The sequence below is a fragment of the Lactuca sativa genome, chromosome 3, assembly GCF_002870075.4.
Source record: "Lactuca sativa cultivar Salinas chromosome 3, Lsat_Salinas_v11, whole genome shotgun sequence".
Taxonomy (NCBI): Eukaryota; Viridiplantae; Streptophyta; class Magnoliopsida; order Asterales; family Asteraceae; genus Lactuca; species Lactuca sativa.
This window is the reverse complement of record NC_056625.2, coordinates 204,790,532-204,934,710: the sequence shown is the minus strand read 5'-3', so window position 1 is coordinate 204,934,710 and position 144,179 is coordinate 204,790,532.

Below are 144,179 nucleotides of genomic sequence, written 5' to 3'. Positions count from 1 at the left end.
GTTAGTAAACAGTTCAACCGGCTACCACCTCCCTCTTTTCGTAAAAATCAACAATTCAACAAACCTCCATTCAACCGTAACTTCAACCAACAGAATAATCACTCTTGTTATTCCAAAAGTGCTCATCCACCACCACAATCTCAAAATACTCACCCAAAGGAGGCACCGCAGCCCATTCAAACCACTGACTTCGGTACTCCCTCAGAAGACAAAAGTGATGTTGTGATATGTCTCAACTGCGACAAAGAGAATCATTTTGCAAAAGATTCCAAAGAAAATGTGGAGAAAGACATAGCATTCTACCTTAGAATGGCTCAAGAATTGGAGGAAAAGGAAAAAGCTAGGGCATACGTAGCTCGTGTCAAAAGAGACCATCAAGTTTGGTCATCCGGAGATGAAGAAGAAGCCATCAACAATATCAAAGGAAAAGGAAAAATTTGCATGCTAGCAACTGCTGATGATGATGGGTCTACAAAGCTGGAAAAGAACTACTGCTACATGGCAAAAGATGGAACACTAAGCATTGTCGAGCAGGTAAAACTCATGATTCAAATTCTAAACTACTACATGCATGACTATCAACCCTTCATAGACAATCTTAATGACACATGTGCTGCCGTCCTTACAGACTACAACAAAGCCTTAGATGAGAAGAACATAGCATCCCAATAGATGTTTCATGTACGAGGACGAATTGACAACAAAAGACTCAAAATGGCCATGTTAGAAAAGGATTTAGAGTTAGAAAAAGAGGCAAGAATGTCGAGTGAAACACAACTAGAGATAGCTTTGAACCAAAGAGATTTAGCTCAGAGTGAGATTGTACGCTTAAATCTATTAATAGAAAAATTGCTCAATGAAAGTGAAGCTATTGGAAATTTGGTAAATAATGGAACTGTGGACAATACATACAATTGGGTTTGGGCAAATGGATATCCTACCGCAAAGGATTCCTCACCTTGGTTTAACAAAGATCGACTGTATGTCCCTCCAGACCGAGAATTTCATTTCCCATTCAATGACAAGACTTTTCCCGAAGATATCAGAACCCACTTCGGTAGACTTCATAATCTAAGTAATAATTGTGTTATTGACGAAATTGTGCCTGAGGTTTCGGGTCACACAAGTGATCAAGCTCCTATCTATGGCACAATCAATTCAAATTCTCAGACCTCATCAGTTGTTGATGAAGAAATCGTCATAGAAAGTCCCGAAGTCTCACAGGACTTTCCATCTTTACCCTCAAACCGTAGTGTCTCTCACCGTAGTCATGAGCCTCAGAAAAGTCCCACTGAAGTCACAACTCAGAGTTACGCTACAGTAGCTAAATCATCCTTACCACAGTCCACAATAAAAGGCTCTGTGACTCTTCAGCCAATTCATCATGAACTACCCATAGAGAACTTTGAAGTAGGTCAATGCTCTCAAAATCCTGAATCTTCAAGTTCGGATAAGTCAAGCCCTCATTTTCAAAAATTTTCAAAGGTTTCCAGGAAACCGCAGCTGAACACTAATGACTGCGGTTCTCCAAAAACATTAGCAAAAAAGGCTTTTTAAGAGGAAATTCGATCCCGAGGCACAAATCGACAAACCTTTTCTAAAAATAAAAGACATATTAGATTTCCAAAATCTAAGATTCTGGAAAATTTTGTTTTCTCTCACTATTTTTCAAAAAACTCTCCCATCAAGAAAACATGCAAAAAGGAATGTACAGTTTCAACGTTTATTCCTAACTCATCTAACACAACCCAAAAGAAAGAAAGGTCTTTTCGAAACAATGGTTTTCAAATCTATTCCTTAGATGATCCAAAATGGAAAGGTATCTTACCCACTTCAACACTTTTAATATCACGTCAAAATTTCAACACGTGGAAGGGCATTTTACCAAATCCTAGAAAAAGGTCAAAAGAATCTACACGTGCTACATCTTTTTAGAAACGTACTTTTTCAAATTCCAACAGCACCAATGTCAGATATTACCAACCTCGGACCGGTCACAAGCTTATCTCATCTTTCAGACCGCTGACCAAACAAAGTTTCAAAACAAAAGACAAAAGTTCAACATGTCAATGTCAATGCAGTTGTCAAATGGTTTATCTCATGTCAAATCTAATCCTTTTCAGAAACCTCATAATTTTTCAAAAAGACGCAACACTCCAAAAACTCACAAACACCCAGGACTAGGATTAAAAGTTGACACGAAACCAGTCCCTGCAACCTCGATTCATGCATCAATCAGAAACTCATCCTTTGTCCCAGGCTCCAAACTAGATTGGATGCCTAAACTAACTGTGTAATTCTCAGGCCTTGTGCAAGGAGGAACAAGAATAAGAATGGTTAATCGACAGTGCCTTCTCCTTGCACATGACGGGAAGGTTAGAATACCTTCGGAATTTCAGGCCAATTTGCAATGGTGGTATCATCATATTTGGCAACAATGCGAATGGGATAATCTAAGGTTATGGTGTTCTTACTACGGGAAACTTCTCTATTCAAAAGGTTGCTTATGTAGAAAATCTTAAACAAAATCTCATTAGTGTTGGTCAGCTATGTAAGGCAGGCCATCGTGTTAAATTTGATGACCAATTTTGCTATGTAATGACAAGCAATAGGAGCATGTGTCTGATCAAGTCGTGTTCTGAAGGTACTATGTATCCTCTGAATGTATCTCTGATCATAGGCAAACCGCAGATATGCTTCCTATCCAAAGCAGTATCCGAAGTCAGCTGGCTATGGCACCGGAAGCTAGCTCACCTCAACTTTAGATACATCAACAATTTGGTCACCGGAGAGCTAGTCAGAGGTCTTCTAATCCTCAAGTACAGCAATGATACTCTATGTCCTGCATGTGAATGTGGAAAGCGATTCAAAGCAAGTCACCCCCATGGTGATTGACTCCTCAATTTCTGAACCATTGGAACTCTTACATATTGATCTCTGTGGTCCATCCACAAGAAATACATACTGGTTATAGTTGATGACTTCACATGTTTCACATGGGTCTTCTTTCTTCGACTCAAATCAGAAACTCCGCAGATATTGATCAACTTCATCAAGGAAATTGAACTTCAGATCAAGTTACCAGTACGACGTATCCGAAGTGATAATGGAACCGTGTTTACTAACCATCTCCTAAATAGTTTCTTGGTTTCCAAAGGCATTATTCACAACTTCTCAGCTCCCTACACGCCACAACAAAATGGAGTAGTAGAGCGAAGGAACCGCACTCTAGTAGATGTTGTTAGATCTATGCTCAACATCGCTCACCTTCCTCTCTACTTCTGGGCCGAAGCAGTGGCCATAGCTTGCTTTTTACAGAACCGAAGCATTGTGTGCAAACGTCTCAGCAAAACACCGTATGAGGGCCTTAACATGTAACGCCTGTGTTTCTGGGCCTGTCATTAATGTTGATATAATAGTATAGGTTAACCTTTGTAACCCGTTTTGAAATAATAGAAGTGTATTATTTGAGTATTATGTGTTTTGTGCTTAATTGCTTAATTATGCGGTTGGATTAATTAAGAATAAAAATAAGCATAAAAAATTAAGTGTAAAATAAACTTGATATCTTTGGTTAATGTTGTAGTAGTTGAAACGAGGTTTCCGAATATATAAAGAACGCCCAAATCTGACTTCGTATGAGGAAGTTATGATTTATTGAAGTTTCGACTTAGCGGTATGCAGCCTGAAATACTCGATTTGAGATCGAGTGGTTTTTAGCCGAAACAATCTAAACGAGAATCGAAGATCTCATTGTTGGTATCGAAGCCCTGAAAAGTTAGGCGAGAACGGACGTCAAACGAAGAAGTTATGAATTTATAATGAAGTTTTTCTGTCCCGACTTATTAAAAATAAATAATAAAAATAAATCAAAATTAGCCGATGGATTCTAAACGAAAGTTGTAGAGCGTAGTTTCACCTACGCGTGGATATAAAGAACGTCGAAAACGGAGTTCGTATGAAGAAGATATGAATTTTCGAAGTTTATTAAATAATTAATAATTAAATTTAATTATTAAATCCGGCATTATCCGAAGAGGAGTCATCGGACTCATCCGAAGTACGCCCAGTGTACTAGTGTATGCCCCGCGTACAGCGAAGCATGACACGCCTCGCACTCGAGTTCTTCGGATACGTAAGCAATGACGATTCTGAGGCAGTACGCCCCGCGTACTCCTAGGCTCCAACCTCCTATAAATAGGATGCGAGGGCAGCCAACTCCTTTGCTATTTTTCTCTCTTCTCTCTCCCGTTTTGCATTGATTTGCGTGCCAGAAATACCCCGAAGCCCCGATATTATTCTCGAGTCCCGAAGCAAGTCCCGAGATCCCGAAGATCCCGAGAAGTGCGGTTCCCGAGCCGAAGCTCTGCCCGCGAGAAGTTCGATTTTTGTGGAGATCTTCCAGATCTGCTGAGGATTACTACTTCTGCAATTCGTAGTGCTGTCTGATCATCTTCTGATCAAGTGAGTGTATACTACCTTTCATAAACACGATAATAATACAAGTATGGTTTGAGTGTATTAAGTATATTGTTGTTTATGTGTATAATTTTGTTGTTATATGTGTGAATGTATATTCATTCTCTTCTATCTCATAGATCTGATTTATTTCCTATGAAATACGTGTTATGTGGATGTGCCTCATCTGTTATGTGGAATATGTATTGAATGAAAATGATATACAGGTTTTTAAACTATGTATGAAAATATATATTTTTACCTACTAATATGTTGGGTAGAACATGGGTAGATAGTTGGTGTGTAATAAACAGATGAGAGGCCTCGATGTTGTTGTTATTGTTGATCTAGTTATTCAGCGGAGTATGGATAACGACCACGGACTCTTTCTAGACAGTCCAGTGGAACGCTAGCAGTTTCATAACCTGTAGGTGTTGTGAACGATGTGTTCACCGGTGTACTCTATCCCCCTCATGGTTTCCTTTAGGATATCTATTGTTGAGGAAACCCCTTAGCAGTAATGTCCGTCCCGATGAAAATCCTAGATTAGGTCCCTTGAGATAGATGTTATTTTAGGGACGTAAAGTGAGGATAACGGGAATGGGTAATCGGGATAGTGATTGGTTTGTGAAATTAAATATAATTTATTTATTGTGGGTTGAAACCCTATATGCTCACCAGGCTCCCAAGCCTGACCCACTCAGTTTTATTTGTATTACAGGAAGTGGCGCAAGGGCGTAAGATGGATGAATTATCGAGTTGTTTTGTTTACAAGTTTGTATATGTATATATTTGTTGAATGACTTGTAATGTTATCGTTTATGCTTTATGGTCTGTATCGGAACATGACATCCCGAGTTTTGATTATATAATGAAAATGCATCTCTTGATGAAATGCTTTGACAAATATTATTTTATCATGTTTTGTTTTGGGAACAAATTCTGCAACACTTTTAAATCAAAAAGGATTTACTCTGAAATTATTTTAAAAAGCATAAATGAAATCGGTCTTTTATGGCCGTGATTTTGGGGATGTCACATAACAACCGCAAGCCAAATGTCTGATTCTTCCATATATTTGGGTATATATGTTTCGTAATCAACAACAGAGACCACCTCAACAAATTCGCACCAAAGTCTGATGAAGGCATCTTCCTTAGCTACTCCACTAACAAGGTTGCTTATAGAGTTCTCATTAGACGCACAAGGATGATAACTGAAAGCTTCGATGTGAAATTTCATGACTATCACAACCGCAACATCGCTCCATCAATCGAAACCACAACAATCCTAGAAAGTGATATCCCTGCCTCTTCGGGTCCACTAAATCTAATTGAAGTAAACTATGACGATCTCTACGACCCTATAGAAACAACCAAGTTATCCGAAGTTCTTGTGTCCCTGGAAGCTCAGCAGCAACATGCTAACATATCTGGTCCTACACTGACCGATGAGGTATCACTAAATACTTCCACATTGCCGGTTGAGGGGGAAAACTCAACTCCGAACCATACAACAACCATCGAGGTTCCAGTACTAGAAGATGCAACTCCAATCATTATCCTGAGAGATTTTCAACCATCAAACGTTTCTTCAGAATCAGATGATGAAGACATAGAGAACATTGACACAAGAACAGATTCAAGGATTATCACATTCCCGTCCGCAATCCAGGGGGAACCTTCGCAGGTTTAAAGGGAACTCCCATCTACACTCCAGGGGGAACCTTCACCATCTACCCAAGAAAACTCTGATCCTACTTTCCTAGTTCAAGATAATTCAGCAGGATGTTCTCAACGACAGGGGGAACTGTCATCTCCAACCGCAAAGTCTTCTGATATTGAAGACATCCCCTCTACCACAACTGCTGATCATCTGCAACCCCGTCTACATGAATGGACGGAAGACCACCCACTAGGTCAAATCATCGGCAACCCATTCGCAGCTATCCAGACTCGATCATCCAAGGATTTATCTGATCACTGTCACTATGCAGTGTTTCTATCCTCGGTCAAGCCCCGAACGATCAAATAAGCATTACTAGAACCAGACTGGATATCCACAATGCAGGAAGAGCTAGAAGAATTCAAAAGAAACAAAGTATGGCAGCTCGTTCCGAAGCCGCAAGGTCACACCATTGTTGGTACTAGATGGGTGTATAAGAATAAGTTGGATGAATCTGGTGCGGTCATCAGAAACAAGGCAAGGCTAGTTGTCAAGGGATATAGTCAACTTGAAGGTATTGAATATGATGAAACATACGCTTCGGTAGCATGAATGGAAACCATCCGAATCTTCTTAGCATACGCAGCTTACAAGAACATCAAAGTACATCAAATAGATGTAAAAAGTGCTTTTCTCAATGGTGAGTTAATAGAGGAGGTTTATCTTTAGTAACCTCCGGACTTTGAAGTCATGAATTCCCAGACCACTGCTACAAGCTTGAAAACGCAGTCTACGGTCTAAAACAAGCCCCAAGAGCTTGGTACGAGACTCTATCCGAATTTATTGTCTCGTCCTGATACAAAAGAGGAGTGATTGATCCCACTTTATTTAGAAAAGCAAATGGTGATCATATTATGCTTGTACAAATATATGTGGATCATATTATTTTTGGATCAACTGATCAAAAAATGTTGGATGAATTCGCTAAGCTCATGACCAAAAAATTCCAAATGAGCATGAATAAAGAGATTAACTTCTTTCTAGGACTTCAAGTGAAACAAGTCCCTCAATGGATATTCATTCATCAGGAGAAATACACCTCTGAACTGTTAAAGAAATATTCAATGGACAACTGTTCTTCGGCTAAGGTCCCCATGGCCTTCGGATATAAGATATCTGCTGATCCCTCTGGAGAATCAGTTGATCACAAGACTTATAGAGGTATTATTGGCTTATTGATGTACCTCACCGCAAGCCGACCAAATATCATCTTTACGATAGGTGTATGCGCAAGGTACCAGGCTGACCCAAAAATGTCCCACATGACTGCAGCCAAGCAAATTCTAAGGTACTTAAAGGGTAGCAAGACTCTTGGTACATGGTACCCCGCAGGGAATGACTTCAGCCTACAAGAATTCACTGATGCGGATCATGCCGGATGCAGACTAGATCATAAAAGCACCTCTGGTGGATGTTAATTTCTGGGTGGAAGACTCGTCGGCTGGTCATCAAGAAAACAAAATTGTGTGTCACTGTCTACCGTAGAAGCTGAATATGTGGCCGCAGCCAGCTGTTGTTCACAAGTATTATGGATGAAAACCCAACTATTGGACTACAGATACAGAATGTTGCGGATACCAATTTATTGTGACGCTGAAAGTGCTATAGCTATTTCTCAAAATCCAATTCAGCACTCCAAGACAAAGCATATTGAACTACGGTATCACTTCATCAAAGACCACATCCTGAAAGGTAACATTGAACTAATTGTTGTCTATACTCATGAAGAGATTGCCGATGTATTCACAAATACACTTGACTCTACAAAACTCAACAATTTATTACAAATGTTAGGAATGATGAATCCATACCCACAATTCTTTTTGAATTGATAGGTACCGCAGACCATTCTTGGTCTCTGTTACGGTCCTAACTGAAGTTACTTATGATAGATGGTTTTGATATATCTTGTGTACCGCAACCATATATCATATTTATCCTTCATTGGTCCTTATTGTTTATTATTACTAATATTTGTTCAAGTGTTCTCCTCAGTTCTTCTACTGCAGTCATCCAACCATCCATCCATAATGATAAATGATCCATCTGCAATGAAGTCTCAATCCGCAATCACATTGATTGATTTCTCAGCTGTTTCATTAATTCTTGAATCATGGTGTGCTATTTAATGATCCTTCATTAAATAAGAAAAACATTCTCAAAAATTTCAACATTCTTTTTGCAGCACATCACTGTTTCATTCTTTTAAATAAACCTGTCTCAGACCTATTTTGGGTATGATGACAAAAAGAACAGTTTTCCATCAAAGAAATCTTTTAAGAAATCTTTTTTCCTTAAATTGTGCCTTCTCCTACCCCCAAAACGTCTAATCCGTTTCAACTTCTACTTTATACAATGGATCGACCCCCTCACCACACGTTCTTTAGACGTGGGACAACAGGGTCTGACACATCATTTAATGCTCCGTTTTTCTTAATATTAAAAAAATAATTAAATAAACACAACATCTTCCGTTAAAACATGAGTGGATGGGATTGATTTCCTTAATCAAAATAAAAACCAAACGTTTTTACCCTTATTCTTTAATTAGGGTAAATCCAATAAAATTTCATATCTGGCACTTTAAAATCTTTCTTTTCCTCCCAAGAAAGCTTTACGCTTTCTGAACCCTCTAAGACGATCTTCTTCTTCTTCTTCATCTTCTTGCACTCTGGTTTTCCGCAAGTTCTTCAAACTTTTTGAAAATGGTGAAATCAAACATCTCAAAGAAACAATCCAAGGCATCTGCTTCTGTTCAACCGACGGGTTCAAACTCCGCTTCAAGGAACGCAATGTCATCGATTGCTTCAAGTAATTTTAGGGCAGTTTTTGATGTGCAGTCTTTCTATAATGATCCAATCAAGCTAATGATCAAGTTCTTGAAGAATCATCCTCTATTTGGTCCTTTCGATACCTTCACCGATGTTGTTCCACTGTCGACACTTTAGAAATGTGCGTTCTCTGCCTATCGCCCTCTTAACAATCTCCAAGAGGTGCATCTGAATCTAGTGAACGAATCTTTGGTCATTCTGACCAAGGAAAAATTCCTCACTGCTATCAATATGTTAGTTCATCCTTCAACCAAGTTTTTCACTCCAAGAATGGAGGACATTCTTTCTACACTCTACCAAATGTGTTACCAGAAGAAAATCAAAGGCATAGGCGAATTCAAGAAAAATCAGTTGTCTGCGGTATGGCAGTTTGTTTGCCATTTCGTGATCCGTAGCCTGTCAGGCAGAACCAAAGGCACTGGTAATATGGGTCTCAAGCTTCTAGAGCTTGTATGAAGTATTTTCACTGGCCACAATGTCAACTACGGCCAGATCTTGTGGGATGGCTTCTTGCAGTACATTGCCAAAGAGAGTCCAAGAGAAAACCCTACCGAACTCACATTTTCCAGGTTCCGGTCTCTATGCATCTCAGGCCTTCATGCGGATGCAGGACTTAGCATGGGCAACGACATCAACCTCTTCATCACCAAAGATCTCAAAAGGTACACTCCTTCTAAAGATCAATCAATTTTTGGCCCTATTCGACATTTACCTGTCCACATCTTGACTACGGTCAGACATCAAAATACGAACGTCACTAATCATATAGAGGCTATGGAAGGTATTGACCCATACCTTCCTACCCCACCTCTTTCCGCTCAACAAATTGTAACTTCTACCAAACCCTCTCAACCTGAAAGCACTGCAACTCCATCTACTACTACCTCACATCTGCTGTTGGCCAAAAGGCTTAAGCAATTGGTTAAACCCAACAAGGGACCTCGCAACATCTCTAAGAAACATACCACCCCCACAAAGAAGAAAGCTTCTCCCAAGAAAGCAGAAGCATCAAGGAAAAGGAAACTTTTACAAAGTGTTCCATCAAATGACGAATCAACCGAACATCGCTCTCAATCTTCCTCTAGTGATTCTGATGATGATGAACAACCCATTTCTATCCTCAAGAAACGGAAAACCCAATCCACAAACCAAATGCGTGACCAGACTCATACCATAGTCTCTCAAAAGGCTCCGGTAGTTCTTGGGGTGGCCGCACACCCATTCAATACCACCATCCAATACCACTCAGAAACAGAAGGTGTGTCTGTTTCAGCTAATCGTGGAGACTCACCCCCAGCTCACTCCCAAAGGGATGGAACTAGTTCCCGCCCTAAGGTCTCCAGGGCTTCACGTCTACACTTCTTTTCCTCTGAGGAGTTAAAATCCATACTTTTATCTGTAACTCAAACAATACAAACACCATCCCAAATGTGGAGCACTTCTTTCGCTCAGGCCAGAACTGAGCCGAGGCCAGACTTGACCACGGGCTAAGGAGACCAAGGAAGCTCAGGAAATTCTACTCCGCTTACACCTTTTCCAGGTGGTTTAGGCAAGGTGAGCACAAATGTTCAAGGATCCGTGAACCCAAGGGACACCTCGGTGCGTCTTGAAGGAATTGATGGAATATATCACAACGACTCATGGAGTACGTATCAACCAACCAATGAAGCTGAAGCAAAGAAATATGCCGCTTTCTGTAGGGCATTTCAAGCAAGAAAGGCTCGTCAAACAAAACAACTTCAACAGAAACAGCAGGAAATTCAATCCGTAGCCAAGTATTGGGCGGACGCAATCAACAACGCCAATACAGTATCCACCATGCTGAAAGTACAAGGGTGGATGTCCGAAATGGCTAAGACAATCCGCAAGGCTCAGTCCACTCATGGTGGTGAAGGTACATCCAAACTCTCTCCAGCTCTAGCTCCAACTGCTAGAGATTCTCAAGACGAGGGCACTGCAATCGAAGTTAGCTCAGCTCCTACCTTCGGATTCGATGATTTTGGTTTTAATGAGGTAAATCAGCCTAACCCTTCTGATGATGATCTGATGATGTTTGATGAGGAAGAAGCTTCTAGTGGCTCCCAACACTCTACTTCCAAGCCTAAAGAGAAGAAAAAGAAAAAGAAAATAGTTGTTTCAAGGAAAGAATTTCTGAATCTACAAGCCAAGGTAGATCAGATACTAGTTGCGGTGAAGTCTACCCAAACGCAACCAGAAGATCTCCCAAGACTGCAGTCCTTAATCGAACGAATTGGAAGACTGGAAACCCATGAAAAACTGGCTGCAAAGCGAATTTCTCTGAAAGTTGAAATGGGAATCTGATCCCTGGATACAAGTCGCCAGGCTGATCATAAGCAATTCATGGCTACTGCAGAGCGCCTCATCTTTGAGGTATCTGCAATCAAGGCAAATTTACAAACAGCCATTGCGGACCAGTCAATTCACTCACAGAAGCTGATAGTTGAGACTCACACTGCCTATGAGTCCACTATCTCAGTCCTTCAATCTACCATAAACAGACTTCAACGATCCTTATCGTCCAATTTTCATGGCCCCAAGATTCTTCAACTTACCAAAGAGATTCATCGGCTGCTTTTCAACTCCACTGTCCCTAATGATCAGCAACTGGCTGATGCACTTAAGGCCCAATTCAACGAAGTCTGTTCGAAAATTGATGGTCTTAAGTCATGGCTTGAGGAAGCTCCGGGTTTGCATTCCTCAAGAGGGGGAATTGATGAAGACCATCATTCAAACAACGTCTCTCATCATAGGACCCCCCATCATCACTGAAAAAATTCCCTCACCGCAACCATCTACCCATCAGACACCACCGCAACATCCCTCTCCCTCGCAACAAAAAATAACTCATGAAATCTCTCTTGAGCGACCTGAGACTCCTCGTCACTTCAAGAATCTAACATCCGACATGTCATATGCAAGCTCCAATGACTCCCCCTCTACAAAATAGAAAAAAGCTGACTGGAAAGCAGCTACATTTGCTAAACTAGTCTGGAGAGAATACGGTTTCGACACCAGCGTGTATGAATCCTTGATCAATTCTTGGATTAACCCCCATCGAAGACTGTTGAATGATGACTACAAACCCTACCTTACTTATGCTGAGCCTCCTTATGATGGTTACTGGGATGTTTCAACATCCCCAAATGTTAAATACTTCACTGTATTTGAGCCCTTTGGCCGCATCTTACCTGATCACAAAAGACTGCCAATGGAATTCGAAAGACTCAATTGTTCCCATGCTAAACATGCTTCCTCAATAGAGAAAATCTGGTTGAATGATAGACCATCCGTAGTCAAGAACTTCAAGCCGCGGAAATTCATGAAAGCTGACTTCATCCAATATACTCTTACAAGAAGGAATCAGGACTATGTCCGCACCCAAGCTTACTTCCCATGCATGAATCCAGAAGAAGTCTTCCTGATGGCTAAAGTGTTCCAGAACAAAGTTGAAAAATATCCAAAGATGAATATAGCACTGGAAAGGGCAAATACTTTTCTCAAGGAAACTCTCTGCGACTTCACCAAAATTGATGCAGATGTTCACCCGTCTCTTGCAAAGAAGTTTGATCTACCACCACTTGATCCTGCCCCAAAGCTTACCGAAGGATTCCAAGAAAGATCTCTTGGTGCAACCAACTATCCTGACCTTGGAATTATTTTCAAACATAGGGACAATGAAATCAAGTATTTCATCCCTATGACCGCAATGCATCGTTTCACAAGGAAGCAACTCGAACTTTCTAGAACTGCAGTGGAAAAATCCAAACACACCACTGTTGAAGTCAAGTTTGAAATTCTAAGGAGGATCACATGGTTGGAAGGTGTCAAAAATTTTTGCTGGATTCTCATCAAGTTCCTTCAACTTGATAAATGAAGGAAAGTTGAAGAGGTCACTTAGGGGGAAATTGTTGAATCATGGCAGTGATCCTATTAAACTTCGTCTACCGCAACTCTCAAGATCCGGAGTCATCATTGATCAACTACCGCATCCACAATCATCGTCGTCCGCAGTCACCATCTTACATTGTTAGATTAGTATTTTATCTGTTTGTCTTAGTATACACTCTTTTGTCCAGTACGCCTTGCATGGCTACTCTTATCAGATAAGACTAATGTAATCAGTGAGTCTCTATAAATAGAGCTCAATCTTTCTCATTTTATAAGATCTTTGAGTCTATCAATTACATCTCTCAATTACGCATCTTAATTCTCTCCTTACTCTCAAAGTTCACTAGAACATAACTTAATATTATTTCTCTTCGGAGCAAGTCATTCTTGACTTAATAACTAAGTTTGATCTCGCATACTAACTTGGTCTGAATGCATTTCATGTTATAATTCAACTTATGTGTATACTTGATATATCACATGTTGTCATTTACATTTCCGCACCTAACTTTCTAACTATCTAACTCTAACTTATTATTATTGTCAAGCTTTCATGATCCTTTTAGATTAACTATTCCGCAACTATACTTGTTCTAACGTTTATTCAAGTGTGTCTCAAGTTTTTCTCTCAACAATATATATATATATATATATATATATATATATATATATATATATATATATATATATATAGGGTTAGGTTATTTTGTTTTCACTATCTATTGTGTGCATGTATGATTGATTCTGGATCAATCATTTTAGTTATTTTAAGAAAGTAATTAATGCATATTACATGTTGAAGATATAATGGGTATTAATTACATCTTCAAGATTTAATATGCATTAATTACTTTCTTAAAATAACTAAAATGATTGGTCCAGAATCAATCATACATGCACACAATAGACAGCGAAAACATTTGAACCTAACTCTGTCTCTCTTTGTCTCTCTCTCTCTCTCTCTCTATATATATATATATATATATATATATATATATATATTATGTGTTTTTATGTATTTTAAATCTATAAAAATATTTTTTTAGTTAGATGTTTACGTATTTATATGTATAAACGTTTGTCACACCCCCGAACCAGGATGGTTGAAACGTCCGGGGGGCGGATGAATTCATTGTATTGTATCATCACAATTGAATATAACTGAAAACATAGCAACCATCATCTTACATTAAAGATACCAACATACATTGTTTACAAATTCTATTTGTTCACAAATTTACACAAAAGTGACATAAAATATGGTGTTCCAAAATGTAGCTAATATCCAAATACTTGCTCACTGAGTCCCTAAGAATACAAGTCATTTTGAAAAGCGTCAACTAAAAAGTTAGTGAGTTCATAAGCACATTTGTATAAAAAAAAGCTTTGTAACATCTTTGATTTTAATAATTTGTAAAACTCCAGAAAATCTAATATTTTCTTTGAAAAATGGTTTGTAAGTCTCGCTCCAAAATTGTGAATAATTGCATTTGTGTTCTTTGTTTTCTTTTGTTTGTAATTGAAAAGAGTGTGCGTTCCCAGAAAATCCCATATTTTCTGTTTGATGAAAATTTGTAGTCTTAAAACCCTAAGACTGGAGTGGTGATAGTAAAGTACAAAAGTGAAGCATAGTTTTATATTTTATAAAACCAGTGAAGTGTATAATTTCGTAAATCCAAAATAACATTGTTAATCCCTATGTGTATCGTTACAAACATGCTTAATATGACTGATATGCCTGTCATGACGTTCTTCAGGCGTCAGTTTCGGTAAGATATTTGTCATCCTAGACTAGCCCCGTCTAGCTGTAGCAAACAGCTCAGGTGTGGGGGTGTCAACCCCGTATAGATCTATACACAATTACCTCGCTCTCCCTCCAGGAGACTCTGGTTGTAACTACAGGACTTACGGTGTACGCTAGGTAGGTACGACGAAGGAAAGTCTTACAAGTGCCTTAACAGATTTACGCGAAATTTGACTCCCATTATTGAATAATGAAAATAACTTTACTGGTGTAAATTCGTGACTTAAGTTTTATGACATGCGTTTTTCCGCTTTATGACATACAACTTACAATTTGTACTTTTAAAAGCTTTATGACGGATAGATTATGACACATAAATAATTTATAACACTTTTTATAAATAATCATTAATGATTGTTTACACAACATCACTTAAACTAGCAACATGAACTTTGTAAATCTCGAGATTATGGTGGGTTAGCATGAAGTAATCAACATTTCAACCACAATAATTAAGATGCATGCTATTATCACAGGGTTAAACACATTACACACCGATATATGCAATTATCCAATAGTTAAACGAGATTTTGTGTAACGACCCAAATTTTCAAGGAAAATTTTCATTTTTAATTAATAAAACACATTTGCATAAACCATGAAATCCCAACATATTTGTTTTTAAAACAACATTCATTACAACTTTATCAAAATCTCAAAGTATCCCCAAACATATCAGTGAAAAAGAGATATAGTGCACGTCGCGCCATCACGACTTGCCCTTGCCCTTGGGCTCATATCTACTTGAAAAAAAATCAACAATCTGTAAGTGAAATGCTCAGTGAGTTCCCTAGAGCATACCACACACTACACATACACATATCCTGATAGCTAATTAAAGCTACATATATATCACATAAGCCATGCATACATAAAACCTATAACCCCACATGGTCTTTACCTAGGACTGTCATGGGCTACCCCACATGGTCTTACATCCAATGCCACGGGCTCCCCCCTAGGTCTTCATGCAAAACACATAATCACATATCATATCAAATCACAAAATGACTAACACCTATATCATAATTACATAATGGGTCGGCCTTGGTGCCTTAGACCCATGGGTATGGTGAGAAGACTCACCTCTATCTGCTGAATACAAAAGTCGCTCTCTTAACAGTCCGCAACATCCCATACTGAATAATAATATTAGATAATGTTAGGACTTTAATTAACTAAGGGAAACCCAAACTCCCATCCCTTCCATAAGGCCCAATTATCCATCCCTAGCTAATGGGCCTAAAGTCCAAGTCCAAAATCCTTAATGGGCCTCTTGGCCCAATAAAGCCCAATCAATATATCCATCGCCCACAGCTGATGATATCACTCATAATTCCTAGAAAACACCATTCCCATTAATCAAATGAGGCCCAAATAGCTCAAAGGACCAAAACAGATTCGACTCATCTACGATGAGGCCCAAATAGCACAACGTACTGGGATTGGGACTACGAGCGACGTACACTGGGTTACGCCAATTGTATAACCAATTTAAGCATTGTCTCCATTAAGTGCTTAATACTCGATTCCTTTATGTCCAAAAGATAGATCTAAGTCTATTAAAATGTCCTAAGGCATAAAGTTGGCAACTTTATGCCTTTGCATGCCTCATATACACCCAATACCTCCATTAAGACCTTTCCAATGTCTTTAACCCATGCATGAGGCCAGAACTCCCATCAAGACTCCATTTTTATGATACTAAAGGACTAAAGGTCCTCATATCTGTCATTCCCACCTTTTGGAGTTGCTTAACTCACAAACGGAGGTCCAACATCAACCAAAAGGGACAAGGTATAAAACCCTAACTCAAACTAGAGATTTAAGATGAAATATCCAAGATTTTTACCTCTAGAAGCTTTGCAAGATGACTATGATGTAGGATGTTGAAGCACCAACACATTCCAAGCTTGTTTAACCACCTCTTATTCTTAGAATGAACACTAAAAGGGCCACAAATGCACTTTTTAAAGCTCAAAAAATGGTCTCACAAGTTTCTATGGAGTGTAAGGATGTTCTAAGGTTGTGGAGGCTCTCTAGGGTTTAGTGCAAGGGACTTAAGGTCACTTAAATTGGTCTCATGTCCGAAAATTAGGGTTTTGGACCCCTGGCACATACGCCCAGCGTATGTCTAGCTCCTCCACGACCAGCCATGCATAATATGCTAAGTGTACACTTAAGTATGCCCAGCGTACTTAAAGGACCAATTATGCTAACATGTAAATTCTTGAGGGTTTCAAGTCATACCAGATTTAGGGTGTTACAACTTTCCCCCACTTGAACTAGAATTCTTCCTCAAAGTCCGTAGCTGTAAACAGTTCGGGGTAATGCTCCCGCATCTCCTCCTCCGGCTCCTAAGTCCATTCGGAGCACTTCCGGTGCTGCCATTGTACCTTTACCAACTGCACTTCTTTGTTCCGAAGACCCTTCGTCTTCCTATCTAAGATGGCGACCGGCTTCTCGACATAATTTAGGTGCCCATTCAGCTGAATGTCATCCAAGGAATCAACTGTGGACTCGTCAGCAACACACTTCCGAAGTTGGGACACGTGGAATGTGTTGTGAATCTGACTAAGCTCCTCTGGCAGCTCCAAGTGATATGCCACCTTTCCCACTCGGGTCGTGATCCTGAACGGGCCTATGAACTGAGTCCCCAACTTGACCCTCTTTCGAAACCTGATAATCCCCTTCCAGGGTGACACTTTCAACAATACAATATCCCCCACCTGAAACTCGAGATCCGAACGCCGTCGGTCAGCATAACTTTTCTGATGGCTTTGCGCGACTCGCAACCAGTCGCGCACTTGCTGAATCAATCTGGTAGTCTTGAGCACTACCTCAGTGCTCCCCATGACCCGATGCCCAACCTCGTCCCAACATAATGGGGTCCTGTACCTCCGACCATATTGTTGGGTTTTGAGCAATCTAACACTTCCTAAGTGTGCATGCAACCCTAATAAACCTTGGATCTATGTTTGTCTAAATACATGCAAAATAATAATTTTCCAAGGTTTATAACCTATCTAACATGGCATGGGGAACATTTCAACATAAAAGAGTTAGAAGAGATTACATACCTTTGTTGTGTTGGGTTCTTAGGAGTTTGAGGGCCAAGCACCAATAGTGTGAATGCCTCAAATGGAATCACAAACACCACAAACTCTTGGAAAACTTTGAGAGAGTATACACACTCTTGTATTTTCGGCCACACACATGCACACACACACTAGAACACTAGCTTTCTCTTAGGCTATCTTAGGCTCTCTTTCATGCTCTATAAGCATGCTTATATAGTATGCATGGTTAGGGTGAAACCCTAATAACCCATGTCTTTTCCTATTCCAAGGATCCATGGGTTAAAAGCTCCATGGATCATCCATGGACTTCCACATAAGCCTAGCCCATTAACAAATGAGTATTAGCCCACACTATATAAAACAAATAGCCCATAATTTAATTAGTATTCTTTTAATCTCTAAATTAATCCATAATTAATTTAAGACTAAAACTAATTAAATAACGTAACTTCATATTAATATATTATAACCCATAATATATTAATAAACATATGTGTATAACTCTCATAAAATTATCCATAATAGTTTGGATGAGATGCAACCCAAATGGACCATGCCGGTCGGGTCAAGTATATACCAAATAAGTTATGGACTTAGACACCTTATCCAACAGACTCCCACTTGGATAAGTCTAATAACTATATTTGCCTATAACTTCAGGAACCAACCAACAATCGTAGCTCTCGAAAACTCCCTCGAACAATGAAGACTCTGTCGAACTATGAAGCGCCATTTTAGATAAGTGATCACATAATCCTCTGTTCTCATGATATCAGCCGGACAAACACATGGAACTATGTCTTGCTTATTGTCTAGCAGTTGTTTCTCGATTATCCGATTTGTTTGACGAAGAACTTCACTGAACACATCGGTTTAGTTCTGACCAGGCCTGGTATATGGGTCAACACAAAATCATCGAGGGGCCCGGATATCGCTTCTATTTCTAGAAGGAACAGATAAACTTCGACTGATATGCTTGTTCTACTACTTATTGAATTGTACACAAAGGCACGTTTTATAACATCAAGTTACTGATGCGTTTACGTGCAATCAATGCACAACCAACTCATAGGTAACAACTCATATCTCTAGGTTTAAAGATTTATATGATGTTATCGTCTCACGATCACTCGAGATAAATTCCATGAAGTGATACAAGTGAGCGTGGGTTTATACCAATACTCATAACTTATGAGTACTCATGAATGTTGCAGCAACCATTGCCATGCCTAAACACCTTTAAGGCATCTACAAACCCAATTCATGACAATCTTGATTCATACCTACTTCCGACGTATGATCGATTGTGGAGGTTTGAACAAATTAATTATTCTGGAAGTCAAAACATGCAAAACTGAAACAATAGTAAATAATTGACAATGATAGTAACACTTTACTCATAAATAAATCACAAATTTTATTCATCATCAAACGTCGATTACATTTTACAAGTTTCAGGAAAACTATCTAATCTGTAAAACTAATATCGTCCCTCAGCCCGATGCGTCTCGCATGCTGAAAATGCTTAACCCTCGTCAGTCCCTTCGTAAGGGGATCTGCAGGATTCTCATCTGACGATATCCTCCTTGTCACAAGGAGTCCTTCTTCAATCATGTGCCTTATGAAGTGATATTTTCTGTCAATGTGTCGGGATCTGCCATGATCTCTTGGTTCCTTGGCTAAGATAACCGCAGCATTGTTGTCACAGAAAATTTCTATAGGTTCCTTAATAGCTGGTACAACTCCAAGGTCTCCGATGAAGTTCTTTAGCCATATCGCCTCCTTCGCTGCTTCACTCGCTGCTATATACTCTGATTCACAAGTCGAATCAGCCACCGTCTCCTGCTTGGAACTCTTCCAAGAAATTGCCCCTCCATTTAAGGTAAGGATCCAGCCCGACTGAGAGCGGAAATTATCCCTATCAGTCTGAAAACCAGCATCACTATACCCTAATATTCTCAAGTCATCACTGCCACCAAGGGTAAGGACCCAATCCTTAGTCCTCCGCAGGTACTTGAGAATGTTCTTTACCGCGGTCCAATGAGCCTTGCCAGGGTTCCCCTGATACCTGCTGACCATGCTCAAAGCAAATGCCACATCAGGACGGGTACAAGTCATAGCATACATGATCGAGCCAACTGCGGAAGCATATGGTAATTGGCTCATCTCAGCTATCTCAGCCTCTGTACTCGGACTCTGAGTCTTACTCAGTTTGGTATTGCTTTGGATCGGTAAATCTCCTTTCTTGGAATTCTCCATGTTGAACCTTTTCAACACCTTATCCAAGTAGATACTCTGACTAAGTCCAATTAGTCTTCTACTCCTTTCTCTTAATATCCTTATCCCTAGGATATAGGTAGCCTCCCCTAGGTCCTTCATAGCAAAGCACTTCCCAAGCCAGGACTTAACCTCCTGCAAGGTTGGGATGTCATTTCCTATGAGTAGTATGTCATCCACATACAGTACCAAGAAGCTAACTATACTCCCACTAGCTCTGACATACACGCAAGACTCATCTTCGCTTCTCAAGAAGCCAAACTCTTTTACCTTCTCATCAAAACAAAGATTCCAGCTACGAGATGCTTGTTTTAATCCATAAATGGATTTCTTAAGCTTGCATACTCTATTAGGGTACTCTGCATTGACAAAACCCTCTGGCTGATTCATGTACACATCCTCAGCCAACTTTCCATTAAGGAAAGCGGTTTTGACATCCATTTGCCATATTTCATAATCATGAAATGCTGCAATGGCTAACATAACCCTAATAGACTTAATCTTGGCCACCGGCGAGAAGGTTTCATCATAATCAATACCTTGAGTTTGAGTAAAACCCTTCGCAACCAGTCGAGCCTTATAAGTATGCACTTTTCCTTCCATGTCGGTCTTCTTTTTGAAGATCCATTTGCACCCGACTGTTTTACGGCCTGGTACATTGTCAACCAAGTTCCAAACTTGATTGTCATACATGGACTGTATCTCGCTGTCCATAGCCTCCTTCCATTTAGCAGACTCCGGGCCTGCCATGGCTTCCTTAACACTGCTAGGTTCATCCAAATTTACTAGTGTACTATCACTAATAAACGTATCACCTTCCGTAGTAATATGAAAACCATAATAAAACGAAGGTGTGTTCCTAACCCGTGTGGAACGTCTCGGAGGTACAGACTCGTCAGCTGGATCAACAGGAGTTTCTACCTCAGGTTGATTGCTAGTGTCTGAGGTTCCTTCACCAATTGATTCTTGAATTTCTCCAAGATCAATCTGCCTCCCACTGTCTCCTTGGCTTATAAATTCTTTCTCGCGAAAGATCCCTCTTCGTGCTACAAAGACCACATTCTCACTGGGTCTGTAGAAAAGGTAACCGAAGGATTTCTGTGGGTAGCCGATGAAAATACACCTTTCACTTCGGGGTTCAAGCTTATCATGAGTTTCACGCCTCACGAAGGCTTCGCAACCCCAAATTTTGATGTGGTCCAAATTGGGAACCTTCCCAGTCCACATCTCATGAGGTGTTTTGGTAACCTTCTTTGTAGGGACTAGATTAAGGATATGGGCGGCAGTCTCTAAGGCATACCCCCAAAAAGAGATTGGTAACGAAACTCGACTCATCATAGAGCGAACCATGTCCAACAAGGTACGATTACGCCTCTCAGCTACACCATTCAGCTGTGGTGTCCTGGGAGGAGTCAATTGTGAGACAATCCCACACTCCTTAAGATAGTCAAGGAACTCGGTACTAAGATACTCACCACCTCGATCGGATCGAAGCATCTTAATGTTCCTGCCCAATTGATTTTCTACTTCCTGTTTGAATTCCTTAAACCTTTCAAAGGTTTCGGACTTGTGTTTGATCAAGTAGACATACCCATATCTACTATAATCATCAATAAAAGTCACATAATACCGATTAGCGTCCCTTGTGGCGGTTTTGAATGGCCATTTTTCCAAGTAGACAAGATTCACAACTATCATCTGATTTGAGGTCAAATGATTCCAAGACTCCACTCTTTTGGAGTTGGTCTATGCGTTTCTTGTTTACATGTCCAAGACGACAATGCCACAATGATGCTTTATCTAGGCTAGTAGAAGAATCAATATACAACACATTATTTCCTAAGTTGTCTACAATCGACACAGTTTCATACACGCCATCACAAGGTAATGCTTTAAAATAAAACACATTATTAAAGAAGGCATTAATACCACCACATTCATTATCAAACGAAAAGGTAAAACCTTGTTTGTACAAAGCATGAAAAGAAATAATATTCCTCGCCATTTCAGACGAGTATACACATTTATTCAAATCTAATTTTAACCCATTATTAAGCAACAAAGTATAAACTCCAATCTTGGAAACAGGTGAAGCCTTCCTATTCCCCATGATTAAGTTTATCTTCCCGTGCTCCACATCCTCACTTCTTCTTAGGCCCTGCAAATCAGAACATATGTGAATACCACATCCTGTATCAAGCACCCAAGAGTTAGAATATGTTGAGTAATTAGACAATATAGTGTAAATACCTGCATAGGTGGGTTTCACTTTCCCATCCTTCAGATCCTGCAAGTACTTAGGGCAGTTTCGCTTCCAGTGTGCCTTTTCATGGCAATAAAAGCATTCAGCATCCTTTGGAATGGCAGAAGGAGTGACAGAACCGTTCTTAGTCTTGGATGAGGAGCCTTCAAGAGACTTTCCCTTGGTACCCTTCGAAGGGTGTTTCCTCTTTTTCCCTTTGCCTTGCCCAATAGCTAAAACAGGGGTAGAAGTTGGAGTAGGAGTAGTAGAGGTAACAACCGCTTTACCCTTAAGACCGGTTTCAGCGGTCTTCAAGAGTCCTTGAAGCTTGCTGAGGGTAACTTCCTCCTTGTTCATATGATATGTCATTCGAAAATGATCATAACAAGAAGGCAAGGAGTGCAAAATGATGTCAATTGCTAACTCCTCGGGGATGTTAACATTCAGCTTCAGCAAACGGTCCACATACCTTTGCATCTTTTGCATGTGGCTCGTGACGGATTCACCGTCCTTCATGCGGGTAGTTATTATGGAGGAGATTATTTCATACCGCTCCTGACGAGCACTCTGATGGTACCTTTCCATCAAGTCTTGGTGCATCTCAAAAGGGTAGAAATCTTCATATGACTTTTGGAGCTCGGCTGTCATCGTGGCCATCATGATACATGCCACCTTAGTAGCATCTCTCTCATGAGTCCTGAATTCAGCGATCTCCTCAGGAGTAGCAGTAGACTCATCAAGTTCTTTTAACTCCTTATCGAGGACATATTCCTTGTCCTCGTAACGAGTAACCATCCTGATGTTCCTAATCCAATCCATGAAGTTGGAACCATCAAAGATGACCCTCCCACAAAGATTCATGAGAGAGAAAGAACTAGTTGGGTTAGAGCCTGAAGCATTAGTGTTGGAAGACATCTGAAAGAAGAAAGTAAGTTTAGATTAGATATTTAGGATCCTTAATAAGACACCCAAATGTAATATCAAGGCTAGGATCCAATCACAATATATTACACTTAGAAGAGGGATGCCGTAATCTAAGTAATAATATATTTGAAAGGTAGGCGAATGACGATTCACCAATTTCCACCATGAAAACGAAATGATTAATTAGGTTTAATTGGATTTGAAATTCCTAGATTCTTTTGAGATTCATTGAACTTTTCAATGGCATGTTTCAATCTCGATTGTGCCCTTCAAGTTTTGTGACTGGGATGCCGAGGATCACAAAACAAGGTGTGAATAACCATGCTAACTCACTTGGTACTCCTAATATTATCACCTAATCAATGTGCCGGTTAACCACACACGCTCCATTGATCTATGACAACATTAAGTTACCCTTCGTGATCCTTACTAGTCTAATTAGTGTGCCGGTTAACCACACACGCTCCACTAACGACTTGGTAAGGTACAAAGTGTGAATTCCATGGATTAGCACCATGTTCACATTTTCCTAAAATAACTAAGATTGGGAATTAAAAGAGTTTAGTTATTTTATAATATTCATTATACTTTTAATGAGGATTTAAAGTCGTTGTTCTACCCGTTCGGCTAACGACCCTCCACCGATCAAGCAAGCGGTGGGTGAGAGTATACACCCATTAAGTCGCCATTTTATAGGCAACAACCTTATACCCACCTTATAGACCGGCTTCGTGAATGAGGCCTACTAACGGTAAAACGACTTATTCTTATACATATATATAATAATTAACCATTAATGTTATAAATAGTATAAGGGTTGAATTTTAACTATTAAAACTCTAAGGTTTGGAATTAAAGTTTATTAAAGTGTGTGAAACTTTACAAATTCCAAAACTTGAGGACAAGTTTTGTAACTTTGCAAAACTCTTCATTTCATAACTTATGAATTAAAGGTTCATAAAAATGAAGACTCTTCATTTTCATGTAACTTATGTGTTTTAAGTGTGTGTTAAATGAAAGTGACCTTTGGTAATCCATAACTTGAGGACAAATTATGGACTCCATTAAAACACATAAATGATTAAGAATTAATTCTAAACAATTCAGCAAATAATTCCTATCATTTTCTAAATTCATAAGAACATGAACATGATCATCAAAAATTCAAGAATTATATGAACACATAAAATCATGGATTTTTGATATATGCTATTGTAAATGGATTAGAACAACCATTACACCAACTAAAATAAGTTTTACAACACCCAAACAATTTAGGGTAATGTTTTCAGTCCATTTCCAGCAGCAAAAGTCGAGATTCTGCATTCTTTCGATCCTACTCGCCGAGTGCACGAACGGACTCGTCGAGTAGGTTGAAGTTTGCCTTGGACTCGGCGAGTCCCCCCAATGGACTCGGCGAGTCTAGCATGCAGACAGCAACGATTTCGACTTTTTTTCACTATTTTGCATCAAGTATCAAACAAGCAAGCCTAGGCTCTGATACCACTGTTGGGTTTTGAGCAATCTAACACTTCCTAAGTGTGCATGCAACCCTAATAAACCTTGGATCTATGTTTGTCTAAATACATGCAAAATAATAATTTTCCAAGGTTTATAACCTATCTAACATGGCATGGGGAACATTTCAACATAAAAGAGTTAGAAGAGATTACATACCTTTGTTGTGTTGGGTTCTTAGGAGTTTGAGGGCCAAGCACCAATAGTGTGAATGCCTCAAATGGAATCACAAACACCACAAACTCTTGGAAAACTTTGAGAGAGTATACACACTCTTGTATTTTCGGCCACACACATGCACACACACACTAGAACACTAGCTTTCTCTTAGGCTATCTTAGGCTCTCTTTCATGCTCCATAAGCATGCTTATATAGTATGCATGGTTAGGGTGAAACCCTAATAACCCATGTCTTTTCCTATTCCAAGGATCCATGGGTTAAAAGCTCCATGGATCATCCATGGACTTCCACATAAGCCTAGCCCATTAACAAATGAGTATTAGCCCACACTATATAAAACAAATAGCCCATAATTTAATTAGTATTCTTTTAATCTCTAAATTAATCCATAATTAATTTAAGACTAAAACTAATTAAATAACGTAACTTCATATTAATATATTATAACCCATAATATATTAATAAACATATGTGTATAACTCTCATAAAATTATCCATAATAGTTTGGATGAGATGCAACCCAAATGGACCATGCCGGTCGGGTCAAGTATATACCAAATAAGTTATGGACTTAGACACCTTATCCAACACATATAACATTTCAAATGGGGCTCGGTCAATACTAGCATGATAACTATTGTTGTTCGAGAACTCTGCCAGTGGGAGATATGTATCCCAACTCCCTCCAAAATTCAGTACGCATGCCCAAATCATGTCCTCCAGCGTCTGGATCGTCCTCTCAATCTGACCATCGGTTTGAGGGTGGTATGTCGTACTGAAATGTAGCTGAGTGCCTCGTTCCTCGTGAAACTTCTTCCAAAACCTGGAAGTGAACCGAACATCCCTGTCGGAGACTATAGACACGGGCACCCCGTGTCTAGCCACCACTTCACATACATAAATGTCTGCTAACTTCTCTACGGATATACTCTCAGAAATCGGAATAAAGTGGGCACTCTTTGTCAGTCTGTCCACGATCACCCATATAGCGTCCACTCCCCTCGCCGTCCTTGGTAACTTTGTGATGAAGTCCATGGCGAACTCTTCCCACTTCCACATGGGAATGGGTAGTGGCTGAACATTGCCATGAGGCCGCTGATGCTCGACCTTGACCTTCCTGCAGGTCAAACACCGCTCCACCAACCATGCGATCTCCCGCTTCATGCAAGGCCACCTATAACTCAGCCTCAAGTCTCTATACATTTTCTTAGCTCCTGGGTGTATAGAGATATTGGACTTGTGCGCTTCCTCTAATAACCTCTGCCTTACTCCCCCTGTCACTGGTACCCATACTCGACCACACTGCGTCAAAAGTCTGCGACTATCGTTAACAAACAAAGGATACTGCCGCCGTATTTTCTCTATCTTCCAGTTCTCTTTCTTCGCCCCTCGACCTGGGTCTCCCTGATCATATCCAATAAAGGCGAAATCATAGTCATCTTCATACAAATGTCCCTAATCGGGGAACCCACCATCTTGTGGCTCAATGCATCGGCCACCATGTTGGCCTTCCCTGGGTGGTATATAATTTCGCAATCATAATCCTTCAGTGCATGCTGCCACCTCCTATGTCGCATGTTGAGGTTATGCTGATCCATCAATTACTTCAGACTCTTGTGATCTGTATATAAAGTGAATCGCACTCCATATAAATAGTGCCTCCAAATCTTGAGGGAAAACACTACTGCCCCCAATTCCAGGTCATGAGTGGGGTAATTCGCCTCATGAGGCTTCAGCTGCCACGAGGCGTAAGCTATCACATGCCGGCTCTGCATCAGTACTGCACCTAACCCTATGACCGACACATCGCAGTACACCACCAAATCATCTAACCCCTCAGGTAGTCCTAGAATCAGAGTCATGCGTAACCTCCGTCTCAGGGTCTCGAAGGCCATCTGATGATCCGCACCCCACTGAAAAGTCACATTTTTCTTGGTCAAGCGGGTCAATGGCACATCAATCTTGGAGAAATCCTAGATAAATCTTCGATAGTAGCCCGCTAAGCCCAAGAAACTACGAATCTCTGATGCATTCCTTGGTGCTTCCTACCACATCACAGCCTCAACCTTGGCTGGATCAATAGAAATACCCTCCTGATTGATGACATTGTTGGGTTTTGAGCATTCTAACACTTCCTAAGTGTACATGCAACCCTAAATACCTTGGATCTATGTTTTCTCTATTATACATGCAAATAAGAACTTCCAAGGTATTATCCTAATCTAGCATACAAAACAATGAATGTAACAAGATAGAATACATACCTCTTGATGTAGAAAGTCTTCATGAAGCTTGAGTGCTTAGTGCCCCAAGTGTGACACCTCAAATGGAATCACAATCATCAAAACACTTAGAATGATTTGAGAGAATTCTACACTCTTCAAAATCGGCTAGCCCTTTCTTCACACACACTAGTGGCCGATTTTTCCTCAATAATAAGATGCTTATATAGTTACACAATTAGGGTAAACTCTTAATTGTCATGGCTTTCCATTTCCTTGGATCCATGGGTACAAAAACACCATGGAGCATCCATGGACCATCCTATGGGTTTTAGCCCAACTTGATTATCCATGGAGCATTAGCCCAATATACAAGTATGGATGATTTCCACAATCAACCCATATATTTAATTAGTCTTCTTTTGATCACTTAATTAATCCTAGATTAATTCTTGATCAATACTAATTAAATAATCTTATTATTCTTATTATTAATATACTAGAACTTATAATATATTAATAACCATAAGTGTCTTATTTCTCTCATTCAAGTGCATGATGGTATGCAACCCAAATGGACCATGCCGGGTCGGGTCAAGTCTTACCAATTATAGTTATGGACTTAGACATTAATCCAACAGTCTCCCACTTGGATAAGTCTAAAACTATTATTGCGTATGACTTCAGGAACCAACCGGCAATCGTAGCTCTCAAAAGCTTCTGTCGAACTCTGACCTTGTCGATGAACTCTGACCTTTGTCAATGACTTGTCCATTAGATAAGGGATCATATATTCCTCCATTCTAGATATCATATGGACTGAGACATGGATTATAATCATTCTCTCTGTCCATTTGTTGTTTCCCGATTTCCGATTTATGACGACTGACTAATTGAACAAATCAAATCAGTCCTGGCCCGGCCGAGCACTTCCATTTGTCATCATCAAATCATCGAGGGGCCCACAGATATCGCTTTTATCCCGAAGGTAAAAGGAACGGATAAACTTCGACTCATATGGCTTGTTCTACTACTTGTTGAATCATACACAAAGGCACGTTTTATAGCACAGAGTTACCAAATGCGGTTTCGTGCAATCAATGTACTATCAACTCATAGTAACAACTCATATCTCTAGGTTTGAAGAATATAAGATATTATCGTCTCATGATCACTCGTGATAAAATCCATGAAGTGATTCCAATGAGCGCGGGTTGAATCCAATACTCAGAACTTATGAGCACTCATGAGTGTTGTAGCCTTGTCCAACACCTTAGACCTCTACAACCCATCATGACAGTCTTAATTCATATCTACTTCCAACATATGACCGACTGTGGATGGTTTGAATAACTTAGTCATTCCAGAAGAATAACCCAGTTTATTCGGGAAGTCAAAACATGCAAAATGAAACACAATAATAATTGAATCCAATATGGTCTCAGAACTTATGAATATAAATAAAACACCTTTTATTTATCACCATATGATTACACATTATTCATTGTATACTGTTTCAGCTATCAACTTTAATCTTGAATTTAAAACAATAGTTGTCCCATGCTCCAAGCATGTACACTATGTTTTTCTCAAACACTAGTCATGCCATACACCAAGTATGCATACTATGTTTGTCTATGATCTTTACTTTGTGAACTAGATCAATTGAACATAACTTCAATGATTCTCTTTTCACACTCCCAAATCCTTACTGCAAATGCAAGAATTCCAAATTCATGCCATTTACTGAAATCTGTTAGATTCTAAACTTATATGCACTGATCCTCTTGTAATGATTATGTAGAAAGTCATAAAGACTTGACAACAACCATTACAGAGTATTCCAAAGGAGATCAACTCCTTGGAAACATCCTTCTTGCATTAAGTTTCCTAATCTTACACAGATTGAAAAATTCTAACTTTGAAACATTTCCAGATTCCATTTTGACTATCACTTCTGAACAAGAGTTGCCTCCTTACAGACTATGTCAATATGGTCCTTCCAGAATTATCACTATACTTCCAATTGTCCTTGAGCAACCAATCTTTGGTAAACCTTAGATTGTCCTCGACAATTGTTTAATCCTTTTAGTCATATCCAGTTCTAAACCTTTTCCCTTCTTAATGCCCCAGGCATTTGGAAAATTTTAGAACGGATGAATATAGCACATGTAATCGATCCTATATCCGAAGCATATGGGACACGATTCATGATGTCTTACATAAAGACTAAACCAGTCTTTTGCTATAATATCTCCATTTCAATTTGCCAAGTTCTCATAATTCAGATTATGAAAAGGGATGCCGTAATCATAATCGAATTTTAGAACGCAAATAATGGACCCATATACAAAATTTCCTTATGTTGAGCCATTCCAACATGAAATTCATATATATCCTTGACTAAATGATTAAAACCTCACGATCTAAGCTTATAGATTTGAGATGAAGTATAATTTCCTCTCCCTTAATTATTAGCATAACACTTATGCTCCCACTAGCTTTGACATGTACTCAGAAATCAGCTGACTTTCTTACCAAAGTTCAGATTTCTGATACTAGATTGTTTTGATAAGTCTTTATCAAAATCATACACCTTCCCTTAGATAGCACACTTGTGTATCTAAACAATTATGAAGAGGGATGCCGTAATCATAATGTTTAGACCTTTTTGCCACTTCTCACAAGTCCAAATTAGTGTGCTGGTTAACCACACGCGCTCCACTAACGACTTTGAGAATGCAAATATCACAATTGCTATCTAGCTAAAATCTACTTAGTGAAAGTGTTTCCTCACCATCATTTTCATGAATCAAAGAGAAACCTTATGACACTTAGATTTAATGGCGTATGTGTTCTTATCCATGTGAATTGTCAAAACCATAGTCACAAAACAAGGATAATGACAAATCCAAACTCATATGGATTGAACTCAATCTTAACTTCTTGCCACCTGGCAGCTCAAGGGCCTGCCATTGCTTCCAAGTTGTTGTGCAACAAATTGAGAACTCTAAGAACTCAAATGCAAAACCAACTTTAACTGGAATGGGCACAGAATATGTCAACACGATAGGTTATAAACCTCAAGTCGTGTGCTAGTGAAGAACTTCAGGTTTTACTCTTGATTAGTTCTTGAGACTTTCAAGACCTTTAAGACTCCCACTGTCCTCTTGACATATAAGACTCCCTTGTCAAACATCCAAGAGATAGTGCGGATTCTAATCAAGAAAAACACTTTACCCAATTGGCCTAAGTTGGTCTTTGTTTTATCCAAAACATCACAACTTACCAATTTCAAATGTACAAGAGTAGAAAACTTTTACTCTTACATTTGACAAGTGTTTTAAACCTTCTTTTGAGACATGTCACTCAAGTTACAATCTTGGAGTATGACTCTAAGACTTGTATTGGAACGAAGTATGACTCATCTTCTTGATTTAACCATTTCAACAATTCAAGTTCCTATTCTTAGTCATAAGAATGCACTAAGATTTCCTTAGAGAACTAATTTTGATATGGTTTCTTAATCATTAAGATGATCACAAAACTGATACTAAAGTACTCTCCCATCTTTTCAGATTTGAGAAACTTTTATCCTTCTGCCTAATTTGATTCTTCTTATTCGCTCTGCCTTACTTTGGAACCTTTTTTCCAATGTCTCAGAGTTACACTTAAGCTTGTAAGTATAATCATATTTACTGAGCTTTAGTAAACTATGACGAATAGTCTTATCAAACTTTTGTGGTGGACTAAATCAGTGAACAAGACTATGTACTCGATCCCTTAGTCCATTACTTGACTCACACATCCATGTGAATAAGTAATTAATCTTAATTTTTCCAAAACTTGAAAGTTCTCATTCATCATGCTATACAACTTGCATGATTCCTAGTTCCGGTCCACTTGAAACTTGGGTGATGAGAATCTTTCCTTATTTGGTAAATTTAGACATTACCACAAATGAAAGAATCAATTTCATATTTCCACTCTTGCTCTTAATGGAATCATATAAGCAACAATTTTTCATCAAATGCCATTGTAAGGATATTTTAAAATAAATAAAATAAAAAATTTTCTTTTATTTTAAAACTTTGCGGAAAAACTTATCCTTACAATCCATATGAAAACTTGTTGTTATCTATTCCTTAAGCAATATCTCATAACTCCTAAGAAGTAGCTCAAGAATCCGATCTTCAAACTACGCGATAGAAATCCATCTACGCCATCAGATTCAGCATATTCTTTCTTTAAGTTTCTTCACTTTTCTTTCATTCTTAAAACATCACCATGTGACCCAGTCACATCATGTATCAAGAATCTCAGAATAGAAACTTAACAGAGTTAGATAGTGGACTTTACCTGAAGTAGAGTCAAACTTATTGACTTTAACATCCTTAGGTAAATTTTGGCAGCTTCGCAACCAATGCCCCTTTCTTTGGCAATATAAACATATGGACCCTTTGATAAAGACACACAGGACTATCACAGACTTAGCTTTTCTCTTTACCATTTGGTCAACCGAATTGACTATGGCCGATCCCTTTCCATTGGGAAGAGAATGCTTTACTGGATTTCCTGTGTCACTATTGTCAATGTCCATCAAGTATTAAGGAAGTTGATCTTAACAAATAGATAAGATCATTAAGGGTCTTGTCATAGTCTGTTTCATAGGTGTCCCAAAGGAACTCACTATGTGACTTAGAAAGTGATTGAACCACCAACTTTCTCAAGACTTTGACACCCAACTCTCCCGGCTTGTCAATATGTGACTACATCTCCAAGATGTGACCACACCTAGACCTTGCCTTGCCAATAGGGCCTGAGTGACCTTAAACTTTTCAAGAACTTGTGGGTTAGGGAGAATAATTTGAAGAGGTGAAGAAGTATGATATCCATGGGACATCATCTTCATTAGGAAACCTTGTTTCAAGAGATTTGGGAAGATCATAGGTGTCTAAACCAGACATCTTTTGGGAGATATTCAAGATAGTTGATTTAAAGTCCTTAATATGACACCCAATATGAAATATTAAGGCTAGGACCCAACAAACTATTTTATAACTTAGAAGAGGTATGCCGTAATCCAAGCAATAAAATATTTGAAGGTAGGTGAATGACGATTCACCAATTTCCACCAAGATAAACGAAATGAATTATTAGGTTTTAATTGGTTTTGAAACTCCTAGATCTTTGAGATTCATTGAACTTTTCAAAGGCATGTTTCAATCTCGAGTGTGCCCTTCAGGTTTTGTGACTGGGATGCCGAGGATCACAAAACAAGGTGTGAAGTAACCATGCAAATCACTTGGTACCCTTAATAAATTACCCCTCAATCGATGTGCCGGTTAACAACACACGCTCCATCGATACTATGATAAATATTAAGTCACCCTTTACCTACCTTGTTAAGTCCAAGTTAGTGTGCCGGTTAACCACACACGCTCCACTAACGACTTAGACAAAGTGTAAAGTGTAATTTCATGGATTAGCACCTTATTCACATTTTTCCTAAGTAACTAAGATTGGGTATTATTAAGAGTTTAGTTACTTAGTATTATCATTAATACTTTTAATGAAGGGAGAATTCTAGTCCTGTCAAACCCGTTCGGCTAACGACCCTCCACCAGTCAAGCAAGCGGTGGGTGAGAGTGGACACCCATTAAGTTGCCATTTTATAGGCAACAACCTTATACCCACCTTATAGACCGACTTCGTGAATGAGGCGTACTAGCGGTAAGACTGACTTTACTCTTATACATATATATATTATTAACTTATAATATTATAAAGTATAAGGGTTGAATTTTAACTTTTAAAATTCTAAGGGCTAACTTGGAATTAAAGTATTCATTAGAGAAAACTTTACAAATTCCAAAACTTGAGGGCAAGTTTTGAAACTATTTCAAAACTAATTAATTCCATAACTTATGTGTTTAAAGTAGTTTTAATCCAAAAACTCTTCAAGTTCCATAACTTGAGGACAAGTTATGGAAGACTTTAAACTAATAAAAGAATTAACTTTTCTTTATTTTATAACTTATGGATTTAATTATGGTTACATATTTTTCTTTAATGAAGTGACTCTTGAACTTCCATAACTTGAGGACAAGTTATGGAGTCATAAAAAAAATTATTCAATGACACAAGACTCTTCATTTTGTAACCATTGCCAACTTTATGAGTTTTAAGATTCATAAATGTGACTTTTAAGTTACATAAACACATTTTATGAACTTCTTTTAGATTAATTTGGATTAAAACCAACTATCACATAATTTTCATCATTAATCTAAATTCACTCATAAAACAAGATAACAAAAAACTTTTGGTGATCCATAACTTATTCTTAAGTTATGGAATCCTTTAAAACATTAACACCAAATTTTGTAACTCCAAAAAAAAAAACTTTAAATCAAATTTTTTTTTTAAAACCTTTTCAAATCCATAACTTATGGAGGTTTCAAAAAAAAATAAAACTTTTTAGATCAAACTTTTAAAACTAATAAAATAATCATATTATTTTATCTTTTATTAAATTTGACCTAATTCAACTCATAAAGCAAATTATTCAAATTTTACAAATAATTAGTTTTTCACAAGAACAAGTAATTATTTTAAAATTTGACAAACTTCATGTTTTTTTTTTCAACTTTGAAAATAAAATATTTGCATCAATATAACAGAAAACAACCTGGCTCTGATACCACTGTTGGGTTTTGAGCATTCTAACACTTCCTAAGTGTACATGCAACCCTAAATACCTTGGATCTATGTTTTCTCTATTATACATGCAAATAAGAACTTCCAAGGTATTATCCTAATCTAGCATACAAAACAATGAATGTAACAAGATAGAATACATACCTCTTGATGTAGAAAGTCTTCATGAAGCTTGAGTGCTTAGTGCCCCAAGTGTGACACCTCAAATGGAATCACAATCATCAAAACACTTAGAATGATTTGAGAGAATTCTACACTCTTCAAAATCGGCTAGCCCTTTCTTCACACACACTAGTGGCCGATTTTTCCTCAATAATAAGATGCTTATATAGTTACACAATTAGGGTAAACTCTTAATTGTCATGGCTTTCCATTTCCTTGGATCCATGGGTACAAAAACACCATGGAGCATCCATGGACCATCCTATGGGTTTTAGCCCAAGTTGATTATCCATGGAGCATTAGCCCAATATACAAGTATGGATGATTTCCACAATCAACCCATATATTTAATTAGTCTTCTTTTGATCACTTAATTAATCCTAGATTAATTCTTGATCAATACTAATTAAATAATCTTATTATTCTTATTATTAATATACTAGAACTTATAATATATTAATAACCATAAGTGTCTTATTTCTCTCATTCAAGTGCATGATGGTATGCAACCCAAATGGACCATGCCGGGTCGGGTCAAGTCTTACCAATTATAGTTATGGACTTAGACATTAATCCAACAGACATGCCCCAAAAACTGAACTTCCCGCAACCAGAAATCACACTTGGAGAACTTCGCATAAATTTTCTCTGCCCTCAGGGTCTCTAATACCTCCCTCAAATGCTACTCGTGCTGCTCTGTGGTCCTAGAGTAGACCAGAATATCATGGATAAAAACAATCACCGACCGATCCAGCATCGGCCTACACACTCTGTTCATGAAGTCCATGAACGCTGTTGAGGCATTGGTGAGCCCGAATGGCATCACCACAAACTCTTAGTGCCCATACCGAGTCCTGAAAGTCGTCTTTGATATATCCTCATCTCGAATCCTCATTTGATGATACCAAGACCGAAGATCAATCTTGGAAAACCAAGAAGCACCCTGAAGCTGATCAAACAAATCATTGATCCTCGATAACGGTTCTTCATCGTTAGTTTGTTCAGTTCCCTATAATCGATGCACATCCTATGAGATCCGTCCTTCTTTTTCACAAAAAGGATCAATGCTCCCCACGGGGAACTGCTCGGACGAATGAACCCTCGGTCTAGCAGCTCCTGAAGCTGCGTAGACAACTCCTGCATCTCTGGTGGTGCCAACGGATATGGTGCCTTTGCTATCGGAGCGGCACCCGGAACCAAGTCAATGTGAAACTCCACCTGCCTCTCTGGAGGCACCCCTGGTAGCTCTTCGGGGAAAACATCCAAAAAATCATGTGCAACTGGCACACTGCCCATATCCGTCGCGGTCTATACCCTCGTATCCGAGATATAAGCTAGAAATCCTTGGCAACCCTGCTGTAAAAACCTCTGAGCCCTCACAGCTGAACACAGGGTCGGTCCATGCAAGGCCCTCTCACCATGAATAACCAGTTCTCCCCCACTTGGGGTTCGAACCCTGACCAACTGGCACTCGTAATCAATCATGGCCCCGTTGGCCCCCAACCAGTCCATCCCAACAATCACTTTCAACCCTCGCATCGGTATTAGAACTAGATCAACACAGAACCTTTCGCCAACACATTCAGGACATAGCCTTGATGTATCCTTGCAGCACTAACGGTGCGGTCATCTGGAATCTCTACCTCGAGCGGGGAATCCAAGGTCCTTGATGCATCCCTGAACTTCTTGCTAAGCACGAGTGACACAAATGATTGGGTAGCACCCGAATCAAACAAGACATGAGCAGACATACCATTGACCAAAAAGGTCCCTATACATGCATAGAATACACATGAGTCATACAAAAATAAGAAGAGTAGAGAATAATAGACACGTACCAGCCACAACGTCTGGCGCGACCTGAGCCTCCTCGGTAGTCAGCTAAAATGCGCGGCTCCTCACCACTAGGGTATCTGCCTTAGCAGGGTGGCCATCATTGATCCTTAGTGTGGCGGGTGCAGGCACCACCATTGCTCCTCCCCCTCTCTGCAACTTCGGGAAGTCGGCCTTTTTATGGCCAGTCTGGTTGTAGTGGAAACATATCAGGCCCTTCTTGGGGCAATCCCTGCTCACGTGGCCCTGCTGACTACAAGAGTAACTTCCCGATATCCCAGCCGTTCGACACACCCCACTATAAAACCTCCCGCACTTGGCACACCGGCCCCGACCTTGCTGGCCCCTACCCGAAGAATCATAGGTCTTAGGCTTCTTAGCCTGACCTCCTGCTGCCTACGCCTGATCAGTCTTCCGCTTCGTGCGGGTATCCAACTCCATCTCCCTCTCACGGGCGTTCTCGAAACTTGGTGGTGATCTCTTCCACAGTCTCGGTGGTATGTTGCAAGTCATTAAACTCCCTCACTAGACGTTGCACATCAATACGTGGTGCAAACTCCGAATCAAACCGCCTGAAAAACTTGACCCATGATATCTCCGCCACCCCGGCTGGCCCCACCTGGTTAGTAACCTCACCCCACTAATCTCAGGCCCTATCCCTCAGCATGCAAGAAGCAAACCCAACCTTTGCCGCATCCAGGCAGGAACTCGTGCGTTGGGCGTTCTCGATATCTGCCACCCAGTGTCGGTTGACAATGAGGTCCCTGACCCCGAAATACCCCGACGCCCCACACGCCTTGAACTCACGAAACGAGGGAGTTCAGGACCCAATCTGACCCGCCGCCATCTCAGCCCTAAAGGATCCGAGTCTCTCCTCCATAATCTCCATAATGCCCTCCTTAACCGTCCCAAAATTGACTAGGGTCGCGTCAAGGATGCCCTTGGTAACCTCGGCTGCAATGAGTTCGTGCAGCCTCTCATCGATGATATCAGTAGTGTCTCTTGATCCGCCCTAGATCCGGACCCTGATCTTGATCCTCTTGCTCCAAATCGTGACGTCACCATGCTGAACTGAAATATCATAAATCACAATGATCAGGATTTCCTTATAAGGGATCTTCCCACATCGGTCCTCCTTGAAGTCGTCAGATCTAATAGTGCTTCGGGTACATGTCATGTGCTTCTAGTAGTACGGGCCTAATACTACCTTCCACACCTACCTGTACCTTTCCCCACTACTCTACCTGATAACTCCAATTCGTCCCACAACCAAACCATATCCCACAGTTACCGCGTACATCAATCTCAGGCTGTCCTAAGATTTACTCTACTCATATCAATCAAACCCATCATAATAGGTTGCGTTTATGCATGCAAATTGTACATAGAAAAATGATCAAATAGACTTTCGAATTGAAGATTCTACCCCAGGACCACAACCAAACAAGGAACATGAAATAAGGCCAAATCAATCATTGTGAGGCTATAAGCTCCTAACTGTATACAGTTTTAAAAGAATACACATAGCAAGTTCCATATAATCAACAAGGCTCAAATATCAGTAATACATGGCTAACATTTTGGGAAACTCCTTACTTGGCTCGGCTGATCACGCGCGTTGCAATCTCATCTTTTCATTTCCTTTTGAAAAAAAACCTTTTTATGTTACTTTTTGAAAACATTTTTACCATTCCTTAGTTTTAGTCCTGACACACTCGAGAGTGTGCTCGAATCCCTCAACCAAAGGCTCTGTTACCAACTTGTAACGACCCAAAATTTCAAGGAAAATTTTCATTTTTAATTAATAAAACACATTTGCATAAACCATGAAATCCCAACATATTTGTTTTGAAAACAACATTCATTACAACTTTATTTAAATCATCAGAGTATCCCCAAAACATATCAGTGAAAGAGAGATAGAGTGCACGCCGCACCATCACACCTTACCCTAGCCCTTGGGTTCAGATGTACCTGAAAAAAATCAACAACATGTAATTGAAAGGCTTAGTGAGTTCCCGAGAGCATACCACACACTACACATACACATATCCTGATAGCTAATTAAAGCTACACATATAACACATAAGCCATGCATACGTAAAGCTTGTAAGAGTGCAGTGGGCTGCCCCACATGGTCTTACATCCAATACCATGGGCTACCCCACATGGTGTTTACCTAGGACTATCATGGACTACCCCACATGGTTTTACATCCAACGCCACGGGCTCCCCCCGGGGTCTTCATGCAAAACACACAATCACATATCATATCAAATCACAGAATGACTAACAGCTATATCATAATTACATAATGGGCCGGCCTTGGTGCCTTAGACCCATAGGTATGGTGAGAAGACTCACCTCTGTCTGCTGAATACAAAAGTTGCTCTCCTAACAGTCCGCAACCTCCCATGCTGAATAATAATATTAGATAATATTGGACTTTAATTAACCAAGGGAAATCCAAACTCCCAACCCTTCCATAAGGCCTAATTATCCATCCCTTGCTAATGGGCCCAAAGACCAAGTCCAAAATCCTTAATGGGCCTCTTGGCCCAATAAAGCCCAATCAATATATTGATGGCCCACAACAGATGATATAGCTCATAATTCCTAGAATGCACCATGCCCATTAATCAAATGAGGCCCAAAACATATTAGGCCCATTTGCGATGCGTACGCTCGACGTACCATCCTGGTACGTGCAGCGTACTGGGATTGGGACTACGCGCAGCGTACAACCAGTTTAAGCACTTTCTCCATTAAGTGCTTAATACTCGATTCGTTTACATCCGAAAGCCAGATCTATGTCTAATAAGATGTCCTAAGGCATAAAGTTGGCAACTTTATGCCTTTGCATGCCTCATATACACCCAAGACCTCAATTAAGACCTTTCAAAGGTGTTTAACCCATGCATGAGGCCAAAACTCCCATCAAGACTCCATTTTTATGATACTAAAGGACTAAGGGACCTAAGATCTGTCATTCCCACCTTTTGGAGTTGCTTAACTCATAAATGGAGGTCCAAAATCAAGCAAAAGGGACAAGGTAGAAAACCCTAACTCAAAGTAGAGATTTAAGATGAAAGATCCAAGCTTTTTACCTCCAGAAGCTTTGCAAGATGACTATGATGCAGGATCTTGAAGCACCAACTCGTTCCAAGCTTGTTTAACCACCTCTTCTTGTTGGAATGAACACTAAAAGGGCCACAAATGCACTTTTTAAAGCTTAAAAATGGTCTCACAAGTTTCTCTGGAGTGTAAGGACGTTCTAAGGCCGTGGAGGCTCTCTAGGGTTTAGTCCAAGGGACTTAAGATCTCTTAAATATGCCTCATGTTCGAAATTTAGGGTTTTGGACCCCTGGCACGTACGCCCAGCGTACTGCTGGTACACCCAACATACGTCCATCTCTTCCGCGACCAGCCATGCATAGTACGCTAAGTGTACACTTAAGTACGCCTAACATACTTAAAGGACCAATTATGATAAAATATAAGTTCTTGAGGTTTTAAAGTCATACCGGATTTAGGGTGTTACATTTTGACTTGTATCCCCCCCCCAAGAGTATGAAAAACACAAAGTGGGGTATGAAGTTCACCTTGAAGATTTCGAGTGGTAGGAGAAGAATAAGGAGGAAATTTCGAGCCTAGCTTGTCTTGGAGAGGTCACTCGAAAATGGTGATCTAAATGCTTAACACTCAACAAAATGAGTATGTAAATGAAATGTTCTTAACATAAACATGTAATAAAACACTTTGAGTTTAACATGGACTTGCCAAGAAGCCTAGGATCGATCTTTGATGATGATGATGCTCGAAATTTTTGAGAGAATAAGGAGGATGTTGTTGAGAGCTACGTGAGGAAATTGAAGTTATGAAGTATGTGTGTGTGTGTGTGTGTGATCGGTCGCACATAAGGAAGAGAGAGGGAAAAGAGAGTTGACCTTCTTCAAGGTTGATGGGATTTGCATGGTTGCATGGAGGTTAAAAGGCATGGGAGTATGTTGGGTAATAAGGAGGTAGCAACTCCTTAATCCCCATCCTTTTTCTTTCTTTTGTTTCACTTAACCGAACCCAAGGGTTCTTGGCCCAAAAGGGTGGCACAAAAAGAGTGGTGTTCGTTTTTTGACTTGGCCCAATAGGAGTTTTCGGTCCAATATAAGGGTACAATAGAGGTTTTCGGCCTAACAAGGCCCGTTGAATAGTTTTCGACCCAATGGAAGGCCCAATAGTGGTTTTCAACCTAACAAGGCCCATTAAAGGGTTTTTGGGCCAATGGAAGGCCCAATAGAGGTTTTCAGCCCACTAATGCTCAATAAAAGGCTTTCGGCCCAATAAGGCCCAAAATTGATTGGACTTAACTATTGGATCGAGTTTTGGACTTGCATGAGGCTATTTCAACTTGGTTCACAATCTATGTACGTATGAACTTACATGGCATTGTAGTTTGAATTTCACTATCTTGATGAAATAGCGTTACATAGAAGAAATGGTTTCGTACAAGAAGTCTATATATCAACCCTAATTTGCTGGTTGTGACAACGTCGATATAAAAAAAAATAAGTTTGAATAAATTAAGTGTTGAATATTAATATCCAAACATTACTCATTCATGTATCTCAGATCATTATCTTCATTGAAATATGTTTATTGAAATGGAAGTCTCCGTCTCCATTCATACTTTGTTGTTCATTTATATGTTATTTTTTTCTAAAAACTATTCACGTTATGGAGTGAAATACGTTTGAAAAAGTACGAAATCTTGGAAAAATCCCAAGAGTTCTTTAAAAATACATAAACATCTATATAAAAATATGTTTATATATTTAAAATACATAAGCATCTATATAAAAAACTTAAAAATACATAAAAAATATTTAAAATACTTAAATATACATATAAAAACGTAAAAAATACATTTATACATTTAAAATACATAAAAATACATAAACATCTATATAAAAACCTTTAAAAGAATACATAAATATGTAAAATGTAACGTCTTGTTTCTAATTGTTTTGTGATTCAGGATAGTGGACCGCAATTCAGTTATATGTAGGCTTTAGGGCTTTTTAGGGAGTAAGGTTTAGGGTTTATTGAAAGATGTTATTTTTGGTAATGGGATCAAGGCCTATAAATCGTGTATTCGGAACTGAGGATGGATTGAGGAAAGTTATGTGTCATGCTACTTGCGAGGGTTATGGTTTAAGTTGGTCATATGGGGAGCCAAAAGTATCGATATAGAAGTGTAGAGCTCTTCAAGACCTTTACATGGATAAAAAGAACGCTAAATTCGGATTTGAAATGAAGAAGTTATGATTGTTCTAAGTTGGAAAGGACTTGGGAGAAAACTGAGCTCACAAAGTGAGCAATTGGATCTCACGACGTGAGGAGCGATTAAACAAAAATGTTGATTTAAATTGTGCTCATGATGTGAGCAATAGGAGCTCACGACATGAGAACTGTGAGTTTAGGGTTTTTAACATATATAAGGGTTGGTTCCATGTTTTTAGGGCATTTTATGAGCCCCCATCATATCTATATCATCTTGAGAGAAACCCTAGCCTCCCTTTCACCATTTTGAGCCTCCCTTCTCCTTTTCCATCCATTTATGAAGATTTTGGTTCTTTGAAGAAGAAGAAGAAGATGTTCTTGGTTCTTAGATCCAACAAGAAAGTTCCCTCACCACCTTAAAGATCATACCTTGGACCATGGTAATTCCTCAAGCTCCAACCTTTATGTGTTATTCTTCTAGATCTAGACTTTTATGCCTTTTTCTTCATGTTGGAGGTGGTTTGAGTGGTTGGATTCCATAAAGTTGGCAGCGTTATGGACCCCTAAGGTTCCTTTGAGGTTTGGTGTGATAGATCTATGGTTTGGTTGAGTTTTGGTCCCATGCATGAGATTTTGATCTCATTTTTATGTTGCTTTTAGTGTATAAAAGCCCTCTGGAAAGTTGGAATGGATGACTTAATGGATTAAGGAATCAAGACATTAGGATTTAACATCAGACGTGGCTCACCACGTGACAAAGGGAGTGTCACGACGTGAGAGTGGTTTTTACGCCATTGTTTCGACTGACTGAGCTCACGACGTGGCCAAGGCAGGCTGCTAAGCGGGTTCTCCGGGACCGAGTTGATTGAGTTGAAGCGAGTTCAGTTGGAATCTGTTCGAGTGCATTCTCACAACGTGACCAATGACTAGTTACAACGTGAGTGTCAATTGATGGAAATGTTGCCTGTTGACTTTGACTTTGATCGTTGACTTTGAGTGTTGACTTTTGGTCAAATTGCTAGTTTGAGAGGGGTGGACTAAGAGTTTACCTTGTATGGTTTGTTAGGAGGTGTATGGCACTTATTTGTTGGTTGTGTTGGCTATTAGTTGTGGATTTTGTTGGCAATGTGATTTTCCTCACTACGTTTGGCGGGTCAAGCGCCCCAATCTCGGCCCATGGTTTATTATAGGATGATAGTTGTCTGTGTGACTCTGGATGTATATTCTATGATATGCATACCGGGCAGCGCCCAAAGCCGGGCGGGGACTGATGATTATATTGAATGATATATATCTTTGTGATACTTGCATGTATTTTATATGTTTGAATGTATGTTGGGCGGGGGCCGTATGCGATTTTGAGCGAGGCCCGTTATACTCATTGGGCGAGGCCCATTATGCGAGTTAGGGTGAGGCCCGTTATGCTCATTAGGCGGGGTCTGTTATTTTTATGGTATGTGGTATCTTGGGGAACTCACTAAGCTTTGTGCTTACAGTTTTCAGTTTATGTTTCAAGTACTTATGGTTCGAAGGGGAAGAGCCCATGATGATTCCAGTGCACACACCACATCGCTCCGTATTTCATATTACTCTGATATATTTGTATGTTATTTGTTGAAACATAAAAGTGACCCTTTTGAACTTATCTACCGCAACGGTTCAGTACCTGCAGCCATTTCAGCACCAGAGTCAATATCTACAACTGAGACCGCAACCATTCTCCATCAACAACCATATCAGCATCCGGAGTATTCAAGTCTTACTTATCCATAGTCTTAGTTATTTCCTTTACTATGTAATTCACTCTATTGTCCAGCATGTCTTGCACGACTTCTCATAGAGTTGTTCTTTTCTAAACTCTATAAATAGAGACTCTTTCTTATGTATTATGTACTTATGATATATGTGAGTGTGAAAACTCTTAACTTCTCAATACACAAGATTTCTCATTCAATCATCTTTCTCATCTTCATCAGTTATCAATCTTATTACTCTTCACACTCAAACTACTACTGGAACATAACCTCTCTTCGGAGCAAGTCTTCTAGACTTAATCACTAAACTTGATCTCGCTTACTAACTTGGAGTGACTGCACTCCTTGTTATGAATCAGTTTAAGTGTATTCTTGATATAAATTTTGTCTTTTATCTTTCTTTACTTTCCACAACTAACTATCTAACTATCTAACTTTATTATTGTTGAGCTTTTAGATCCTTAGAGATTAACTATTCCGCAACTAACTTGTTCTAACGTTTGTTCAAGTGTGTCTCCAAGTTTTTCTCTCAACAATTGGTATCAGAGCCAAAATGGTTGCTTTTTGGATATCGGAACTCTGATTTTCTCATTAAGCTTTCTATACCACTAAAGCTCATTTTTCAAAAAAAAAAAAACAAAATGGCACAATCGCTATCTCTAAATGTTTCCAGTAGTGTTGGTGGTTCTAACCGAGCCCCAATACTAGTAGCAAATGAATATCATCACTGGTCACAAAGAATGGAGAGGTACTTAAGAAGATTGGGTAGAGATGTATGGAGATCCATGGAAGAAGGACCACATGTTCCAGTCCTCACACCAATCCAAACTGACGGTGCTGCAACCAGACTAGGAGGAGGTCAACCAACTATGAGCCGTCCTACCAAAGATGATCTCGATAAAATGCAAAATGATGCTGTTGCTTTTTATGAAACTTCATGTGGTGTTGCTCCTGACAACTTTGATATTATCATAAACTGCAAGTCTGCAAAAGAGATCTGGGATGTACTCAAAAACTTGTATGAAGGCTCAGAACAAGCACATGATAAGAAGCTCACAACCACACTCAACGACTTCAACAACTTCAAAGCCCATGCTGGTGAAAGTTTGGAAGACTCCTTCAAAAGATTCAACCTAATAGTCACAAAGTTATCAAATGTTGGTACCATCCGCAGCAACCATGAAACCAATCTCCAGTTCCTTAATGGTCTAGGAAGACATTGGACTACGGCCAAAATGATAGTCCAAGGTGATAGAAAGATTCACTCTTTATCACTCTACAAACTTTATGGAGAACTTCAAGCACAAGAATCCACTGTAGTCAAAGACTGTGCTGACTTCGGAGGACCGCTTGCTCTCATAGCACAAGCTCCACCGCAGTCACCTTATTCTTCATCGTATGACACCCCACCTCAGTCATACGAAGCAGATTCTGAGTATGATGATGAAGAAGATTTTCAGAAGGCTATTGCTCTAGTTAGCCAACAGTTCAACCGCATACCACCTTCCTCTTTTCGCAAGAATCAACAATTCAACAAACCACCATTGAACCGTAACTTCGGTCCTCAGAACAACAACTCTCGGTATTATAAAGTCTCCCAGAACAATCAACCCAAGGAGGTACCACAGTCTCCTCAGAACAATGACTTTGGTACTCAATCAGAAGACAAGACTGATGTTGTAATTTATCACAAATGCAACAAAGATCATCACTTCGCAAAAGACTGTAAGGCCAACGTAGTCAAGGACAGAGCATTCTATCTCAGAATGGCTCAAGAGTTATAAGAAAAAGAAAAAGCAAGGGCATATGTGGCTCAAGTTAAACGAGACCATCAAGTTTGGTCATCAGGAGATGAAGAAGAGACCATCAGCAGTGTTACAAGAAAAGTGTAAATCTGCATGCTGGCCACTGCGGATGATGATGGGTCAGCAATGTTGAATAAAAACTATTGCTACATGGCGAAAGATGGGACTCTAAGCATCGTTGAACAGGTAAAACTCATGATCCAAACTTTAAATTATAGCATGCATGATTGTCAACCCTACATAGATGATCTTAATGACACTTGTGCTGCCGTCCTTTCAGACTATAACAAATCCTTAGATGAGAAGAACATAGCGTCCCAGGAGATGTTCCACGTGAGAGGAAGACTAGATAACATTAGACTTATGATGGCAATGCTAGAAAGAGATCTAGAGGTAGAGAAAGATGCTAGAATGTTAAGTGAAACTCAATTAGAAATAGCCTTGAATCAAAAAGATTTAGCTTAGAAAGAAATTGTACGCTTGAATCTTTTAATTGAAAAACTGATTAATGTAAGTGAGGCTATTGAAAATTTAGTAAACAATGGAACCGTAGACAATACATATAATTGGGGTTGGTCAAATGGATATCCTACCGCAATGGATTCCTCACCCCGGTTCAACAAAGACAGAGTGTATGTCCCTCCTGATAGAGAATTTCATTTCCCTGTCAATGACAAGACTTTTCCCGAAGATATCAAAACTCACTTCGGTAGATTACACAATTTGAGCACTAATTGTGTCATTGAGGAAATTGTGCCTGAGGATTCTAGTCACATACATGATCAAATTCCCATCAGTGGCACAACTCACTCAAATTCTCAAACTTCATCCGAAGTTGATGAAGAAATTGTTGTTGAAGGCCCCGAAGTCTCAGAGGACTTTCCATCTTTGTCCTCAGACTATAATCAACTGTCCCAGAAATGTCCCACCGTAGTCTCATCTAAAACTTACTCTGAAATATTCAAGTCATCTTCACTGCAGTTAAAAAACATTGACTGCAACTCATTAGTTCAAGGAACTACAACTCTTCAACCGATTTTTCACGAATTGCCTATAGAAAATTTTGAGGTAGGCCAATGCTCTCAAATTCCAGAATCTTCAAGTTCTGATGATTCTAGCCCACGTTTTCAAAATATTCCAAAAGGTTCCAAGAAACTGCAGTGGAATAACAATGACTGCGGTTCACCAAATTTTTTGGCATAAAGAGCTTTCAAAGAGGAAATCAGATTTCAAAACAAAAGCAGACAAAGTTTTACAGAAAATAGAAAACATGTGAGAATTCCTAAATCCAGGAGCCTAGAAAAATTTGTTCTCACAAATTACATTTCAAAAAATTCTTCTTTCATGAAAACAAACAAAAAGAAAAGTTCAGTTTCAAAAGTCACTTCTGTTACTTCTGACACAACCCAAAATTGTGTCAAACCTTTCAGAAACTATGTTTTTCAGATCTACTCTTCAACTGACCCAAAATGGAAAGGATTTTTACCCACTCCAACACTTTTAAGATCAAATCAAAACAAATGGAAAGGAATTTTATCAAATCCACCTAGAGCAAATCAAAGATTTACACGTGCGAAACCTCGTTCAAAACAAACTTTTCAGAACTCAAACGTCAAATTTTTCAAAAGTTACCCACCTCGAACTAATTTCAAGTCCAACACACCCCATAAACCGCTGACCAAGCACAATGTCAGATTCAATGACAAACCCTCTTTTTGCAAATGTCAGTGCAGCTGTCAAAGGTTTTTATCCCGTGTCAAGTCAAATCAAAGTCAGAAATCTCACACATTTCAGAAAACTTGTAACAATCCATATCTGAACAAACACCCAGGACTCGGTTTGAAAAATGACAAAAGACCTGTCCATGCAACCTTGGACCATGCATCATTTAAGAATATATCAATTGTCCCTGGCTCCAAACTTGTTTGGAAACCTAAACTAACCGTTTAAATCTCAGGCTTTGTGCAAGGAGGAACAAGAAGAAGAATGGTTAATTGACAGTGCCTGCTCCTTGCACATGACCGGAAGGTTAGAGTACCTTCGGGATTTCAGACCTATATGCAATGGTGGAAATGTCACGTTTGGCAACAATGCAAACAGTGTCATCCGAGGTTACGGTGTTCTCACTACGGGGAACTTTTCTATTCAGAAGGTTGCTTATGTAGAAGGTCTTAAACACAATCTTATCAGTGTTGGCCAACTATGTAAGGCAGGACATCGAGTTGAATTTGACAATCAATTATGTTACATAATGAAGAATGATCGCAACACCTGATTAATCAAGTCACGCTGCGAAGGCACGATGTACCCTCTTGATGTTTCTCTTATCATTGGCAAACCGCAGCTATGTTTTCTGTCCAAAGCTGTATCCGAAGTCTGCTGGCTATGGCACCGCAAGCTCGCTCATCTCAATTTTCGCTACATCAACAACCTCGTCACAGGAGAACTGGTCCGTGGTCTCCCTATTCTCAAATTCAGCAACGAAACTCTTTGCCCAGCATGCGAATGCGGTAAGCAATCTAAAGCAAGTCACCCTCTGATAATGGATTCGTCTATCTCTGAACCACTGGAGCCACTACACATTGATATCTGCGGTCCCTCAACCGTAGCCAGTCTTCACCATAAAAAGTATATACTGGTTATTGTTCATGACTATACACGCTTCACATGGGTCTTCTTTCTTAGACTCAAATCAGAGACATCGCAGATCTTCATTAACTTCATCAAAGAAATCGAACTTCAAATCAGGCTTCCAGTCAGACGCATCCGCAGTGATAATGGAACTGAATTCACCAATCATCTTCTGACCAGTTTTCTAGTTTCCAAAGGCATCTCTCACAATTTTTTAGCACCCTATACACCGCAACAAAATGGTGTAGTAGAGAGAAGAAATCGCACACTCGTTGAAGCAGCCAGATCCATGCTTAACTTTGCCCAACTTCCTCTCTATTTCTGGGCCGAAGCAGTAGCAACCACATGCTTTGTTCAAAACCGAAGTATTGTGTGCAAGCGTCTCAACAAAACGCCATATGAAGGGCTCAACAATCGCAAACCCAATGTTCGTTTCTTTCATATCTTTGGATGTAGATGCTTCGTGATCAACAATAGAGATCAACTCAATAAGTTTGCACCAAAGTCTGAAGAAGGTATCTTCCTTGGTTATTCCACTAACAAGGTTGCATATCGAGTGCTCATCAGAAGAACAAGGTTGATCATTGAAAGCTTTGATGTGAAATTTGATGACTCTTACATCTGCAACGCACCTCCATCCACCGAAACAACTGCAGTCATGGAAAGTGCCATTCTAACCAATTCTCGACCTCTAAATCTAGTTGAAATCAACTATGATGATCTGTTTGATCCCATTGAAACGGAGAAACTATCCGAAGTCCTAGTGTCATCCGCATCTCACCAACAACATGCCGACGTATCTAGACCTTCTCTATCTGAAGTAGTATCACTCAATACTTCCACCTCTCCGGTTGAGGGGGAAAGCTCTACTCCGGATATTGCTACAACCGTTGAGGTTCCAGTACCTGATGCTGCTTACATTCCTACCCGAAGTGAAGTCTCACCATCAAACAAACCTTCGGACGACTTAGATGACGAACTCATAGAGAATATTGACACTAGATCCGATCCTAGAATTGTCACTCTTTCATCTGCATTCCAAGGGGAACCTTCTCAAGTTCCAGAGGAACTCCCTTCCGCAATCCAGGGGGAACCTTAATCTCTGCCAACTCCTCAAGAAAACCCTGCTTTAATAGATCAAGATGATTCAGCAGGATGTTCTCAAGTCCAGGGGGGACTGCCTTCCCCAACCGCAGACTCCTCTGATATCCAACACATTCCTTCTACCGCAGCTGCTGATCATCTAATGCCACGTCTTCATGTATGGACAAAAGACCATCCACCAGGTCAAATTATCGGGAATCCATCAGCAGGTATCCAGACTCGATCTTCCTAAGATTTATCTGACCACTGTCATTATGCAGCATTTATGTCTTCAGCTGAACCTCGAACGATCACAGAAGCTCTGCTTGAACCAGACTGGATAGCTGCAATGCAAGAAGAATTAGAAGAATTTGAAAGAAACAAAGTATGGCAACTTGTTCCTCTTCCACAAGGGCATACTATTGTTGGTACAAGATGGGTTTTCAAGAACAAGCTAGACGAATTCGGCTCAGTCATCCGAAACAAGGCAAGACTAGTTTCCAAGGGCTATAGTCAACTAGAAGGCATTGACTACGATGAAACGTATGCTCTGGTAGCACGAATGGAAGCCATCCGGATCTTTCTAGCATACGCAACCCACAAAAATGTCAAGGTACACCAAATGGACGTTAAGAGTGCCTTCCTCAATGGTGAACTAAAAGAAGAAGTTTACCTTCAGCAACCTCCAGGATTTGAAAATGATGAATTTCCAGACTACTGCTATAAATTCGAAAAAGCAGTCTATGGCCCGAAACAAGCTCCAAGAGCTTGGTATGAGACACTCTCTGAATTTCTTGTCTCATCCGGTTACAAAAGAGGAGTGATTGATACCACATTATTCAGAAAAGCAAATGGTGACCACCTTATGATGGTACAAATATATGTGGATGATATCATTTTTGGGTCTACTGATCAAGATATGGTAGATGAATTTGCAAAGCTCATGACCAACAAATTCAAAATGAGCATGAATAGACAGATCAACTTCTTTCTAGGTCTTCAAGTCAAACAAATTCAGCAAGGAATTTTCATTCATCAAGAAAAATACACCACAAAACTTCTGAAGAAATACTCAATGGATAACTGCTCTTCTGCTAAAGTCCCTATGGCCTTCGGATATACGATCTCTGTTGATCCCTCTGGTGAACCTGTGGATCACAAGACTTATAGAGGCATCATTGGTTCGTTAATGTACCTCACCGCAAGCAGACCTGATATTGTCTTTGCAACTGGTGTATGTGCAAGATACCAGACTAATCCAAAAGTGTCTCACATGACCGCAACCAAACAAATTCTTCGGTATCTTAAAGGAAGCAAATCTATGGGTTTATGGTATCCTGCAGGCAACGACTTCAGTCTTCTAGCCTTCACCTATGCGGATCATGCAGGTTGTAAGCTCGATAGAAAAAGTACTTCAGGTGGATGTCAATTTCTAGGAGGAAGACTTGTAAGCTGGTCTTCAAGAAAACAAACGTGTGTATCTCTATCTACCGCAGAAGCAGAATATGTGGCCGCAGCCAGCTGCTGTTCCCAAGTTCTCTGGATGAAGACACAATTACTAGACTACAGGTACAGAATGTTGCGGATACCAATTTACTGTGAATCTGAAAGTGCTATAGCTATTTCTCATAATCCTATTCAGCACTCCAAGACGAAACACATTGAGTTACGATACCATTTCATCAAAGATCATATTTTGAAAGGTAATATTGAACTCATCTTTGTTCCTACTCATGAAGAGATTGTTGATGTCTTTACAAAAGCTCTTGACTCTTCAAAACTCAATACATTCTTACAAATGTTGGGAATGATGAATCCAGACCCGCAGTTCTTTTTGAAGTGTTAGCTACCGCAGACCGTCCTTGGTCCCCATTACGGTTCTAACTGAGAATTACATATGATAGATGGTTTTGATACCACAATCTAGGTACCGCAACCATATGTCATACGTACCTCTCATGGGTCTTAATGTTCCTTTATCTCTAATTTCGTATAAGTGTTTATCTCACAGATTCTCTAAAATTTTTCTTTCTCATCTGCAATGGAGTTTCTCAACGGCTTTGATGAATTCATAAGCAACCACCTCAAATAAATTCCAACCGATTCATTACCTCTTAAATCCTTGTGTGCTATTTAATGATCCTTCATTAAATAAAATACAAACATTCCCTTTAGAAACTGTCACTTTACCTTTCTTAATAAACCCCGTATCAGACCTACTTTAGGGATGATGCCAAAAAGAATGATTTCCAAATCAATCCTTTTTCAACTTGTCCTTTCCTCTCCCAAACACGTCCAATCAGTTTCAACATTCTCTCTCATCAACCCACGATTTCCTGACGTATTACCATGCGTCCACTCCACCATTAAATGCAAAACCTCCTTTTAAGATTTCTCAAATCTCTTCAAAAACCGTTTCATATTCGTGTGGTTGAGATTCAATCCCAGAATCATTGATTCCCCCCAAAACCCCATTCAACTTCTTACCCCCTCTTATCCTTTACCTAGGGTTAAAATCCTTTTACCCCCCTTTATAAACCTTTCTTCTTCTCTATAATCGTTTACGCTCTCTGTTAATCGATTACTCTCTCATCTCTCCAAGAACTCACAAAATCTCTCAAGAACTTCAATCTCACAACTCTCAATGGCGAAATCTGGTGCATCTAAGAAGCAATCCAAGGCTTCAAGCTCGATGAATCAAACCGGTTCCACATCACCAACAATCGCTGCAAGAAACTTCAGGGTTGTGTTTGACGTTCATCCTTCTTACAATGCTCCAACAAAACTGATGATCAAGCATCTCAAGAACCACATCCTTTTTGTCCCGTTCGACGCATTCACTGATGTAGTTCCCATTTCTACACTTTTTAAATGTGCTCTGTCTGCATACAGGCCAATGGAAAACCCCCAAGAAGTTCATCTGAACCTCGTCAACGATTCCTTGGTCATCTTGACCAAAGAAAAATTCTTAACCTCCATTAACCTATTAATCCATCCCTCCATCAAAATCTTCACTCCATCCTTATCCGATATCACTACCGCACTGTACCAAATGGGTTACCAGAAACCAATCCGAGGTGTTGGTGAGTTTAAGAAAAATTAGCTGCCTGCGGTTTGGCAGTTTGTATGCCACTTTGTCATCCGCTGTCTGTCTGGCAGAACCGGAGGCATCGACAACATGGGACTCAAGCTCCTTGAACTTGTATGGAGCATCTTCACCGGCCGTGATGTCAACTATGGTAAAATTCTCTGGGATGACTTCATCCAGTACATTCCCAAAGGACAACCAAAGGAAAACCCAACCGAGCTCAGTTTTGCTCGCTTTTGGTCTCTGTGTATTTCTGATCTGCATGCGGATGCTGGTCTCGACATGGGAAGTGACATCAATTTCTTTGTCACTAAGGATTTGAAAAGGTATACTCCCGCCTCTGATCAAACTAGTTTTGGACCTATCCGCAGGCTCCCCACACACATTCTTTCACTGCTTGGTCTTGAGACTGCTGATATCTCAGATCATATTGAGGCCACGGAGGGTATTATCCCATACCCTTCTACCCCACCTCTTCCTTCTTCAACTATTCTTCCTGAGGGAACCGTAGCCCTCTCTGCCACTACACTCTCTAACCTTTCTCAACGGAGAAAAACAGTAGCTTCTAAAAAGAAAGCTACAACACCCAAAAAGAAAGCTCCAAAACAAACCGCACCCTCCAAGAAACGTAAAACCAAAACCACCACTGTATCGAGCAGTGACTCTGAGGAAGATAGACTACCCATATCTATCCTCAAGAAAAGAAAGACAACTGAAACTACTAGCCATATGCGTGATCGGACTGAGACTGAAGCCTCTCAACAGGCTCCGGTAGTCATTGGGATGGCCGCACATCCATTCAACGCCACTCTCGAATACCACTCAAACTCATCTTGTGAGATTGTTTCATCATCATCCTCTTCTGAACGTGGAGACAGCCCCCCAGTTGTATGTCAAGTAGAAAAAATTGGTAATCGCCCTAAGGTCTCCAGGGCCTCCAAGCTGCACATCTTTTCTTCTAAGGAGTTAGACTCGATCCTCTTGCAAGTATCCCAAACACTACAAACACCAATCCATCCGCAGAGCATCTCTTTCGCCCATGCCAGAACTGGGCCGAGGCCAGACTTGACCACGGGTCAAGGAGACCAAGGAAGCCCATGAAATCCTTCTCTGCTTACATGTGTATCAGGTGGTTTAGGCACAGTGAGCACTAATGTGCAAGGATCCGTGAACCCAAGGGACACCTTGGTGCGACAACAAGGAATTGACGATGAAGACTCGTATGACTATTGGAGTCGGTATCAACCAACCGCTGATGCTGAATTCAAGAAGTATGCTGCTTTCAAATGGGTGTTCCGAGCCCGCAAGGAGAAGCATGTCAAACAACAAAAGCAGAAGGAGCAAGAAATTCTGTCCGTAGCCAGATAGTGGGCAAATGTCATCAGCAACGCCCACACTGCTGCAAAAATTCTTAAAGTTCAGACCTTGATGGACCGAATGGCTAAAACTGTGCTCAAAGCCCAAGCCTCAACCATAGCCGCAGGTACATCTAATGTTCCTCCTACTTCACCTCCTGTTCCACCTACCGCAGTCAACCCATCTCAAGACGAAGAGCCAACTATTGAACTCAGCTCGGCCCCAACCTTCGGCTTTGACGATGAAGACATCCAAGAGGCCAACAAACCGAATCCCTCAGATGACGACCTTATGATGTTCGAGGAAGAAGGAGAATCTAGCGGTTCTCAACACTCCACTTCTAAGCCTAAAGAAAAGAAGAAGAAAATGAAGAAAGATGCGGTCACTCGTAAAGAATTCCTCAACCTTCAAGCCAAAGTTGACCAAATTTTCGCTGCGGTTAAGCCTACCCAACCTCCACCAGAAGTTCTCCCAGGTCCGCAATCCCTAATTGAGCGCATCGAACGACTCGAAACGAGAGAGCGTATGGCCGCTGAGCGCATCTCTCTCAAAGTCGAGATGGGGATTCGATCTCTCGATAACAACTGCAGGGCCGACCATCAAGATTTCATGGCCGCAGCGGAACGCCTCATCACTGAGGTAACCGCAATCAAACAAGGCTTACAAACAACCATTGTGGATCAAGCTGCCACAGTCCCAAAAGGCAATAGAGGAAACTTATACTGCCTATGAGTCCACGATTTCTGTACCTCATGCAACATTCGCCCGCATGCAGAAATCCCTCACATCAAACTTTCATGGCCCAGAGATACTTCAGCTCACAAAGGATATTCACAAGCTGCTCTTCAACTCTGCCGTTCCAAACAACTCCCAACTGGCCGAATCAATGAAAGCACACTTTGCTGAGGTTTGTGCCAAAGTTGATGAACTGAAACAATGGCTTGAGGAAGCACCAGGGTTGCATTCCTCAAGAGGGGGAAGTGATAGAGAAGACGATCGCTCAAATACATCCATTCGACAGAGCCCTCCAATCACCACAAATAAAATTCCCACTCCGCAGCTTTCTCCTCCACCATCTCAAAATATTCCATCTCCCCACTCATCACCCAAAAACAACCTAAACCGTCCTCTGACGCCTCCTCATCTAAAGAATCTTGAGGAACATATGTCTTCAGAAAGCTCTACAGATTCTCCTGCTACTGCCCAAAGGAAACATGACTGGAAAGCAGCTAAGTTAGCCGAAATTATATCGAGAGAATGCGGTTTTGACACTATGATTGATGAATCGCTGATCAACTCATGGGTCAATCCTCTCCGCAGGCTACTTGATGAAGACTACACTCCCCACCTCACATATGCTGAACCACCATCAGATGGTTATTGGGATATTCCAATTTCTCCCAATGCTAAGTACTTTGCTGTCTTTGACTCCTTCGACAACAGTCTTCCTGATCACAAGCGTCTGCCAATGGAATTCGAAAGACTGACTCGCTTCTATGAAAAGCATGGCTCTTCAGTTGAAAACATTTGGTCTAACGATAGACCATCCGCAATGAAGAACTACAAGATGCGGAAGTTTATGAAAGCAGAATTTGCTCAATTCACTCTGACCAGAAGAGAGCATGATTACATCCGCACCCAGGCAGACTTCCCCTGCATGAACCCTGAAGAAATATTTCTCATTGCCAGAGTTTTTCAGAACAAGGCAGAGAAACATCCTAAGATGCAGATAGCTCTCGACAAAGCCAAATCCTTCCTCAAGGAAATTGTCTATGACTTTGCGAAGATTGATGTGGTCATCTACCCCACCATTTTCAAGAAATTTGACCTTCAACCACTTGAACAAGTGTTAATGCTTACAGAAGGTTTTGAAGAAAGATCTCTAGGCGCAACCAACTTCCCTGATCTTGGCATCATATTCAAACGGAAGACGGACAATGTCAAATATTTCATTCCGATGAATGCCATGCATCGCCTGCCCAAGAAGCAAATTGACATATGCAAGACCTCAGTAGAAAGATCAAAGCACACTACTGCTGAAGTCAAGTTTGAGATCTCCAGAAGAATATTGTGGCTGGAAAATGTTAGAAAATTTTGGTGGATTTTGATCAAGTTTCTCAAACTTGATAACTGAACCAAAGTTAAAAAGGTCACTTAGGGGTAAATTGTTGAAACATAAAAGTACCCTTTTGAACTTATCTACCGCAACGGTTCAGTACCTGCAGCCATTTCAGCACCGGAGTCAATCTCTACAACTGAGACCGCAACCATTCTCCATCAGCAACCATATCAGCATCCGGAGTATTCAAGTCTTACTTATCCGCAGTCTTAGTTATTTCCTTTACTATGTAATTCACTCTATTGTCCAGCATGTCTTCCACGACTGCTCATAGAGTTGTTCTTTTCTAAACTCTATAAATAGAGACTCTTTCTTATGTATTATGTACTTGTGATATATGTGAGTGTGAAAACTCTTAACTTCTCAATACACAAGATTTCTCATTCAATCATCTTTCTCATCTTCATCAGTTATCAATCTTATTACTCTTCACACTCAAACTGCTACTGGAACATAACCTCTCTTCGGAGAAAGTCTTCTAGACTTAATCACTAAACTTGCTCTCACTTACTAACTTGGAGTGACTGCACTCCTTGTTATGAATCAGTTTAAGTGTATTCTTGATATAACTTTTGTCTTTTATCTTTCTTTACTTTCTGAAACTAACTATCTAACTATCTAACTTTATTGTTGTTGAGATTTTAGATCCTTAGAGATTAACTATTCCGCAACTAACTTGTTCTAACGTTTGTTCAAGTGTGTCTCCAAGTTTTTCTCTCAACATTATTGATACACTTTGATTCACTACGGTTTTGATGATGTTCTTTTGGATAATGGTTTTATTAGTTTACAAATCGAAATTTTTAGTCTTAAATTTTGGGACGTTACAAGTTGGTATCAAAGCCTTAGTGTGAGGGATTCGGGCATACTCTTGGGTGTGTCTGAACTCAAACAGAGGGTTTGGTAGATTTTTAAAAAAGAAATGTTTTATAAAATTCGTTTTCTAATAAAAGAAAAATGGTGTGGTGCATGCAATCAACCGAACTCAAGTAAGTTTTCCCAAAATACCCTTGCATGTTTTATGATATGATTTGATTTGTGAATTTGTGAATCACATGCTAGTTATGGCTAAGGATCTGCTAAGGATTTGCATGATCTAATGTTATGATAGATTCCTTTGTGTGCCTACTTTATGAGCTTATATGCTTGCATGCTAGTATTGATCAGTTAGTGATAGGATGGTCTGTTTAGGTTATGCTTATTCCAATTACTCGATGCTCAAATGTTGCTTGCTTTGTGCTTTTAGGAGTTTTCATTAACCTCAGCTAACTAGTAAGCGAGTATATTAAGTTACATATTATTGAAACTATATAATTTTAGAAGGTTAGGTTTTAACTCTATTGCGCTGGTCTTGTTTGAGTCTAACCGTTGTAGTGTGATACCTTTCATTCAAAGAATTATTGGGTGTCGGTGGTTTGTAATTGTATTTATGAGCTAGTTAGAGGATGTTAGGGGGAGTTCCTAATGCAGTTGATGGTGCAGAGTAGTGTTGTGGTTTCCCCAGGTACATCAGTCCTTTTCAGGGTTTTGGCGTGGGTGGGTTGGGTTGCTTATCGCATGGATCTTCCCGATTTGTTTAGTTAGATCCATAGTGTGTTTCACATCTCTCTGTTGCGGCAATGTTTGGTGGATGGATTGGCATGATATATGATGCCCATGTAGCCTAAGAGGAATAGGATGTTATGCTAGATTTAAAATCTTTCATGGTAGGAAGTGAGATTGAGATGTCCTCTGTTTGACTGTGACTCGGAGTGTTACTGTACGAATGCTGCTTGCTTTATGCTTTGTGGGACGCATGATGATGTGAGTTAACTATTAAGTGAATATGTTAAGTCACATGTGGCATAGGTTAAATAATCTCAGATTGACAGATTTGACCCTATTGTGCAACTCTCATTTGAGTGTAACTGTTGTAGTGATGAGTGTTTCACTCGAAGGATTATTTAAGCTTTAATGCACGTGATTGTATTCATGAAGTAGTTAACTGACATTGTTGGGAGTTCTTCGGCAGCTAATGTTAGGGTGAGGTCGGGAACCTAGGAAAGCCTAGGATGTGTTATAGTGGGTTGGTCTATGTTGTTTAGCGATGGGTATTTATTTTATAACGGGTGTATAATAATGATAGGACGGATGTGGACAAAAGTGGTTACTTAGAGGACCCGAGATGATTCTTGAGGAAAGTATGGATAGGTGTGGAAGGTAGTATTGGGTCTGTACTACTGGAATCATAGGATCTATACTCGACTCGAGGAAAAATTGAGGAAGGTAGCACAGTTTGGCACCATGATTCGTTGCAGTGTATTTCCGCCTTTATCGGTTTATCGGGTATGATCGTCCAGTTTGAGGATGGGTCAGATGATTGTTCGAGCCTCAGTGTCCATGTCTGTTGGGTTTCAATGCTGCAGAAATGTGGAAGGTAGTTGATTATGAGGTCTAGAGGGCCTTGCTCAAGTAGTTACAGTTGAGTCGCGAGACTGAAGAACGAAGCAACTATGATGAATAGCTCGAGAATTACAGCTGAAGATTAAGTGATTGGCATATGGATTGGGATGTCACTATCATCAACAAGGGTTATGTACTTCTAGCTTTCCGCGATTGGTGGATAGAGAGAGTGGTCATGTGATTTTCCGGGATGGGATGTAGTCCCAACCTGAGTCTAGAAGATTGTGGTTTTCTTGTCGACGGGTATGGTAGCGTGAGAATACACAAAAGTGTTTTTGTGGTGCGGTTGCTTTGAGACGAGATTAGGGGTCTTCTTTATTGAAATTAGTTGGGTCAAGTGCTTGTTGATTGTTTTAGGAACCAAGGGAAGTGAATAAACAAGAGCAACTTTTGTTGTCTTTGATGTATCCTGACTAAGAGAATGCTGCTTCTTATAATTATGAGTAACGCTCGTGATAAATTTTTTGTTGGGGAACTAGGCGAGGCATGTGGTAGTTCATTTGTTTCTAGACGGATAATTGGTGTCATGAGTGGACAAAATTATTGTTTGTGAATCCACATGGGATTCTGATATTATAGTTCGTTATGATTGAGAGGTATTCGAGGTTTCCATCTAAGATCCGGGATAACTTTGTGTTCGCTTGGTTATTAACTAGAAGACCGGTTTGATATGTGGTATGTCTGCAATGTTATTTGGTGGTAGTTCGAACCCTAAGTGGGGGAGAACTGACTATTTTGGTTGAAGGATCATTGGTATGTCTGAGTTTATGATTTCAACCGAATGGGTTGTAGGGATTTGCGGCTTGGGTACGCAGAACTTCATTTTAGGATTTGGTGAGGACGAAGGTGAAGAGAGGGTTTTCATTACATGTATGTGTTCAGGAATGAAAGAGTCATCTGCGCGGCAAGCAGATGTTGGATAAGGAGCTTGTTGTAACCAATGGTTCCTTTCAGAATGTCACTGAATAAATCAAGATGCGTTTGGGATGCTCAAGTTGCGCATCGAGTGTTGCAGAATTCTGCGACTCATTGTATAGATTGTCATCCCTATTCTAGGGTGGGCAATATGTATCTGTAAATCATCTTTAGAGTTTTTTTTATGTTTAGTCTCTCATGGGTCTTGCTCAACAAGCGTATTGGGTTATTGGATTAGTTGTTAATGCAGTCTTGATCGTTGGTCTTTTCGTTCATCATCAAAAGTGGAGGTTCTTCAAAAGTTTCAAGTTGTGCCAATTGAAGTTCAATGGATGCATTGACCTACCGTCAATTTCTGTGTGTTTTACGTTTTCTTTGGTTTCTGGGTATGTTTAACCTCAATTGTGGTGTGCAATTTTGGTACATAGCAGGCTCAAGTTTTGGCAGCATTTTTGTCACACCCCCGAACCAGAGAAAACGGTGGAAACGTCTGCGGGTTTTAGGTGACTTCATCTTGTATCATCACAGTGAATATAATTGAAACAAGGCAAGCATTATCATCAGACATACAATAATACAACAATACTGTGTTTACATCATTGTAATTGTTTACAAAAGTTACTTTCTCAAATATAAGTGTACGATTATAGCAAAAATACATCAAAGTCCATGTGTTCTTGATGGCTAAACTGTTTAATGATTTCATGAGAATACAAGTTATTTTGAAAAATGTTAACATATATAATGTTGGTAGGTTCATAAGTATATTTGTATGAAAGGTTTGTATCACTTTGTAAACACCAGAAAATCTGATATTTTCTGTTAAAGAAATAAATGATTTGAACGCTTTGTATCAAATCTTTTATTATAGCATGTGTGTTTTCTATTTTGAAAATGTATAAAGAGAGTATTCTTGAAAAATCCTTTGTTTTCTGTTGTAAATAGAAGGTGATCTATAATGTAAGCTTTCCCATAAAATCCGATATTTTCTGCTTGTAAAAGTGTTGTAGTATTAAACCCAAAGACCGTAACTTGATGTTTGTATAGAATTGTAATTGTAGAATCGTTTATGTATTCCGTAAATTTTACAGTGGAGTTAATTTCTTTGTGAGTCGTTATAACCATAATTGATATGACTGATCTGCTTGTCATGACGTTTTCAGACGTCAACTAGTTTAAGGTAATATATTTGTTACCCTAGACTAGCCTAGTCTAGCTGTAGCGAACAGCTCAGGTGCGGGGCTGTCAACCCCGTATAGATCTATAAAAAAAACTTCCACTCTCTCTCTCTCAAGGAGACTCTGGTTATAACTACAAGACTAAAGGTTGTACACTAGGTAGTTACGAATGAAAGAACGTGTCTCACAAGAACCTTAACTATATTTATGCGAATATTATAACACACTATTTAATGTTTTTAAATAATGATTTCGTGTATGTAATTTAGTTAAAAAGCCCAATGTATTTGTTCATGAATGAATGAGACCTAATAAGCATGAAATGAGTATACAAGGTCCGTCGAGCATGTGGATGGGTTAACAAGGCCCAATAAACATGTAAAGAGTATACAGGGCCCGTCAAGCATGTAAATAGGTCACTAAGGCCCAATAACACGTAATGAAGGTATAAGGCCCAATAAGCATGTGAATAGACCAGTAAGGCCCAATAAACATGTAATAAAGGTATAAGGCCCAATAAGCATGTAAATGGACCACTAAGGTCCAATAAACATGTAAGGTATATTCTAGCCCCAATAAAAGTGAAAATGGCGTATTTAGTCCGTTTGTTATTATATTGGTTGTTTAAGCTTAGTTGTTTACCAAAATGACATAAAAGGCCCACTTTGTAATGAAGACATTTTTGGCCCATTAGGCCAAAATTTTACAATTAAGGCCAATTTTTGGTAAAAATGACACTTTAGGTCCATTAAGACCAAAAGCTTATATTTAAGGGCTTATTTTAAATAAAATAACATTTTTAGCCTACTTTTGTTGAAAAATAACATTTTCGGCCCAATCTTTGATAAAAATTGACATTTGCGGCCCAAATGTATATAATTTTATCTTTTCGGTCTAAGTTAAAAAAAGGTTGACATTTTCAGCCCCATTTTATCTGAACTTTACGTTTTTGGGTCAGATTTGTTTAAAATAACAATTTAATCCACAAAAGTCAAAACTTTACAATTTAAGCCCACGAACCCTATAGGCCCAACTTTAAGCTCATTTAGTGAAAATTTACATTTTTGGCCCTTTTAAAACCGAAAATATATTTAAGATCATTTTTATTTCGAAATGACTCTTTGGTACTTGAAAAACCGAGAATGCTATAAAGGCTTCACCTTTGTTGTTTATTTTTCAAACATGGCTCCTTAAACAGTTTTGCTTAGTTTTCTAGTATTCCACAAAATGTTTACTCCTTTCACTTCATAGTAAGTTGTATTATGTGTGTTAGACTACAAACTGTTGGATATAGTGTCTAAGTCCATAACTTTATTTGGTATGTACTTGACCCGACCCGATATGGTCCATTTGGGTTGCATGACATTACAATACTTGGATAGACCAAAATGAGAGAAATGACACTTATGGTTATAAATATATTATAAGTACTATATATTAATAATATTATTTAATTAGTATTGATCAAAGAATTAATCTAGAATTAATTAAGTGATCAAAAAGAGACTAATTAAATATATGGGGTTGAATGTGTAAATAATCTATTCTTGTATAGTGGGCTAATGATCCATGGTTTGTATGGATTGGGTTAAAACCCATAAGGTGCTCCATGGATAGTTCATGGAGGTTACAAACCCATGGATCAGGGAATATGGAAAGCCATGACAATTAGGGTTTACATGGTGTAACCCTACTTGTGTCACAACTATATAAAGAGTTCCATGCAAGCAAAATTGGCACTACTACAAGCATGTAAGAGGGCAAACCGATTTTAGAGTATAGTGAAATTCTCTCAAGGTTGTTCCAAGAATTATGGTGTTGTGTGAAGCATTTGAGGCATCACATTTGGGGTGCTAGGCTCACAAAGTCATCAAGGAATCTTAGCTACTAAAAGGTATGTTATTCTACTTGAGTTTTTGTGTTACAAGTTCCACATAACATGCTAGATAGGAAGTAAACCTTTGAAAATAAAATTTACATGTATTTAGAGAAAATATAGATCCAAGGTTTTTAGGGTAGCATGTACACCATAGGAGTGTCAAAATGCTCAAAATCTAATAGTGGTATCAGAGCCTAGGCTTGTTTTCTTGATACTTGATGCAAACTTCTTGAAAAAGCTCAAAAATCTGGACTTTGCAGCATGAACTCGCCGAGTCCATGGGGGTACTCGCCGAGTCCATGTGAAAATTCATACTACTCGTCAAGTAGGTTCATGCACTCGACGAGTAGGAGCCCCTGAATGCAGATTTTTGAGTTTTGCTGCTGGAAATAGACTCGAAACATTACCCTAAACTGTTTTGGTGTTTTAAAACTTGTTTTAGTTGGTCTAGTGCTTATGTTAATCCATTTACAATGGCTAATATCAAAATTCCATGTTTTATGTATGTTAATATGATTCTTGAAATTTTGATACGAATGTTCATGTTCTTATGAGTTTTAGAAGATCATAGGAATTATGTGTAACTTGCTTGATTGGTGGAGGGTCATTAGCCGAACGGGTACGACAAGGACTTTAAATCCTCATTAAAAGTAAAATGAAATTGTAAAGTAACTACACTTTAATAATTCCAAATCTTAGTTACTTTAGGAAAATGTGAAATAGGTGCTAACCCATGAAATTACACTTTGTACCTTACCAAGTCGTTAGTGGAGCGTGTGTAGTTAACCGACACACTAACAAGGACTAGTAAGGATGGAAAATGGTAACTTAATTTTATCATAGATCGGTGGAGCGCGTGTGGTTAACCGGCACATCGATTAGGTGATAAAAGTTAAGGGTACCAAGACAATTTGCATGGTTATTCACACCTTGTTTGTGATCCTCGGCATCCCAGTCACAGACTTGAGAGGGCACAATCGAGATTCAGACATGCCATTGAAAGTTCAATGTATCTCAAAAGATCTAGGAATTTGAAATCCAATATAGCTTAATAATCTATTTCGTTTTGGTGGTGGAAATTGGTAAATCGTCATTTACCTACCTTCAAATATTTTATAGCATGGATTATGACATCCCTCTTCTAACTATAAATAGTTTGTTGGGTCCTAGCCTTAATATTTCATTTAGGAGATTTATTAAGGACTCTTTATCTAATAAAACTTGTCTTTTTTTCTTTTCAGATGTCTTCCAACACTACTACTGGCTCAAACCCTACAGGCTCCTTTTCCCTAATGAACTTGTGTGGGAAAATCAGTTTTAATGGTTCCAATTTCAACGAATGGATTAGGAACATCATAATGATTACTCACTATAAGGGCAAAGAGTATGTCCTCGATAAGGAGCTTAAGGTGGTCGATGAGTCGACTACTACTCCTGAGGAGATTGTTGAGTACACTACCCATGAGAAAGATGCCACTAAGGTGTCTTGCATCATGCTGGCCACAATGACAGCAAAACTGCAGAAATCCTATGAAGATTTCTACCCTTTTTATATGCACGAGGATCTGATGGATAGGTACCATCAGAGTGCTCGTCAGGAGAGGTATATAATCATTTCCTCCATGATAATAGCTAGGATGAAAGAGGGAGAACCCCTCACCAGTCACTTGCAGAAAATGCAAAGGTTTGTGGACCGGTTACTGAAGCTTAATGTGGACTTTCCTGAGGACATGGAGATTGACATCATTCTCCATTCCTTACCTCCAAATTATGATCAATTTTGTATGAATTATCATATGAACAAGGAGGAAGTCACACTAAGTAAGCGTCAAGGACTTTTAAGGACCACTGAAAGAGGCCTTAAAAGTAAATTAGCTGTTACTCCTACTCCTACTACTGCTCCGGTCTTGGCAATTGGGCAGGGAAAGGGGAAGAAGAGAAAGACCCCTTCGAAGGGTACCAAGGGAAAGTCTCTTGATGGCACCTCTTCAAGTGGAACCAAGAAAAGTTCCATTCTTCCTTCTTCAAACCCAAAGGAAGCAGAATGCTTCTACTTCTAGGAAAAGGGGTACTGGAAGCGAAGCTGCCCCAAATACTTGCAGGATATAAAGGATGGGCAAGTTAAACCCACCCATGCAGGTGTTTACACTATATTGTATAAAAACTCATTACATACTAACTCTTGGGTTCTTGATACAGGTTGTGGTATTCACATTTGTACTGATTTGTAGGGCCTAAGAAGAAGTGAGAAAGTGGAGCATGGGAAGATAAACTTAATCATGGGGAATAGGAAAGCATCACCAGTTACCAAGATAGGAGTTTACTCTTTATTCCTTAATAATGGGTTAATGTTAGATTTGAATAAATGTTGTTACTCGTCTGAAATGGCGAGAAATATTATTTCCTTTCATGGCTTGTACAAACAAGGGTTTTCCTTTTAATTTGATAATGATAATGGTGCTATTAATGTTTATTACAATAATGTATTTTACTTTAAAGCATTACCTTGTGATGGTGTATATGAAGCTGTAAATGTTGTAGATAATCTACGAAATAATGTGTTGTGTATTGATTCTTCAAATAGCTTAGACAAAGTATACTTGTGGCATTGTTGTCTTGGACATGTTAACAAGAAGCACATGGGCCAACTCCAAAAGGCTGGAGTTTTGGAATCATTCAACCTAAAGTCGGATGATAGTTGCGGGTCTTGTTTACTTGGAAAAATGACAAAGTCAGACTTCACTGGTGCTTGTGAGAAGGGTGAGGGTTTGTTGGACCTCATACACACTGATGTGTGTGGACCCTTCAAAACTGCCACAAGGGATGCTAATCGGTATTATGTGACTTTTACTGATGATTATAGTAGATATGGATATATCTATTTAATCAAGCATAAGTCAGAAACCTTTGAGAAATTCAAAGATTTTAAGCAGGAAGTGGAGAATCAACTCGGTAGGAACATCAAGATGCTCTGATCCGATCGGGGAGGAGAGTATCTCAGTATCGAGTTCCTTGACTATCTTAAGGAACGTGGGATTGTCTCACAATTGACACCTCCTAGGACACCACAGCTGAATGGTGTGGCCGAGGGCCGCAATCGAACCTTGTTGGACATGGTCCGTTCCATGATGAGTCGAGCTTCGTTACCAATCTCATTCTGGGGGTATGCATTAAAGACCGCCACCCATATCCTGAATCTAGTCCCTACTAAAAAAGTTGCCAAAACACCTCATTAGATGTGGACTGGGAAAGCTCCCAATTTGGACCACATCAAGATTTGGAGTTGCGAGGAATTTGTGAGGCGTGAGTCTCATGATAAGCTCGAACCTCAAAGTGAGAGGTGTATTTTCATCGGCTGCCCACAGAGATCCTTCGATTACCTCTTCTACAGACCCAGTGACAATGTGGTCTTTGTAGCAAGGAGATGAGTCTTTCATGAGAGAGAGTTCATAAGCCAAGGAGATAGTGGGAGGCAAATTTACCTTGAAGAAATTCAAGAGTCAAGCGGTGAAGGAACCTCAAACCCTAGTAATCAACCTGAGGAGGAAACTTCTGTTGATCCGACTGATGAGCCCATACCTCTAAGGCATTCCACAAGAGCTAGGAATGCACCTGAGCATTACTATGGTTTCCATATTACTGCGGAAGGTGATACACTTATCGGTGATAGTACACTGGTAAGTATGGATGAACCTAACAACTACACAAAATCCATGTTAGGCCCAGAGGCTGCTAAATGGAAAGAGGCTATGGACATCGAGATACAGTCCATGTATGACAACCAACTTGGTTGACAATGTACCAGGTCGTAAGACAGTCGGGTGCAAATGGATCTTCAAGAAGAAGACCGACATGGATGGTAATGTACACACTTATAAGGCGCGACTGGTTGCAAAGGGCTATTCTTAAACTCTGGGAGTTGATTATGATGAGACCTTTTCACCAGTAGCAAAGATTAAGTCTATTAGGGTTATGTTAGCCATTGTTGCATTCCATGACTATGATATATGGCATATGGATGCCAAAACCGCTTTCCTTAATAGAAATTTGGTTGAAGATGTTTACATGAGTCAGCCAGAGGGTTTTGTCAGTACCGAAAACCCTAATAAGGTGTATAAGCTTGAGAAATCCATCTATGGGTTGAAACAAGCACCTCGCAGATTAAATCTTTGCTTCGATGAGAAAGTCAAAGATTTTGGCTTTTCAAGGAGTGAGGATGAGTCCTGTGTATATGTTAGGGCTAGTGGGAGTATAGTTAGATTTTTGGTGTTGTATGTGGATGGCATACTACTCATAGGAAATGACATCCAAACCTTGTAGGATGTGAACTCCTAGCTTGGGAAGTGTTTCGCTATGAAGGACCTTGGGGAAGCTGCCAATATCCTAGGGATAAGGATATTGAGAGACAAGATTAAGAGACTAATTGGACTTAGTCAGAGTACTTACTTGGATAAGGTACTAAAGAGGTTCAGTATGCAAGATTCCAAGAAAGGGGAATTACCAATTCAGAGTAACGCCAAACTTAGTAAGACTTAGAATCTGAGTATTGAGGCTGAGATAGCTGAGATGAGTCATGTACCATATGCTTCTGTTGTGGGCTCAATCATGTATGATATGACTTGTACTCACCCTGATGTGGCCTTTGCTTTGAGCATGGTTAGTAGATATCAAGGGAACCTTGGAAAGGCTCACTGGACTACGGTAAAGAACATTCTCAAGTATATGCGAACGACTAAGGACTGGGTCCTTACCCTTGGTGGTAGTGATGAATTGAGAGTGGTAGGATATAGCGATGCTAGCTTTCAGATTTATAGGGGTAATTTCCGCTCCCAGTCAGGCTGGGTCTTTATCCTAAATAGAGGAGCAATTACTTGGAAAAGTTCCAAGCAGGAGACAGTAGCTGATTACCCTTGCGAATCAGAGTATATAGCAGCAAGCGAGGCAGCAAAGGAGGTGATATGGATAAAGAACTTCATTGCAGACCTTGGAGTTGTACCAGCTACAAAAGAGCCAACGGAAATTTTCTGTGACAGCGAAAGTGCGGTTACCTTAGCTAAGGAACCAAGGGATCACGGGAGATCCAGACACATTGACATAAAATACCATTTCATTAGACATCGAATAGAAGAAGGACTCCTCGTGGCAAAGAGGGTATCATCAGATGAGAACCCAACAGATCCCCTCACGAAGGGACTGAGTAGGGTTAAGCATTTACAGCATGCGAGGGGCATCAGGCTGAAGGATGATATTAGTTTTAATAATTAGATTGTTTTGAAACTTGTAAAATGTAATTGACATTTGATGATTAAATAAAAGTTGTTGTTTATTTGTGAGTAAAGTGTTACTATCTTATGTTAATCATTTACTATTGCTTCAATTTTGCATGTTTTGACTTCCAAGATAATTATATTATTCAAACTCTCCACAGTCAGTCATACTTTGGAAGTAGGTATTGAATTAAGACTGTCATGAATTGGGTTTCTAGATTGTCTAAGGTGTATTAGACATAGCAATGGTTGCTGCAACATTCATGAGTGCTCATAAGTTCTGAGTATTGGACTCAACCCACGCTCACTTGTATCACTTCATGGAATTTATCTCGAGTGATTGTGAGACGGTACTATCATATAAATCTTCAAACCTAGAGATATGAGTTATTGACTATGATTTGATTATACATTGATTGTACGAAAACGCATTGGTAACTCGATGTTATAAAACATGCGTTTGTGAATAATTCAATAAGTAGTCAGTACAAGCATATGAATTGAAGTTTATGTATTCCTTCTAGGATTAGAAGCGATATCTGGGCCCCTCGATGATTTTTGTTTTGACCTATGTACTGGGCCCGATCAGAACCTAATTGATGTGTTCAATTTAGTTATATGTCAAACGAATCAAAGATCGAGAAACAAATGTTGGAAAAAAAGTAAGACCATGTTCCATGTATTTGTCCGGTTGATATCTTGAGAGTAGAGGAGTATATGATCACTTATCTTAAAGGGAATATCATCATCATCTCAGTTCCGAGAGACTTTGAAAGAGCTACGATTGCTAGTCGGATTCTGAAGTCATATTTACAACTATAGTTATTAGACTTATCCAAGTGGGAGACTGTTGGATATAGTGTCTAAGTCCATAACTACATTTGGTATGTACTTGACCCGAACCGACATGGTCCATTTGGGTTACATGGCATTGCAATACTTGGATAGACCAAAACGAGAGAAAGGACACTTATGTTTATTAATATATTATAAGTACTAATATGTTAATAATATTATTTAATTAGTATTGATCAAAGAATTAATCTAGAATTAATTAAGTGATCAAAAAGAGACTAATTAAATATATGGGGTTGATTGTGTAAGTAATTTATTCTTGTATATTGGGCTAATGATCAATGGTTTGTACGGATTGGGTTAAAACCCATAAGGTGCTCCATGGATAGTCCATGGAGGTTACAAACCCATGGATCATGGAATATGGAAAGCCATGACAATTAGGGTTTACATGGTGTAACCCTACTTGTGTCACATCTATATAAAGAGTCCCATGCAAGCAAAATCGGTACTACTACAAGCAAGTAAGAGGGCTAACCAATTTTAGAGTATAGTGAACTTCTCTCAAGGTTATTCCAAGAATTGTGGTGTTATGTGAAGCATTTGAGGCATCACATTTGGGGTGTTAGGCTCATAAAGTCATCAAGGAATCCAAGCTACTAAAAGGTATGTCATTCTACTTGAGTTTTTGTAGTAAAAGTTCCCCATAACATACTAGATAGGAAGTAAAACTTGGAAAATCAAATTTGCATGTATTTAGAGAAAACATAGATCCAAGGTTTTTAGGGTTGCATGTATACCATAGGAGTGTCAGAATGCTCAAAATCCAACACAAACATCACCAAGTTTTGGTAGAGTTTTCGAGATTTATGTAGTTTCAACACATAATCACAACATATAACATGGAAGACACACAAAAACATGCATAAACACATAGATCTAACACAAAGCAACTTGTATCCTCCCCCAAAACATAGTAAATACCGAAAATAGGGGGTATGAACTCACTTTGGGTTGATGGATTCGGTTTTCGTAGAAGATTAGAGGAGGTTTCGGTCCTAGCAAGCTTCCTTGAAGAGATTTTCGAGTTCTAGGAAGCTTTAAGAAGCAATAATCATAAAATGGAGTAATTAAGAGTAATAAATTTTACATAACATGAAGTTGATCTTCTTGAGTGGAAGTAGCTTACCAAAATGAATGGATTTTGTTCGATTATTCTTGGTCTCACACACAAGCACCCACGACTTTTTCTTGGAGGAAACGAGAGGTTTCTTGAGAGTTAGAGAGGATTTTTGTGTTTGAAAAATGAGTGAATTGAGGCTGTTTAGGGTGCTCTCGGCCGAAGGTAAAAAGAAGAGAGAGGTGAGACAAGATGTGGCATGGAAACATGAGATTTCATAGATAAATGTTGTGTTTTATGCATGGATATACATTATGTAATATTGAGGTGTCATTAATTCAAATAATCCATGTTTCTTTTCCTTTTTTTATATAAAAACGAGAGTTAGAAATGGGAGGGAAAAGAAATTTGTATGTTGGGTTAGAACAAAACAACAACCGTAATTGTATGGCCCAATAAGTAAGTTTTCGGCCCATTAGGCCCACATGTGTGTTTAGGCCCAATATAATAAAAGGAAATGGGGTTTTCAGCCCATTGAGGTTCAAGGAAGTTGTTTACTGCCCAATAAGGTCCATTAAGCATAGTGAGACGTTTTAGGTCCAATAAGGCCCATAAAAGGTCTTATGGCCCAAAATGTTATAGTTTAATAAATGTAGGTCCATTTTGGCCCCAAGTGAGGATTCTTAGCCCAAAATAATTCAGTTGATAGTTTATTGGCCCATTAGGCCCAATAAATGATTCCTGGCCCAATGATAGGTTTGAACTAGGAAGTTAGGGTTACAACTCAAAGTCGAGTGAATGTAGTATATTGAATTAGGTTTAGGGCTTCATGAGTGAGTTTTTGATTTGAATAGTTGTTTTTGAAATGAATAACATGTATATCCTTAAACTTGAAGTTACAAGAAACATCAAGAATTGATTACATATAGACATAATCTCCTAGCCAAAATGAATAACATGTGTCTGTAATGGTCGAGGTTTGTCATTTCGTTAAATATGTTAGTACCTCACCTTTTCGGTAAGGTTGTGAGGACAAGAGGATGCAGTAGATCCAGGGTTTGGTATGTGTCTCCCTTTGGGGGCATACATTATATTAGTTCCTCGATTATGGATAGGAGGGGTACAGGTGGACTGAGTAAGATAACTTGAGACCTCTTGGTTAGTATTGTTGGCATGGTGATCATTTAGGTTATAATCTTCGAAATGGGACAAGAGTATGACTGTCTATCTCCTCATCTGGTTGTGCGCTACCATATTTTCTTCTAGTTTTACGTTGATATCAGTTTATGTTGTGTAAGGACATGTGCAAGATAGAAGAGTATGGCCCATGTTGTGTTTAGATAGCATTGAGAGGGGTGTTGTTTGGGTTCCTGCAAGTTACTGGACTGTTGGTTGGCTATTCTTAGGTCCATGGGGGGCTGGTCATGACTCTTCAGGCTACAGATGTGGTGTCGGCAAGATCGGTTTAGTACCATGAGCTTATCGTGTAATAGATAGAAGGTGTCACGATGTATCGTGAAATAGTGGATGTATGATTTATATGGTTAAGACCTGATGGTCATCTGGTTGAGACTCTTGGGTCTTATATTGTCAGCCTTGTTGGCATGGTTGGGTGTTAGGATGGTTTAGGGAGCCGGGGGACTCAGTGGTCAGCTGGGTTGGATTATGTGAATAGTGATTGTTGTTTTGTTGGATATATTAGTTGTTCATCAAAAGTCGCTAGTAGAGTGTTGCAATTGCGGTTGTTATTAGAGTTGGTTACTAGTTTTGGGTTTTGGATCTAAAACTTCGGGTCATGAAGTTCATTGTTATATCTCGAATGATTTGTTAAGTGGTCGTGTGTAACACTCGTCTCTCGAGGTATTATATAATTTAAGTAATTAATATTAGTTTGGACTAATAATGGGACAAGTGGATGTTTGGATTGGACCTTAGCAAGTGGGCAAGTAGTTGGGCTGCCCATAAGTTGTACGTTGGGCGTAATCAGGCGTACGTGGGCCGTAGAAGCACCTAGGATTCAGGGGGGCATGCATGTACACGCAGCGTACGTGAGCTAACTCAAAACCCTAATTCTGAGGGTTTAAGTCATATAAATACCCCATTATGGCTCAAACCCTAGCCTCCTTACTAGTCCCTCACCCTCAGAAAACCCTAATACGCCCTCATACTCCATTGTTGTGTGTGTTTGACCTTTTGAGCTCATTTTGGTGAAGAAAAGCTTGGAAGAAGAGAAGAGGAGTTGAAGAAGAAGAACTTGAGTATCTTGAGCTCAAGGATCTGGAACCATTTCATATTTTGGCACTCAAAGGAGGTATAAAGCTTCCATCTTTCCTCTTAGAAGCTTAGATGTAGGATTAAGGAGATTTGGACCTTTTTAGGTCCAAAGAATGGATCTTTTTCATGCAACTTCGTTTTTGAGCTTAGGGTTGCCACCCTTCGAGCTCAAAACATCCCTTTAGCAGTAAAGTTTCAACCTTTAAGGCCTTTTATGTAACCATGCATGAGATCTAGCCATTTCCATGGAAGTTTATTGCTATTTTTCCAAGTTGGGTTCATTTGGTGGGTTTTAAGCCACCAAGTGATCAACTTTATGGATCAAGAAATTGAAGAGGAATTGGATCTGTGTTTTTACCCTTTAGGTTAGAGTATTAAACACTTAATGGGAAAAGTGACTTCACAGTGAAGTACGTTGGGTGTACATGCAGGTACGCGCAGCGTACATGCCATTTAGCCAGTACGCTTAGCGTACATAAAAGAACGCCCCGCGTACTCAACAAACATGGGCTTGGTGTTTTGGGCCTCGGTTTGGCCCATACTTTGGACTTTGGGTCTTTGGGCCTTAGTGGTCCATCAGAAGTCATATAATTTGGGCTAAGAATATGTTTGGGCTCAGCGAAGGCCCAATTGAGAAGTTGGGCCCAATTTAGAAAATTGGGCCATTAGTGGACTTCCAAAGATTAGATGGAATTGGGCCTTGTTTATGGTCCAAATCAGAGCAGGGGTAAAATGGTCATTTTACCCTTAGAAGGGTTCTCAATTTGTCTGACTAATTATTTTTGTAAAGAGTTAGCCGGGGAGTCGTAGGAGTAGCCAGCAGAGATTCCTCACGCACGAGTTCAACATTCAGTTTGAGAGGTGAGTCTTCTCCTATAGGAATGGGTCTAAAGCACCAAGGTTGGCCCGTTTATGTGTGATTGTACGTGTCGGGGTTAGCCCGATGTAGGTTTTATGTTTCAGGCTTCGGTCTGATTCCGGGCGGGGCTCGATGTAGTTAGTATGCTTGATGTCTTCGTGATTCTTGCATGTGTATGATTATGTGTTCCGGACTTGGGTCTGATGCTGGGGCAAGCCCGAGGAATGCTAGCTTTCTTGTTATGCTTATGTTTATGTTTATGCTATGTTATGCCCATGATATGTATACCAGACTTCGGTCTGATGCTGGGCGGGGCCCGCTGCAAGGGCTAGGCCCAAGTTATGTCGGACCTCAGCCTGATGTCGGGCGAGGCCCGATGCCGGGCGAGGACTGATGCAGTGGGCTAGGCCTAGTATGTGATTATGTGCATAGTATGTGGCAGCTTGGGGAGACTCACTAAGCTTTGTGCTTACAGTTTTCAGTTTTTGTTTCAGGTACTTCCACTAGCAAAAGGAAGGGCTCGGGATGATTGCATGGTACACACCACAGTTTTAGCCTAGGATTGTTTTAGACTCTGATGATTACTTGTATGATTTTGATATAGTTTTTGACATGATGTTCTTGAGATACATGGTTCTTGATTTTCATTATGATAATGGATGATTTATGGTTTTAATAATGATTTTAAAACGAAATTGTTGGACCGTATTTTTAGGATGTTTCATCGTGCACTTGAGCTAATGAGGATCTAGGATGTAACGTTGGATTCTTGGTTTAACCATTATTATGCTCGTGGGAGTAGTGGGTTAGTGACCACTTGTTAGGAAGTCAAGTGGCTATTTCAGTCCTTTGGAGAAATTTTTGGATTTGGATTGGTTGAAACACACAATTGGGATGTTTTGAGTGTTCTTTCTACATGTTGTGGTGATGTTCCTAGTCAGGAACTAGGGACACGTAAGATGAATAGATGGACATTAGTCTTAAGGTATGGTTTCTAAAGATTAGACTGATGGGTTCCCGATTTTGGGGAATGTTTTGGTGGAGTTGGTTGTGGTTGTAGTTTTGAGAGTTCACGGTTTAAGTGGTTCCCACTGGAAGTTGGTCTTACAGTTAGGAAAGGAAAGGTAGTTGTTGCGATCTAGTATTTTCATGTTATAGGGTTGTTTGTCGACAACAGTGGTTTCTGATAGGCCTCACAACTTCTCGGTATAGATATTTTGATTTCGAAGCGGTTAGAAAGAGCTTGAGGAATACATCGATGTTGATTTTAGAGATTCTACCAAAACAGATTTCGAGTACAGAATCTAATTTATGTGGGGGAGAGTTGTAACACTCTGTTTCAGATTGTTCAATGACTCAGGATTGTGGACCATAATTCCATTATATGTAGGCTTTGGGGATTTTAAGGGGGTAAGGTTTGGGCTTTAATTAAAGATGTTATTTTTAGTAATGGGATCATGGCCTATGAATCGTGTATTCGAAACTGCGGATAGACTAGGGAAAGTTATATGTCAGACCGCTTGTGAGGGTTAAAGTTTTAAGTTGGACATGTAGTGAGCTAAAAGCATCGATATATAATTGTAGAGCTCTTCAAGACCTTTCCTTTGATAAAAAGAATGCCGAATTCGGAGTTGAAACGAAGAAGTTATGATTGTTCGAAGTTGCAAAAGGATTTGGGGGAAAACTGAGCTCACGACGTGAGGAGCAATTAAACAAAAATGCTGATTTAAACTGTGCTCATGACGTGAGCAATAGGAGCTCATCACATGAGAACTGTGCAGCCTAAGCGCACGATTTTTAGGGCTTTCAACATATATAAGGGTTGTTTCCATGTTTTAGTGCATTTTATGAGCCCCCATCATATCTATATCATCTTGAGAGAAATCCTAGCTTCCCTTTCACCATTATGAGCCTCCTCTCCTCTCTTCCATCCATTTATGAAGCCTGTGGTGCTTTGAAGAAGAAGAAGATGTTTTGGTGCTTAGATCCAGCAAGCAAGTTTCCTCACCACCTTAAAAATCATACCTTGGACCATGGTAAGTCCTCAAGTTCCAACCATTATGTGTTATTCTTCTAGATCCTGACTTTTATGCCTTTTTGGATCCATGAGGTCCCTTTGAGGTTTGGTGTGCTAGATCTATGGTTCGGTTGAGTTTTGGTCCCATGTATGAGATTTGGATATCATTTTCTCCATTTTAACCTAATCAAGTTCAAGACATGCATGTCCATAAAACAAAGATTTTTATGTTGATTTTGGTGTTTGAAATCCCTCTGGAAAGTTGGAATAGATGAAATAATGGATTAAGGACTCAAGACATTAGGATTTAGCATCAGACGGAGCTCACGAGGTGACACAGGGAGTGTCACGACGTGGTAGTGGTTTTTACGCGATTGTTTCAACTGACTGAGCTCACAACATGACCAAGGAAGGTTCACGTCGTGAGGTCTACTGAGTGGATCATCCGGGACCGAGTGGACTAATCTGAAGCAAGTCGAGTTGGAATCTGGCCGAGTGCGTTCTCACGACGTGACCAAGGACTGGTCACGGCGTAACTATCAACTGATAGAAATGTTGACTGTTGACTTTGTCCGTTGACTTTGAGTGTTGAATTTTAGTCAAATTGCTAGTTTTAGAAGGTGGACTAAGGGTTTACCTTGTACAGTTTGTTAGGAGGTGTATGGCACCCGTTCGTTGGCTGTGTGAGCTGTTAGTTGTGGATTTTGTTCGCGAGGTGAGTTTCCTTACTACGTTTGCCGGGTCACGGGCACCAATGTCGGCCCATGGTTTATTATAGGATGTTAGTTGTCTGTGTGACTCCACATGTATGTTCTCTGATATGCGTACTGGTCAGCGCTCGAAGCCAGGCGTGACCAGATGATTATATTGAATGTTATATATATGTGTCATACTTGCATGTATTTTATATGTTTGAATGTATGTTGGGCAGGGCCCGTGTGCAACTCAGGGAGAGGCCCGTTGTACTCATTAGGCGGGGCCCATTATGCGAGTTAGGGCGAGGCTCGTTATGCTCATTAGGTGCGGTCCGTTATGTGAGTTAGGGTGAGGCCCGTTATACTCATTGGGCGAGCCCTGTTATTTGTATGGTATGTGGTATCGTGGGGAACTCACTAAGCTTTATGTTTACGGTCAGTTTATGTTTCAGGTACTTCTGGTTCGAAGGGGGAGAGCCCAGGATAATTTCAGTGCACACACCACATCGCCCCACATTTTATATTACTCTGATATATTTGTATGTTATTGATACACTTTGATTCACTATGGTTTTGATGATGTCTTGGATAATGGTTTTATTAATTTAAAAATCAAAATTTTTAGTCTTAAATTTTGGGATGTTACGTAAAAATACATATAAATACGTACTACATAAAAAATAACATATAAAAATACATAAAAAATATGTAAACTACTTAAAAGTACTTATAAGTACTTAAAAAATACGTTTATACATTTAAAATACATCAAAATACGTAAACATATACATATAAAAAATTAAAATATACATAAATACATAAAAATACATATAAATACGTAAAAAATGCGTTTATACATTATATACAAATTTTGACGAAATTTGTAGAAAACTCTCATTATTATGCATAAATTAACGATTTGGTCTCATTACTTACTGAATAGGTCAAAATGGCAAAATTGAATAAATTAACCGGTTTTTTTGGACTTTTCTATTCAAAATGTTACATAGTCCGGACTTTTTTATTAAAAAAATAAAAATAAAATTTTTTTAAAATTTTTCTCATGAGATGTTAGTGCAAATTTCCCTTTTACAGCATTAACATGTGGAATTTTGAACAAAAGGTTAATAAACTTAAAAAGACAAGAATTCTTGCAAATGGGCCCGTGTAAAGTAAACAAGTCGAAAAAAGGAGCGACTTTTGGAATAAGTTTTGAAATTATAGTGGTAATTGATTCAACAACATTATCGACTTTATGAATAGGTTTTTAATTTTGTCATATTATCTTTTTATAAAATTTATCAACACAAATATACAAATGTAAATAATTTTTTAATTATTATATATATAGAGGGTCCGGTTTCTGTGATGACTCATTTTAAAACTAGGACTCGTGAGGACATCTTAAAAAAATCTAAAAAAAAATTACAAATCATAAAATCGAGCATAGATCTATGTCCGAGAGAAAAATAAATTGGAGTTTTTTTCACATCATTAAAATTGATCCATGATTCAATTTTAATTTTTAATTTTGTATCATTATGATCCATTATTCAATTTTAATGATCCAATTTTATTTTCTTCCGGACATAAATCTATGCTCGATTTTATGGTTTGTATTTTTTTTTAATTTTTTGAAGGTGTCCTCACGAGTCCTCATTTTAAAAAGAATTCTCACCCGATCCTGTTTATATATATATATATATATATATATATATATATATATATATATATATATATATATATATATATATATATATATATATAATGATTTGAACATCATTATTCAGAACCAACACCTTATTTTGAAACATACTTAAAATGATTTAGACATCATTACTAAGAAACAACACCTTATTATATTTCTCATCGACTATTACATTAATCAACGTTTGATGCAAACGCAATATGAATCAAGACAAGATGGAACCATGTTAGGTAGACACTTGAAGCCATTACAATCTGAAGTCGCCTGAGATATTTTTATCACAATTATGTCTAACATTTCTTTAGGATTATAGTTTCTGCTATCTACGATGTTATTTTTTTTCCAGTTTATCAAATTGAACTCTAGAAGCTGCAATAGCTGCAAAAAAAACATATTGATTATTGCACATTCTTCATAAGTTTATGAAACAAATACTAAACATGAAAATAATTTGAGAGAAATATGGAGAGATTAACCGGTAATGAAGACCAATATAATTAAAAAGACGATTCTGAAGGTAGGAATCATCATTTTTTTTCTATTTTCCTTTTAAATGGATTTTTGTTGTGAACTTTAAAGACTAATTAATCGGGGATTTATAGATATCAGCAATAGATATCAACCAGATTTCTCCTAAGCAAATGTAGATTTTTAATTAATGATAATTTAATGCTCATTTTGAAATATAAAATTTTCATTTAATTTTGAGTTAATGACTATTTATTGGTTATTTCCATATATAAATCTTACATATGATCTTAGTTGGTAAATAAACAATTTATAGAATAAAATATTTTACAAAATGGAATGCTTATGACTATGGATCATATAAACCTGATAATATAATCATATTATATATAGTTCTAACCTTCAAAGAAACAAAATATTATAAGAATTCACAAAAGTGGTTACAACTAGAAGGCTTGACATGATTGAGCATTCAATAAAAATTATGGTGTTAAAAATCAAACACCTTTTAGGAATTCATAAACTTAAATGAAAAAAAATGTAGGAGCTCACAAGAACCAAAACAAATGGATTCTATAGAATATAGATCCTAACTTAAAAAGAATCCAGCAAAATCAGAACTTGAAACTAATGGTGGTAACCATGATGTATTATGTAAATTTTCTGACTTTTCCTTCACCATGTGCATTAATGTCACACGTGTCTCTTGTTGTTCATGTTTTCGAACATGAAAGTTTAATGGCTGGTTGGATTGATTTGTTAATATTTCTACACTTAACCAATTTTGATTTATAATAAACGAAAAGCAAAAAAAAAAGACTTTAGTTAAGTTTTATTTTAAGACTAATTAAATTTGATTTTTATTGTATGGATAATTTTTTCATTTTTGTGTATTTTCTAGACTAAACCTTAAATTTATTTTTGGATGAAAAAACCTTGTATTTTTCTCCCGATTTAGCCATTTTAGCCATTTTTTTTTACAAAACAAAGTGTAAAATGTGAGGGTTTTTTTTATGAAAACTAAAAAAGTTGAGGGTTTATTTGGAATCATTTAGAAGGTTGAAGATTTTTTTCGAAAAAAAAGAATACAAAGTTGAAGGCTTTTGCAAAACAAATAAAAAATACAAAGTTTTTATTTTCAGGTTAAAATAAATTTGAAAAGTGAAACCACATCTGTGTGGATTCTCTAGCCAAATAGTTTGTCATCTTACATTTTTTACTAAGAAACCAAAACTAGAAGAATATAACACATATATTTGTTCACATTTGACTGGAAATTGCTTCCAATTTGTTTAATTTTAGGACATTTAAAGCTTTAAATTTTGGTTTCTAAGTAATTTTTTTGGATTTGAATGACATGAAAAATATGAAAAGGGACATGTAAATAGATGAAATTGCAACATCCGATTATCTAGTATTTCTATCTTATCCCTTAACCTAATTGAAGTTTGCTTATTTGGTCCCTTGTTGTTTAAACTTTCGCGATTCAGCCGTACGTTGGGTGTACGAAGGGGGTACGCACAACGTACTCGTGAGAAGTTTGGACCTAGGAGTCCATGCTAGTACTCTGGGCGTACATGGGGTACGTTGGACATACTAGCCCAATCTCTAAAACCATATATCTTAGCGTTTCACCCCTATTTAAAGACATTAACTCACCCTTGGACCTCCCATAGTCATGCTCCAATCCTTCCAAACCCTAATCTCGAGTGTTTTCCTTGTGAGTGAACATCTTGAAGCTTAGTGTTGATTTTATTGTTTTTTGTTGAAGAAGGCTAGTGAAGAAGGTGGCGTTGCTTGCAAGCTCTTGGATCAAGAAACTACTCCTCAATTTGCATCTTTTTCAGGTATAAAGTTTATACCTTGATGAGTTTCCTTTTTGATCTTCGTGGATGAGTTTTATGAGCTTTTTGTCCCAAAGTTTGCACCTTTATGAGTTTGGATCACTCTAAAGAATATTAGTTGCCCTTTCATGCATTTTAGGACTTGTAGATTCATAAAAACGATTGTTTTATCATTTCCTATGGCCCATGCATGAGTAAAGCAACTTAGAGTGTGATGGAAGTTAAAGTTTGGTGCATTGAGTCCTTTCTAGCCATGCAAAGGCTTAAAGTTGATGACTTTATGGGTTAAGACACCCTAGGTTGGTCAGATCTGAAATTGGGATAGGCATCTTAACGGATTAAGACATAAAAGTTGGTGAAGTTGGATTAGGCCGAGTACGTCAGGTGTACTCCTGGTTACGTCCCGTATAGCCAGTCCCATCCCCAATTTGTCGATGAGTGAATTATATGCCCCACGTAAGAGAAGGTATGCCCAACGCACGCGATGGGCAGTCGACTTTTGTTGACTTTTGACCTTGGTCAAGGTTTAGGGTTTTGGATCATGGGAAGGGCAAAATGGTCTTTTCGCCCTTAAAGGACTTAGTTGTAGGATCCAGACTCGCAACTTCAGTTATGAACGTTAATTATTAATTAGGTTTAATTATTCTTTGATTAGGCGGAGTCTAGTTCGGACAGTTCGGGTGAGAAATTTGGATGTCATCAGTATCAGGTGAGTATCCTTACTTATTCTTACCTGTGTGGTAGAATAGTTGTATTTGTGATGACCATCTGGTTCTACTGTTATTTTGTATTATGCTTTTTATGTGTGCCTGAGATTGTGGATAGTCTCCAGGGTTGCTGATAACCCATAGGGCATGCTGTTGTCCATTGTGACTGCTGATAGTCCCCAGGGTTGTTGATAACCCATAGTTGTTTATTTATGCTGTGTTATATGTGGTATCTTGGGGAACTCACTAAGCTTTGTGCTTATAGTTGTTGATATATGTGTTTCAAGTAGTTTTGAGGACCGCGGGAAGACGAAGGTCTGATTGTTGGATTAGATGTCTAAGCCTATAGCTATAATTGGTATGAACTTGATTTAATTGTAGCAATGTCCTTTTGGGTTGCCTTCACTTTAGCAACCTGACAAGATGATTTATGGAGAGAGAGGTTAATAAATGATTTATTAATATATTATGAAAATAATATATTAATTAGAAATCATATTATTTAATTAGTATTTAATTAGAAATTAATTTGGATTAAATTTTGGGATTAAAGGAACTGATTAAAAGAAAGGGGACTGTTTTGCAAACCATTGATAGCTGCAAAACTAGGCTGCTAGACTCCTTTGGAATGGAGTGGACGAAATCTATAGGGTGGCCTTATAGAGTTTTGTCTAAGGCTTCAAGAATAGGGGGTCCATGGACTGCTTAGGGCCTAAGCATGAGATTAGGGTTTCTATCTGAAAATCCTAGCAACCTCAACTATTTAAAGACCCTATGTCTGGTGATTTTTGGCCACTGCTTCTTTGAAGAAACCATAGCCGAAATTCTAAGAGTTTTCTCCTCTAACCTTCTCATCCTCTTGCTACAAGTGTTTGTGAAACATTAGAGGTGCAACATTTGAGACACTAAGCTTTCAAAGGTCATGATCAAGCTAGGAATCCTTGTTACTGAAGAGTTTTGAGCACTCTAACAGCCTTATGGTGCACATGCAACCCTAGATGCTTTGGATCTATGTTTTCTCTAATTATACATGCAATTTGATTTACCAAAGCATACATCCTAACTAGCATACAATTTGACAATTAAACAATATAACTAGTTAGATAACTTACCTCTTAATAGGACTTGTAGTTCATGGCCTTCAAAAGCTTTACCACCTAAAATGTGATGCCTCTAATGTGTCACAAACACCAAGTGAAAAACGAGGCTTGAGAGAATAATTAGTTTAGCACAAAATCAGTTCACACTCTCCAAGAATGTATTGGCCACCAACTTTAGCTCTAGGAGGTTCCTTTTATAGTGTGACAAAATGCTAGGGTTACATCCATGGAAACCCTAATGCACCATGACCCTTCATATTACTTAGGCTCCATGGGTTAAACCTCCATGGACTATCCATGTTGGTTTAGCCCATCCTAAATAACCATGGATCATTGGACCACACTATAAGAATCATTGATTTACCAAACTAGTCCCCGTATATTTAATCAATCTCTTTTGATCACTAAATTAATTCCAAATTAATTCTTGATCAATACTAATTAAATAATATGATTTCATATTAATATATTATACTTGTAATATATTAACAAATCACAAATAACCTTATTCTCAAAAGTCCATCCTATCAAATTGCATTGGTGAAGGCAACCCAAAAGGACCATGCTACTCTCGGGTCAAGTACATACCAATTATAGTTATGGGCTTAGACACCTAATCCAATAGTCTCCCACTTGGATAAGTCTAATAACTATAACTGTAAGTACGACTTAAAAATGGACAAGCAATTGTAGCTCTTAAAAGCCACTGTCGAACTCTGACCCAGTCAGTGATGCGTACTTTAGATAAGGGATCATATAATCCAATGTTCTTCAAGATATCAGTCGGAAAAATACATGGAACAATGTCATACTTATTGTCCAGCAGTTTGTTTCTCGATTTTCGATTTGTTTGATAGAGAACTTAATTGAACACATCAATTTAGTCCCGACCGGGCCCGACACATGAGTCAAAACAAAATCATCGAGGGGCCCAAGATATCACTTTTAATCCTCCAAGAATTAAAAGGAACATATAAACTTTGACATTATATGCTTGTACTAACTATTTGTTAAATCATACACAACAATGCGTTTTATAACATCGAGGTACTGATGCGTTTTCGCACTATCAATGTACAACCATCTCATAGTCAACAACTCATATATCTTGGTTTGACGACTTATATGATATTATCGTCTCACGATCACTCATGATAAATTCCTTGAAGTGATTCAACTGAGCGTGGGTTTAATCAAATACTCAGACCTTATGAGTACTCATGAATGTTGTAGCAATCTTGTGCTATGTCTAAAACAGTTCAGACAATCTACAAGCCAAATTCCTGACAGTCTTGCCTCAATACCTACTTCCAAAGTATGATCGACTGTAGATAGTATGAATAATATAATTATTCTGGAAGTCAAAACATGTAAAATGAAACAATAGTAAGCAATTGACACAAGATAGTAACTTTACTCATAAATAAAACACCTTTTATTTAATCATCAAATGTCAATTACATTTTACCTTTTATAAGTTTCAAAATAGCTATCTAACCATTAAAACTAATATCATCCTTTAGCCTAATGCTCCTCACATGCTGCAAAAGCTTAACCCTACTCAGTCCCTTCGTGAGGGGATCTGTTGGGTTCTCATATGATGATACCATCTTTACCACGAGGAGTCCTTCCTCTACCCGATGTCTTATGAAGTGTTATTTCATGTCGATGTGCCTGGATCTGCCATGATCCCTTGGTTCCTTGGTTGAGGCAACCACACCCTCATTGTCACATAAAATCTCCATAGGCTCCTTTATAGCTGGTACAACTCCAAAGGTCTCCGATGAAGTTTTTCAGCCATATCGACTCCTTCGACGCTTCGCTTGCTACTGTGTACTCTGATTCGCATGCTGAATCAGCTACAGTATCATGTTTGGAACTTTTCCAAGTTATTGCTCCTTCATTCAGGGTAAAAACCCAGCCCAACTGAGAGCGGAAATTATCTCTGTCGGTCTGAAAGCTGGCGTCACTATACCTTGTGACTCTTAAGTCATCACTCCCACCAAGAGTAAGGAACCAGTCTTTAGTCCTGCAAAGGTACTTAAGAATATTCTTTACCGCAATCTAGTGAGCTTTACCAGGATTCCCTTGATATCTGCTGACCATGCTCAAAGCAAAGGTCACATCAGGGCGAGTACATGTCATAACATATATGATCGAGCCAACTGCGGAAGCATATGGTACTCGAATCATCTCAACTATTTTAGCCTCTGTACTCGGACTCTGATCTTACTCAGTTTGGTATTTCCTTGGATGGGTAAGTCACCTTTCTTGGAATTCTCCATGATGAACCGTTTCAACACCTCATCCAAGTAGGTACTTTGATTAAGTCCAATTAGTCTTTTACTCCTTTTTCTCTATATCCTTATCCCTAGGATATATGCAGCTTCTCCAAGGTCCTTCATAGCGAAACACTTCCCAAGACAGGACTTAACCTCCTGCAAGGTTGGTATGTCATTTCCTATAAATAGTATGTCATCCATATACAACACTAGAAAGCTAACCGTACTCCTATTAGCCTTGACATACACATAAGACTCATCATCACTTCTCGAAAATCCAAACTCTTTGACTTTCTCATCGAAACAAACATTCCATCTGCGAGTGTTTCAATCCATATATGGATTTCTAAAGCTTACACACTCTATTAGTCTACTTTGCATTGACAAAACCCTCTGGCTGACTCATGTAAACATCTTCAGCCAACTTCCCATTAAGGAAAGCAGTTTTGACATCCATTTGCCATATTTCATAGTCATAAAATGCAACTATGGCTAACATAACCCTAATCAATTTAATCTTTGCTACTGGTGAGAAGGTCTCATCATAGTCAACTCCATGAGTTTGAGTAAAGCCCTTCGCAACTAGTCGCGCATTATGTACTTTCCCATCCATGTCAGTCTTCTTGTTGAAGATCCATTTGCACCCAGCTGTCTACTGACCTGGTACATTGTCAGCCAAGTTCCAAATTTGATTGTCATTCATGGACTGAATCTCGCTGTCCATAGCCTCTTTCCACTTTGCAGACTCGGTGCCTGCCATGACTTCCTTGTAATTGTTAGGTTCATCCAAATTTACCAGTGTGCTATCACTGATAAGTGTGTCACCCTCAGATGTTATATGGGAAACCATATAACATAGGTGGAACACTAACTCTACTGGAGCGCCTTAGAGGTACGAACTCGTCAACCTATTCAACAGGAGTTTCCTCCTTAGGTTGATTGCTAGTGTTTGAGGTTCCTTCACTACTTGACTCTTGAAGATCTTCAAGGTCAATTTGCCTCCCACTGTCCCCTTGGCTTATGAGTTCTCTCTCACGAAAGACTCCTCTCCTCGCAACAAAGACAACATTGTCACTCGGTCTGTAGAAGTGATATCCAAAGGATTTTTGTGGGTAGCCGATGAAAATACAACGCTCACTACGAGGTTCGAGTTCGTCATGAGTCTCGCGTCTCATGAAAGCCTCGCAACCCCAAAGCTTGAGGTGCGCTACCCTGTCCACATCTCGTGAGGTGTTTTGGCAACCTTATTATTTGGGATTAGATTAATGATATGGGCGGCAGTCTCTAAGTCATACCCCTAGATGAGATAGGTAACAAAGCTCAACTCATCATGGAACGAACCATGTCTAACAAGGTTCTGTTACGTCTCTTAGCCACACCATTAAGCTATGGTGTCCTAGGTGGTGTCAGTTGTGAAACAACTCTACATTCCTTAAGATAGTCTTAGAACTCGATACTAAGATACTCACCACCCCGATCAGATCAGAGCATCTTTATCTTCCTGCCTAGCTAATTCTCCACTTCTTGTTTAAACTCTTTCAACCTTTCTAAGGTTTCTGACTTATTTTTGATTAAGTAGATATAGCCATATCTGCTGTAATCATCAATAAAAGTCATATAGAAGCGGTTAGCATCCCTTGTGGCGGTTCTGAAGGGTCCACACACATCGGTGTGTATAAGATCCAACAAACCTTCACCCCTTTCACAAGTACCAGTAAAGGGTGACTTGGTCATATTTCCAAGCAAACAAGATTCGCAAGTGTTATCCGACCTTAAGTCGGATGACTCTAAGACTCTAGCCTTTTGGAGTTCGCCTATACGCTTCTTGTTGACATGTCCAAGACGACAATGCCACAAGCATGCCTTATCCAAACTATTGGAAGAATCAATGTGCAACACATTATTTCCTAAGTTATCTACAACCATCACAATTTTATATACACCATTACAAGACAATGGTTTAAAATAAAAAACACCATTATAAAAAGAATTAATAGCACCAATTTCATTGTTAAATGAAAAACTAAAACCTTGTTTGTACAAACCATGAAAGGAAATAATATTTCTCGCCATATCAGACGAGTAACAACAATTATTCAAATATAATTCTAACCCACTACTAAGCAATAAAGAATAAACTCCAATCTTGGTAACAGGCGACATTTTCCTATTCCCCATGATCAAGTTCATTTTCCCATGCTCCACATCCTTACTTCTTTTTAGTCCCTGCAAATCAGAACAAATGTGAAATCCACAACCTATATCAAGGACCCAAGAACAAGAATGTGATGAGTCATTAGAAAGAATAGTATAAATACTTGCATGGGTGGGCTTAACCTTCCCATCCTTGACATCCTGCAAGTATGTGGGGCAGCTTCGCTTCTAGTGCCCTTTATCATGATAATAGAAACACTATGCTTCTTTTGGGTTGGTAGAGGGATTAGCAGAACCAGCTTTGGTCCCACTGGAAGAGGATCCATCAAGAGACTTTCCCTTGCGGCTCTTAGAGGGAGCCTTCCTCTTCTTCCTTTTCCCATGTCCAATTTCCTAGACAGGGGCAGTAGCAGTAGGAGTAGAAACAACATATTTACCTTTGAGACTACTTTCAGTAGTCCTCAAAAGGCCTTGAAGCTTGCTAAGAGTGACCTCCTCCTTGTTCATATGATAGGTTATACGGAACAGATCATAACATGGAGGTAAAGAGTGTAGAATGATATATATGGCCAACTCTTCATCGAAGTTGACATTCAAATTCAACAAACGGTCCACAAACCTTTGCATTTTTTGTAAGTGGGCCGTGGTGGATTCTCCATCCTTCATCTTTGTTGCTATCATGGAGGCGATAATTTCATACTTCTCTTGACGAGCACTCTGATGGTATCTTTCCATCAGGTCTTGGTGTATCTCAAAAGGGTAATAGTCCTCATAGGACTTTTGGATTTCAACTGTCATAGTAGCCAACATGATACAAGACACCTTGGTAACATCCTTTTCATGAGTCCTATACTTAGCAATCTCCTCAGGAGTAGCAGACGAATCATCAATATCCATAAGCTCTTTGTCGAGGACATATTCCTTGTGCTCATAACGAGTAACCATCCTGATGTTCCTGATCCAATCTTTGAAGTTGGAACCATCAATGATAAATCTCCCACACAAGTTCATTAGGGAGAAAGAGCCAGTAGGTTTTGAGCCAGAAGCAGTGTTTGAAGACATCTGAAAAAGAATGACAAAGCTTAGATTAGATAATTATTCTTAATATAACACCCATATGAAATATTAAAGCTAGGACCTAACATAATATTTTACAATTTTGAAGAGGGATGCCATAATCCAATTGGAAAAATATTTGAAGGTAGGTAAATGACGATTTACCAATTTCCACCATGAAAAATGAAATTGATTATTTAGTTTTAATTGGATTGAAATTCCTAGATTCTTTTGAGATTCATTGAACTTTTCAATGGCATGTTTAAATCTCAATTATTCCCTTCAAGTTTGTGACTGGGATACCAAGGATCAGAAACAAGGTGTGAATAACCATGCAAATGTGCTTGGTACTCTTGATGTCATATATCACCTAATCAATGTGTCGGTTAACCACACATGCTCCATTTATCTATGTGAAACATCAAGCCACCCTTACTAGTCCATGTTAGTGTGCTGGTTAACTACACACGCTCCACTAACGACTTGGCAAGGTGAAAAGTGCATTTTCATGGATTAGCATCAATTTGACTCTTTTCCTAAAGTAACTAAGATTGAGAATTTAATAAAACATTTAGTTACTTTGTAATTGTCATTATACTTTTAACGAGAATTAATGTCCTTACCTATTCGTTCGGCTAACGACCCTCAACTAGTCAAGGAAGCGGTGGATGAGAGTGGACACCCATTAAACCACCATTTTATTGGAAGTAACCTTATACCCCCTTATAGACCGGCTTCGTGAATGAGGCCTACTAACGGTAAGATTGAATTGTCTTATACATATATACATATATATATATATATATATATATATATATATACATACATATATATACATATATATATATATATATACATATATATATATATATATATATATATATATAATTATTAACCTTTTCATATTATAATAGTATAACGGTTTAATTTTAAATTTTAAAATTCTAGGGTTTGAAATTAAAGTATTCATAAGTAGGGGTGAGCATAATAACCGAAAAACCGAACCATAACCAAATTAACCGATATAACCGAACCATATTCACCGAACTATTTTAAAAACCGTTGGTTCGATTTCTAATTTTTGTTAACCGATAACAAACGGTTTGGTTATGGTTTTATAGGTTAACCGAACCATTATTAACTGAACCGCTAACTTTATATTTTAATACATCAAAATTATGGATTATATATAAAATAATATAGTCAAACTTATTTAAGACCCATTAAAATTTCAAAATCTTGAGAGAAAAACTTTGAGACACACTTGAACAAAAATGGTTAGAACAAGTGTATAATGGAATAGTTAATCTCGAAGGATCTGTTAGCTCAACAATAATATTTATAGTTAGAGGTTAGTGAGTTAGATGCAGAAAGTAAAGTAATGTAAATGACAGCAGTTGTTATATCAAGAATACACGTAAGTTGATTTATAACTTAGAATGCATTCAAACCAATGTTAGTAAGTAAGATCAAACTTAGTGAAGAAGTCACACTGACTTTCTCCGAAGAGAGATTATGATCTGATACGATAGTAAGAAGTGATAGAGGAAAGGAGAGAATTTTGAGATAAGGAGTAAAGATACTTGAAGATGCGTGTTTGATTCAGAATAAGTGAGCTCTATTTATAGAGACACAAACATTTCAAAGGATAACTTCTAGAAGTAGCCATTCAAGGCATACTGGACAATAGAAGGCATAAAGAAAAGACAAAGTAGACTAAGTACAAAAAACATGTTGTCTTCAGACTTCGGATGACTACGGTAGAGGCTTCATTGCGGTAGCGAGTTGGCTGCGGTTCTGGAAAGTTCAAGAGGGTCACTTTCAGTGTTCTAACAATTTCCCCCTAATTGACCTCTTTAAATTTTATCACTTATCAAGACGGAGATGCTTGATTAAGATCTACCAAAACTTCCTGACACTTTCTAACCAAGTAATCCTCCTTAGAATTTCAAACTTCACCTCCGGAGTGGTATATTTTGACTTTTCAACTGCGGTCCGATAGATGTCAAGCTGCTTCTTTGTTAGACGATGAATAGAAGAGGTAGGGATGAAATATTTGACATTATCGGTTTTTCTTTTCAAGATGACTTCGAGTTCAGGAAAGTTGGATGCACCTAAGGGTCTTTCTTCAAAGCCTTCGGAGGGCATCGGTGCTGGATCAAGTGGAGGTAGTTCATGCTTCTTCGCAATGATGGGATAGATATCTGCATCGATTTTAGCAAAATCGCATACAGTATCCATCAGAAAACTGTTGAGTCTATCAAGTGCAATTTGCATCTTCAGATATTTCTCTACCTTGCCCTGGAACACTCTTGCAATGAGAAACATTTCCTCCGGATTCATGCAAGGAAAATCCGTTTGGTTCCGGACATAATCTTGTTCCCTTCGGGTCAGAGTGTACTGGAAAAACTCTGCCTTCATCAATTTTCTGGATCTATAGTTCACCACTACGGATGGTCGATCCTTTGACCAAATGTGCTCAAAGGGAGAAGCATGCTTTGCATAGAATTGAGAAAGTCTCTCAAATTCCATAGGCAATCATATGGCATCTGGAAGGCTTTGATCAAATCGCTCAAACACAGTGAAGTATTTGGCATTGGGTGAGATGGGGATATCCCAGTAACCATTAGTAGGAGGATCAGTATATGTAAGATGACGAATGTAGTCTTCATCCAGCAGTCTTCGGTGGGGATTAACCCAAGAATTGATAAGAGTTTCATCCATGACTGTGTCAAATCCGCAAGTCCTCCAGATCTCTTCACCAAGTTTGGCTGCCCTCCAGTCTTTCTTCATTTGGACGGTGGTGGGAGAATCTGTTCAGCTTGGAGATGACATATGTTCCTCCAGATGTTTGAAGTGTGGGGGAGTTTCAGGTTTCTACAGAATGTGAGGCGCAGAGTGAGATGATGGTTGCGGTGAGGGAACTTTGCCAATGATGATGGGTGGATTTTGATGTGGTGAAATTGATTGCTGAGATTGATGATCGTGATTTGATTAATGAGATTGATGGGCTTGATCTTTTTCACTTCCCCCTCTTGAGGAAGTCCAAACCGGAGCTTCCTCAAGCCATGTCCGAAGGCCATCAATTTTTGAGAAGGCCTCCTGAAATTGAGACTTGATAGCGCCTGTGAGTTGTTGATTAGTTGGAGAGGAGGATTTGAACAGCAGGCGATGAATCTCCTTAGTGAGTTGAAGGATTTCAGGGCCATGGAAGTTGGTTGTTAAGGATCGTTGAAGGCGGTTGATGGTGGAGTGAAGAACCGAGATGGTAGACTCATAAGCGGTATGAGTTTCATCTATTATCTTTTGAGACTGAGAGGCTTGATCTTTGATAGTAGTTTGAAGATCATTTTTGATTGCAGTGACTTCGGAGATAAGGCGTTCAGTGGCTTCCATGAAGTCTTTGTAGTATGATTTGTGGTTGTTGTCGAGGGATCGAATTCCCATTTCGACTTTTAAAGATATGCGCTCCGCAGCCAGCCGTTTTCTTGCTTCTAGTCTTTCTATCCTTTCAATCAGCGATTGAGGTCCAGGAACATCCTCTGGTTGCGGTTGAGTTGGTTTGACCGCAGCCAGGATTTGATCGACTTTTGCTTGGAGAGATAGAAACTCTTTTCTGGTGACTGCGTTCTTCTTCTTCTTGTTAGGCTTTGAGGTGGAGTGGTGAGAACCACTTGATTCTTCACCTTCATCGAACATCATGAGATCGTCTTCAGAAGGAGAGGGTTTGTTTACTTCTTGTACCTCGTCATCATCAAGACCAAAGGTAGGAGCTGAGCTGATTGCGATCTCAGGACCTTCATCTTGTGACGTTTCAAGAACCATTGTGGGAGGAACTTGGGAGGTATGTTGGGCCGCAGTTGCTGCTTGAGCTTTGAGGAGTGAATTGGCCATCTGAGACATCCAGTCTTGAATATGAAGAATCCCTGATAGTATAAGCATTGTTGATGGCATCAGCCCAATACTTAGCAACCATATGAATTTCACGTTCCTTTTGTTGTTGTTGTTTGATTTGTTGATCCTTTCGGGCTTGGAATGCCCTTCGAAAGGCAGCATATTTCTTGATTTCGGCAACAGTAGTTGGTGGATACTGACTCCATGAATCACTTGAATCATCTCCATCAATTCTTTGAGTGCGTACACGGATCCTTGTACATGTGTGCTCACCGTGCCTAAACCACCTATAAATGATGGAAGCAGAGTAGGAGGATTTCCGGAGCTTCCTTGGTCTCTGTGACCCGTGGTCACATTTGGCCTCGGCTCCGTTCTGGCATGAGCGAAAGAAGTGCCATGCGAATGGATTGGTGTTTGAAGTGTTTGGGATATGTTCAAGAGGATGGAGTCTAACTCCTCGGGAGAAAAGACATGCAGCCGGGAAGCCTTGGAGACCTTAGGGCGATGTCCAGATTTATCTGCTTGAGATATAACTGGGGGGGGGGGGGGGGGTTGTCTCCACGTTCAGATGATGATGATGATGAAACAAGCTCACATGATGAGCTTGAGTGGTATTTGATGGTGGTATTGAATGGAGATGCGGTAATCCCAAGGACTACCTTAGCCTGTGGAGAGGCCGAGGTATCAGTCCGGTCATGCATTTGGCTAGAGGTATTGGTGGGTTTTCTTTTCTTGAGGATTGATATAGGTTGTCTACCTTCCTCAGAATCACTGTCCGATACAATGGTGGGTTTGGTTTTGCGTTTCTTGGTGGGTGCGGTTGGTTTGGGAGCATCCTTTTGTGGTTTTTTTTTGTTTCTTTTTGGATTCCAACTGCTTTCTTCTTTGAGAAAGATTGGATAAAGTAGTGGCAGAGGGGACTGCGGTACCCTCAGGGATAATGGTTAAGGATGGAAGAGGCGGGGTAGAAGGGTATGGGGCAATACCCTCCGTAGCCTCAATATGGTCTGAGACATCAGCAGTCTTAGGACCAAGAGTAGAGAGAATATGGGTGGGAAGCCTACGGATTGGTCAAAAAAGAGTTTGATCAATTGAAGGATTGTACCTTTTGAGATCTTATGTAGCAAAAAGATTGGTGTCGTTGCCCATGGCGATGTCCGTATCGACATGAAGATCCAGGATGCAAAGTGACTAGAACCTAGCAAAGGTGAGTTCTGATGGGTTTTCCTTGCGGTGTTCCTTAAGGAGGTATTGAAGGAAGTCATCCCATAGGATTTTCCCGTAATTTACATCATGCCCTGTGAATATGCTCCAGACCAACTCAATGAGCTTAAGCCCCATATTATTGATGGGTTTTGAGCATTCCAACACTTCTTAAGTGTACATGCAACCCTAATAACCTAGGATCTATGTTTGTCTAATTATCATGCAAAGTTGAATTCCAAGGTTATATTCCTATCTAGCATACATGGGGAACAATTTTTAACTTGAATGAAAGATAGAATAACTTACCTTGTTGTTGTTTATGTTCCTTGAAACCTTGTGAGCCTAGCACCCCAAGTGTGATGCCTCAAATGCTTCACACAACACCAAATTCTCTTGGAAAGACTTTTGAGAGAACACACACTTCTTAAAATCGGCCTAGCCCTCTTGTTTCATATGTGTAACCAATTTTGGTGGAGTATGAGACTCTTATATAGTGTTGACACATCTAGGGTTACACCATGTAAACCCTAATGTGTCATGATTCTTCATTTCCATGACCCATGGGTTTGTAACTCCCATGGAGCATCCTATGGGTGGAACCCAACTTGATAATCCATGGAGCCTCTTAGTCCACTATACAAGATATGGATGATTTACATAATCAACCGATATATTTAATTAGTTATCTTTTGATCACTTAATTAATTCTAAACTAATTCTTGATCAAACTAATCAAATAATATTATTAATATATTAGAACTTATAATATATTAATAATCTCCAAGTGTTATTTTTCTCTCATTTAGTCTATCCAATTGCATGGTGCCATGCAACCCAAATGGACCATGTTGGGTCGGGTCAAGTACTTACGAGAAATAGTTATGGACTTAGACACCTTATCCAACAGTCTCCCACTTGGATAAGTCTAATAACTATTACTATAGTACTTCAGGAACCGATTGGCAATCGTAGCTCTTTTCAAGGTCTCTCAGAACTGAGAAGATGATGATACGCCATTTAAGATAAGTGATCATATAATCCTCTGTTCTAGATATCAGCCGGACAAATACATGGAACAATGTCTTACTTATTTTCCAGTAGTTTGTTTCTCGATTTCCGATTTGTTTTACACAGAACTTAATTGAACACATCAACTTAGTTCTGACCGGGCCCGGTACATAGGTCAAAACAAAATCATCGAGGGGCCCAAATATCAGCTTCTAATCTAAGAAGGAATAGATAAACTTTGACTCATATGTTTGTTCTACCACTCATTGAATTATACAAAAAGCACGTTTTATAACATCGAGTTACCAATGCGTTTTCGTACAATCAATGCATAACCAACTCATAAGTAACAAATCATATCTATAGGTTTGAAGACTTATATGATATTACCGTCTCACGGTCACTCGAGATAAATTCCATGAAGTGATTCCAGTGAGCGTGGGTTGAGTCCAATGCTCAGAACTTATGAGCACTCATGATTGTTGTAGCCATGTCCAACACCTTAGACTTCTGCAACCAATCATGACAGTCTTCATTCATACCTACTTCCGACATATGACCGACTGTGGAGGTTTGAATAATATGATATACCAACCATTATTATTCTGGAAGTCAAAACATGCAAAAGAAATATAGTAAACGATCGACAAGAGATAGCAACACTTTACTCATAAATAAAACACCTTTTATTCATCATCTAATGTCAATTACACTTTACAAATTTCGAGGTTATCTAACTACTAAATCTAATATCATCCTTCAGCCCTATGCTCCGAGCATGCTGGAGATGCTTAACCCGAGTCAGTCCCTTCGTGAGGGGATCTGCTGGATTCTAATCCGATGATACCCTCTTTGCCATGAGGAGTCCTTTTTCTATTTGATGTCTGATAAAATGGTATTTTCTGTCGATGTGTCTGGATCTCCTGTGATCCCTTGGTTCCTTGGCTAAGGCAACAACGCTTTCACTATCACAGAAAATTTCCATTGGCTCTTCAATAGCTGGTACAACTCCAAGGTCTCCAATGAAGTTCTTCAGCCATATCGCCTCCTTTGCTGCCTCGCTAGGTGCAATATACTCTGATTCACAAGTTGAATTAGCCGCTGTTTTTTGTTTGGAACTCTTCCAAGAATTTGCTCTTCCGTTTAGGGCAAAGACCCAACCTGACTGAGAGCGGAAATTATCCCTATCAGTCTGAAAGCTAGCATCACTATACCCTACAACCCTCAAGTCATCACTCCCACTGAGGGTAAGGACCCAGTCCTTAGTCCTCCGTAGGTACTTGAGGATATTCTTTACCGCAGTCTAGTGTGCCTTGCCAGGGTTCCCCTTATACCTGCTAACCATGCTTAGGGCAAAGGCTACATCAGGACGAGTACACGCCATAGCATACATGATCGATCCTACAACCGAAGCATAAGATATTCGACTCATTTCTGCTATCTCAGCCTCAGTGTTAGGGCTTTGTGTCTTACTCAATCTGGCATTACTCTAGATGGGTAACTCTCCTTTCTTGGAGTCCTGCATGCTGAATCTCTTCAACACCTTATCCAAGTAGGTACTCTGACTAAGTCCAATTAGTCTTTTACTCCGGTCTCTCAAGATCCTTATCCCTAGAATATAGGCAGCTTCTCCTAGGTCCTTCATAGAGAAACACTTCCCAAGCCGGGACATCACTTCCTGCAGAGTTGGGATGTCATTTCCTATGAGTAGTGTGTCATCCACATACAATACCAAAAAGCTAACTATACTCCCACTAGCCTTGACATACACACAAGATTCATCTTCACTCCTAGAAAAGCCAAATTCCTTGATTTTCTCATCAAAGCAGAGATTCCATCTGCGAGGTGCTTTCTTTAATCCATAAATGGATTTCTCAAGCTTACACACTCTATTAGGGTAGTCGTTGCTGACAAAACCTTCTGGCTGACTCATGTAAACATCTTCAGCCAACTTTCCATTAAGGAAAGCGGTTTTGACATCCATTTGCCATATTTCATAGTCATGAAATGCAACTATGGCTAACAGAACCCTAATAGACTTAATCTTGGCCACTGGAGAAAAGGTCTCATCATAATCAACTTATGGAGTTTGTGAGAAACCCTTTGCAACCAGTCGTGCTTTATAAGTGTGTACTTTACCATCCATGTCAGTCTTCTTCTTGAAGATCCATTTGCACCCTACTGTCTTACGACCTGGTACATTCTCAACCAAGTTCCAAACTTGATTTTCATACATGGACTGTATCTCGCTGTCCATTGCCTCTTTCCACTTGGCTGACTCAGGGCCTGCCATGGATTCCGTGTAACTGTTAGGTTCATCTAGACCTATCAGTGTATCATCACTGATAAGTGTATCACCTTCTGCAGTAATATGGAATCCATAGTAATGCTCAGTTGCATTCCTAACCCTTGTGGAACGCCTCAGAGGTACAGACTTGTCAATTGGCTCAACAGGAGTTTCCTCCTCAAGTTGAGTGCTGGGGTTTGAAGTTCCTTCACCGCTTGACTCTTGAATTTCTTCAAGATCAACTTGCCTCCCACTGTCTCCTTGGCTTATAAACTCTCTCTCTCTCTCTCTCTAAAGAAAGTCGTCCTAGCTACAAAGACCACATTTTCACTAGGTCTGTAGAAGAGGTAACCAAAGGATTGCCGTGGGTAGCCGATGAAAATACACCTCTTGGTTCGAGGTTCGATCTTATCATGAGTGTCGCGTCTCACGAAGGCCTCGCAACCCCAAATCTTGATGTGGTCTAGTTTGGGTACTTTACCAGTCCACATCTCATGAGGAGTTTTGGCAACTTTCTTTGTAAGGACTAGATTAAGGATATGGGCGGCAGTCTCTAAGGCATACCCCCAGAATGAGATTGGTAGCGAAGCTCGACTCATCATGGAACGAACCATATCTAACAAGGTTCGATTACGCCTCTAAGCTACACCATTTAACTGCGGTGTCCTGGGAGATGTCAATTGTGAGACAATCCCACATTCCCTAAGATAGTCGAGGAACTCTGCACTAAGATACTCACCACCTCGATTGGATCGAAGCATCTTAATGTTCCTGCCCAATTGATTCTCGACTTCCTATTTAAATTCCTTAAATTTTTCGAAAGTCTCTGACTTATGCTTGATTAAGTAGACATATCCATATCTACTGTAATCATCAGTAAAAGTCAAATAATAACGATTAGCATCCCTTGTGGCATGTTTGAAGGACCCACACACATCCGTGTGTACAAGATTCAACAAACCTTCACCCCTCTCACAAGAACCTATGAAGGGTGACTTTTTCATTTTTCCAAGTAAGCATGATTCGCAACTATCATCTGACTTTTGGTCAAATGACACCAAGACTCCATCCTTTTGGAGTTGGCCTATGCGTTTCTTGCTTATATGTCCAAGACCACAATGCCATAATGATGCTTTATCCAGAATCAATACACAATACATTATTTCCTAAGTTATCAACCATAGATATTGTTTCATACATGCCATCACAAGGTAACGCTTTAAAATAAAGAACATTAGTAAAGAAAGCATTAATAGAACCAACTTCATTATCAAATGAAAAAGTGAAACCGTGTTTATACAATGCATGAAAGGAAATAATATTTCTTGCCATTTCTCGCGAATAACAACACTTATTCAAATCTAAACTAAACCCACTACTTAGCGATAAAGTATAAACTCCAATCTTGGTGACAGGTAAAGCTTTCCTATTCCCCATTATTAAGTTTATTCTTCCTTGATCCACATTCTCAGTTCTTCTTAGTCCCTGCAAAAGATAACATATATGAATACTACAACCGTTATCAAGGACCCAAGAGTTAGAATGGGGTGAGTTATTAGATAGGATATTGTAAATACCTGCATGGTTGGGTTTAACTTTCCCATCCTTCACATCTTGCTGGTATTTTGGGAAGTTTCGCTTCCAATGTGATTTTTCATGGAAATAGAAGCATTCAGCCTCTTTTGGGTCTGAGGAAGGAGTGACGAAACCTTTCTTGGTTCCACTTGAAGAAGAGCCGTCAAGGGTCCTAGCCTTGGTACCCTTCGAAGAGATCTTTCTCTTCTTCCTTCAACTTTTCCCGATTGCCAGAACCGGAGCGAAGTTTGGAGTAGGAGTGTTAAAACCGACATCCCCTTAAGACCTATTTCTATGGTCTTGAGAAGACCCTGAAGTTTGCTGAGTGTGACCTCTTCCTTATTCATGTGATATGTCATCCAAAATTGATCATAGTATGATGGTAAGGAGTGCAAAATGATATCTATTGCAAGCTCCTCAGGGAAGTTCACATTAGGCTTCAACAACCAATCCACATACCTTTGCATTTTCTGCATGTGGCTCGTGACGGATTCCCCGTCCTTCATCATGGTTGTTTTCATGGAGCAGATGATTTCATACATCTCTTGTTGTGCATTTTGATGGTATATTTCCATTAGATTTTGGTGCATTTCAAAAGGGTAAAAATCCTCATAGGACTTTTGGAGTTCCGCTGTCATCGTGGCCATCATGATGCATGCCACTTTGGTAGCATCCCTTTCATGTGCCTGGAAGTCAGCGATCTCCTGGGGAGTTGTAGTCGTCTCATCAATCTCCTTAAGCTCCTTGTAGATGACATATTCTTTGTCCTCGTAGCGGGTAATCATCCTAATGTTTCTGATCCATTCATTGAAGTTGGATCCATCAAAAGTGACTTTCCCACACAAGTTCATAAGGGTAAAGGAGCCATTAGGATTAGAGCCAGAAGCAGCATTGTTTGAAGACATCTGAAGGAAGAGGACAAGATTAGTTTAGATATTAATAGAGTCCTTAATAAAACACCCAAATGTAATATTAAGGCTAGGATCCAATCACAATATATTATAACTTAGAAGAGGTATGCCGTAATCCAAGCTATAACATATTTGAAAGGTAGGTGAATGACGATTCACCAATTTCCACCACGAAAACCGAAATATTAAATATTAGGTTTTTTGATTGGTTTCTTAGAAATTCCTAGATTCTTTTGAGATTCAATGAACTTTTCAAAGGCATGTTTCAATCTCGAGTGTGCCCTCCAAATTTTGTGACTGGGATACCGAGGATCACAAAACGAGGTGTGAAGTAACCATGCAAATCACTTGGTACCCTTAAAGTTTATCACTCAATCGATGTGCCGATAAACCACACACGTTCCACCGATACTATGATAAACCTTAAGTCACCCTTTACCAACCTTGTTAAGTCCAAGTTAGTGTGTCGGTTAACCACACACGCTCCACCAACGACATAGACAAAGTGTAAAGTGTGATTTCATGGATTAGCACCTTATTCACATTTTTCCTAAAGTAAGTATGATTGGTAATTTCATAAAAGCATTTAGTTACTTTATAATATTCATCATACATTTAATGAGAATTTAGAAGTCCTTGTCCTACCCGTTCGGCTAACGACCCTCCACCAGTCAAGCAAGCGGTGGGTGAGAGTGGACACCCATTAAGTTGCCATTTTATAGGCAACAACCTTATACCCACCTTATAGACTGGGTTCGTGAATGAGGCGTACTAGCGGTAAGACGACTTTGATCTTATATATATATATATATATATATATATATATATATATATATATATATATATATATATATATATATATTATTAACTTATAATATTATAAGTATAATGGTTGAATTTTAACTTTTAAAATTCTAAGGGTTGGAACTAAAGTTTTAACATGACTTTACTTGTTCCAAAACTTGAGGGCAAGTTTTGTAAACTTTCAAAACTTTTCATTTCTTGTAACTTATGAGTTAATTAGGGTATTAAAAATGAAGACTCTTCATTTTTATAACCCATGTGTTTTTTAATGGTTATAAAGCAAAGTGACTTTTGGTTTTCCATAACTTGGGGACAAGTTATGGACTCCATTAAAACACATAATGATCAAGAATTAATCTACCACATAGGTTACAAACAATTCCTATGATCATCTAAACATCATAAGATCAAGAACATGAATATGAACACTTTCAGGAATCAAAAATTACACTTAAAACTTTGTAATTTTGATAACTGTCATTGTAAATGGATTAACAAGAACATTACACCATCTAAAACAAGTTTTCAAGTACCAAAACAGTGTTTAGGGTAATATTTCTAGTCCATTTCCAGAAAAAAAAAAAAAAAAGTCAAAAATCTGCATTCTGAGGCCCCTACTCGTCGAGTGCATGAACCTAATCAGCGAGTAGGATGAAGATACACATGAACTTGGCGAGTCCCCCCATGGACTCGGCGCGTTCATCAGGCAGATTGCACAATATCGACTTTTTTCAACAATTTAGCACAAATAACAAACAAACAAGCCTAGGCTCTGATACCACTGATGTGTTTTGAGCATTCTAACACTTCCTAAGTGTACATGCAACCCTAATAACCTTGGATCTATGTTTGTCTAATTATCATGCAAAGTTGAATTCCAAGGTTATATTCCTATCTAGCATACATGGGGAACAATTTTTAACTTGAATGAAAGATAGAATAACTTACCTTGTTGTTGTTTAAGTTCCTTGAAACCTTGTGAGCCTAGCACCCCAAGTGTGATGCCTCAAATGCTTCACACAACACCAAATTCTCTTGGAAAGACTTTTGAGAGAACACGCACTTCTTAAAATCGGCCTAGCCCTCTTGTTTCATATGTGTAACCAATTTTGGTGGAGTATGAGACTCTTATATAGTGTTGACACATCTAGGGTTACACCATGTAAATCCTAATGTGTCATGACTCTTCATTTCCATGACCCATGGGTTTGTAACTCCCATGGAGCATCCTATGGGTGGAACCCAACTTGATAATCCATGGAGCCTCTTAGTCCACTATACAAGATATGGATGATTTACATAATCAACCCATATATTTAATTAGTTATCTTTTGATCACTTAATTAATTCTAAATTAATTCTTCATCAAACTAATCAAATAATATTATTAATATATTAGAACGTATAATATATTAATAATCTCCGAGTGTTATTTTTCTCTCATTTAGTCTATCCAATTGCATGGTGCCATGCAACCTAAATGGACCATGCTGGGTCGCGTCAAGTACTTACCAGAAATAGTTATGGACGTAGAAACCTTATCCAACAATTATCGGTTCCTCTGGTCCTGCTGGATAGAATTTGGATTATGAAGTGGCACACATATCGCCACACTGCGGGCAGTTGATTTTTCTTGAATTCTCCGATACCCTTGATTCTTTTCTGGTATCCCATTTGGTACAGAGAAGCAGTGATATCCGCCATTGATGGAGAGAAGAACTTGATCGAGGGATGAACTAGGAGATTGATGGACCTTAGAAACTTCTCCTTGGTCAGAATGACGAATGCGTCATTCACAAGATGGAGATGCACTTCTTGAGGGTTTTGGAGTGGGCGATATGTCGAGAATGCACATTTGAACAAAGTGGAAATTGGTACGATTTCTATAAATGCATCAAAAGGTCCAAACAGAGGGTGATTCTTGAGGAACTTGATCATGAGCTTGATGGGTGCATTGTATGAAGGGTGATCTTCAAATACAGCTCTGAAATTGCTGGAGACGATTGATGGAGAGTCTGAACCTGTTGGATTTGCAGAACCTGAAGCCTTGGATTGCTTCTTGGATGTACCGGATTTCACCATTGTGAGAAAAGAGAAACAGAGTTATTGAGAGTTATGTAGGTTTTTGAAGGTTGAGAGAGACAATCGATAATCAGAAAGCGTAAAGGATTAATGGGGCAAGAAGATGGGTTTATAAAGGGGGGTGAAAAGGTTTTACCCTAGGTAAAAGATAAGGAGAGGATAAAACGACGATTGGGGTTTTTGGGGGGAATCGATGAATTATGGATTGAATCTCAGCCATAGGTTTTAAAAATGGGTTGGAAAAGATTTTGGGAGATTTCCAAAAGGGGTTGCATTTAATGTAAAGACGGATGCATGCTTATACGTCAGGTAATCGTGGGGGTGATGGGAGAGGAAGTGGTAACGGATGGGACATGTTTGGGAGATGGGACGTGTTTGGGAGAGGAAAGGAAAAATTAAGGATGAGTTGGATGGAAATATGCTCTTTTTGTCATCATCCCTAAAATAGGTCTGATAAAAGTTTTTTTTGAAAGAGAAGATGATAGTTTCAATGAGAATGTTTTATTTGATTTAATGAAGGATCATTAAATAGCATACAAAGTGTTTTTATTTATGAGTTGAAAACAACAGTTGAGAAATTATCACGGATGAAAACTTCATTGCGGTTGAAGATGTCATTTTGGATGAACAAAGAAGGACTGCAGTGAGGGACTGAGAGGAAAACACTTTGAACAAAAGTTAGTAACAACAGACCATTAGGACCCCTGAGAGATGCGAATGAAATATGGTTGCGGTACCTAGACTGCGGTACCAAAACCATCTATCATATGTAATTCTTAGTTAGAACCGCAACGGAGACCAATGATGGTCTGCGGTACCTAACAATTTAAAAGAATTGCGGGTCTGGATTCAACATTCCCAACATTTGTAGCAATACATTGAGTTTTGTAGAGTCAAGTGCTTTTGTAAAGACCTCATCAATCTCTTCATGAGTAGGAACAAAGATGAGTTCAATGTTACCTTTCAGAATATGATCTTTGATGAAATGATACCGTAACTCAATATGTTTTGTCTTGGAGTGCTGAATAGGATTATGAGAGATCGCTATGGCACTTTCAGAGTCACAGTAAATTGGTATCCGCAACATTCTGTACCCGTAGTCTAGTAATTGTGTCTACATCCAAAGGACTTGGGAACAACAGTTGGCTGCGGCCACGTATTCTGCTTATGCTGTAGATAAAGATACACAACTTTATTTTCTCGAGGACCAGCTGACAAGTCTTCCTCCTAAAAATTGGCATCCACCAGATGTACTTCTTCGATCAAGTTTGCATCCGGCATGATCTGCATCAGTAAATGCTTGAAGACTTAAGTCATTCCTTGCGGGGGACCATAGACCCAGAGATCTGCTTCCTTTTAGATACCAAAGAATTTGTTTGGCTGCAGTCATGTGAGATACTTTTGGATCAACCTGGTACCTTGCACACACACCGGTTGCAAAGACAATGTCAAGTCTACTTGCGGTGAGGTACATCAGCGAACCAATGATACCTCTATAAGTCTTGTGATCCACAGATTCACCAGAGGGATCAGAAGAGAACTTATATCCGATGGCCATAGGGACCTTAGCAGAAGAACAGTAGTCCATTGAGTATTTCTTCAGAAGTTCAGTGGTGTATTTCTCTTGATGAATGAATATTCCTTGCTGAATTTGTTTGACTCAGAGACCTAGAAAGAAGTTAATCTCTCTATTCATGCTCATTTGAAATTTGTTTGTCATGAGCTTAGCAAATTCACCCACCATTCCTTGATAAGATGACCCGAAGATGATATCATCCACATATATCTGTACAAGCATAAGGTGAGTCCCGTTTGCTTTTCTAAATAGTGTGGGATCAATCACTCCTCTTTTGTATCCTGAAGAGACTAAGAATTTAGAAAGAGTTTCATACCAAGCTCTAGGGGCTTGTTTCAGACCGTAGACATCTTTTTGAAGCTTGTAGCAGTGATCAGGGAATTCGATACTTTCAAATCCGGGAGGTTGTTGAAGATAAACCTCCTTTTTTAATTCCCCATTAAGAAAAGCGCTCTTAACGTCCATTTGGTGCACTTTGATGTTTTTTGTGAGAGGCATATGCTAAGAATATTCTAATTGCTTCCATTCTAGCTAGAGCGTATGTCTCATCATATTTAACACCTTCCAGTTGGCTAAAACCTTTAGCAACTAGCCTTGCCTTATTTCTGATGACTGCACCATATTCGTCTAGCTTGTTCTTGAAAACTCATCTTGTACCAAAAATAGTATGACCTTGTAGGATGGGAACAAGTTGCCATAGTTTGTTTCTTTCAAATTCTTCTAGTTCTTCTTGCATTCCAGAAATCCAATCTGGTTCCAATAAGGCTTATTTGATAGATCGAGGCTCGACTGTGGACATAAATGCTGCATAGTGACAATGATCAAATAAATCTTTGGCAGATCGAGTTTGTATACCTGCGGACGGATTGCCAATAATTTGACCTGGTGGGTGATCCTTCATCCATACATGTAGGCGAGGCATCAAATGATCAGTAGCTGCGGTAGAAGGAATGTTTTCAATATCAGAGGTTGCTTCGAGTGAGGAAGGAAGTTCCCCCTGGATTTGAGAACACCCTGCTGAGTCATCCTGACTAGTTGGAGCGAGAGAGACATTTTCTTTGATAGGTTCCCCCTGGATTGCTGAAGGGAGTTTATCTGGAACCTGAGAGGGTTTCCACTGGACTGCGGATGGGAGAGTGATAATTCTTGGCTCGGATTGAGTATCAATATTCTTTATGAGTTCATCAGTCGAATCCGAGGATATATTTGATGGAAATGCTTCTCTGTTGGTAGGAACTTGAACAACATCAAGTACTGGGACCTCGATGGTTGCAGCTAGATCTGGAGTAGAGCTTTCCCCCTCAACCGGAGAGGTGGAAGTATTGAGAGATACTGCTTCGGATGGAGATGGTCCAGAGATGTCAGCATCTTGATGTTGAGCTGCGGGAAACACAAGAACTTCTGATAGTTTTGCCGTTTCAACAGGTTCAAAGAGATCATCATAATTGACTTCTACAAAATTTAAAGGGCCAGAAGATGCAAGAATGTTACATTCCACGATTATGGTGGTTTCAGTGGATGAAGGGGCATCGTGGATGTGAGAATCATCGAATTTCACATCGAAGCTTTCAATAAACAGCCTTGTACGTCTGATAAGCACTCGATAAGCAACCTTGTTAGTGGAATAACCAAGGAAGATGCCTTCATCAGACTTAAGTGCAAATTTATTAAGTTGATCTCTGTTGTTGATCACGAAGCATCTACACCCAAAGATATGAAAGAAATGAACATTCGGCTTGCGGTTGTTAAGACCTTCGTATGGTGTTTTATTGAGACGTTTGCACACAATGCTTCGGTTTTGGACAATGCACGCAGTTGCTACAACTTCAGCCCAGAAGTAGAGAGGAAGATGGGCGAAGTTAAGAATGGATCTGGCTGCTTCTACTAATGTGCGGTTTCTTCGTTCGACGACACCATTATGTTGCGGAGTGTAGGGTGTTGAGAAGTTGTGAGAAATACCCTTGGACACCAAGAAACTATTGAGAAGATGATTATTGAACTCAGTTCCATTATCACTACGGATGCGTCTGACTGGAAGCTTGATCTGAAGTTCTATTTCTTTGATGAAGTTTATGAGAATCTGCGGTGTTTCTGATTTGATTTTGAGAAAGAAGACCCATGTGAAGCGAGTGAAATCATCAACAACAACCAGTATGTATTTCTTGTGATGGAGATTGGCTACTGTTGAAGGACCGCAAAGATCCATGTGTAATAATTCCAAATGTTCTGAAATAGACGAATCCATTATCATAGGGTGACTTGCTTTGACTTGTTTTCCACATTCACAAGCTGGACATAGAGTATCGTTGCTGAATTTGAGAATAGGGAGACGGCGGACAAGTTCTCCAGTGACTAGATTGTTGATGTAACTGAAGTTGAGATGAGCTAGCTTGCGATGCCATAGCCATCTGACTTCGGATAGAGCTTTAGAAAGAAAACATAGTTGCGGTTTACCAATGATGAGAGAAATATACAGAGGATACATTGTGCCTTCGGAGCGAGACTTAATTAAACAAGTGCTTCGGTCACCCGTCATTATGTAACATAATTGATCATCAAATTCAACACGATGTCCTGCTTTACATAGTTGGCCAACACTGATGAGATTGTGTTTAAGACTTTCTACATAAGCAACCTTCTGAATGGAAAAGTTCCCCGTGGTGAGAACACCGTAGCCTCGTATGATGCCATTTGTATTGTTTCCAAAGGTGACATTTCCACCATTGCATATAGGCCTGAAATCCCGAAGGTATTCTAACCTTTCGATCATGTGCAAGGAGCAGACACTGTCGATCAACCATTCTTCTTCTTGATCCTCCTTGCACAATGCCTACAAAAGTTAAGTGGTTAATTTGGGCACCCAAGTGATTTTGGAGCCCGGGGTTACATACGATGTGTTAATCGATGCATGATGTGAGGTGGTAGGGACAGGTTTTAAGTCAACTTTCAAACCTAGTCCTGGGTGTTTGAAGATCTTTGGAGTTTTGTGAAATTGTGAGTAATTATTAGGATTGACCCTGAAATCTTGGGTGTTGGAAATTCTTTGAATTCTTTTACATTGACATTGACAAGAGAACTTTTTGTCAGTTTTCCTGGCATTTGACCTGTTCTGAGTTTTTGAAGAAAAAATATGTTTTTGTCCATTCTGAGGATTGTCATATTTGACCTTTTTGTTTGTGTGTTTTGAAAAGGTATTTTGTGCAGGTTTGGCAGGTGTGAAGGCACGTGCAGAGTTTTTGTGATGTGATTTCTTAAACGTTTGAGATGACCTTTTGGGTACCGGAGTTGGAAAAACTCCTTTCCATTTTTGGGACTTTGACACTGAAAAGGTTGGAATAGGTAAGATACCTTTCCATTTTGGGTCATTGATATAATAGATTTGAAATCCATTTGAACGAAAAGACTTATCCTCATGCTTGGATATTTTTTAAGTATTGTCAGAAACAATGAACTCCTTTTTGTTTCTTTTCTTGGAATCAGTTTTCTTGAAATGATAATTTGAAAAAGTAAGCTTCTTAGGACTTTTTGATTTAGGACATTTCACAGATTTCTTGACATTTGAGCAAATTTCTCGTTGCTTGCCATGAGAACGAAATTCTTCTTTAAAAACTCTTTTTGCTTTGGTCTTAGGAGAACTGCAGTCAGTGACATTTAATTGCGGTTTCCTAGAATCTTTTGAGGATTTTGAAAAATAGTGACTCGATTCATCCGAACTTGAGAAATTAGGACTTTGAGAACATTGGACAAATTCAAAATTCTCAATTGGTAGTTCATGATTAAGTGGCTCAATGGTCACATAACTCTTGACTTCGATCAGTGGAGTAGTGCTTTGGACTACCGCAGAGTATGTCTTGGTGAATACTTCTTTGGGACAATTGATATTAGGTATTGGGAGCAGTATGTGACTGCAGTCAGAGACACTGTGGTCAGACTGTAAGGATGGGAAGTCTAAAGACACTTCAGGACTTTCAATAACAATTTCCTCATCAACTACAGATGATGTTTGAGAATCTGTGTTGTTGACATGAGTAAAAGATTCAGGGAGAATTTCTTCTATAACACAATTATTACTTAGATCATGAAGTTTTCCAAAGTGGGCTTGGATATCCTCAGGAAATGTTTTGTTATTGACTGGAAATAAGAAGTTGCGGTCTGGTGGGACATAGGGACGTTCCGGTGTGAACCGAGGTGATGAGTCTGTTGCTGTTGGGTAACCATTGGACCAACCCCAGTTAAAAGTGTTATCAACATTCCCATTATTAACAAGATTTCCAGTGACCTTAGTTTCATTAAACATCTTTTCAATTGAAAGATTTAAACGTACATTTTCATTTTGTGCTAGATCTCTTTGATTTAAGGCTATTTCTAATTGAGTTTCACTAATCATTCTAGCATCTTTTTCTAACATTAAATCCTTCTCTAACATTTCCATTTTGAGTCTCTTATTGTCCAAACATCCTCTAACATGTAACATCTCCTGTGAAGCGATGTTCTTCTCATCTATGGCTTTATTGTAGTCTGTAAGGACGGCAACACAAGTGTCATTGAGTGTGTCTATGAAAGGTTGACAATCATGCATGTTGTAATTTAAAGTTTGAATCATGAGTTTTACCTGTTCCAAAATGCTGAGAGTTCCATCTTTAGCCATATAGCAATGGTTCTTTTTTCGATTGGTTGAGCCATCTTCATCAGCAGTTGCTACCATACAAATCTTGTGTTTTCCTTTGCTAAGAACTTCTTCATCTTCATCTCCTGATGACCACACTTGATGATTCCTTTTCACTTGAGCAACGTAGGCCTTTCCCTTTTCTTTATCTTCCAGTTCTTGAGCCATTCGAAGATAGAAAGCTCTATCTTTAACTACATTTGCCTTGCAATCTTTGGCAAAATGGTTTTCCTTGTTGCATTTGTGACATATGATGACATCACTCTTGTCTTCTATAGAGGTACCGGAGTCAGTTGATTGGGACTGCGGTGGTACTTCTTTTGACTGAGTTTGCTGAGACTACAGTGGAGGGAGAGGGTTTTTAGTGGAACGAAAGTGATTGTTCTGAATGTTACGGTTGAAAGGTGGTCGATTGAATTGTTGGTTTTTGCGAAATGAAGGTGGTAAGCGATTGAATTTCTGACTAATAAGAGCAATGGCATTCTGAAAGTCTTCTTCGTCGTCATATTCTGAGTTAGCTTCATATGACTGCGGTGGAGAGTCATATGAGGTGGGATAAGTTTGAGTGTGAGGTGATTGGGCTACTAATGCGAGTGGTCCTCCAAAGTCTGAGCAGTCCTTGAGTATAGTGGACTCTTGAGCTTGCAATTCTCCATAAAGATTATAGAGAGATAAGGAGTGAATCTTCCTGTCACCTTGTACAATCATTTTGGTTGTTGTCCAGTGTCTTCCTAAGCCATTAAGAAACTACAGATTTGTTTCATGATTGCTGCGGATGGTACCCGCATTGGACAGTTTTGTGACAATCAAGTTGAACCTTTTAAATGAATCTTCCAAACTTTCACCAGAGTGGGCTTTGAAATTATTGAATTCGTTGAGTGCTGTAGTGAGCTTCTTGTCCTGAGCCTGCTCTGAACCTTCATACAAGTTTTTGAGAACATCCCAAATCTCCTTTGCTAATTTGCAATTTATGATGATGTCAAGGTTGTCAGGAGCAACTCCACAAGAGATTTCATAAAAGGCAATAACATCACTTTCCATTTTGTCTAGATCATCTTTTGTGGAACGATTCAAAGCTGGTTGACCTCCTCCAAGTCTTGTTGTGGCTCCATCAGTTTGAACAGGGGTAAGGACTGGAACATGGGGTCCTTCTTCTACAGATCTCCAGACATCTCTACCAAGTCGTCTGAGATATCTCTCCATCCTTTGAGACCAGTGGTGATACTCATTTGCAACCAGTATTGGGGCTCGATTGGAACCACCAACACTATTGGAAACATTTAGTGATAATGATTGTGCAATTTGAAAATTTTTGTTTAGAGATGGGCTTTAGTGGTATAGAGGGCTCTTTGAAAAATCAGAGTTCCGATTTTCGAAAAGAAACCACTCTGGCTCTGATACCAATTGTTGAGAGAAAAACTTTCAGACACACTTGAACAAAAATGGTTAGAACAAGTATATAGCGGAATAGTTAATCTTGAAGGATCTGTTAGCTCAACAATAATATTTATAGTTAGAGGTTAGTGAGTTAGATGCGGAAAGTAAAGTAATGTAAATGAAATCAATTGTTATATCAAGAATACACGTAAGTTGATTCATAACTTCGAATGCATTCAAACCAATGTTTGTAAGTGACATCAAACTTAGTGAAGAAGTCACACTAACTTTCTCCGAAGAGAGATTATGATCTGATATGATAGTAAGAAGTGATAGAGGAAAGGAGAGAATTTTGAGATAAGGAGTAAAGATACTTGAAGATACGTGTTTGATTCAGAATAAGTGAGCTCTATTTATAGAGACACAAACATTACAAAGGATAACTTCTAGAAGTATCCATGCAAGGCATATTGGACAATAGAAAGCATAAATAAAAGACAAAGTAGACTAAGTACAAAAAACTTGTTGTCTTCAGACTTCGGATGACTGCGGTACAGGCTTCATTGCGGTAGCGAGTTGGCTGCAGTTCTGGAAAGTTCAAGAGGGTCACTTTCAGTCTTCTAACACAAAATATATTTCATTAATCCTCACTTATCAGGAGACGAACATGCAATCTAACCATCAAAGGATGATCACACAGATCATGCAGACACACACAATTTCCCAATCATGCATTGAGTTAGATTATTGATTAATGATGTAATTCTTAATCGGCTAATTCTATAATTTGTAAACATTATTCACGATTAGTTTAATCTTCACATTCATAATCATAATCGGAGGCTTCTCACACCGTTAATCCTAATCAAAGATTGTTTTGACTTTATTGCTCTATTTGAAGGATTTTTTTAATTTATAATCAAAACTTCTAGGTAGGTTAAGTTTTTGGTTCTTCTTCACTTTGTGATATATTAAGAATGTAATTTTTTTAATTTTCTTTTTTTATTTACTGTTTTTGACTTAATCACATTGAATGTATATGAGTGATTGGTTTTTTTTATCCAGATAACACGTAATATAAATGTTTAGCTATTTTATTTTATAGTTTTTTATTTAATCGTATTGAACGTGTATGAATGTTTGACTTTATTTTAATGTTAATATCGATTATAAGTATATGAAGTTATTAATGTCAATTTTTTTTAATGTTTTATACTTTTTTATTAAATGTTTTTGATTTTGAATGTGACTATGTGTTATCTCACTCTGAGTATCAAAGATACACATTTTATTATATTACTATAAGCTAGGTTACAAACATTGGTGTCGAGGACTTTTTGTATTCTCTTTTCATTTTTTATGCAACTATACTTTCGTTGCCCAAAAACTCGAAATTCGGCAACCAGAGCCATCAACTCAGTTAGTGCATGATTCGAACTCGTCGAGTTGCCCTTTTACTGAGTGGACTTGTCGAGTCAGCCAGTGGACTCGGCGAGTTCATCAGTCAGAGGACAGAAAATCGATTTTTTCAACTTGGAAAATTAATAAGCATCAATTATAACAAAAAACAATCCTAGTCTCTGATACCACTAAAGGGTTTTGAGCACTCTAACAACCTTATGGTGCACATGCAACCCTAGATGCTTTGGATCTATGTTTTCTCTGATTATACATGCAATTTTATTTTTCAAAGCATACATCCTAACTGGCATACAATTTAACAATTGAACAATATAACTAGTTAGATAACTTACCTCTTAATAGGAATTGTAGTTCTTGGCCTTCAAAAGCTTTAGAACCTCAAATGTGATGCCTTTAATGTGTCACAAACACCAAGTGCAAAAGGTGGCTTAAGAGAATAATTTGTTTAGTACAAAATCGGTTCACACTCTCCAAGAATGTATTGGCCACCGATTTTAGCTCTAAGGGGGTTCCTTTTATAGTGTGACAAAATTCTAGGGTTACATACATGCAAACCCTAATGCACCACGACCCTTCATAGGGGTATAAGGAAATTGCCTATAAAATGGCAGTTAAATCGGTGTCCACTCTCACCCACCGCTTCCTTGATTGGTGGAGGGTCGTTAGCTAAACGGGTAGGATAGGACATTAATTCCTCATTAATAAGTATAATGATAAATATAAAGTAACTAAATATTTTTATAAATTCCCAAATTTTAGTTACTTTAGGAAAATTAGAATTTGATGCTAATCCATGAAATTGCACATTGCACTTTGTCAAGTCGTTAGTGGAGCATGTGTGGTTAACCGGCACACTAACTTGGACTAACAAAGAGTGGAAATGGGTAGCTCATAAATTATCATTGATCAATGGAGTGTGTGTGGTTAACCGACACATTTATTAGGTGGTAAATGACAACGAGAGTACTAAGCTAATTTTCATGGTTATTCACACCTTGTTTGTGATCCTCAGAATCCCAGTCACAAACCTGAAGGGCATAATCGAGATTAAACATGTCATTGAATAGTTCAATGAATCCAAGATCTAGGAATTTCATTTCATTAAAAACCTAATTCATTTTAAAATTTCATTTTCATGGTGGAATTGGTATATCGTCATTTACAAGTAATTTACAAATGGGTTACGACATCCCTCTTCCGAATTGTGAATTATTGTGTTTGGGTACTAGCCTTGATATTTCATTTTGGGTGTTATATTGAGGATTCATTATCTAATAAAAAACTTGTCCTTCTTCTTTTGTATATTTCTATCTCAAACAACGCTTCCGGTTCCTCCAACACTTTCTTGCTCTTGAGCATATGTACCACGGTGACATTCGATGGATCCAATTTCAATGATTGGATTTGCAACATCGAAATGGCCTTGAGGTTCGAGGACAAGGAATACGTCCTCGACAAGGAGCTGAACGAGATTAATGAGCCACAAGCTACTCCCGAGGAAATAGCTTAGTATATGGCTCACTATAAGGATGATACCAAAGTATCCTGCATTATGGTGACCACTATGAATCCCGAGCTATAGCGGTTCTATGAAGACTATTGGCCCTACGAGATGTGCAAGGACTTGATGGAGAAGTACCATCAAACAGCACGTCAAGAGAGGTACGAAATAATCAAGTCACTCATCACAACCAAGATGAAGGACGGAGAGTCCATCACAACCCACCTGCAACGCATGCAAAGATATGTGGATCGTTTGCTCAAGCTGAACATGAAATTTGATGAGGAGCTGGTTATTGACATAGTCTTGCACTTATTGCCTCCTTGATATGATCAATTCAAAATGACTTATCATTTGAGAAAGGAGGAAGTCACCTTGATTAAGCTCCAATTGCTGAAAGTGGATTGAAAGGAAAAGCAATTGAATCCACTCCTCTTACAATTGTTGTTGTTGCTTCTGTCCTGACTATTGGACAAGGAAAAGGGAAAAAGAGAAAATCTCCCTCTAAGAAAAGCTGGAAGGGAAAGTCCCATGAAGGGTCTACTAGTGGACCCAAAGCAAAATCCGGTTCTGCTCCCCTACCTTGGATCCAAAAGACGCAACGTGTTTCTACTGCCAAGACAAGGGGCATTGGAAGAGAAGCTGCCCTAAGTACCTGCAGGACATCAAGGATGGCAAGATCAAGCCTACCTCAGCAGGTATTTACACTATTTTGTCTAAAAATCCATCGCATTCTAATTCTTGGGTCCTTGATACAGGATGTGGTTTTCACATTTGCTCTGAATTGTAGGGACTAAGAGAAAGTAGGAATGTGGAGCTTGGGAAGACGAACTTGATAATGGGAAATAGGAGATTGTCACCTGTTACCAAGATTGGAGTTTACTATTTAAGCCTTATTAGTGGATTATGTTTAGACTTGAATAATTGGTGCTACTCTTCAGAAAGATGAGGAATATAATTTCTTTTCATGGTTTGTACAAACAAGGTTTTAGATTTTCATTTAATAAGAAATTGGTTCTATTAATGCTTATTATAATGGTTTATTTTATTTTGAAGCATTGCATTGTGATGGTGTATATGAAACTGTGATGGTTGTAGACAATTTAGGAAATATTGTGTTGCATATTGATTGGTCTAATGGTTTAGACAAAGCATGCTTGTGGCATTGTCATGTTGGACATGTCAACAAGAAGTGCATTGCTGAACTCCAAAAGGATGGAGTGTTGGAATCATTTGACCTTAGGTCAGATGATACTTGGGAATCTTGTTTTCTTGGGAAGATGACTAAGTCACCTTTCACTAGTACTTGTGAAAGAGGTGAGGGATTTTTAGATCTCATACACACCGATGTGTGTGGGCCCTTCAGATCTTCCACAAGGGATGCAAATCAATTTTGTGTGACTTTTACTGATGATTATAGTAGATATGGATATATATACATAATCAAGAACAAGTCAGAAACCTTTGAAAAGTTGAAAGACTTGAAACATGAAGTATAAAATAAATTGGGTAGGAAGATCAAGATGCTCAGATCCGATAGGGGTGGTGAGTATCTTAGTATCGAGTTCAACGACTATCTTAAGAAATGTGGAATTGTTTCACAAGTGACACCTACTAGTACAACACAACTTAAAAGTATGGCAGAGAGGCGTAATCAAAATTTGTTGGACATGGTTTGTTCCATGATGAGTCGAGCTTCGCTTCCGATATATTTCTAGGGCTATACCTTAGAGATTTCCGCCCATATCCTTAATCTAGTCCCGACAAAAAAGGTTGCCAAAACACCTCACGAGATGTGGACAGGGAAGGTTACCTCGTTAGCACATATCAAGATGTGGACAGGGAAGGTTACCTCAAAGTGAGCAGTGTATTTTCATCGGCTACCCACAGAAGTCCTTTGGATACTTGTTCTACAAACCTAGTGAGAACATGGTCTTCGTAGCACGAAAGGGAGTTTTCCGCGAGAGGGAACTCATATGCAAAGAGGATAGTGAGAGTGTAATTGATCTTGAAGAAATTTAAGAGTCAAACGATAAAGTAACCTTTAGCACTAGTGCTCAACCCGAGGAAGAAATTCTTGTTGAACCGATTGACGAGTCATTACCTCTTAGGTGTTCTAGTGGAGTTAGTGTTCCACCTGTGTTGTATGGTTTTCATATAACTGCAGATGGTGATACGTTTATCAGTGACAATCCATTGATAAATTTGGATGAACCTTCTAACTACAAGGAAGCCATGGCGGGCCCTGAGTCTGTTACATGGAAAAAAGGCAACGGACAGCAAGATCCAGTCCATGTATGACAATGAGGTTTGGAACTTGGTTGACAATGTACCAGGTCGTAAGATAGTTGGGTGCAAATGGATCTTCAAGAAGAAGACCGACATGGATGGAAAGGTGCACACATTCAAGACACGACTGGTTGCGAAGGGCTTTACTCAAACCCCAGGGGTTGACTATGATGAGACCTTCTCGCCAGTGGCTAAGATCAAATCTATTAGGGTTATTCTAACCATAGCTGCGTTTCATGATTATGAGATATGGCAGATGGATGTCGAAACCACTTTCCTTAATGGAAAGTTGGCTAAGGATGTTTACATGAATCAGCCAAAGGGTTTTGTAGATGCTAAGTAGCCTAATAGAGTGTGTAAGCTTGAGAAATCAATCTATGGATTGAAAAAAGCTTCTCACAGATGGAATCTTTGCTTCGATGAGAAAGTCAAAGAGTTTGGTTTCTCTAGGAGTGAGGATGAGTCTTGTGTATATGTCAAAGTTAGTGGGAGTATAGTTAGCTTTATTGTATTGTATGTTGATGACATACTACTCATAGGAAACGACGTTCCAACCTTGTAGGAAGTTAAATCCTGGCTTGGAAAGTGTTTCGATATGAAGGATCTAGGAGAGACTACTTATATTCTGGGAATAAGAATTTTGAGAAATAGGAGTTGAAGACTAATTGGACTTAGTCAAAGTACTTACTTAGATAAAGTGTTGAAGCATTTTAGCATGGAGAACTCCAAGAAAGGAGAGTTACCTATCCAGAGTAGCACCAAGCTGAGTAAGACTCAGAGTCCGAGTACCTATGTCCAGATAGTAGAAATTCGTCAGATTCCATATGCTTCCACCATTGAATCGATCATGCTATGAAATGTACTCGCCCTGATGTGGATTTTTCTTTGAGCATGTCAGCCGATATGAAGGGAACCCGGGTAAGGCTCATTGGATAGCTGTTAAGAACATTCTTAACTATCTGCGAAGAACCAAGGAATGGATCCTTGTTCTTGGAGGCAGTGATGACTTAAGAGTTACTGGTTATAGTGATGCTAGTTTTCAGACAGACCAAGACAACTTCCGTTCTCAGTCTGGTTGGGTGTTTACACTCAATGGATGAGCAGTAACTTGGAAAGGTTCCAAGCAGGAGATCATGGATGATTCAACATGTGAGTCAAAGTATATAGCTACAAGCGAGGCACTAAAGGAGGCTATATGGTTGAAGAACTTCATTGGAGACCTTGGAGTAGTGCCAACCATAAAGGAGCCTATGGAAATTTTCTGCGATAATGAAGGAGTGGTTGCCTTAACCAAGGAACCAAGGGATCATGGGAGATCCAAAGATATTGACAAAAAATACCACTTCATTAGACATTGTGTAGAAAAAGGACTCCTCGTCGTCAAGAGAATCCTGCAGATCCCCTCACAAAGGGTCTGAGTAGGACTAAGCACATTCAGCATGCGAGGAGCATTGGTCTCAAGGACAATATTAGTTTTGGTGATTAGATTGATATTTAGAAATTTGTAACAATATAAATGTAATTGACATTGATGATTATGTAATGGACATTTATATATAAGTAATTGGTTGCTATCTTTTTTTCAATTGTTTATCTTGTGTTTCACTTTGCATGTTTTACTTCCCGAAAAATTTGATTGTTCAAATTATCCACAATTGATCATACTTTGGAAGTAATTAGTGAATTAAGACTTTCGTGAATTGGCTTGTAGATCGTCTAAGTGTTTAGACATGACCATGGTTTGTTGCAACGTTCATGAGTACTCTTGAAATGGGGATTTGAGTATTAGATCAAACCCATGCTCATTTGAATTACTTCATGGAATTTATCACGAGTAATTATGAGACGATAATTGTTGGATAAGGTGTCTAAGTCCATAACCATTTCTGGTTTGTATTTGACCCGACCCGACATGGTCTATTTGGGTTGCATGGCATCATTCATTTGGATAGACTAAATAAGAGAAATAGCACTTGTGGTTTATTAATATATTATAAGTTCTAATATATTAATAGTATTATTTAATTAGTATTGATCAAAAATTAATTTGGAATTAATTAAGTGATCAAAAGATGACTAATTAAATATATGGGTTGATTATGTAAATCATCCATAACTTGTATAGTGGGCTAAGAGGATCCATGGATTATCAAGTTGGGTTAAACCCATAGGATGCTCCATGGGAGTTACAAACCCATGGGTAATGGAAATGAAGAGTCATGTCACATTAGGGTTTACATGGTGTAACCCTAGATGTGACACACTATATAAGGAACATGTTATCTACCAAAATCGGCTACACTAAGTACAGGAGAGGGCAAGCCGATTTTTAGAGTGTTATACATTCTCTCAAAGTCATTACAAAGCATTTGGTGTTGTGCGAAGCATTTGAGGCATCACACTTGTTGTGCTAGGCTCTCAAGGTTTTCAAGGAATCAAATCAGCTACAAGGTATGTAATTCTAGCCATCTTTTAGATTAAAAGTTCCCCATGTATGGTAAATAGGATTATGAACCTTGGAAATCATATTTTGAATGTATTTTAGACAAACATAGATCCAAGGTTATCTTGGGTTGCATGTACACTTAGGTGTGTTAGAATACTCAAAACCCATCAGTGGTATCAGAGACTAGGGTTGTTTGTGAATACTTGATGCTAAATAGTGATAAAAATCGAATTTTTAGCTCTCTGCACAAGGGACTCGACGAGTCCATGGGGAGGACTCGACGAGTCCAAGTGAAAATGCAACCAACTTGGCGAGTCATATCGTGCACTCGACGAGTTGGCCATGCAGAATGCAATAACTCAATTTGTGCTGCTGGAAATGGACTAGAAACATTACCGTAAACTGTTTTGGTGTTGTAAAGCTTGTTTTAGATGGTGTAATGGTTGTTCTAATCCATTTACAATGCCTAATATCAATTTTTCATGATTATATGTGTTCATATGCTCATGAAACCTTGATAAGAATATTCATGTTCTTATGAGTTTTGATAGATCATAGGAGTTACTTGTTTAAATGATTAATTCATGATCTTTATGTGTTTTAATGGAGTCCATAACCTGTCCTCAAGTTATGGATAACCAAAAGTCTCTTTGTATAAAAAGCCATTAAAAGACCACATAAGTTATAAAATGAAGAGTCTCATTTTAAGGACTCATAAGTTATAAATGTGAAAGGTTTTGTAAAGTTACAAAACGCGTCCTCAAGTTTTGGAACATGCAAAGTCATCTGATAAACTTTAGTTCCAACCCCTAGATTTTTAAAAGTTAAAAATCAACCGTTATACTTTATAATATTATAGGTTAATAATATATATATATATATATATATATATATATATATATATATATATATATATATATATAAAAGCAAGTCGTCTTACCATTAGTAGGCCTCATTCACGAAGCCGGTCTATAAGGGGGGTATAAGGTTGTTGCCCATAAAATGGCAGCTTAATGGGTGTCCACTCTCACCCAACACTTCCTTGACCGGTAGAGGGTCGTTAGCCGAATGGGTAGGACAAGGACTTATAAATTCTCATTAAAAGTATGATGAATATTATAAAGTAACTAAATGTTTTATTAAAATCCAAATCTTAGTTACTTTAGGAAAATGTGAATAAGGTGCTAATCCATGAAATTACACTTTACACTTTGTTCAAGTCGTTGGTGGAGCGTGCGTGGTTAACCGGCACACTAACTTGGACTTAACAAGGTTGGTAAAGGGTGACTTAAAGATTATCATAGTATCTATGGAGCGCGTGTGGTTAACCGACAAATCGATTGAGTGATAAACTTTAAGGGTACCAAGTGATTTGCATGGTTACTTCACACCTCGTTTTGAGATCCTTGGTATCCCAGTCACAAAACTTGGAGGGCACACTCGAGATTGAAACATGCCTTTGAAAAGTTCATTCAATCTCAAAAGAGTCTTGGAATTTCTAAGAACCAATTAAAAACCTAATATTTATATTTCGTTTTTCATGGTGGAAATTGGTGAATCGTCATTCACCTACCTTTCAAATATGTTATAGCTTAGATTACAACATACCTCTTCTAAGTTATGTAATATTGTGATTGGATCCTAGCCTTAATATTAAATTTGGGTGTTTTATTAAGGACTCTCTTTATATCTAAACTAATCTTGTTCTCTTCTTTTCAAATGTCTTCCAACAACACTGCATCTGGCTCAAACCCTATTGGCTCCTTTTCCCTCATGGACCTATATGGGTGGGTCATCTTCGATGGTTGCAACTTTATGGATTGGATCCGGAACATCAGGATGATGACTCGTTACGAGGACAAGGAATATGTCCTCGATAAGGAGCTAAAGGATATCGATGAGTCCACTGCTACTCCCCAGGAGATCGCTGACTTTTAGACTCATGAAAGAGATGCCACCAAAGTGGCATGCATCATGATGGCCACCATGACACCATAACAACCAGGATGAAGGACGGAGACTCCGTCACGAGTCACATGCAGAAAATGCAAAGGTATGTGGATCTTTTGCTAAAGCTTAATGTGAACTTCCCTGAGGATCATGCAATAGATATCATTTTGCACGCCTTACCCTCATGATATGATCAATTCTGCATGACATACCACATGAATAAGGAAGAAGTCACACTCAGCAAAGTTCAAGGACTCCTAAAGACTGCATAAACAGGTCATAAATGTAAGTCAGTTGTTAACACTCCTACTCCTACTCCAAACTCCGCCCCTCTCTTGGCAATCGGGAAAAGTAGAGGGAAGAAGAGGAAGAGATCTTCAAAGGCTACAAGGCTAGTACCCTCGAAGGCTACCAAGGCTAGTACCCTTGATGACCCAAAAGAGGCTGAATGCTTCTATTGCCAAGAAAAGTTGCACTGGAAGCGAAACTGCCCAATGTACCAACAAGATGTGAAGGATGGGAAAGTTAAACCCAACCATGCAGGTATTTACCATATTCTATCTAATAACTCACCCTATTCTAACTCTTGGGTCCTTGATACCGGTTGTGGTATTCATATATGTTCTGATTTTGCAGGGACTAAGAAGAAGTGAGAATGTGGAGCATGGAAAGATAAACTTGATCATAAACTTCACCTGTCACCAAGATTGGAGTTTATTCTTTGTTGCTAAGTAGTGGGTTTACTTTATATTTGAATAAATGTTGTTATTCACCAGAAATGGCAAGAAATATTATTTCCTTTCATGCTTTGTACAAACAAGGGCTTACCTTTTCTTTTGATAATGAAATTGGTGGAATAAATGCTTTCATTAATAATGTTCTTTGTTTTAAAGCATTACCTTGTGATGGTGTGTATGAAGCTGTATTTGTTGTAGATAATCTAGGAAATAATGTGTTGTGTATTGATTCTTCTGATAATAATAACTTGGATAAAGCATCATTATGGCATTGTCGTCTTGGTCATGTGAGCAAGAAACGCATAGGCCAACTCCAAAAGGGTGGAGTCTTGGAGTTATTTGACCTAAACTCAGATGATAGTTGTGAATCATGCTTACTTGGAAAAATGACAAAGTCACCCTTCACTGGTTCTTGTGCTAGGGGTGAAGGTTTGTTGAATCTAGTGCACACGGATGTGTGTAGACCCTTCAAATCTGCCACAAGGGATGCTAATCGTTATTATTTGACTTTCACTGATGATTATAGTAGATATGGATATGTCTATTTAATCAAGCATAAGTCAGAGACTTTTGAAAGGTTTAAAGAGTTTAAAAAGGAAGTCGAGAATCAATTGGGCAGGAACATTAAGATGCTTCGATCCGATCGTGGTGGTGAGTATCTTAGTACAGAGTTCCTCGACTATCTTAAGGAATGTGGGATTATCTCATAATTGACACCTCCTAGGACACCACAGCTTAATGGTGTGGCTGAGAGGCGCAATCGAAACCTGTTGGATATGGTTCGTTCCATGATGAGTCGATCTTCGCTACCAACTCTCCTATAATAGCAAAAAGCTTCCATGCCCATCTCATTTTGGGGGTATGCCTTAGAGACTGCCACCCATATCCTTAATCTGGTCCCTACAAAGAAAGTTTCCAAAACTCCTCATGAGATGTGGACTGGTAAAGTTCCCAAACTAGACCACATCAAGATTTGGGGTTGCGAGGCTTTTATGAGACACGAGACTCATGATAAGCTCGAACCTCGAAGTGAGTGGTGTATTTTCATCGGCTGCCCACAAAAATCCTTTGGTTACCTCTTTTACAGACCTAGCGACAAAGTGGTCTTTGTATCAAGGAGGGGTGTCTTTCGAGAGAGGGAGAGTTCATAAGCCAAGGAAACAGTGGAAGGCAAATTGACCTTGAAGAAATTCAAGAGTCAAGTGGTGAAGTAACTTCAAACCCTAGCACTCAACTTGAGGAGGAAACTCCTATTGAGCCAATTGACAAGTCTGTACCTCTGAGGCGTTCCACAAGGGTTAGGAATGCACCTGAGCATTATTATGGTTTCCATATTACTGCGGAAGGTGAGACACTTATCAGTGATGAGACATTGGTAAGTCTGGATGAACCTAACAGTTACGCGGAAGCCATGGCAGGCCCCGAGTGTACCAAATGGAAAGAGGCAATGGACAGTGAGATACAATCCACGTATGACAATCAAGTTTGGAACTTGGTTGACAATGTACCAGGTCATAAGATAGTTGGGTGCAAATGGATGTTCAAGAAGAAGACCGACATGGATGGTAATGTACAAACATATAAGGCGTGACTAGTTGTAAAGGGTTTTTCTCAAACTCCGAGAGTTGATTATGATGTGACCTTTTCACCAGTTGCAAAGATTAAATCCATTAGGGTTCTGTTAGCCATTTCTGCATTTCATGATTATGAAATATGGAAAATGGATGTCAAAACCGCCTTCCTTAATGGAAGTTTGGCTGAGGATGTTTACATGAGTCAGCCGGAGGGTTTTGTCAGTACAGAATACCTTAATAGAGTGTGTAAGCTCGAGAAATTCATCTATGGATTGAAACAGGCACCTCAGAGATGGAATCTTTGCTTTGATGAGAAAGTCAAAGAATTTGGCTTTTTAAGAAGTGAAGATGAATCTTGTGTCTATGTCAAGGCTAGTGGGAGTATAGTTGGCTTTGTGGTAATGTATGTGGATGACATACTACTCATAAGAAATGACATCCCAACCTTGCTGGCAGTGAAGTCCTGGCTTGGGAAGTGTTTTTCTATGAAAGACCTAGGAGAAGCTGCCTATATTCTGGGGATAAGGATTCTGAGAGACCGGAGTAAAAGAATAATTGGACTTAGTCATAGTACCTACTTGGATAAGGTGCTTAAGAGGTTCAGCATGCAAGACTCCAAGAAAGGAAAGTTACCCATCCAGTGTAATGCCAGAATGAGTAAAACTCAGAACTCGAGTACTGAGGCTGAGATAGCATAAATGACTCGAGTACCTTATGCTTCTGCAGTAGGCTCGATCATGTATGTTATGACTTGTACTCGTGATGATGTAGCCTTTTCATTGAGCATGGTTAGCAGATATCAGGGGAACCCTGGAAAGGCTTACTGGACTGCGGTAAAGAATATCCTCAAGTACCTACGGAGGACTAAGGACTGGGTCCTTACCCTCAGTGGGAGTGATGAATTGAGAGTTGTATGGTCTAGTGATGCTAGCTTTCAGACTGATAGGGATAATTTCCGCTCTCAGTCAGGCTGGGTCTTTACCTTAAACGGAGGAGCAATTACTTGGAAGAGTTTCAAGCAAGAGACAGTGGATGATTCAACTTGCAAATCAGAGTATATAGCAGGCAACAAAGGAGGCGATATGGATGAAGAAAAGGAGCCAATGGAAATTTATGTGATAGTGAAAGTGTTGTTGCCTTAGCCAAGGAACCAAGGGATCACGGGAGATCCAGACACATCGACAGAAAATACCATTTTATCAGACATCGAATAGAATAAGGACTCCTCGTGGCAAAGAGGGTATCATCGGATGAGAATCCAGCAGATCCCCTCATGAAGGGACTGACTCTGGTTAAGCATCTGCAGCATGCTCGGAGCATAGGGATGAAGGATAATATTAGTTTTGGTAGTTAGATAATTTTGAAATGTGTAAAGTGTAATTGACGTTTGATGATGAATAAAAGTTGTGTTTATTTATGAGTAAAGTGTTGCTATCTCTTGTCAATCGTTTACTATATTTCTTTTGCATGTTTTGGCTTCCAAAATAATTATGTTTGGTATATAATATTATTCGAATCTCCACAGTCAGTCATATGTTGGAAGTAGGTATGAATCAAGACTGTCATGAGATGGTTGCAGTGGTCTAAGTTGTTGGACATGGCTACAACACTCATGAGTGCTCATAAGTTCTGAGAATTAGACTCAACCCACGCTCACTTGTATCAGTTCATGGAATTTATCTCGAGTGATCGTGAGACGGTATTATCATATAAGTCTTCAAACCTAGAGATATAACTTGTTGCCTATGAGTTGGTTATACATTGATCGTACAAAACCGCATTGGTAACTCGATGTTATAAAATGTACTTTTGTGTGTGATTCAACAAGTACTAGAATAAGCATATGAGTCAAATTTTATCTGTTTCTTCTTCGATTAGAAGCGATATTTGGGACCCTCGATGATTTTGTTTTGACCTGTGTACCGGGACCGGTCAGAACCGAATTGATGTGTTTAATTTTGTTCTATGTCAAACAAATCGGAAATCGGGAAACAAACTGTTGGACAATAAGTAATACATTGTTCCATGTATTTGTCTGGGTGATATCTAGAACAAAGGATTATATGTTCTCTTATCTTAAATGGCACATCATCATCTTCTCAGTTCGAAGAGACCTTGAAAGAGCTACGATTGTTGATCAGTTCCTAAAGTCATACTTGCAATTATAGTTATTAGACTTATCCAAGTGGGAGACTGTTGGATAAGGTGTCTAAGTCCATAACTATTTCTGGTATGTACTTGACCCGACCCGACATGGTCCATTTGTGTAACAACCCGAAGTTGTTCATCGCCGAAAACCCGTTCTACCCGTATAACTCGTCGGAAATCGAAATGTCCCGTTATCATTTTTGGGCTTAGTTATCTAAAATTTTATGTTTATTATCATTCAATGAGGGTCAAAATCATCTAGGAACTCATGAATTTAGCCCAAAACATTTATTTCTTAAGTTTTAGAAATATCCTCGTCGGGTGACGAAAACTCAATCGGGTGCAACCCAAAGCTTCGTTTAAGGCCGGTATCGGGTAAAATTCCACCGTGTCCATGTTTTAGGAACTATATAAGAGTGTTAAAGCACTCATTTGAAGCTTTTTCCTTCTCTCTCTACTCTCTCTCTAACCTCTCTCCTAAATCCAAAGATTAAGTGTCCAAAACTCAAATTTAAGGCTTCAAATCCTTAAGGTACCTTCCTAGCCTTAATCTATAGCATGTTTAGCTTCCAAATTAGACACTTAATCATGAAATTGGACATTATATGTGAGTTTACGGCCCAGGAGGCAGCCTAGGCCGTAAACACCATTTTGAAGAGTTTTAAGCCCTTAAACTCCTTCCTAGACTCAATTGGACTTTAGATATGGCTAAGGGACTTCAAGATATGGACTTAGAACACCTAAAACTATAATTTTGTGGACTTTGAAGGATTTTACGGCCAAGGCATAAGCTTGGGCCGTAAACTCATGAAAATGGTGTTTTTCATGTCTTTAAACCCTTCCAAATCACCTCTATGGCTTAGATATGAATTATAGGGCCTTGTTATTAGCATTTGGACACTTGAAACATGAATTTTGGGGGATTTAGATGAGTTTACGGCCAAGGATAGTGCTTGGGCCGTAAACTCCACAAAACTTGGCATAAATCTCATTCTAAGGTGTTAGAAAGCCATCCAACACCACCAAAAGCCTTGGAATAAATCAAGGGACCAACCAAAAATACTTTGAAGGCCTTAAACACATATTTTATGGGGTTTCTAAGAGTTTACGGCCAAGACCTGTTCTTGGGCCGTAAACTCCAAAAATTTTGGTGTTAGAATGCAAACTAAACACCCCTACAGCCTCTAGATGAATTTTAGAAGTCCATTCATGCAAGTTTTAGGCCTTGAAACACCTTGTAGCACCATATAATAGAGTTTACGGCCAAGAGGGGGTTCTCATAGGCCGTAAACTCCATAAAAGCCTCATATGTTCCATATAAACTCATTTCTAGGCTTGTGGGAATTTTTATAATCACATGTGATTGATTTTAACAACTTAAAAACACTAAATCTTGGAGAATTGAGAGTTTACGGCCAAAGAACCCATGCCTAGGACGTCAACTCCCTTATGTGTTGTAAATGATGTTTTTAAATTAATCCAAGCCTTAAGAAAAATTAATCCAAGCATTTCCAAGTGTCCATATCCATTTATAACCCAAATTTGCACTCTAAACCACCCTACCATGAGTTTACGGCCGTAAACTCATGGGGAATGGGTGTTTTGGACCTATAACTCTTGTATAAGTTTACTCATGGGGAGTAAACTCAAGTCCCAAGTCCCTAGTGTCATTTCACATCCTTAAACGCCACCCGGGTCCCTCCAAACACTCGTATCGGAGTATTTTCGCGACTTGAAGCAAGTGTCCCTATAAAATGAATAAACTAAGTCCTAATTAGATACAAATGTGTATCTTTACATTATAATTAGGAATCTCGTGTATTTGCAAGCCCCGGATCAACTCTTAGCATCCAAATCGTCCTACTTCTCGTCCGGTGAGTTCATACCCCTACGCCTTTTTTCACTGTTTTTAACTGTTTTCAGGGGGGGAATACAAGCAAACCAAAACTGTTTTCAAATCATAACATTTATGTGTTTCAAATAATATCTGGCAATCTTATAAACTCTTTTACTCCTTATGTATTATGTTGGGCATAAGGAAAGATTATCAATTACAACTAAATGGATTTTAGTTAAGAAAATAACCAAACTAATCAAATTATTATGGGAATAATTTGGGGTTCTATGTTTCTCTTTATATTATGTACTGATATCTGTATTAAGTTACTTGATAAACTATGTCTGATTCAGTTTATCTCTATATCATCCAAATGTTTTGCCAGATAGTTTCATTGTATGTATCTATTTTTCAACTGTATCATGTCTTAAAGTCTATGTATGTTTGTAATCGTATGAGAATCCTGTGAATAGTTTAATACTAGTTTGTGAGATAGTCACTACCCTTTATGGATGATCAAGTAAATCCTCTCCGGAAGTGTAACCAGAGTCTCCTGGAGGGAGAGCGAAGAGTTTGTGAATAGATCTATTCGGGACTGACAATCCCACACCTTAACTGCTAGCTACAGTTAGGCGGGCACGCCTAGGGTGACAAATTCTGGATATCATTCGACGTCTGACTAACGTCAAGGAGGTCTCGTTGTCGTATCAGTATGGTTACCCGACTCACAATACGTATTAATATAAACTTATTCACAGCTAGGGTTTGTTTAGAATCTATATCTTGTTCGGGATGGTAATCCCACGGTCTTGTAATCTATATCTTGTTCGGGATGGTAATCCCATGGTCTTGTAATCTATATCTCGTTCGGGATGGTAATCCCATGGTTTTATGTCTATATCTCGTTCGGGATGATAATCCCATGATTTTATCAAACTATTATCTAGTTTCGGGATAGTGATCCCATGGTTTATCAAGCTATCTTATATCTACTTTCGGGATAGTGATCCCATGGTCTTTATCGAATTATCTACTAACTGGTTCGGGACGTTAGTCCCAAGGTTTTCAAAATACTTTCTATTTACAGTTCGTCTAAATTATAGTTTTGTTTATTAAACTATACTATGTGTTATTCAATCAATCTTACAATTAGGAAAATATGGGATTTTCCTGGGGTTAACTTATATCTGTAACAGAACTGTAACGAAAGATAACTTAACTACTTTACATAAGAAAATATGGGATTTTCTTGGATATCAAATCTTTTCAGAAAACTAAAGGAAATCGATACATTTTCACAAAACAAAACCGCTTATGAACTCACCAGCTTTATGCTGATTTTCAAACCGCTTGTATTCTCAGGTCCAAGTTAGACAGGTACCCGTCGATATCTTTTGGTGAAGATGGAGTGCTCCGAAGACTCGTCTCTTTTGTTCATATGATATATGTATAACTTTGTACAATTTACTTTTGAACCAAATGTAAACTTTCATATATATGTAATGTGATGGTTGTTTACTGTGATTACTATGTACATTGGATTTGATACACAACATGGAGTCAACCCCGGGAACGTTTCCGCCTTTGGTTTTCGGGGTGTGACAATTTGGGTTGCATGGCATCATGCATTTGGATAGACTAAATGAGAGAAATAACACTTGTGGTATATTAATATATTATAAGTTCTAATATATTAATAGTATTATTTATTTAGTGTTGATCAAGAATTAATTTGGAATTAATTAAGTTATCAAAAGATGACTAATTAAATATATGGGTTGATTATGTAAATCATCCATAACTTGTATAGTGGGATAAAAGGCTCCATGGATTATCAAGTTGGGTTAAACCCATAGGATGCTCCATGGGAGTTACAAACCCATGGGTCATGGAAATGAAGATTCATGTCACATTAGGGTTTACATGGTGTGACCCTAGATGTGACACACTATATAAGGAACATGTTATCTACCAAAATCCACTACACTAAGTACAAAAGAGGGCAAGATGATTTTTAGAGTGTTATACATTCTCTCAAAGTCATTCCAAAGCATATGGTGTTGTGTGAAGCATTTGATGCATCAAACTTGGGGTGCTAGGATCTCAAGGTTTTCATGGAATCAAATCAACTACAAGGTATGTAATTCTAGCCATCTTTAAGATTAAAAGTTCACCATGTATGCTAGATAGGATTATGAACCATGGAAATCATATTTTGCATGTATTTTAGACAAACATAGATCCAAGGTTATCTATGGTTGCATGTACACTTAGGGGTGTTAGAATGCTCAAAACCCATCAATAATATCGTGTAGTCTGTAAACCGAAATATATTAGTTGTTGTGCATTGATAAGGCGTAAACACATCAGTAAATTGATGTTATAAAACGTATTGTTGTGTATGATTGATGAGTAAATAGTACAAGCATATAGGTCAAAGTTTATTTGTTCCTTTTATCCCAAGGGGTAAAAGAGATATCTTGGGTCCCTCAATGATTTTGGGTTGACTTATGTGGTCAGGATTGAGTTGATGTGTTCAATTAAGTTCATTGTCATACAAATCAGAAATCGGGAAACAAACTGTTGGACATTGAGAATGATTCTATTCCATGTCTTTGTCAACATGGTATCTTGAAGAACAGAGGATTACATGATCCCTTATCTTAAGGACATGACTAACTTGGTCAGAGTTCGACAGCGGCTTTTGAGAGCTATGATTGTTGATCAGATTCTGAAATCATACTTGCAATTATAGTTATTAGACTTATCCAAGAGGGAGACTGTTGGATTAGGTGTCTAAGCCCATAACTATAATTGGTTTGAACTTGATTTGATTGTTGCATGGTCCTTTTGGGTTGCCATCACTTAAACAACTTGACAGGATGATTTATGGAGACAGAGGTAAATAAATGATTTATTAATATTATGAAAATAATATATTAATTAGAAATCATATTATTTAATTAATATTTAATCAAAAATTAATTTGGAATAAATTTTGGGATTAAAGCAACTGATTAAAAGAACGGGAACTATTTTGCAAACCATTGATAGTTGCAAAACTGGGCTGCTAGACTCCTTTGGAATGGAGTTGACTAAATCTATAGGGAGGCCCTATAGAGTTTCATCCAAGGCTTTAAGAATAGGAGGTCCATGGACTGATTAGGGCCTAAGAAAGAGATTAGGGTTTCCACCTGAAAACCCTAGCAGCCTCAGCTATTTAAAGACCCCATGTCTTGTGATTTTCGGCCACTGCTTCCTTGATGAAACACTAGCCAAAATTCTAAGAGTTTTCTCCTCTATCCTTCTCATCCTCTTGCTACAAGTGTTTGTGAGCCATTAGAGGTGCAACATTTGAGGCACTAAGCTTTCAAAGGTCATGATCAAGCTAAGAATCCTTGTTATTGCTATATAACAAGTAAGGTAATCTTCATAACCCTTTTCATATGTGAATTTCTTTGGAATTTTTTTGCATGTTCAATTAGTTAAAAACTTAGATCCAAAGCAATTAGGGTTGCATGAACACATATGAATGTTGTTATGCTCAAAACCCACCATTGATTATACATACTCGCTGAGAGATTTTGTTACTAGGGCAGTTTGAGAAACTCTGATAATTTGTGATGATGTTTGTTTTAGACACTTATGTGTTTGATGACTCGTTTTGTGAAACTTCATTTTGGTAAATCAAAATGAAAATTTTGTTTTTTAAAATTTGAGGTGTTTCAGAAAAGTTTATTTTCTTTTGGTTTTTTTTTTATGTTTTTATTTAAGATAGTTACTATTGAAAAGGGGTATTGTAAATAGGATTTGGTAGAAGATGGATGATGATATTGGTGCGTGTCACTGATTAGTGCCACTGTAAATTAGATTCCATGAATGGGGTGGATGAGAAAGGAGTCATTGGTGCTAGGAATGGAGGAGAAAAAAAGATAGAGGCTAAAGAAAAAAAGGGGTGTGGAGTTGGTCAATTATCTTTTTCTAATTTTAAATAAGAAAAAAATCAAGGAAAGATACATTATTCATTTCAGAAATTTATACTTACCCTTAAAGCTGTAAACAAAAGTTATTGACCTCAAACCTCCTCAATTAATTTCAAGTACTTCAATTTTGAAAGTTAATTCATATGTAAACACAAATTGATGATGAATTTGTATATTTTATGAAAAAATGTTTAAAAATGGGGAAGATGTAAAATAGAATCATAATTTTTATGGATTATGATCTTTGCATAGATAATAAAGAAGCAGGAACGAGGCCTGCAAAGAAATCTCCATTTCGGTGATGTTCTGCAAAAAAACGCTCCATTTTCACTCATATAAGAATTAAGGCCTGAGGATGGATATGTTTGACTTCAAAAATAAAAATTGTATTCCATGTGTTTTATGTTGTAATAGTGGATCATTTTCACTACATTTTTAATTTGTAGCAAACATAATTTGAGAAAATTTATGAGAATTTTACATTTTTTAGTATGAGTTTTGTGATGATTAGGCATCCATGGAGTGGATTTAAACATGGAAACTAGCTTTTTATTCAATTCAAATTCTCTATTTGGTTTTGTTATAGCATTTTACATTAACAATATATGAAATTCAAAATGAACCAGTTATTATTATGATTATTATATAATAAATCTGTTAACAATTTATAAAATTTACTTTTAAATAATGATATTGAAAAACTTAAATGTTGTAGGGTCCGACCTAATATCTCTTGTTGGTTGTAAATATTTGATGTTAATGAGAGAGATCTTCATGAAAAATAACTAAAAATCAAAATGTTATCATTTCGACAAAAGGATTTTCAAAATTAGTGTCAAAACTTCATTATAGAAGTTCAATTGATTTATACAGAAAACAATGATCTTTTGCCTTTTTATTAAGCAACTGAATTAAGAACATAACTAATCCACACATTTTCCATATTTTGAAATATACTTAAAATGATTTGAACATCATTACATAGAAGCAACACCTTGTTATATTTCTCATCGACTATTACATTAATCAATGTTTGACGTGACAAAACTACAAAATTGGTCCCCATGTTATTCAAAAAACTTTGGATAGGGTCCAAAAAGTTTTCAACTTTCATGGTTGGTCCAAAATCAAGTATTTCCTTTGGTTTTGGCCCCCGAATAATTTGAAATGACTATTTTACCCTTTTCATTTGTTTTTTCTATTTTCTTTATTAACTAAGTATTTAAATATTCAGAAAATAATAAAAAATAATCTCCTACCCCACCCCACCTCATCACTCTACCGGTAACACACATACAAACACACACACACACACACACACACTCTCTCTCTCTCTCTCTCTCTCTCTCTCACTCTCACCTTAGTGATGGTTTTGAGCATTCTAACACTCCTATGATGTACGTGAAACCCTATAAAACTTGGATCTATGTTTTCTCTATTATACATGTAAATATTCAATATTCTAAGGTTTAATCCTAACTAGCATAATATGAAGCAACTCTACTACAAAATCCTAGTTAGATGACATACATTTCGATGGAGCTTGAAGTTGTGATCTTTAAGAGCTTAGCCCCAATAGTGTGGAAGCCTCAAGTGGAATCACAAATCACCAAAAACGCCTTGGAAAGCTTGAGAGAATAGTAATCACATTAAGAAATCGGCCCACTCTTGTATCCTCACACACTAGTGCCATTTCATGTGCCAAAGACCTCTTTATATAGTATGGAGGATTAGGGTTACATTCATGTAAACCCTAATACCCATGAAATTTCATTTCCATAGGATCCATGGGTTAAAAACTCCATGGACTATCCGTGCAAGCTTAGCTCAACCTAAATGAACTTGGCCTATCCTATATATAAGAGTCCATATTTAATTAGTTCCTTTTTTATCACTAAATTAATTCTTGATCAATACTAATTAAATAATATGATTCCATATTAATATAGTATAACTTATAATATATTAATATAAATCATAAACAAAATATTCTCAAAAGACTATACATATAAATTGTTCCGATGAAGTGCAACCCAAATGGACCATGCTACTCTCGGGTCGAATACATACCAATAATAGTTATGGGATTAGAAATCTAATCCAACAGTCTCCCACTTGGATAAGTCTAAAACTATTATTGCATATGACTCCAAGATCCCGACTAGCAATCGTAGCTCTTAAAGTTGTTGTCGAAATCTAACCTAGTCAAATGACTTGTCTATTAGATAAGTGATCATATATTCCTCCATTCTAGATATCATATGGACTGAAACATGGATTATCATCATTCTCTTTGTCCAGTTTTTGTTTCCCGATTTCCGATTTATGACGACTGACAATTTGAACAAATCAAATCAGTCCAGACTTGGCCAAGCACTTAGGGATGTCATCACTAAATCATCGAGGGCCCCACAGATTTCGCTTTTATCCCTTCTAGGGTAAAAGTAATGGATAAAGTTCAACTCATATGCTTGTCCTACTACTTGTTGAATCATACACAAAGGCACGTTTTATAACATCATGTTACTGATGCATTTTCATGCAATCAATGTATAACCAACTTATAGTCAACAACTCATATCTCTAGGTTTGAAGAATATAAGATATTATCGTCTCATGATCACTCGTGATAAAATCCATGAAGTGATTCAAATGAGCGTGGGTTTAATCCAATACTCGAATCTCATTCCAAGAGCATTCATGAAAGTTGTAACAACTCTTGCTATGTCCAACACCTTAGACGTCTATAAGCCAACTTCATGAAAGTCTTGATTCATATCTACTTCCAACATATGACTTACTGTGGAGAATTTGAACAACTTAGTTATTCGGGAAGTCAGAACATACAAAGTGAAACATAAGAATAATCATATCCAATATGGCCCCAAGCACATTTGAGAGTAAATAGAACACCTTTTATTTAAACACCATATTGATTACTCATTATTCATTGTATAATATTTTAAATAATCAACTTTATACTTGAATCAAAACAATGGTCATGCCATGCTCCAAGCATGTACACTATGTTTGTCCAAACAATAGTTACGCCATACACCAAGTATGCACACTATGCTTGTATATGATCCTTACTTTTTGGAATAGATCAATTGAACATCATTCCAATGATTCTCATTTCACAATCCAAAATCCTTATCATAAATGTAAGAATTCTAAATTCTTGCCATTTACCGAAATCTGTTAGATTCTGAACTTATATGCATTGATCCTCTTGTAATGACTATGCACAAAGTCACCAAGACTTGTCAACAGACATTACAGAGTATTCCAATGGAGATCAATTACATGGAAACGATGTCCCAAATTCAAAGTACATTGCTTTGAACATCCTTCTTGCATTAAGTTTTTCTAAACTTACACAGATTTAATGGATAACTTCCACCTATGAAACATTTCTATACTCCCATTCTGACTATCACTTCTGAACAAGAGCTAGCTTTTTTTTTCAGAATATGTCAATATGGTCCTTTTCCAAAAATTTACACCATATTTCCAATTATCCTTGAGCAACCAATCTCTTGTAAACCTTAGATTGTCCTCGACAATTGCTTAATCAATTTTAGTCATATCCAATTCCAGACCTTTTCCCCTCTTAATGCCCTATGCATTTGGAAAATTTAGAAAAGGATAAATATTATAGCACATGTAATCGATCCTATATCTGAAGCATATGGAACAAGATTCATGTTATCTCACATAAAGACATGATCCTAGACCAGTCTTTTGCTACAATATTATTTAGTTGCCTTGTTTTTAAAATTTAACTTTGAAAAGGTATGTTATAATCATAATCGAACTTGAGAACGCAATATATGTAGAATTTCCTTATGTTGAACCATTCCAACATAAAATTAATATATATATATATATATATATATATATATATATATATATATATATATATATATATAGCAAAACAACTTTTCCCAATTGAAACTTTTGTTTTCTATAATTAACAATTGCAACACTTATCATAATTATCATACTCCCACGAACATGATGATTATTAGCATGACAATTATGCTCCCACTAGCTTTGACATGTATCCAGAAATCAGTTGGACTTCAAGAAATCAATACTTTATTGACTTTCTTACCAAAGTTCAGATTTCTGATACGAGATGCTTTGATAAGACTTTATCAAAATCATACACATTTCTTTAGATAGCTCACATGTGTGTCTAAACAATTTTTAAAACTATGAAAAGGGATGCCGTAATCATAGTCTCAGTTTTTTGGACCTTTTACATTTTTCACAAGTCCATGTTAGTGTGCCGGTTAACCACACATGCTCCACTAACGACTTTAAGAATGCAAATATCACAATTGCTATCTACTTAAAACCACTTAGTGAAAGCGTTTCCTCACCATCATATTAATGAATTGGGGAGAAAACTTATGACACTTACATTTTATGGTGTTTGTGTTCCTATCCATGTAAATTTGTCAAAACCATAATCACAAGACAAGGTAAGTGAGAAATCCAAACATATATGGAGTGAACTTGTTCAATCTTAATTTATTGCCATATGGTAGCACAAGGGCCTACCATGTCTTCCAAGTTGTTATGCAACTAAATGAGAACTCACAGAACTCATATGCAAAGCCAACTTTAACTGGAATGGGCACAGAAATAGGAATATGTCAATACGATAGGTTATAAATCCCAAGTCGTGTGTTAGTGATTAACAACAGGTTTTATTCTTGACAGTCTTTTAGGATCTTTTAGACTCCCACTGTCCTCTTGACATATAAGACTCTCTTGCCAAGAACCATTCCTTGATAGAAAAATATTTAAGAGACAGTGTGGATTCTTTATCAAGACAAACACTTCACACAATTGACCTTAGTTGGTCTCTGTTTTATCCAAAACATCACAACTTACCAATTTCAAATGTACAAGAGTAGAAAACATTTTATTCTTACATTTGACAAGTGTTATAAACCTTCTTTAAGATGTGACGCTCAAGTTACAATCTTGGAGTATGACTCTAAGAATTGTTTTGGAACGAAGTATGACTCATCTTCTTGATTTTACCATTTCAACAATTCATGATTCCTCTTCTTAGCCATAGGAATGCACTAAGACGTCCTTAGAGGATGAATTGTGATATGGTCTCACAATCATTAAGATGATCATAAAACATGATACTAAAGTTGTCACACCCTGAAACCGAAGGCGAAAACGTTCTGGGGCGGAGGTTACGTCATGTTAAGTATCACAACCAATGTACATAGTAAGCGTAGTAAACACAACCATTACATTACGTAGAAGTATTTACATTTGTTTGAAAATAAAGTTATACATGATTATAGATATATACATCCAAAATGAACAAAAGTGAAGACGAGACTGCTAAAATGCTCCGTCTTCTCCAAAACATCGCGAGGAACCTGTCTAATGTGGACCTGAGAATACAAGCAATTTTGAAAAATCAGCATAAAGCTGGTGAGTTCATAAGCGATTTGTTTCTGAAAATGAACAAGTTTCCTTTGGTTTTCTGTAAAAGTTATTATCCAAGAAAATCCCATATTTTCTTATAAGTAAAGTTTAGTTATCGATTTGTTACACGGTCTACTTAAGAACAATTCAGTTATCCCAGGAAAAACCCTTATTTTCCTTAAAAGTTTGTGCTTGTTTATTGATTCAGAACGCAGTGTACAAGTATCTACCATACTTAAAGTATTTGTATGAAGTTTCCTGAAAGTATGGTTATCCTTGAAAAGTACATTAGTTTTAACACGTATATAAAACTAATAAGTAAGTAGAAAAGTTTTCATAATCTAGATTGCGAGTTCCATAACCATACAACAGACTAGATAAGGCTCGGAACGGGGCCAATATCGTTTTATGACTTTAGTCACCCATGGACCTTTCGGTCCAACTGTAGCTAGCAGCCAGGTGCGGGGTAGTCAATCCCGTATAGATCTATACACTCAAGTCATGTTCTCCCTCCAAGAGATTCTGGTTACAGGGGTAGTCCTACACTCTCGTATCTAGGGGGAGAGTTACCAAGGACGTGTCTCCAATCTTAAGATTAATAAATTTAAAAGTAATAATATAGAAAATTCTATTTTATTATTCCTTCACTCTCGTATCTAGGGGGGTGTTATCAAGGACATAAAGTTCTAAGATTAATGTTATTGGTCCTTCAATCTCGTATCTAGGGGGAGTGTTATGAAGGATGTATCAAACGTTGTAAGTTTAATGTTAATGGTCCTTCACTCTCGTATCTAGGGGTAGTGTTACAAAGGACGTGTCTAAAGTTCTATGATTTTAACAGTAATGATGTTAACGATCATTTGTGAAATATAAAATATAACATTTTATAATGAGTTTCGCAATTAGTTTGAAAACTAACTCTGCAAATCAAACGGTGGGTTAATAAGGATTTCAATGTTAAAAGCATACGGAATATGAAACATTTCAAATAAAATAATTGGTTTGAGTACAAGATTTCCTTGTACTTTTGCTTGTATTCCCCCCTGAAAATATTGAAAAACAAGGAAAAATGTGTAGGGGTATAAACTCACCAGACGAGAAATGTATCGGCTAGGATGCTAAGTGTCAGTTCGGGGCTTGAATACACATGAGGTTCCTATGTAATATGAAGAGATACACCATTGTATCTAATTAGACTTTGAACCACTAATTAATTAAGATAGTGCACTCCAAGACGTGAAAACACTTTATTTCAAGTGCTAGGAGTGATCCTGGTAGCATCTAAGAAGGTGTAAGGCCTAGACATGGAGTTTTCTCTTCAAGAGTAAACTCCTAAGGGAGTTTTCGGCCCAATGACCATGTCCCCATGATTTTACGATCGTAAACTCATGGGTGGTGTGTTCTAGGATGCTTAATGGTCTTACAACAATTATGGGATCAAGCTAGGTTCAGTCCTAAGGCAAGGGAAGTGAATTGATCAACATATGGACCATTTTAAGGAGTTTACGGCTGTAAACTAGGAGTTTACGGTCGTAAACTCTCACATGCACTTTCCTTTTGTGTTTTGGTGGTTCTAAGTTAATCACATGTGATTCTAGCTCAATATACAAGCCATGGAAGGAAGTTAGTGCACCATTTGACCACTTTATAGGAGTTTACGGCCCAGGAACCATTCCTTGGGGGTTTACATCCGCAATCTCCTAAGGAGGTGGTTTCCTTGATGAATAAGGCCCCTAACACAATGGGTGTTGGTTCTAGACATTGTTCTAAGGCATAGGAGGTGTTTAAGGGGCATTTTAACACCTTAAATGGTGTTCATAGCCCATGAATGAGGGTTTACGGTCCAAGAATGTTCTTGGGTCATAAACTCATGTTTACTACACAAATGGCATGATTTTGGTGCTCTAAGTCCATTCATACAAGCCCTTAGGTCATAACTAAGCTCTAGAAGTTGTTTGGAAGGGTTTTGGGGCTCCAAAACCCCATTTATGTGTGTTTATGGTTTGGGGCTGTTCATGGGCCGTAAACACATGAATTTGGTCCTTTTGGATGATTTTGACACGAATTTGTAAGTTAAACAAGCCAATCTATAAGTTAGGATGGATCACTTACCAAATTGGAGCTTGAAAATGGTGGTTTTGGATCAAAGCTTGGATTTGTAGAGAGAGGGTAGTGAGAGGAAGTGACAAAGCTTCAAATGAGATCCTCTCAACTTTATATATGGTTCGAGTTTGAGACCCGGTGAAAATCTACCCGATACTGACGTTAGACGAGGCTTATGGTCGTACCCGATTTAGTGTTTGTAACCCGACGTGGTCGTAACTAAAAAAATTCTAAATAAAAATTGGGGTGTTTTAATGCACTTCAAATGGGTTTGGACACTCACGAGATCATAATAAAAGTATCAATTTAGATAATTTAATCCAAAAACATATGGACCATTTTAAGGAGTTTACGGCTGTAAACTAGGAGTTTACGGTCGTAAACTCTCACATGCACTTTCCTTTTGTGTTTTGGTGGTTCTAAGTTAATCACATGTGATTCTAGCTCAATATACAAGCCATGGAAGGAAGTTAGTGCACCATTTGACCACTTTATAGGAGTTTACGGCCCAGGAACCATTCCTTGGGGGTTTACATCCGCAATCTCCTAAGGAGGTGGTTTCCTTGATGAATAAGGCCCCTAACACAATGGGTGTTGGTTCTAGACATTGTTCTAAGGCATAGGAGGTGTTTAAGGGGCATTTTAACACCTTAAATGGTGTTCATAGCCCATGAATGAGGGTTTACGGTCCAAGAATGTTCTTGGGTCATAAACTCATGTTTACTACACAAATGGCATGATTTTGGTGCTCTAAGTCCATTCATACAAGCCCTTAGGTCATAACTAAGCTCTAGAAGTTGTTTGGAAGGGTTTTGGGGCTCCAAAACCCCATTTATGTGTGTTTATGGTTTGGGGCTGTTCCTGGGCCGTAAACACATGAATTTGGTCCTTTTGGATGATTTTGACACGAATTTGTAAGTTAAACAAGCCAATCTATAAGTTAGGATGGATCACTTACCAAATTGGAGCTTGAAAATGGTGGTTTTGGATCAAAGCTTGGATTTGTAGAGAGAGGGTAGTGAGAGGAAGTGACAAAGCTTCAAATGAGATCCTCTCAACTTTATATATGGTTCGAGTTTGAGACCCGGTGAAAATCTACCCGATACTGACGTTAGACGAGGCTTATGGTCGTACCCGATTTAGTGTTTGTAACCCGACGTGGTCGTAACTAAAAAAATTCTAAATAAAAATTGGGGTGTTTTAATGCACTTCAAATGGGTTTGGACACTCACGAGATCATAATAAAAGTATCAATTTAGATAATTTAATCCAAAAACATAATCGGAATAATTCGATAAAGACGAGTTTTATTGACGGAAACGGGTTACAGCGATGGAATAAACTTCGGGTTTTCACAAAAGTACTCTCCCATCTTTTTAGATTTGAGAAACTTTTATCTTTCTGCCAAATTTGATTCTTCTAATTCGCTCTGCCATACATCAAAACTTTTCCAAGGCTTCAGAATTTATACTTAAACTTGCAAGTATAACCATATTTACTAAACTTTAGCAAATCATGATGAATAGTCTTATTGAATTTTTTTGATGGACTTGACCAATGCACAAGAATGTGTACTGGATCCCTTAATCCTTCGTTTGACTCACATATACTTGTGAACTAGGCATTAGTCTTAATTTTCCAAAGATGAAAATTCTCATTCATCATACAACTTCCACGATTCCAAGTTTCGGTCCAATTGAAATCTTGGGTGATGAGAATCTTTCCTTATTTGGTAAATTTAGACGCTACCACAAATGAAAGAATCAAATTCATATTTCCATTATTGCTAGAAACATACAAACATCAATTTTCCATAAATGCCATTGCAAGGCCATATAAAAGAAAGTGAAACAAAATTTTATTTATAAATGCGGAAATCTTTTTTTCCTTACATATTTTATAGGAATCTATCATAACTCCTAAGTAGTAGCTTAAGAATCCGATCTTCGGACCATGCGATTGAAATCCATCTTCGCGATCCGATTCAACATACTGTTCCTTTAAGTTTACTTTCCTTTGCTTGATCCCGCCAAACATCAAAATGTAACCGAGTCACATTTTGTATTAAAAGTCAACAATTAGGAACTTAATAGAGTTAGATAGTGAACTTACCTGAAGAAGAGTCAAACTTTTTGATTCTTCCTTCTCTCAGATCTTTCAGGTAGCCAGGGCAGTTTCGCAATCAATGCCCCTTCTCGTGACAATGAAAACATATAGACTCTTTGGGAATGGTACACAGGACTATCACAGACTTAGCTTTTCTCTTTACCTTTTGGTCAACCGGGTTGACAAAGGCCGATCACTTTCCATTGGGAAGAGAAAGCTTTTCTGGACTTCCAATGTTACCATTGTCAATGTCCATGGAAGTTTGAAAAATAGACCTTCCACCCATATTTGCTTGACCATTGTGCCAAATCATTTCTGATTCAGCAGCAACAAGTAAATAAGATAGATCTATTAGGGTCATGTCGTGATCTGTCACATAGTAGTTCTTAATGAACTCACTATATGACTTAGAAAGTGACTGAACAACCCTGTCAATAGCCAACTTCCTTGGAATAGTGACACCCAACATTCTCAACTTGTCAATGTGTGACTTCATTCCTAAGACATGAGTGCACACAAGTCTTCCATATTTATGTTTCATTGCTAATAGGGCTTGAGTGACCTTAAACTTTTCTAAGTATTTGAGCTTGTGGGTAAAGGAGAATAAATGGAGGAGGTGGAGGAAGAGAAGTATGATTTCCATGAACCAATCGCGGGAAATCATCTTCATTAGGAAAGCTTGTTCCAAGAGATCTGGGAAGATCATAGTTGTCTGAACCAGACATCTACAATGGGAGAAATTCTAGTTAGTTGATTTAAGTCCTTAATAGAACACCCAATATGAAATATTAAGGCTAGGACCCAACACAATATTTTATAATTTGGAAGAGGGTTGTCGTAATCCAAGCTATAAAATATTTGGAGGTAAGCAAATGACGATTCACCAATGTCCACCATGAAAAACGAAATAGATATTAGGTTCTAATTAGATTGAAACTCCTAGATCTTTTGAGATTCATTGAACTTTCCAATGGCATGTTTAAATCTCGATTGTGCTCTCTCAGGTTTGTGACTGGGATGTTGAGGATCAAAAACAAGGTGTGAATAACCATACAAATTAACTTGGTACCCTTAAATTTATCACCTAATCGATGTGCCGGTTAACCACACCCGCTCCACCGATCTATGATACCTTAAGCCACCCTTTGCCAACCTTGTTAAATCCAAGTTAGTGTATCGGTTAAGCACACGCGCTCCACTAACGACTTAAGCAAGGTGCAAAAGTGTAATTTCATTGGTAAGCACCAAATTCACATTTTCCTAAAGTAACTAAGATTGGGAATTTATAAAAGGTTTAGTTACTTTATATTTATTATTATACTTATAATGAGAATTATAGTCCTTGTCCTACCCGTTTGGCTAACGACCGTCCACCAGTCAAGGAAGCGGTGGGTGAGAGTGGACACCCATTAAGTTACCATTTTATAGGCAACAACCTTATACCCCCCCCCCCCCTTATAGACCGGCTTCGTGAATAAGTTTATAGTATTATAAACTTATAATACTATAACGTATAAGGGTTGAACTTTAACTTTTAAAACTCTAGGGTTTGGAATTAAAGTGTGTGTGAGACTTTACAAATTCCAAAACTTGAGGGCAAGTTTTAAAACTATTCAAAAACTTTTCATTGCTATAACATATGAGTTTAATACGGCTTTTAATGGCAAGACTCTTGGACATCCATAAATTGAGGACAAGTTATGAAGCTCATAAAACAATTTATTGGAAAAGACTCTTCAATTTCATAACCTAAGACTCTTTAATAATTCTTTTAAAGAAAAACTTTTGGTTATCCATAACTTGAGGAAAAGTTACGGAATCCATTAAAGGCCATTTAGATCATCTAATAGGCATACAAACATGTCAAGCAAAACTATGATCTAGATTAAACTCATATTAACAAGACAATTAATATCAAACAATTTTCATGTAATTAACCCAACCATTAAACTAATATAAAACATGAATCTTTTGACAATTATCTTTGGAATTGGATTAGAATGATCATTACCACATCAAAAACAGGTTTATAAGTTCAAAAACAACTTAGTGTAATGATTCTAGTCAAATTCCAGCCTTGAAACTCGAAAATATGCTGTCTGGGGGTCCAACTCGTCGAGTGCATGAACAAACTCGACGAGTTGGAAGATTTTAGGTACTTTTTAGGCATGGACTCATCGAGTCACTCCCTGGACTCGTAGAGTCATCTGTCTAGACAGCAAAAAACTTCGATTTTCAGCCTTAAAAAGCAAGTAGCATCAAGTATAATTGAAAACAAACCTGGCTCTGATACCACTGATGGGTTTTGAGCATTCTAACACTCCCGTGGTCTACATGCAACCCTGTAAACCTTGTATCTATGTTTTCTCTATTATACATGTAAATATTCAATATTCCAAGGTTTCATCCTAACTAGCATAATATGAAGCAACTTTACTACAAAAGCCTAGTTAGATGACATACCTTTTGATGGAACTTGAAGTCTTGATCTTTAAGAGCTTAGCCCCAATAGTGTGGAAGCCTCAAGTAGAATCACAAATCACCAAAAACACCTTGGAAAGCTTGAGAGAATAGTAATCACATTAAGAAATCGACCCACTCTTGTATCCTCACACACTAGTGCCATTTCATGCGCCAAAGACCTCTTTATATAGTATGGATGATTTGGGTTACATTGATGTAAACCCTAATACCCATGACCTTTCATTTCCATAGGATCCATGGGTTAAAAACTCCATGGACTATCCATGCAAGCTTAGTCCAACCTAGATGAACTTGGCCCATCCTATATATAAGAGTCCATATTTAATTAGTTCCTGTTTTATCACTAAATTAATTCTAAATTAATTCTTCATCAATACTAATTAAATAATATGATTCCATATTAATATATTAGAACTTATAATATATTAATATAAATCATAAACATACTATTCTTAAAAGACTATCCATATAAATTGTTCCGGTGAAGTGCAACCCAAATGGACCATGCTACTCTCGGTTCGAATACATACCAATAATTGTTATTGGCTTAGACATCTAATCCAACACTTAGACCCATCTTCATTTTCAGCCGAATCAACCTTACTATCTCCTTCATCATTTACCCTTACCCTAAATCACAAAAGCTATTAAAATCCAAATTAGAATAGGAAACACTGATCCGATAACCACCATTGCCAACACCTACACCAAATCAAAAGGAAACCACAACTAAAGTGAAATCTTTACTTATGGTTCTTGATTTATAACGAAAATCCCAGAAAAATCCTAAACAAACCTGATGAAATCTTCATATCTATCACACAATATGTTCTGATTTGAAGGAGAAGAAAGATTTTAAGCATAAGGTTTTAGATGGGAACTTTTTTGAAAATAGAGCTCTACGAGTGGATATGGTGGAGGAAGTGATGGTGAAATTCAAATGTCCCAAATGGATTTCATGGCCTAGAAGAAAAAGAGGTTTATAAAAAGCCGATCTTAGCATATGAGGTTTGTCAATTACTTTGAACATGGGTTAAAATCAGATGAAAATTGAAGATGATCCTGATATTTAGATCATCGACGGTGGAGTAGATAGATCCCTTCGTCTTTGGAGAATCTTGGTTTCTTCCAAGTGGTGAATCATGAAATCCCTATGACTGTTATCGACGAGATGCTTCAAGGATTTCATAGATTTCACCAGAAAGATCTATTTTTGTGCATAGTAAAACACACGGAATGTGGATTTCTAACAATGCTTCTATAAGATGAAAGCAGAGGAATCCAAATCCTCCATTAAAAATCAATGGATTGATGTTCCTCCAACACCTCCTGTGCTTGTGATGTAACATCCCAAAATTCAAGACCAAAAATTTCATTTTTAATACAAGGAAACCGTTAATAACTCTGTTCCAAACATTGAAAACATTTCAATTAAAACAAATATCAGAGCCTAATCCCAAAGATCACATAATGCAAAATAACATGGGTGAATGCGTTGTGATCGTCCCGAGCTCCTTTTTCTTGAAAACTAAAGGTACCTGAAACCAAAACCTTAAACCGTAAGCATGAAGCATAGTGAGTTCCCCAAGTACCACATACCATACATATCAACTGGGCCATACATGTCGTTCATACTGTGAACCATACATATCAAACATATCCATAATCAAGTAAGGTGTTATGTGCCAAATATAGTCTTTCTATTATGCCACGGGCCGCATGTGGCCTTTCTTGCCAAGCCTAGGGCCACCCCCGTCGGTCTTACAGACAAGTACCAAGAGCCACCTCCTGGTCTTCCGTGCAAGCATCACAAAGACAACTAGCATATATACTACTCTACTTAGCTAATCAGCAAACAGTGTGTCAGGAGCCACCTCCTGGTCTTTCATGTATATTGCCAAGGGCTAACCCCCTGGTCTTCCTACCATACATAACAACATACTTGATGCCAGTAGCCGCCTACTGGTCTTTCATGCATATTGCCTAGGGCTAACCCCCGTGTCTTCCTACCATACATAATAACATACTGTGTCCCATGAGCCGCCTCTTGGTCTTTCATGCATATTTCCTAGGGCTAACCCCTGGGTTTTCCTACAATACATAACTAAATGGGCCACCATTGGTGCCTTAGACCCATACAAATAGTGAGGAGACTCACCTCGCACTACCGAAGACTAACTGAACACTTCAGACTGTTAACCGGCCACTCTAGAAGTACTGATCCTTCGGTTCCCCGAACTATCAATACCCAAAATAACACTAAGAAAACAATATCCTCAAAAGTCAAACCAGATCAAACTTGGTCAAAGTCAATGCTCCAAGTTGACTCTAGTCGCCGAGTTGGCCCACCAACTCATCGAGTCCCACAATCCACACATAACTCTAGATTTCGATCCTACTCGTCGAGTCTACCTTGAGCTCGTTGAGTTCACCTTCAAACACGTCGGGACCCTTTTTCAACTGACTCGTCGAGTTCACCTTTGAACTCATGGAGTCCATCTTCATAAGTTAGGGATTTTACCTTGGACTCGCCGAGTTCATCCTTGAACTCGTCGAGTACGATGATCTTCAAGTCCTTAATGAACCCAACTGGCTGAGTCCTCTACCAACTCAACACACACTCGCAATCAGAAGGGTTTTGGGTAAGACAACGTCCTGACTCGCCGAGTTCTAAGAGCAACTCGTCGAGTCCTCCTAAATCCAATTCTATTCAGACCATTTCAATCAAACACAAAGCATCCAGGACCCAGATCTAACCTTCTAGAGTCGAAATAACACGCAAAGCCTCTGCCTTTACATCCATGCATGGCCCTTTTTGCTCAAAATTCCATAATAACCTCTTTAAAGCTTGCTTAAGGGTTCCAATGGCATAAAGATTGCACCTTTATGCCTTAACCACTCTTAGGGACCCTACATCTGAAAGGATCTTTGCTTAGGACGTCCTTGTCCATAGATCAAGCTCCATGGACTAAAACCCTCATAAAGTGGACATAAATAGATCTAAGAAGCTATAAATCAAGATGTAGACTTGATTACAAGAAAATAATGGAAATGAGATGGTGTTGTTGGATCTACAAGTTCCCCCATGAACCTTCAATCTCCTTCTTCTTCTTTTAGCCTCCAAGAACACCAAAAGACTCAAGAATGGCTCATACACACTCACCAAATGATCTAGGATTTCGTGGGTTAAGTTATGGACAATGGGGGCTAGGAATCGAACCAAGAGGAGGGGAATAAAATGCTTAAATAGGATTCTAAGTCCCGAATTTAGGGTTTCCCAAACCGTGACCAACTCGCCGAGTCAGTCCTCCAAATCGTCGAGTAGGTCACTTAACCCGCGACCCCAAATGCGCCCCTACTCGTTGAGTCACCCCACCTACTCGACGAGTCGCCTTCTGATTTTGAGGCTTTCCTTTCCTTTCTAGGTCTTCTGAATTTGGGGTGTTACAACTCTCCCCCACTTAAACTAGACTTCGTCCTAGAAGTTCGCTATGACCCACTACCCATAATCTCTCATGGTGCTCCGATACGATGCATACTCTACCCGCTCGGTCCAGTCCTCGAAGCACCCCGCCCATTTGTCTTTCGTCCGATCTTTCTTGAGCAAATGCTGACCCTAGAGGGCATCCTCTGGAGAACCATCCAATAGCCATAAACCTTTATTACATCGCTCTTACCTAACCAATACTCCTTCCGGTACTCCCTGAGTACTCATGCTGAACATCCTATGGGTTCACCCCTTCTTTTCCTGCCAGTAGACTGGCCTTTCCAAGGCAACTTTCCCTAACAACAACCTTCTCGACCCCTGAGTAGATCAAACCCTTTGCTATACCAAATCTACAGTCACTCCCAGTACTGGTTCCTTTGTTGTCAACCACTAAATGCTTTCTCTTATCACGCCTCAGTGCTGAACGCCCGACCCAACGGATGGATCAGATAATCCTTCAAGTAAAAGATTTGTTCCTACAACGATTAGACTCCGATGAGAGCTGTGTAACAGAATCAAATCCTTCCCTCTGAGATTATTTAACACTACTGTGAGAGGCTTCACACCACTCGGTCAACTAACTGCTCCATACGAGAATTCCCTTAATCCTACCCTTGTCTGAAAACCCTACTGCCTCTTATCCTCTTTCCGGATGAACCGAGACCTCCCTGATCCCAACTTACTTGCCGACTATCTAGAAATACTGGATTCTGCCCGGTTACCAGACCCAATCATGGTGTGGCCTTCCCACATTCGTGTGGCCTGCCCTGCCCCTGTTTAACCTATCTGAAAAACTCCACAAGCGAGTCACACCTCTGATACATTCTTACCGGCGAATCAGGACCGACAAATGCTACCGGCCACCCTGCAGTCTCATGCTTCCATATAGACTTACCACTAACGAATTCTATGGGCCACACCGTAATATTACTATACCATTATACTAAAAGCTAACTGGCGAGTGCTACGGGCCACCCCACAGTCTTATGATACCAATATACTACTGGCTAACTAACGATTGCTACAGGCCACCCCGCAGTCTTGCAATACCAATTCTACGGGCCGCACCGTAATCTTGCTATGCTAATATATGAATGCTATGGGCCACACCATATTCATACCATACTAATATACGAATGCTATAGGCCACACCGCAGACTTACAACGTCCGTACTCTATCTGCCAACTAGTGAACACTACGGCTACCCCCGAGTCTTACAACACTTCTAAACTATCTGCTAACCAATGCTACAGACCACCCCGAAGTCTTGCCACACTTCTCCTATTATCTGGCCCCTGGTGAAAGCTACGGCTAACCCACAGCCTTACAACACTTTCCCCGCTGATTGGCTGCCAGTGAATGCTACGGCCGTCCCGCATTCTTACAACACCTTCCTCGCTGACTGGCCGCTAGTGAATGCTACGACCATCCTGCAGTCTTACAACACCTTCCAAGCTGACTACTAATCCGAACATCCCCCATAATCGATCATACAAGCACAAT